This window comes from Astatotilapia calliptera, chromosome 13 (genome assembly GCF_964374335.1).
Source record: "Astatotilapia calliptera chromosome 13, fAstCal68.1, whole genome shotgun sequence".
Taxonomy (NCBI): domain Eukaryota; kingdom Metazoa; phylum Chordata; class Actinopteri; order Cichliformes; family Cichlidae; genus Astatotilapia; species Astatotilapia calliptera.
This window is the reverse complement of record NC_137434.1, coordinates 33920720-34064898: the sequence shown is the minus strand read 5'-3', so window position 1 is coordinate 34064898 and position 144179 is coordinate 33920720. Positions and strand designations below refer to the sequence as shown.

General features: G+C 41.6%; 3 protein-coding genes across 12 annotated transcripts; all 3 read right to left on the bottom strand.

Moving 5' to 3' along the window:
* Positions 1-8677: 8677 nt before the first annotated feature.
* On the bottom strand, positions 8678-15284 carry calhm3 (calcium homeostasis modulator 3). 2 transcript variants are annotated; one of them, XM_026190791.2, is made up of 4 exons: positions 14333-15284; positions 13846-13973; positions 13631-13758; positions 8678-10123 (listed from the first exon to the last, which is right to left on the bottom strand). In XM_026190791.2, the coding sequence occupies exons 1-4, from the start codon at positions 14617-14619 to the stop codon at positions 9680-9682; spliced, it is 987 nt and encodes a 328-aa protein (XP_026046576.1). In that variant the 5' UTR covers positions 14620-15284; the 3' UTR covers positions 8678-9679. The 2 variants fall into 2 exon arrangements, with proteins under 2 accessions (XP_026046576.1, XP_080144254.1); XM_080288128.1 differs by having other exon boundaries at positions 13631-13973.
* An 11409-nt stretch (positions 15285-26693) lies between these two features.
* On the bottom strand, positions 26694-96053 carry LOC113035317 (collagen, type XIII, alpha 1). 9 transcript variants are annotated; one of them, XM_080288121.1, is made up of 35 exons: positions 95967-96053; positions 93678-93713; positions 90153-90179; positions 82648-82698; positions 80846-80881; positions 80407-80433; positions 80216-80242; positions 78060-78086; positions 77925-77951; positions 77395-77421; positions 75996-76064; positions 73666-73755; positions 73378-73419; positions 73267-73284; positions 72942-72968; positions 72515-72550; positions 71615-71641; positions 66597-66683; positions 66311-66346; positions 66180-66233; positions 66065-66088; positions 65941-65994; positions 64333-64377; positions 64015-64149; positions 60358-60399; positions 60224-60265; positions 55622-55648; positions 55394-55480; positions 45877-45912; positions 42626-42679; positions 42484-42537; positions 41817-41852; positions 39406-39492; positions 32210-32248; positions 26694-26874 (listed from the first exon to the last, which is right to left on the bottom strand). In XM_080288121.1, exons 1-35 carry the CDS (start codon positions 96036-96038, stop codon positions 26842-26844), a joined length of 1638 nt encoding a protein of 545 aa, XP_080144247.1. In that variant the 5' UTR covers positions 96039-96053; the 3' UTR covers positions 26694-26841. The 9 variants fall into 9 exon arrangements, with proteins under 9 accessions (XP_080144247.1, XP_026046596.2, XP_026046597.2 ...); XM_026190811.2 differs by lacking the exon at positions 75996-76064 and adding an exon at positions 75059-75100 and having other exon boundaries at positions 73666-73758; XM_026190812.2 differs by lacking the exon at positions 75996-76064 and adding an exon at positions 75059-75100.
* Positions 96054-99801: 3748 nt separating this feature from the next.
* Positions 99802-143015, bottom strand: LOC145419740 (collagen alpha-1(XIII) chain-like). Its single transcript, XM_080288127.1, has 3 exons — positions 142390-143015; positions 132856-132925; positions 99802-99942 (listed from the first exon to the last, which is right to left on the bottom strand). The coding sequence occupies exons 1-3, from the start codon at positions 142672-142674 to the stop codon at positions 99911-99913; spliced, it is 387 nt and encodes a 128-aa protein (XP_080144253.1). The 5' UTR covers positions 142675-143015; the 3' UTR covers positions 99802-99910.
* Between the last annotated feature and the right edge of the window lie 1164 nt (positions 143016-144179).

The window sequence follows — 144179 nt, the reverse complement described above, 5'->3', positions numbered from 1 at the left end:
GGCAGATTTGGGGTAACCTAACGGTGCTAACAACCGGTCTGTTAACCTGTGCAAGGGGTAAGTATGCGGCCCTCCCAGGTCCGACTCTAGGACAGCACGTGGGATGTGGTGGTCCAGGGCGGCAGGACCTTAAACGTGGCCCAGTCTTCTATGGGGGTTAGCCTCACCACTGCAACAGACCATTTTGCACTACACACGTCGAATCCTTCTTTCCCCAAAAACTACAATTGGACTCCTTTACATTGCTACCCCTTCCAAATTTCATCCCCTAGCCCGGCTTAGGTGGCTAGGCCGTGGATGCACCGGGACCTAGGATCTTCTTTCCTTCTGATTTACCTCATCCCCTGACCCAACTTAGGTGGTCAGGCCGAGGATGCATCGGGACCTAGTTTTATACATCTCCCAATTCAGCTTAGGTGATTGGGCCGAAGATGTACCGGGACCTAGGACAGATTTCGATTTATTCTATAAGTCGGTTATTAATCCTGAACTTAACCTTACTGGAAAAGGATGATTCAAAACCTTTTTAAAATATAAAAGGAAGCCAAAAACGGACTCAATTAAAATGATGAACCTTTTTGGTAATTTGAAAACAAACGATAATATAAAACCTTTGGGAACTAGAATATTATCTTCTAAAAGATTGACCTTTGTTTTCAAATTCTTGATTTAATAGCAGGTCTAATTACAGAAATCTTTTTATAATAATAAAGAAAACATATGGAATACTAATAATAATAATAAAACCCCAGAAATGCATATAGATGCATTAATGTTACTTGATATAGATGGACACACCCCAAGGCTTGATCAACCTGGGCGGGGCCTTCCTTGGAAGAGGGTGTCTAGTGATAAATGGCCGAAACACCCAATGATTCCAAGGTCCACTACTGATGATGTGTCCTTAAATATTACCTTAAAAAATTAAAATACACAATAATGTCAAATTAAGGAGACAATAAAAAGATAATACAAAAAAAAAAAAAAAAAAAAAAAAAAAAAAAAAAACATAATAATAAATGATAAAGGATTGAAAAGAACATGGATTCTGACTAAGAAAAGTATTTAAACAATAGGTTAAGTGTGTAAATGAAGGGCACTATATAAATGGGGAGTGGCCAAAAGTGCTGTCTCAGGGTCTCCTGGGGGCGAGCTGGTCACTTCTCAAGGACAGAAGGAGGTGGACTGAGACGGGGAAGGGAAATGGGGACTGAGCATGACGTGCGGTGGCCCGTGCATTTCCAGTGGCCCTCCATCCAACCACCCAGTCGTCGGACGAAGTGGGGAGGGATCATTGCGTTTTCTCTCACAAACCCTAACCCTAACCCCTAACCCTAACCGAGGCCCAGACGGTTCTATATTCTGCCTAAAATCCACAAGGAACCTGAAAAGTGGACAGTTCCCCATGAAATCCCGCCAGGCAGACCCATTGTCTCCGACTGCGGTAGTGAGACCTACCAGACAGCTGAATTTATTGATTTTTATTTGAATCCGCTTTCTGTTAGGCATCCGTCCTATATTAAGGATAGTTATTATTTCATTGATTTGGTTAAATCCCTGACAATCCCAGCTGACTCTTTTCTTTTTAGTATTGATATTGATAGTCTATACACTAATATAGACATTGCAGCGGGGTTGCAGGCGGTAAGAGAGATCTTTCAGAAGTATCCTGATGCCAAGAGACCGGATAAAGAGATCTTAGAACTTTTGGAGATCAATCTTAGACGCAATGATTTTGAGTTTGATGGAGACTTTTATCTGCAGGTTAAAGGGACGGCAATGGGGAAGCGATTTGCGCCCGCTTATGCGAACATTTTTATGGCTAGGTGGGAGGCAGAGGCCTTGGAGAAGTGCCCAAGGAAGCCCCTCCATTATTTACGGTACCTCGACGACATATGGGGGGTGTGGACATATTCAAAACCTGATTTTGAGGAATTCATTAGGACTTTGAACGCACATGATTGGTCAATACAATGTAAATATGAATTGGATGATAAGAAAATTGATTTTTTGGACACTACGGTGTATAAAGGACGGAATTTCGAAGTGCATAATAAATTAGATATAAAAGTATTCTTTAAAAAGACTGATACACATGCATTGCTGTATAAATCTAGTTTCCACCCCCGTCATACGTATAGAGGTATTGTAAAAGCTCAACTCCTTCGATTTCATAGGATTTGCACGAGACAGGAAGACTTCCAGGAAGCAGTCAAGGAATTGTTTGTCGCTTTGAGAAAGAGAGGATACTCTCGTCAATTTTTAAGACAGTGCTTGAGATCCTTTTTGGACCGGAAAGAGGCACTGGAAGGGGATCGGATCCCACTTATAACCACATATTCGTTATTTAATGTTCAAATGCATAAAATGTTGAAGGAAAATTTTGATTCTCTAATGATAAACACAGGAGTTTTGCCAAATAGGACAGTAATTTCAGCGTACAGGAGGAATAAAAACTTAAAAGACTACTTGGTCAGAGCAAGGCTGACGAGTCAGCAATTTTTGAAGCCAACAGTGTTGTTCGGCACTTTCTGTTCCTTGACCTTTGTCAAAAACAGGGTCAAGAAGACAATTTTTCCTGTACGGCAGAGATTCACGCCACAATCCACAAATTGTGTATATTTGATCTTTTGTGTGAAATGTGGCATACAATATGTAGGAGAGACTAAGAATTCGATTTCGTTGAGGATGACACAACATCGTTATAATATTAAAAATCGTAGAGAAAGGCAAACTCCACTGGTGGAACACTTTATTGTTCATAGCTATAAGTCTCTGAGAGTTGCTGGTTTGGAAAGGAATGCCCTATGGACGGATTGGGAGAGAAAGAAGGTTGAAAGAAGATGGATTTATCGGTTGGATACTAAAGAACCAGATGGGTTAAACATTAGATTCCGGTAATTTGGATATTGGTAGGATAACGTTGATGGGGAGACGATGGTTAGTGGATTGGTATGACCGGGTTTGGTGTGATCGGGCGAGACTTTCTGTCTTACCGACCCCTGACCTGAACTCAGGCCCTAACCTTAACCATTCCACCTTGATTGGAACCCCTTCCCCAATCTGAGCCCTACCCATATCTTTCTATGACAGCCCAACCCTGACAACTGGCCCTAACCTTAACCCCACCCTTATATCTGGCCCTAACCCTAACCACACCCCCCACACCCAGCCCGAACCCTAACCATATCCCCCATACCCCATTTCACTCCCCGCCCCCCATACTAACCCTTATTGGGAAGATGGGAGGAGGACGGGGTTCAATGTTTACAATGGGTCATTGTAATCATACAAATTAATGGGGGAATTGCAACCCTTCATAATTTAATTTTGATAATTTGAATAATTTGGGGTATTATTGGATTTAAAATTTCATATTTGTAGTTCACGTGCAAGGGGCATGCAGAATTTGGGGGTCTAAAAATTTACAAGTAAAAAATTCATAGGTAATAACATTTGACATAAATTTTGGGATTAAAAATTATTATTAGACATTTCATGTTAAATTGGACTTTTAATATTGGGTTTAAAAATGATTTGGGCCTACATTAATTAAGTACATGCTGGGAATTATCATAATTCATGGAGTAAGCATTTTTAAAAACTAATGGGAAAGGGCTATTTAAATAAAACGGCAATTGGGATAAAAAAGACGAATGAAAAATCTAACTGGAGCAGAGGGTATAAAAGGAGCTGCTACACACAGAAAGGGCATTTCGCCTTGAGACACAGAAGGAGCAACATCACAGAGACTAGACAAACACACAGAAGTTTGTTTTGCTTGTTTTTTGTGCCATAGCCTGAAGAAGGCCCTTTTCAGGGCCGAAACGTCGCGGCGGCACATATTGCAATTTGCTTTTATTTAATTTAATTTGATTCACTTTATTTTTAATTCATAAATACAAAACTAATACGTAACAAAAGAACTAAAAAAAAATTTTATTTCATTTTATCTTATTTCCTTCATTACCATTCTTACTTTTTGATTACTTAGATACCAAAGGCGACATTATTACTATATAACAAAGGCGATACCACAATAATAAAAATCAACACATTTCATAAATTGCCAAAAACAACAAGACATTAAAAAGCCCATCGGGCTCGATGGCTTTTTTTGATGATGAGGATGGGTGGACGGTGGTCCGTCGCAGGAGGCGCCAGGGGCGTCCTGGGCGGTCCAACTTCCAGCAGCAACGGGTCACCTGGGGGATGGACCGTGCACGTCCTCCTGCCTTCGAAAGAGGGGGGAGGAGTCAGTCTTCATTCCCTAACCCTAAACAATTGGACACAACACATCCTGACCCTAACCACATACAATCTGAATACAAACAATTGGACATTATACAAAAATCAATAAAGACAAACACATAATTAGGACAAAACAATTAAAGGAGGAATTGGAGGACACAAACCAATTGGACATAATACAAAGGTCAATAAGACAAACACGTAATTAGGACAAAACAATAAAAGGAGGACGTGGAGGACACAAAACAAGTGGACAAAACACAAAAGTCAATAAAGACATACATATAATTAGGACAAGAAATTAAAAGGAGGATTTGGAGGATACAAAACAATTGGACATAACACTAAAAGCCAAAACGAGAAACACGTAATTGGGACAGAAAAATCAAAGGAGGATTTGGAGGACACAAAACAATTGGGTATCACACAAAAGGTCACAGAGGAGGACATAAAAAGGACAAAGGAAGGTGGGACAGGATGGTTACAAAGAAAGGAATAAAATCACAAAGTCACGTAAAAATCAAAGGAAAGGACGAATAAGAAGGGGGTGCCATAAATAACATAAGACAAATATTGGAAAGGAAATTTAAGAAGGGGGTGCCAATAAAACAATAAAAACAAAGAAAGCCAAAGAAAAGACAGGACAAAACAATAAGAATATTAAACAGAAAAATAATGAAACAGAAAACCCAAGAGTGGGAGGAGCCAGCACACTATAAAAGCCAAGAGAGGCACACAGACAACACACATAGACACACACGTTGGGCCAGCCTGAGGAAGGCCTAAACCGGCCGAAACGTCGCGACGGCCCAATGACACACAAGTACATGATTAAAACACAAAACACAAAATTATAATAATAACCTACCTACGGGTTGTTTTTGGAAACGGGACAAGGACATCATACCAGTCCGTTGGACGATCACAGCCTCTTGGGGCATGCTATGGGGGACCTTGACGCCCGGGATGGGAACAGGTATGGACAGTGCATTGGAGCCCGGCCCCCTTCGGGGACCGGACTCCCAACTTGATCTCCCCTAACGCTAACCCTAAAGTATAAAAGGCCCAGAGTGGCAAAACTAAACACAAGAGCGGGTGGGCCAGCCTGAAGAAGGCTAAGTTAAGCCGAAACGTCGCGATTGGCCCACCACAGTGCACTACACCCGCTTAGGGTAATTTTTTGAACAGGGGGCACCAACACCAGTCCCAGTGATGGCCCGTGCACTCAGGTTCCGGCATAGCCGGGCCTGCTCTTTCCCACACCCTAACCCTAATTCATGGAGTAAGCATTTTTAAAAACGAATGGGAAAGGGCTATTTAAATAGAAAGGCAATTTGGATAAAAAAGACGAATGAAAAATCTAACTGGAGCAGAGGGTATAAAAGGAGCTGACACACACAGAAAGGGCATTTCGCCTTGAGACACAGAAGGAGCAACATCACAGAGACTAGACAAACACACAGAAGTTTGTTTTGCTTGTTTTTTGTGCCATAGCCTGAAGAAGGCCCTTTTCAGGGCCGAAACGTCGCGGCGGCACATATTGAAATTTGATTTACTTTAATTTAATTTAATTCATTTTATTTTTTAATTCATAAATACAAAACTAATAAATAACAAAAGAACTAAAAAACTTTTATTTCATTTTATTTTATTTCCTTCATTACTACTCTTACTTTTTGATTACTTAGATACCAAAGGCGACATTATTACTATATAGCAAAGGCGATACCACAATAATAAAAATCAACACACAACAAAAACAAGACATTAAAAAGTCCATCGGCCTCGATGGCTTTTTTTGATGATGAGGATGGGTGGACGGTGGTCCGTCGCGGGAGGCGCCAGCGGCGTCCTGGGCGGTCCAACTTCCAGCAGCAACGGGTCACCTGGGGGATGGACCGTGCACATCCTCCTGCCTTCGAAAGAGGGGGGAGGAGTCAGTCTTCATTCCCTAACCCCTAACCCTGAGTTCAATCCTAAACCTAACCCCCTAACCCTATATTGGGATGACCCTCAACTCCAAACTCCACCCTCCCTCCCTCTCCCTCTCTCTCTCTCTCTCCCTCTCTCACTCTCTTACCCCTCGCTCTCCCTCGCTCTTTTCCCCCTCCCCCCCCTCCCCCATCTGGGGCTGATCACAGTGTAAGCCTCATGTCCAGGATGCTAACATAATCCCTTTTTCAGGGCACCAAGTTGGGGACATGGTTCCTTGAGCCGGGAGCAGGAATGGCCTGTGCATTGGTGCCCGATTGCCTTCGGCAATCGAGCCCCCATCTTACCTTCTCCTAACCAGGTGGGAACCAAATTCAACTTGAAAAAAACCTAAAAAAGGAAAAAGAAAATATACTTACCTGCAGAACTCAAATTAGAATCGCTTTGGGCCAGTCTGAAGAAGGCTTACTCCAGCCGAAACGTCGCGACGGCCCACAAACTTGCATTTCACCCTAGACAAAGGCAATTTTTTGAACACCGGGGCAGGGACTCCACCTCCCGGCAAGAACCCTCGGCCCCCATTGATGGACAGTGCCCGTCAGGCCTCCGATTGCTGTTGGCCTGTTTTCACCCAACCCCTAACCCTTTTATGAGCTCAACATTTATTAGTCTTGCAAATATAATTTTTGGGGGTTAAATAAATGGAAACTATATTTTTCTAATAATTCCTGGGCTCCTCCTGTTTTTCAACTCGGTCCATCACAGACCGGTAAATTAATAATAATAATAATAATAATGGATTGGATTTATATAGCGCTTTTCAAGGCACCCAAAGCGCTTTACAATACCACTATTCATTCACTCTCACATTCATACACTGGTGGAGGCAGGCTACAGTTGTAGCCACAGCTGCCCTGAGGCAGACTGACAGAAGCGAGGCTGCCATATCGCACCATCGGTCCCTCTGGCCAACACCAGTAGGCAAGTAGGGTAAAGTGTCTTGCCCAGGGACACAACGACCAGGACAGAGAGCCCAGGGATCGAACCGGCGACCTTCCGATTACAGATGCGATTCCCAACCCCCTGAGCCACGGTTGCCCCAAATTGAGAGCTTCAACCAGTAATGCCATTAATGGGAGCTTGTGCAACGTTAGTGGTAACTGCCTTTCATTTTGCAATACAAAACTCATATACATACCCATACACATTAACCCTTTAAAACCGGTCAGAGCGGGCACGCTCCGTTTTGCGCAACTACTTTTGAATCCCGGTAGCACTGCAACCACGTGAGCTAGTGCATACATTTTTTTTTGCAAATGAAACCAGAGGAGTTGTACTTACATCTTATGCCATCAGCCTGTCCTAGGTCCCGGTTTCCTTCCACGTATAGCTTTGCAAAAACTGCATAAAAAGCGCTTGCAGCAACAAAAACATAATATTCCAGAAACACGCTTTGCCGATCCGATCAGCTGTTCATAGCACTTCCTACATTGGAATAGACATCAGCGTGAACTATCACATGTCCGCCATGACCTGCCCGAAACCGGAAGTGATGTCATTTTCGCGGAAATGTTTTTTACCATCAGGGCCTCAAGGCCTATACTAGTCTTTTTAAAAGTTATGTTTGACTTCATGGCTTTCTGTGTCGTTTCTGGGATGCTTAGGACTCTTATTGCACTGCTGGAAATAGTTTATTTTGATGCATATGCTGCTTTTTTGCAAATTTGCAGTATAATATTTATTTAAATTTTTCCTACAGTGTATAAAAATTGGTGTATTTCAAAAATAAAACTATGAAGACACTTAAAATAAATTTCCTGTGGTGGGAAACTATTTTGTGCAACGTTTTTTGCATTTACAGTTCTGAGGGATAAGCCTCTTAAATTTCTCTAACTAGAAATATATGTTAAAAAAGCAAAAACGATTTTCAATTTTTTTGCAGTTTATTGCACTTTTTTGCAATTTATGTAATTACTATGCACTTAATGCATACATATTATTACAATTTAGGCTGTAATGGTTGTATTGATGTATAGCAACTTGAAATGCTCCCAAAAATGGCTCTACAACATGTAAAAATATAATATAAGCTCTGGCGGACTTGGTTCTATGGTAGGTCTTAAAGGGTTAAAAGAATGTATTAATGCAACTAGATGGGGAAACTTGAAAAAGAGGTCTTTTTTAGTGCTTGTTTGCTGCCAAGTGTCTATTTGCATCTTTTAATCAATCTGTGGGTGAGCTCCATGTTTCCTATGCAAAGCTTGTCAGCCAACACCCAACAAATTCAAATGACTCTTGCAACATGTTTCATATGAAGACAAACCATTTTATCACTCTTTACCAAATCAAAAACATCAAGTTATTATAACAGATTTGTCCATTTGATCCTGGACTTGACTTGGAAACAAACATTTTTGTGGTTTTGTTAGTTATTACTAACAAACACTAAATAGTCAGTGGTCAAAGGTAAAAATAATACACCACACCATAATTCTTCCACTTTGTTGACTCTTGAAAGAGACATATTTTAATTTAGCTGTTTTTAGCTTTAGTACTGAACTCCATTATAGTGGTGCATTCTTCATGTGTTCTTTCTCTTTTGCATACTGCCTGTTTTTAGTCTTCCTCTGAAACAACCATTTTATACAGGTTGGTGTGTAAATGAATCAGTTGTGGGGATTGAATGGAACTGAATGCTGCTTTGTTAGCCAACATGTTAGACGAATCTTACCAAATAGTCAGTAGACCAGATAATAACAGGAAAATTAGACCAAGAACCTTGGAAACAATGTCATTGCTTATAACAAAGCTGATGGGGAAACAAACTAATTTTTGAATGCTCCCTAGTATGAACAGAATTCATATTAGACAATTTCCAGCCCTAACTATAAACTTTGCCAATATAAGTCAAGTCCCTAACTGACTAACTGCTGCTAGACCATTTCCAATGCTCAGAGTGTCATTGGTAACCTGCCAGTGAAATGACCTTCATGCAGAAACAACTCAAGAGAGCATTTACAGCTGATATAATTTAACACTATCTGCTCTTTCAGGCCTTATCCAATTCCCTCACACATGTTTACACACTTCTTTGTCATTATTTGAAACGTTTAATATGAGCATCTGTTGAAAATTGTCAAGTGTCTGATTGCCAGAACTTTAGTTGATAAGTCTCCAGGTCCTGTCACAGCATCTAGGATTAAGGTCACTGAGCAGAAGTCAGTGGATGAAATGACAAAGACAGATTCTGAAAGAAGTGGCCATCTTTTAGCAGAAGTAGTCGGTAAATCTCTGCATATATATATATATATATATATATATATATATATATATATATATATATATATATATATACACACACACACACACACCCATCACTGACTGAAATGTCATGGTCCAGTCTTCCGGTTTTGAAACCTTTGTCAGAATCCTCTGCTGAATTGAAGATGGTGTTCGTGATGTTGCAGAAGGCTCTCAAATTAAGTGGACATGTGGACTACACATCAGAGTATAATGTCTTCCCTTCATGGTTCTCCCAGGTAACACATGGTCTGGGCCTGTATGCAATCCTAGACACATCCAGTTCAGGTTTACCGTAATACCACTTGTTTAGCAGCTGGTCCACTTGCTCCTGTTTTGTTATCCCATGAAGCTGTTCTTCTTCATCATCGCACTCCTCTCTGAATTTGCTGATGAAGACCGGGTGTGGAAGACGTAGAGAGTCCTCCCTGACGTCCTCAAAGAACTGCACCACACACTTTCGGGCGAAGTCTCGGGCATGTAGGACGCAGGTCTCGTCGAAGAGCTTCTGCTCCACGTCAAGATAGTTGCTCCAGTAGCGTGTCTGCAGGAAGGTGGCATGGTCGTCAAAACAGGGCTTGATGAGGCGTCCCAGTGCTCCCAGTACAATCAGGAACAAGAGGATGGACCAACCAATCGCCTAGACAGGATAAGAAAGCAAATCATGCAAAGCGAAGAAAACTGTCAGTAAGCAGAGCAGTGACTGTGACAAGGCCACAGAGAGCCAGTGCAGGTGCTTTAATGTTTAACCCTTTAGAGCCGGTCGGAGCGGGCACGCTCTGTTTTACGTAACTATTTTTAAATCCCGATAGCTCTGCAACCACGTAAGCTAGCGCAATAATTTTTTTTTGCATATGAAACCGGAGGAGTTGTACTTACATCTAATGCCACCAGCTTGTCCTAGGTCACAGTTTCCTTCCACGTATAGCTTTGAAAAAAACTGCATAAAAAGCACTTGCAGGAACAAAAACATAATATTCCAGAAACACGCTTTGCCGATCCGATCAGCTGTTCATAACACTTCCTACGTTGGAATAGACGTCAGCGCGAACTTTTGCATGTCCGCCATTACCTACCCGAAACTGGAAGTGACGTCATTTTCGCGGAAATGTAGTCTTTTTTACCATCAGGGCCTCAGGGCCTATACTGGTCTTTTTAAAAGTTATGTTTGACTTTATGATTTTCTGTGTCGTTTCTGGGATGCTTAGGACTCTTATTGCACTGCTGGAAATTGTTTATTTTGATGCATATGCTGCTTTTTTGCAAATTTGCAGTATAATATTTATTTAAATTTTTCCTACAGTGTATAAAAATTGGTGTATTTCAAAAATAAAACTATGAAGACACTCAAAATAAATTTCCTGTGGTAGGAAACTATTTTGTGCAACTTTTTTGTATTTACAGTTTTGAGGGATAAGCCTCTTAAATTTCTCTAACTAGAAATATATGTTAAAAAAGCAAAAACGATTTTCAATTTTTTTGTAGTTTATTGCACTTTTTTGCAATTTATGTAATTACTATGCACTTAATGAATACATATTATTAAAATCTGGGCTATAATTGTTGTATTGATGTATAGCAACTTGAAATGCTCCCAAAAATGGCACCACACCATGTAAAAATATCACTTGGTTCTATGGTAGGTCTTAAAGGGTTCATTTAGATCACATTAGATAAAACTTTATTAATCCCTCGGTTGGGTTCCCCTAATTTGTCGCTTATTGGTTGATGAGTCTTTGCTTTGAGCAAAAATGTTGTGAACGTGTTTTTTAGTATCAAAATTCAGAGGACAAAATGTGTCTTTTAAAGACTGTTACTAAGCTATGGTTGGTAAGTCAAAGAATAAGTTTCCTGAAAGGACTGTTATTTGTTTGCACAGAATAAGCTCTGCAGCTTTTCCAGCTCTCATTCTTAATGCTGCTGTTGAAAAAGTATTAAAAACAAAGTTCTATTGTTTTCATTAGAATTTTTGAATTTTTGTTTTTCATTAATTTAGCAGATTGTTTCGGGATTGCCGGTTATTGTAGCTTTAGTTTAGTCATTCATTTCATTATAAGTGTAAGTTTTTATTATCTGTTTTTGTTGTTAGATTTAAGTTCAGAGTACCGTAATTGTCGGGCTATAAGCCGCTACTTTTTGCACCAGCTTTGAACCCTGCGGCTTTTAGTCAGGTGCGGCTTTTCTATGGATTGTCCCTGATTTTTGTGATATCGTAAGACGATTTGTTTTGTTTGTTCCGCTGTTGTACGGCACTACGTTGCCTGGCGGAAGGGCATGTGATCAGACACACAAGGGGTTCAAGAGTGGTATGTTGGTCACGTGTCCATCTGCCAGGCAACATAGTGCTGTACAAGTAGCGCGAAAAACAAACTTCAAAGTAGCGCTACGCGTTCAGCGGGAGGCGTGGATGACGAGCGGCAATAAACTTGCGAAAAGCAAGTTATGCCCAACTCCACCGGTGGAATCTGACAGCGTGGAAAAGTGTGAAAACATCCACGATCACCAACGGATTTGAAGGGCTGGACTGCTGCATGATGGAGAGGAGGACACCGCCACGGCCCTTCTGAGGGTGTTCGACTCTGACAACGAGGATTTCTTTGGTTTTGAAAGTGACAACGAAGGAAAGAAGCGGAGAGTGGATGACGAAGCCACCCTGAGCCTGTTTGTATCCGACACTGGAGAAGAGGACTTTGGTTTTAGTGCGCAGGAAGAAGAAAAAGATGGTGGTGAATGACTGACTTTTCTTCTTGTTAAAGCCGTGTCACTGCACCTGAGCCTAAAAGGTAGTCCGAATCTATTTTTCTGGTGTGCTGTAGGTTATTGTTATGTACTACATTTGTTACTCGTTTATGAAGCACAGTACATGTTTCCTACTTGTAATTATCGCTACTTGTACATATACCTAAAAAGTTATGCAAATATGTACCCGTAACTTGTTTTCCAAAATATTAATAAAAGGGGTGTGTCTCCAAACAGCCATCTCTTTCCTGACAATTCCCTTTGTGCATATTCTCTTACATATGATAAGTCAAAATTGAAACACCTGCGGTTTTTGGTCAGGTGCGGCTAATGTATGCACAAAACAGGATTTTCCCCTGATTTTAGCTTGTGCGGCTAATATTCAGGTGCGCTTTGTAGTCCGGGAAATACGGTAGATATTACAAAACAAACATTAAAACTTTAGGTGCACATGGGATGTCTAAATAATGAGTTCATTGCATTCACTATGTTTTCACAAGCTTTTAACATTGTCTAAGCTATTTCCTGTCTCCCTTCTCTCACCCCAACCGGTCGCAGCAGATGGCCCTGCCCCTCCCTGAGCCTGGTTCTGCTGGAGGTCTCTTCCTGTTAAAAGGAAGTTTTTCCTTCCCACTGTCACCAAATATGACAAACTGCTCATAGGGGGTCATATGATTGTTGAGTTTTTCTCTGTATGTATTGTTGTAGGGTCTACCTTACAATATAAAGCACCTTGAGGCACCTGTAGTTGTGATTTGGCGCTGTATAAATAAATTGAATTGACAATTTCCTGTATACATTTTTGTTAACTGTTCCTGCACACCCTGACAGGTTACCGTTCCCTCACACAGCCAGCAGAATGAAATAAGCAGTCTTTCACACCTATGGCCAATTTAGAATTGCCAGTTAACTCAACAAACATGTCTTTGGTGACCCGGGAGGAACCCACACAGGTGCTCAACATAGAAGGGCTCTGGCTGAGTTATTCAGGTTCATATCTAAGCCCTTCTTGCTGTTGGGTAACACTTCACTGCTGACAGGGCTCGTGTCAGAGCTAATGTGATGTGAGTGTTGCAGATGTCTGTTATTTGTTACAGATCTAATATTCTTGCCATTGATCCAATAAATCAAGCTTTTACAGTATTTTATTGTTAAAGGCCTCCTTTTTCAGCGATAATAGACACCCTGGGTTTGTAATTTTTTGAAGTAAATAATACATTTCCTATGTAAAAAGTCGAGATTCTAATTGCTTTATTGGTTGACACTCGGTCAGATCAATCCATCTTTCTGTAAAATCCTTCACAGACTAATAGGAGGTCGGTTTTAAATAATAGCAAATGTTCATTGAAAAATAATAATTCCCGTGTGCCCCAGGGAGAAGGGACTGTTTATGTGGCTGAGAACTTACCTGTGAATGGCAGCGAACATAACGAGAAACCGCTTTACGGAAAGAACTATTCCTGAAGATAACGTCCTCCTTACAGGGTACTTTGGCCATGATCTTCAGAACATCCAGACCTGTGTTATTAGGCATACCTGTCAAAAAAAACTTTATATCATCCAAAACTGTTGTGAGACTAAAAAGATGGTATTTAACAGAAGGATAGTTTAGCATGTGTTTACCTGAGAAGAGTGCAGGGTCTACACTCACACTGAAAGCACAGATAAAGATCTTTCCATCTAGCAAAGTGACCAGGATCCACACCATTGGTGCCAGCAGGGCCCTCTGGATCATGGCTGAGAACAAGTACCTGCAAAACAAAATAGGAAAAGATGTGAACAGTGTCCATTTCTTTGGTGTGTAATACAAAAGGATCTGGATTTGGGACTTGCATCTACAAGGTCACATTAATGCTGAAATAAATAAATAATAAATTATGGAACTATGGAATAAATCCCATAGTAAAAAAAAAAAAGTCTAGTTGATAAACTGCTCTGCCTGCACTCTAGACCTATCAAAAGAAGAGGTGATGCAGCACACTACAGATTTCACTGAGCTTAATTAGTACTAATCAGTACTTTCATTTCATTTCATTTACTGTGCAGTTACATATAATAGCAACAGCAGCCTGTCTGTGTGCTTCTGTTAGATAGCAAATTCTTGACTTACTTGACAACAGCAGGATTTTTGGATCTGTTCCCAATGGGTCTCATCCACTCGTCCATCATGACACCTGTATGCCGGTTGACAAGGATTCCCAGGAAGAACAGTATAATAGGCGGGACTATCATCACTCCCAGAGAGTAAAGTTTGTTGTACTGAGGGAGGCACGGGCAGTTAAAGTCAAAGCTGGTGTAAAGCTTGACACTAACCAGGGCGAGGATGATACAAATTCCATTGGAGATGGACTCGGAGTTGGACTGGAAGTACTGCAAGACTAACTTCAGGCGCTCCATAACTTAAATAAATTGTAGGTTTGTTCAAGGTTGATGTAAAAACAGCAATATCAGCCAACTGCTGCTTTTTTAAAAGGCTACAGGCAGGAATAGAAATTGAACACCTCAGGCAGGAATGAACTAAACCGTGCTTAGTCTGCCAGGAAACAAGAAGAAATTTCCAGTGATAATTTAAAGCCCTACAAAATATTTTATATTCTGTAAAAAACAAAACACTTAGCAGTTCACTTACCTCACAATATGTCAGTGCTTTTAAAGAAAAGGCATAAATCTATAGTTTGAGCAGTCTGAGTATTAACCACTCAAGCTTTAGTGAAGCTGTAGTGAAAGGGAGCCTGGCAGTGAACCAGGGAGAGGCTGAGACCACGTGATACTGGGTTGCCTGAGCGGGTAACAAAGCTGTGTGGACACACCCTGCTATACTCTTAAAGCAGCACTCACAATTGTCAACGGTGAACAGAGAAATAAAAGAAGCCACAGCTTCTTTTATTCCAGGTCTAAAACTGGATTTCAAAGCATGGCAGTGCACATTACATGATCCATAATATTGTGGTCTAATGTACACTGTAAAAACAGTCTGTCATTCTACAGAATTTTCCTGTTACTTTTGTAAATAGATGAAATATCGTTACAATTACAAAAGAGGCTGTAAAATTAACATGTCTAATGGAAAATAACTGTACCTGTGAATATACATGACTTTTGACCTTTTTCGGCCGTCAGCAGTTTAAATTAACAGTTGGATGTATATGTTAATAAGTATAAGAGACATGGTCCTAAATAGAACTTAAGGAATTAAAAAAAGGTGATACCTGTCCTACAGCAGTAGCTAGAATGTGGATTTGATTCCAAATGTGCTTTTATATGTTGTAATATACAAGTCAAGAAGGAGGCAAATTGTGGCTAGTTTTTTTGTTTGTTTGTTTGTATGTTTGTTTGTTTATTTATTTTTTGATTTTTCAGTATTCAAGCAGGCAGCTTGAATTGTACTTGGTGGAGGAGAGGCTAAATCTGAATTAGTCAGTATAAAGCACCTTGAGGCAACTGTTGTGAATGTTGGTGCTATATAAATAAAACAGAATTGAGTTAAATCGGAAAGTTCAGAATAGCCCAAGGATGAGACAAATGTCTAAGTGGTCAGACAGACTGTAAATAGTGTTGGTGACACTGATAAATGCAGCCAGAAACTGAATTATTTTGCCTGTCAGTCTGAGGGTTGTGGAAGAATATATAGATAGCTGAAATTTCCTCCAGCTTAAATAGTCAACTGGTAAGTCTGAGGATGACCAACATGTGAGTTCATCAGAATGTCTGGTTGAGAGAGAGAGAGAGAGAGAGAGAGAGAGAGAGAGAGGGAGATAGATAGATAGATAGATAGATAGATAGATAGATAGATAGATAGATAGATAGATAGATAGATAGATAGATAGATAGATAGATAGATAGATAGGGTGAATCAACACAGAGTGCCAGTGGTGGACCTGTCAATTCTGGTACTCTATGGCAAAGACCTGTTGGTCTCCATAGTGGTGGGCAGTGAGAATAGGGCCTACTGAAGGATGTTAGACCATTAGACCCCCTCCTTTAAGTCTGTTTCTGATTCTTTGGTCATTGTTTGGATACCAGGTTTTGTCCTTTATTGCTCCTTTTAAGACATTTGAACTCGCAAATAGGCCTAATTCCTCAAGGTGTCCCTTCACTTCTCAAGTGCTCTCACTAGCATCATCTACAGTGGGGCAAAAAAGTATTTAGTCAGCCACTGATTGTGCAAGTTCCCCCACCTAAAATGATGACAGAGGTCAGTAATTTGCACCAGAGGTACACTTCAACTGTGAGAGACAGAATGTGAAAAAAAAATCCATGAATCCACATGGTAGGATTTGTAAAGAATTTATTCGTAAATCAGGGTGGAAAATAAGTATTTGGTCAATAACAAAAATATAACTCAATACTTTGTAACATAACCTTTGTTGGCAATAACAGAGGTCAAACGTTTACTATAGGTCTTTACCAGGTTTGCACACACAGTAGCTGGTATTTTGGCCCATTCCTCCATGCAGATCTTCTCGAGAGCAGTGATGTTTTGGGGCTGTCGTCGAGCAACACGGACTTTCAACTCCCGCCACAGATTTTCTATGGGGTTGAGGTCTGGAGACTGGCTAGGCCACTCCAGGACTTTCAAATGCTTCTTACGGAGCCACTCCTTTGTTGCCCGGGCGGTGTGTTTTGGATCATTGTCATGTTGGAAGACCCAGCCTCGTTTCATCTTCAAAGTTCTCACTGATGGAAGGAGGTTTTGGCTCAAAATCTCACGATACATGGCCCCATTCATTCTGTCCTTAACACGGATCAGTCGTCCTGTCCCCTTGGCAGAAAAACAGCCCCATAGCATGATGTTTCCACCCCCATGCTTCACAGTAGGTATGGTGTTCTTGGGATGCAACTCAGTATTCTTCTTCCTCCAAACACGACGAGTTGAGTTTATACCAAAAAGTTCTACTTTGGTTTCATCTGACCACATGACATTCTCCCAATCCTCTGCTGTATCATCCATGTGCTCTCTGGCAAACTTCAGACGGGCCTGGACATGCACTGGCTTCAGCAGCGGAACACGTCTGGCACTGCGGGATTTGATTCCCTGCCGTTGTAGTGTGTTACTGATGGTGACCTTTGTTACTTTGGTCCCAGCTCTCTGCAGGTCATTCACCAGGTCCCCCCGTGTGGTTCTGGGATCTTTGCTCACCGTTCTCATGATCAGTTTGACCCCACGGGATGAGATCTTGCGTGGAGCCCCAGATCGAGGGAGATTATCAGTGGTCTTGTATGTCTTCCATTTTCTGATGATTGCTCCCACAGTTGATTTTTTCACACCAAGCTGCTTGCCTATTGTAGATTCACTCTTCCCAGTCTGGTGCAGGTCTACAATACTTTTCCTGGTGTCCTTCGAAAGCTCTTTGGTCTTGGCCATGGCGGAGTTTGGAGTCTGACTGTTTGAGGCTGTGGACAGGTGTCTTTTATACAGATGATGAGTTCAAACAGGTGCCATTCATACAGGTAACGAGTGGGGGACAGAAAAGCTTCTTACAGAAGACGTTACAGGTCTGTGAGAGCCAGAGATTTTCCTTGTTTGAGGTGACCAAATACTTATTTTCCACCCTGATTTACCAATAAATTCTTTACAAATCCTACCATGTGAATTCATGGATTTTTTTTTCACATTCTGTCTCTCACAGTTGAAGTGTACCTCTGGTGCAAATTACTGACCTCTGTCATCATTTTAAGTGGGGGAACTTGCACAATCGGTGGCTGACTAAATACTTTTTTGCCCCACTGTAAATGCAGTTATTCGAGACAGCAATCCAAGCAGACTTGTGGTTCTGACAGCATCCAACATAGCATTATCATCTTCTTCGATGTTCGGTGGAATTCTGCTTGCCTCTCTGCCGGTTTTGGGGGTTATTTTTATGGCAAGCAGTTGTCTTCTAATCAGTATTTCAGTTCTGCTTACTGTCACCGCTGTACATTTCAGAAACTGGCACAGTAGTTATCGCTACCTTACCCAAAGTAAATTAACCAGCCAGGCATTCCCTCTCCATCCTCTACTCCAAGACAAGCTCATATAAGCTTTTACGAGTCGTCAAGCCATCACCACAAGTCTTAAAATCCATGCATGTGTCACTGTCAGAGCTTCAGTTCAGAGTCGAGCCAACCGGTCAATGGGTTCAACTCATTCATCTAAAAAGGTCTTTCATTGTCAGAAATTTCCTTTGATCTCTTCTCCCACCATCCCTTCCACTCTATGGATTCCTAGACCACGTTATTATGTTTGCTAGCCTGCCTATCAGTTATATTCCTTTCCTTTGGGTGGCACTGTCACTTGACATTCGCTCTCTCTGCACAAGTCTTCTATTCAATTCAATTCAATTCAATTTTATTTATATAGCGCCAAATCACAACAAAAGTCGCCTCAAGGCGCTTCATAGATACAGAGAAAAACCCAACAATCATATGACCCCCTATGAGCAAGCACTTTGGCGACAGTGGGAAGGAAAAACTCCCTTTTAACAGGAAGAAACCTCCGGCAGAACCAGGCTCAGGGAGGGGCGGCCATCTGCTGCGACCGGTTGGGGTGAGAGAAGGAAGACAGGATAAAGACATGCTGTGGAAGAGAGACAGAGGTTAATAACAGATATGATTCAATGCAGAGAGGTCTATTAATACATAGTGAGTGAGAAAGGTGACTGGAAAGGAAAAACTCAATGCATCATGGGAATCCCCCGGCAGCCTACATCTATTGCAGCATAACAAAGGGAGGATTCAGGGTCACCTGGTCCAGCCCTAACTATATGCTTTAGAAAAAAGGAAAGTTTTAAGCCTAATCTTAAAAGTAGAGATAGTGTCTGTCTCCCGAATCCAAACTGGAAGCTGGTTCCACAGAAGAGGGGCCTGAAAACTGAAGGCTCTCCCTCCCATTCTACTTTTAAATACTCTAGGAACAACAAGTAGGCCTGCAGAGCGAGAGCGGAGCGCTCTAATAGGGTGATATGGTACTACAAGGTCATTAAGATAAGATGGGGCCTGATTATTTAAGACCTTGTATGTGAGGAGCAGGATTTTGAATTCAATTCTGGATTTAACAGGAAGCCAATGAAGGGAAGCCAAAACAGGAGAAATATGCTCTCTCTTTCTAGTCCCTGTCAGGACTCTTGCTGCAGCATTTTGGATTAGCTGAAGGCTTTTCAGTGAGTTTTTTGGACATCCTGATAATAATGAATTACAGTAGTCCAGCCTGGAAGTAATAAATGCATGAACTAGTTTTTCAGCGTCACTCTGAGACAGGATATTTCTAATTTTAGAGATGTTGCGCAAATGGAAGAAAGCAGTCTTACATATTTGTTTAATATGTGCGTTGAAGGACATGTCCTGGTCAAAAATGACACCAAGGTTCCTCACCGCGTTACTGGAGGCCAAGGTAATGCCATCCAGAGTAAGAATCTGATTAGATACCATATTTCTAAGATTTTCAGGGCCGAGTACAATAACCTCAGTTTTATCTGAATTAAGAAGCAGAAAGTTAGCGGCCATCCAGGTCTTTATGTCTTTAAGACATTCCTGCAGTTTAACTAATTGGTGTGTGTTATCTGGCTTCATGGACAGATAGAGCTGGGTGTCATCTGCATAGCAGTGAAAATGTATGCTATGTCTTCTAATGATACTGCCTAAGGGAAGCATGTATAATGTAAACAGAATTGGTCCTAGCACTGAACCCTGTGGAACTCCATAATTAACCTCAGTGTGTGAAGAGGACTCTCCATTTACATGCACGAATTGGAGTCTATTAGATAGATATGATACAAACCACTGCAGCGCAGTACTTGTAATACCTACAGCATGTTCTAATCGCTCTAATAGGATATTATGATCAACAGTATCGAACGCTGCACTGAGGTCTAGCAGGACAAGCACAGAGATGAGTCCACTGTCAGAGGCCATAAGAAGATCATTTGTAACCTTCACTAAAGCTGTTTCTGTGCTGTGCTGAGCTCTGAAACCTGACTGAAACTCTTCAAATAAACCATTCCTCTGCAGATGATCTGTTAGCTGTTTGACAACTACTCTTTCAAGGATTTTTGATATGAAAGGAAGGTTGGAGATTGGCCTATAATTAGCTAAGACTGCTGGGTCTAGAGATGGCTTTTTGAGTAAAGGTTTAACTACAGCCAGCTTGAAGGCCTGTGGTACATAGCCGATTATTAGAGATAGGTTGATCATATTTAAGATCGAAGAATTAATTAATGGCAGGACTTCTTTGAGCAGTTTTGTAGGAATGGGGTCTAAAAGACACGTTGATGGTTTGGAGGAAGTAATTATTGAAGTTAACTCAGAAAGATCAATTGGAGAAAAAGAGTCTAACTTAATATCAATGGTACTAAGAGTAGCTGTAGATAATATTACATCTGTGGGATGATTATTGGTAATTTTTTCTCTAATGATAAAAATTTTATTTGTGAAGAAGTTCATGAAGTCATTACTAGTTAACGTTAAAGGGATGGTTGGCTGTAAGCCAGTAATGATCCTTCCGCAGGTTCACCTACGGAAACCTTGTTACGACTTTTACTTCCTCTAGATAGTCAAGTTTGATCGTCTTCTCGTCTTCTATCCTGTCTTCTTTCTCTCCCCAACCGGTTGCAGCAGATGGCCCCGCCCCTCCCTGAGCCTGGTTCTGCCGGAGGTTTCTTCCTGTTAAAAGGGAGTTTTTCCTTCCCACTGTCACCAAAGTGTTGCTCATAGGGGGTCATATGATTGTTGAGTTTTCCTCTGTATGTATTATTGTAGGGTCTACCTTACAATATAAAGCACCTTGAGGCGACTGTTTGGCGCTGTCTAAATAAATTGAATTGAAAATTGAATTATTACTGCAGAGAAGTTGACTCCATACATAGACACACATAATTCTATTTAAAGTAAAATTCTTTATTCTGAGTCAGTGACAAATTGCTTCGACGCTGAATTGAACAGTGAATCTGTGTCAATCAGTGACAACAGCTGCCATTTTTAGGATTATAAAAATGAAAAACATTCCTCTGGAAAACAAAAGCAAAATCAACATTCTCTTCTGACTCCACCCTAAATTAACAAATTGCTGTGTGTCACGGAAATTTCTACCATGACACAATTCAGGTTAGTGTCATGGTAGCACAGACACATATCTTTTAACTTTGCTGGGGAAAAATATTAAATGGACAGTACATCTAATGATCTATTACCAAAATAAGAAAAAAATAAACAGGCTAAACAGTAGCATGCAAATTCTACATTTAATGCCCACCTCCTCTCTGTCTCAAACTTTCAAATCAAAGAAATTATATATCAAGAATTATACTTTGAAGTAAAGTAAATTAACTGTTTATGCACCAATTCATTTAAAATAGCTATTAATATATATTAATTTAAATAGACAGCAAGAAAAAACCCACCGCAGAATGTGTGAGGGCTTGATGTAAAGAGCTCTGTGGGGAATTGTCATTATCAAAGAACTTTAAACTTTTAGTATGAATACCTCTACCTCAATGTCTTGGATCACCTTTGTGAAATACTTGGATTATGTGAATTTCTCTAAGCTTCCTGGAGTTCTTGTAATGGCTTTTATATCGACTCCAGCAACCACATACAGTGGGGCAAAAAAGTATTTAGTCAGCCACCGATTGTGCAAGTTCCCCCACTTAAAATGATGACAGAGGTCAGTAATTTGCACCAGAAGTACACTTCAACTGTGAGAGACAGAATGTGAAAAAAAAATCCATGAATTCACATGGTAGGATTTGTAAAGAATTTATTGGTAAATCAGGGTGGAAAATAAGTATTTGGTCACCTCAAACAAGGAAAATCTCTGGCTCTCACAGACCTGTAACGTCTTCTGTAAGAAGCTTTTCTGTCCCCCACTCGTTACCTGTATGAATGGCACCTATTTGAACTCATCATCTGTATAAAAGACACCTGTCCACAGCCTCAAACAGTCAGACTCCAAACTCCACCATGGCCAAGACCAAAGAGCTGTGGAAGGACACCAGGAAAAGTATTGTAGACCTGCACCAGACTGGGAAGAGTGAATCTACAATAGGCAAGCAGCTTGGTGTGAAAAAATCAACTGTGGGAGCAATCATCAGAAAATGGAAGACATACAAGACCACTGATAATCTCCCTCGATCTGGGGCTCCACGCAAGATCTGTCATGGTCCCTGTGCCCTGCTGGTCAATCCTCTATTGGGCAATATGTTTGTGGTTTGTTTGCTCTCTCGCCCTCTCTCTCTCACTCTCTCTCTCTCTCTCTCGCCACGGCGATGCTCACTGCGGGCTCCCGCTGCTGGCCCACACACCTGCTCATCACCACACCGGCCGCTGATCCCAGCTGATTACTGCACTACTTAGATGGCGAGTCTGCACTAGTCTTCGCTGGATCGTTGAACTATCAGCGTCAGTCAAACTTGTGTATCTGCCAACCTATATCTTGAAAGCCCTTTGTTATTATCCCGCTAACCCGACCTTTTGTGTTTAGATCGTTTTTGGAACCGGATTCTGAGAGGAGTGACTGAGGAGGAGTTTTTGTACAGAAAGTGTGGAGCACCTTTTCCCCTAACCCTGTTTCCCACGGACCCTGGCGACCCGGACCCGTTTCCCCTGCACGTTGTACATAGCCACTTGGTGATTGTGTTCACTGTGAATAAACGCACTGTTCTTCGCTTAAAGGGAAACCCTGGCCTGCGCCTGAGTCTCTTTCGGAACCCTTAACAAGATCTCATCCCGTGGGGTCAAAATGATCATGAGAACGGTGAGCAAAGATCCCAGAACCACACGGGGGGACCTGGTGAATGACCTGCAGAGAGCTGGGACCAAAGTAACAAAGGTCACCATCAGTAACACACTACAACGGCAGGGAATCAAATCCCGCAGTGCCAGACGTGTTCCGCTGCTGAAGCCAGTGCATGTCCAGGCCCGTCTGAAGTTTGCCAGAGAGCACATGGATGATACAGCAGAGGATTGGGAGAATGTCATGTGGTCAGATGAAACCAAAGTAGAACTTTTTGGTATAAACTCAACTCGTCGTGTTTGGAGGAAGAAGAATACTGAGTTGCATCCCAAGAACACCATACCTACTGTGAAGCATGGGGGTGGAAACATCATGCTATGGGGCTGTTTTTCTGCCAAGGGGACAGGACGACTGATCCGTGTTAAGGACAGAATGAATGGGGCCATGTATCGTGAGATTTTGAGCCAAAACCTCCTTCCATCAGTGAGAACTTTGAAGATGAAACGAGGCTGGGTCTTCCAACATGACAATGATCCAAAACACACCGCCCGGGCAACAAAGGAGTGGCTCCGTAAGAAGCATTTGAAAGTCCTGGAGTGGCCTAGCCAGTCTCCAGACCTCAACCCCATAGAAAATCTGTGGCGGGAGTTGAAAGTCCGTGTTGCTCGCCGACAGCCCCAAAACATCACTGCTCTCGAGAAGATCTGCATGAAGGAATGGGCCAAAATACCAGCTACTGTGTGTGCAAACCTGGTAAAGACCTATAGTAAACGTTTGACCTCTGTTATTGCCAACAGAGGTTATGTTACAAAGTATTGAGTTGTATTTTTGTTATTGACCAAATACTTATTTTCCACCCTGATTTACGAATAAATTCTTTACAAATCCTACCATGTGGATTCATGGATTTTTTTTTCACATTCTGTCTCTCACAGTTGAAGTGTACCTCTGGTGCAAATTACTGACCTCTGTCATCATTTTAAGTGGGGGAACTTGCACAATCGGTGGCTGACTAAATACTTTTTTGCCCCACTGTAGATGTTACATACACATGTTGCTGGGTTAGAGCTTTGCCAACAATTGCATTGTGCACTTATCATGTAAAGTACTACTTTTCAGCTTTTCTAGAAGAACTTACAGATGGTTAATCAAAACCTGTATTGTATATGTTCACATTGTTCTTATGTTGCATAAAACAAATTCCTGCAACAAGATTAGTCATTAGCCTTTTGTTGCAACAACGTATCAGTAATAAATTGGTACTTTGAATAAACCATGCAAACAAAAAATCAGATAAAGTCAAAAAACAGAAATGTAGAGGCTTAAAACAGAAAGCGCTAAATATTTTTTAGATACAAAATCTGTTACAGCACAAAAAAGGGGAAACATATTGAATGCAAGTTGAAAGAAAACATAGCTGAAAACTGTAACATAAATTAGAACAAGTACTTTTAAACAAATCATCAAACAATTATATCTTCTGCCTTATGGCTGAGAACTCAGGACACTGCAGCTTAAGTGATCAGGTTATTGAAGTGTATCATCTTAAGTAATGCACATATTGCCAAAGAGTTCCTGCTGGATACTGGATTTGATAAAGTCACAAATTACCAGAGGAAAATGTTTGTTTCCTGACTGGTTGGCAGTGGTTTCTGAAAACTGTTGTCTTACTGGGTGGAGGTACAACTTTCCTGTTTGTGTTGCCCTCTTCATAGTTTCACTACAGCTAGGAAAGTAGCTAACCAGAGCTTGTAGATAAGTCCACTGGTTTTGCAAACTAGTTGGGCATTACACATTTTCCCTAGCAACAGGTGGTTGTCGGGGGGTCAGTGACTGGTACAAAGGCCTGTATAACTGGGGCATCATGTGGATGGGGGCTGCATGTCTACAAAACCTTAATAAGTACAGCTAAGGGACAAATGTAATTAGATTTATAAGCAGATAAACCAATGATGCAACTAAACATATAAAACTGATTATATAATACACAATATACATTGCACAACCAGAAGGTTATTTGGAGATTGCAAAAATGGACTTGGTGGAGGATGCAGTTTTAGACAAAAGATCCAGATCTAATAGACAAACAGTTAAATAAATAAAACACCAATTCAAAAAAAAAAAATCAAATAAACAAAACAGCATATGATTAGCTAATAAACAACATTATTTGACAACCAAAGAAAACAAACACAATATTTAACCCATTTAAATGAAACAACAACATTATTTCATAGACAGCACTGTCAGAAAAGAAATAAATGTGATAGAAGTCTTTTCTTTACTAGTATTGTTTTTTTTTTGAAGCTGCATTACATAGAAGCATAGAGCTGCCAGCCAGGCAAAAGAAAAATAGAGCCATATCACATTATAACGTGAAAAGTTTATTGTTCTAACAATATACTTTTCACATTTGAACAACATATTATCACATTATTACAATATAAAATTTATATAGTTATCATTTTTGTTATAACGTGATAATTATGTATGTTTTAATATGTGATATTATGTTGTTCAAATATGAGTATATACAATAAAGTTTTCATGTTATAATGTCATATAGCTCGAATTTTCTTTTGCCTGGATGGCAGCTCTACGCTTCCGTAGTGTTGACACTTATGATTTATGTTTAAAATAATATTGATTGAAGCTACGTGATTCATAATTTCGTTTTAAATTTTAATAAATATAACTATAATTTTCCAGGTGCACTTGTACCCAATGAAAAAAATCAAACATCATTCTTTTACTAATGAACTCCAAAACTGAAAAATCCCCATAAAATAAAATACGACTTTGACCCGAGTCTGTTTACATGGCAGCTGTCAGGATGACATGGAATGCTTCTGTACATCTGAACTACAATAACAGGAAGGTGAAATGCTGACAAGTCATTTTATGCTATCTCAATGTACAGTAACAAATGAGCAAAAAGATTTAAGCTGTGTTGTTTTTAGATGGAAAAAGAGTAATTACATTTCAATATAATGGGTAACAAATGTGATTTTTCTGAGCCAGAATAAGTGACGGGGCTGGACATATGGAAGATGCAAATGTTAAAATTATGTAATTTCTGGTAAACAATAGGTCAAAGTATTTTACAAATTATACATTTCTCAAGAAATCATTAGTCAAGATATGAATACCACCCTTTCAGAACTGTGATGCGTATTCACTACTTAAAAGATGTTTAATTCATGCACTCCATTTACACGCTACGTACATTTATACATTAAATTCTCATCTTGTACAATACATACATATACAGCAGTGAACATGGCGTTCATACAAAAAAGTAAAAAATATCATATATGAGAACAAACATGATGTGCGATGCTGGTATCACACATCATACATACAGCACAATCATTCAAAAATGGTCATAGCTGCAGTTAAAGGGATTTTCTTTTTAAAAAGGCAGTGTGTCAACTAGTATCAGTAAGGAATCATCAAGTGGGTCTCCCTTTGCATTTTGGTTTTTCATGGAAACACATGGCATATATCTGCTCTGTGAGCTGCTCTGAATTCTTTATCACAGTTACGGTAATGATTTCAAATCAAACACAACACATTGCAAGTGACCATGCTTTTTTTAGGTGATAAATAGATGAGTCAGTGGAACAGATCAGCAGGTAAAGTCTCGACCTCTAGCTCTCTGTGGTTGTGATAGTCGCATTGCTGTTCTGTCCAGAAACACTTCAATGACCAACTACACCATGGAGCAAATGTTCTACTATCCAGTCTTTTTGAGGTTACTGTGTTCAGCAGAGCATAGCCACCAGAGTCTCTGACACTACTAGCCCTGTGCCCAGCCTGCAGGAAAAAGTTGAAAAGCCAACTGGGTAAAAACTGCAAACACTATATCCAAAGTTTTCCTTTTGGTGGCTTGTGGGAGATCATCTGCAGTAGTGCTACTTCTTTGCCAGTTGGAAAGGATGTTGACCCTTTAAACATGAGCACAGTTTTAATAAAAATAACAGAGCAGCAGAAATATTAACATTTCGACTGAACTTATGTACTGGACATCTCTTCCCTACTTCCTGCTGCCTAAGTTCTGATTTACTCCAGCCATAAAAGTGGCTAAATAGTCAATATATGCATATATACATTTCTCCTATAGTTTTAGTACTTACAGTATAATTTTTGTCTCATTTCCTGTAAAATATCTCAAAATTAAGCTAGATTTAGCTGCTAGATTATATTTATTTCATACTTAAGTAATTTTAAGTACTGCACAATTTCCTAAGCACTTTTCCTAAGCACTTTAATTATTTGTTTCCCATAAAAGCCTGACTTGCTCCCTACTTATTGTAGAGGTCTAACTCTATGTGTATATAAATATAATTACATTGTAATTTCAAATAAAATACACGGAAATTCCTTTTAATTACAGAGGAATCATGCTGTTAGTCGCCGGGCGTATTACAGTGTTACCTAGTGTCCTGAACTTGTTTGCAAGACACTGTTGAAAACAAACATAGATTGTATTTCCTTTCTTTGTAGTTGGAACTGAAAACAGGGTTGGATCTTTGGTTTCATTCTATAATACTGGACTTACTTCTCTACAAAGGTTTGAACTTTGAGAGTGTTTAAAGAAGAGTGAAAGCGTGAAAATGTTCATTCCTGTCTGAGAAAAGTGTATAAAGTGTGTAGTGAGGGGTTTTACAGCCTTAAAACATCTATAATAATTGTAAAAAATTAAAGTTGGCTACTTCGCGGATTTCACCTATGGCGGGTTATTTTAAGAATGTAACTCCCGCGATAAACAAGGAACCACTGTATACCAAAAGATTCTGGACAATTTAATTCTCCTAACTTTGTGGGAATTGTTGGGAGATGGCTCCTTCTTGTTTCAACATGACTGCACACCAGTTTACAACGTAAGTCCTGACCTCAAGCCAATGGAACAACACTGGGATGAATTACAGCAGAGACAGTGAACTCAAATGCAAGACTGCAATGTCAGTGTCTGATCTCACACATGCACTTCTGTGTAGAATGATCACAAACTCATATAAACACACATCTTATCCTTGTGGAAAGCCTTCCCAGAAGAGTTGAAGCTGTTTAGCTGCAGAAGCTAGCAAGCATCATATTAAACCCTATGGATTAAAAATGTTGTGGCATGGGAACAACGAACTCGACCACATCTTAACACTTTTCACACACTCTTTTATTCTGGTTGCTTGTTCTCTGTACACTCGGCTGCAATTTTGCAGCTGCACGACAACAACGTCAGGACCCAGTTCTTTTGTCTTTTATGCAGAGGAGGCATGATGACCTGATTGAGCTCGAGTGTATCAGTCTCCCCCGCAGCCACACCACAAATCCCACCCGCCACAAACGGGATGTCAATCAAGGTCATATATATGTGTGTGTAGGCAGTGGAGCAAATACTTTTGGCAATTTAGTGTATATCTGCACTGAGCCCAACGTGCATTAAATATGACTCATGTCAATGCAAACACTTGATGACATAAACATTTGTAGTTCTATACAAAATATACCTTGATGCAAATACTTGTTCACAGTACTGTGTATGTAAGAGTGTAGAAAAGCTAATTTTTTGGATTGAATAATTGAATACTTTTAGAGTATACCGTTTGTTTTTTTGCTCACGCAGTTTTCCCTATTTTACTGGCAAAGGGCTACCTTTAACCTCTGTCAAACATTACAGGAAAAACAAGTGCAGCGGCTGGTTCTTTACCGTCTGTGATGATAACTATACTAATCTACATTTATAATATGTAGGACAGCATAGAATTTGAGTAAAAAATGCCACGTATTTTATTAACATACAGTTTTAAACCTCTTCAAACCTGGATTGCACTGAAGTTAATGACATAACAACAACCTCACAACATAAAACAATGCAATCCTCTAGAGCGCAGATTAAACAGGGTCTACCATTTGGATTGTGATACTCTGTAACTAATGGGTACACTTAAATTATTTTTAGTCCAAATCATTATAAATGTAAACTTAATTATGACTGTCACTGAACAAAATAAATATTTTAAATATCTGAGCACAAGTATGCATGATAAATATCAGAGCAAAAACAAGGCTAACTGGTGACTAAGTTAATTTAGGTGCAGCAAAATGACACAATGAATATTTGCTGGGAAGGATCCAACAATAATCTCTAATGGCAACCTCAAATCCAGGCAGAGCACATCACACACAAAGCTTTGTCAAAGAGCAGCATATAATGGATTCATTTCATCCGCTCACTGTTGTTAATGAGGTTAATGAGAACAGCTGTTACAAAAAGTGTTTGTGGATAATAAAAAAAAAGGATGTACATTGTCCAATAAGGTTACAGCTTTCTTCATAACAGGATGAGACTATGAGGAGATTGCAGCAGCAGCAGCCTTAAATGAGAGTGGCAATGTTTGGGGTGAATACTAGAAAAAAAACGGCACTAGGATACCGAACCCAAGGGTCATAAAACAGGAGAATTTGACAAAACTATTTAGAATGAACTAAACGTAGAGGAATAACACAAAGCAGCAACACAGAGCTGTTACTTTCCTGTTGTGCAATTGGACATTTAGTTTACAGGATCAATCTTCTTGGAATTAAAATTGTTACAAAATCTTGGTTGATGCCCTCTTTCTTGACATAAGTGTTAAAAGCACTTTGCAATACTGGATAACTTAAAAACAGTTTAACAGCACTCTACGTTTAGATCTCCTAACTGATGAACTCATCACTTTGCAAAGTTTGGTCTGGATATAATGCAATGGGCGACCTCTTCAGCTGAATAGGAACGGCAACACAGACCGGCCAAAAAACTGTGACTTAAAGGTTTATCATTCCCCACAAAACGACTGTTAAAATGACCAATTTTACAGCTTAGAGCCAGCCAGTTACAAAAACTTCAATTTACATAAATAAGGCTTATCCAAATGGTTGTTGCTGCTTTGATTTGTGTGCTGATACAGACAACTGTGGCTGATCACGTCTACAGACAAATATGAAAATAAATACATAAATAAATATCACAAAGAGGTCAAATACTTTTTCATACTGTAGCAGTATGTATGCAAGAGACAGAACAGCTATTTTCTCGATTTAATAACATAATACTTTTAGAGTACACCCTTTTTTAAACTTCTAAAAATGTTAAACTTCTGATAACATGAGTCAACTTCTGCAGGTTAATTGTCCCATACACAGCTTCTCTCTCATTTAGCTCACTTCTAAACTATATGAAACTACATGTATAATATGCAGGACAGCAGAGAATTTGATTTGAAACATACAGTTAATAAAATATATGGCAGCTGCATTGCATTCTTGCTAATGGTACTAAGATCCTACACAGCAAAAAACAAGTGAAGCAGCTTGTTCTAACAAACAGTATGGCTTGTTACATATTACAAGAGTTGTTGTTTCTGTTTTGGTGAGTGAAATTCTATTTTATTGATGTTCTTTACTTAGCACTAAAAGCCAGCACACTGCTGACACGAAATGCAGCTTCCCACCAAAACTTGCTAGGATTAGCTGATAATTTTACACTCCAAATACAGTATCCCCAGAGTCAAACCTCACGGGCTGACATCATGGTAGTTACACTCTCCTTTGTGTTTACTACATAATATGGAATTATATAGTAAACAAAATAGTATTAAATAAAACTTTTTTTATATTGTAGATTCTTCCTAATAGCCACGCTTTGCTTTGACTACTGCTTTGCTCACTCTTGGCGTTCTCTCCATGAGCTTCATGAGGTCGTCACCTGAAATGGTTTCCCAACAGTCTTGAAGGAGTTCCCAGAGATGCTGAGCACTAGTTGGTCCTTTTGCCTTCACTCTGCGCTCCATCTCATTCCAAACCATCTCCACTGGGTTTAGGTCAGGTGACTGTGGAGGCCAGGCCATCTGGTGCAGCACTCCATCACTCTCCTTATTGGTCAAATAGCTCTGACACAGCCTAGAGGTGTGTTTGGGGTCATTGTCCCTGTTAGAGAATACATGATGGGATGGCATGTCACTGCAGGATGCTGTGGTAGCCATGCGGGTTCATTGTGCCTGAATTTGGACTCATCAGACAAAAGCACAGATTTCCACTGGTCTAATGTCCATTCCTTGTGTTTCTTTCCCGAGCAGTAGAGGGGACTCTTGGTCTGCCTTTCCTGGGGCGGTCCTCATGTGAGCCAGTTTCGTCATAGTACTTGATGGTTTTTGTGACTGCAGAGTCTTAGCAATGTTCCGGACTGACTGACCTTCAGTTCTTAAAGTAATGATGGACTGTTGTTTCTCTTTACTTAACTGATTGGTTCTGTCAAATAGAGCTGTCAGCCATGCACCAACCTGACTTCTGCACAACACAACCGATGGTCCCAACCTCATAAGGAAGGCAAGAAATTCCACAAATGAACCCTGACAAGGCACACCTGTGAAGTGAAACCATTTTGGGTGACTACATCATGAAGTTCATTGAGCCAAGGGCCAAGGGTATGCAGGGCTTTCAGCGAGGCAAGGGGTGGGATCTAAAATATAAAACATATTTAGAGTTATTTATCATTTTTTCAGCTTGTATCTACTCACACTGTATCCCCTACAGTGTGAGTTGTGGTGGTCAGCATGCCTAGGAAAGCTGGAAGTGAATATGTGACACTGCAGTATAGTAGTTACTGGACAAACATGAGATTGATCTCTTATGTCTTCATGTTCTTCGGTTTAATATGAGCACAACAGTCTAAAATTCAAAGTGCACATTTAAAATAGCTTCCTGTCCCTGTGTGAACATATAGTAAAATTTAAACTAGTCTATATGCAGCGCTTGCTCTCATTATTATAGTTTTCAACACTTTGTCAGAGGAGAGTTCAACCAAGACTTTCCAAGGCTAAATTAGAAATGTTGCCAGCCCCACATCCCAGTGCAGCATGGTCTATCACAATAGAGCAAAACATAATGCAATAAGTTAAAGAGCATTATTCTCTTCACAAAATGCAAATTCAGTCACATTATCATTTTTCTTAGCCAATCATATAAAACAATGCATAGATATATAAAAAACATTACATACACACCGTCATATTTATTAAAATAAACAATATGTACAAAATTGCCATATATATTTATTTTTTCCATGTATAATAGAATAGTAATAGTAAAAAAAATAAATATCCTATGTACATCACACAAGCCATTCCAAAGTTATCGTCACTGCAAGGAAAAACAAAAGGCAAAATGTTAGTTGTTAGGTCACACAATGTTCCCCATGAAGTTAGCATGTCAGGCAAAAACACAATGCTGTGACAAACGTACTTTATTCCAACATCCAGGTACAGGTAAACCATCATCTCCCTGGAACATGTAGAGTAAAAAAGAGACAATATTAGAAGCAACAATGGACAGTATATTGAATCATTTTACAATTATATGAAAATAAAAACACATTTTGACCACCCAGCATTCTACAAGTGCAACTCATGCAGATTTTGTAGATTCCTTCAGGCCTGAAAACGACTCTATAATTACATCTAAATAGTTTAAACCTGAACAATAGCTATTCTGTGAAGAATTATAAATGTCAGCACTGAGTTTGTATCAATGCTAATGAAACAAATACAGCTGGAAGAGCGGAAGCAACCTGAGATATGTTGACATGGTACAAACAGTATTTATTTCTGCAGTTTTCATTGATGAAATTACATTTGTGTGTCCTTTCAGGATGAAATCTGGGACTACAGCTGTTGCAAGTTGTACAGAAAAACACTATCACCATAGCAACAACCATGCATATTATGGCATTTACAGACTTTTGCTACAATAAGCAGGTAAAGTCAACAGCTATTTCCCAATTCATAGGCCGCATCCTTCAGAGGACCTGGCCTTTGCGGTCTTCATGGGCCGAATTTGGACAGCTCTTGTCGTGTCGCTGTGACGTAATAGGCCTACAAATGCGGCCTCAGAAGGATGCGGCCTATGAATTGGGACATACCTAATATTTCACCGATTCCCAATTTTTTTTCCAAAAGTATGTGACAGATAAAACTTTGATGTCTCCTTCACAAAAAGGAAAACCAAGAATTTTAGGTGCCTCTATACTTAGAGATATATTTGCTTTAACACACGGGCTGCTGTGATTCAGACTGAGCCTTTTCAGTTGTCAGACTGTGAAAGGAATAATACAGGGTGGGCCATTTATATGGATACACCGTAATAACATGGGAATGGTTGGTGATATTAAAGTCCTGTTTGTGGCACATTAGTATATGTGAGGGGGCAAACTCCTCAAGATGGGTGGTGACCATGGTGGCCATTTAGAAGTCGGCCATCTTGGATACAACTTTTGTTTTTCCAATAGGAAGAGGGTCATGTGACACATCAAACTTATTGGTAATGTCACAATAAAAACAGTGGTGTGCTTGGTTTCAACGTAACTTTATTCTTTCATGAGTTATTTACAAGTTTCTCTTTGTTCACAGCCATTGACATGTCGAAGAGGTTAACACGTGAGGAGCGGATCGAAATTGTGTTGATATCTGGTGAACGCAGTAACGAGGTCATTGCAGCAGATTTCAATACAAGACACCCTACGGGACCACCCATCTCCCATGCTACAGCTAGCAAACTGCTTGCTAAGTTTCGTGAAACTGGTTCAGTGTTGTCAAAGGAGCTTGCAAAGAAAAGCGTCTGGACTTCTTTAAGTTGCTTGAAGACGTTTCACCTCTCATCCGAGAAGCTTCTTCAGTTCTAAGGTCAAATGGTGGAGAGTCCCAGATATAAACCTAGTGGGAGTGACCCCCCACAGAGGGACAAAAGGACCCCCTGATGATCCTCTAATCGCCTGAGCCAAGGTGTGAAATTGGGTGTGGGACCCAATCAGCCAGAGTTTCGGGTGTGTTCATTGTGAAACCTGGCCCCACCTTATCATGCGAATTCCTGAGGTCAGATGGCCCAGGATGTGAGTGGGCGTTAAGGCGTCTGGGAAGGGATCTCAAAACTGGATTATAGATGGCAGAGGATCCAGATGAAACCATGGTGTCCTTTGATGTAGTCTCTCTCTTCACTTGCATACCCACCACGGAGGCCGTGGAGACTGTCAGAAAACGACTACAAGAAGACAGCTCCTTGGAGGACAGGACCAACTTCACACCCGATCAAATCTGCACACTGTTAGACCTCTGCCTCACCACTACATATTTCAAGTACAACGAAGGCTTTTACAGACAAAAACATGGCTGTGCCATGGGCTCCCCCGTGTCACCTATTGTAGCCAACCTTTACATGGAGGAAGTGGAAAGGAAGGCTCTTGGCTCTTTCAAAGGAAGAGTACCCAGCCACTGGTACAGATATGTGGACGACACCTGGGTCAAAATCAAGACACAAGAAGTGGAATCCTTCACTGCGCACATTAACGCTGTGGATAAAAATATCAAGTTCACCAGGGAAGACACAAAGGACAACTGTTTGCCTTTCCTGGACTGCGCTGTGCACATTGAAGAGAACGGCAAACTCAACATCGAAGTTTACCGGAAGCCCACACACATGGACCAGTACCTCCTTTTTGAATCCCATCACCCTCTGGAACACAAACTTGGAGTAATCAGGACCCTACACCACCGGGCAGAACATGTTCCCTCTAAGCCTGAAGGAAAAAAGAAGGAACACACACATGTAAAGGAAGCACTCAAAACGTGCGGCTATCCTAAATGGGCGTTCTCAAAGTCAGCAAAGAGGCACAGAAAAGAAGACCAGACACCAGCGAGGGAGGAAAAGAAGGACAGACGCAACAACATTGTCATCCCCTATGTAGCCGGTGTATCAGAGAAACTCAGGAGAGTTTTCTCCAAGCATGACATCCCGGTGCATTTCAGACCCAGCAACACGCTCAGACACAAACTGGTTCACCCGAAAGACAAAACGCCAAAACACAGACTTAACAATGTGGTGTATGCTGTACAGTGCAGCGAGGAATGCTCAGACCTCTACATTAGATAGACCAAACAGCCACTTCACAAGCGCATGGCACAACACAGAAGAGCCACCTCCACAGGACAAGACTCAGCAGTCCATCTGCATCTTAAGGATAAAGGACACTCTTTCGAGGATGCCAATGTTCACATTTTGGACAGAGAGGACAGATGGTTTGAAAGAGGAGTGAAAGAAGCCATCTATGTCCACTGTGAGCGACCATCTTTGAACAGAGGCGGGGGTTTACGACACCAACTCTCTGCCATCTATAATCCAGTTTTGAGATCCCTTCCCTGATGCCTTAACGCCCACTCACATCCTGGGCCATCTGACCTCAGGAATTCGCATGATAAGGTGGGGCCAGGTTTCACAATGAACACACCCGAAACTCTGGCTGATTGGGTCCCACACCCAATTTCACACCTTGGCTCAGGCGATTAGAGGATCATCAGGGGGTCCTTTTGTCCCTCTGTGGGGGGTCACTCCCACTAGGTTTATATCTGGGACTCTCCACCATTTGACCTTAGAACTGAAGAAGCTTCTCGGATGAGAGGTGAAACGTCTTCAAGCAACTTAAAGAAGTCCAGACGCTTTTCTTTGCAAGCTACTTTGACTACGATGACCTGGATGACTGAGAACCTTCACAGACATATGGTTCAGTGTTGGATTTGCCAAAATGTGGATGCAAGAAAACTAATGAAGAAACATCAGTGGCTGTCCTAGCTTCATTCAGCAAGAGCCCACAGCGCAGCACTCTCCGCATGTCACGGGAGAGTGGCATTAGGCGAACGTCCCTTCGGCAGATATTAGCTACTCACAAATGGCACCCTTACAAACTCCAGCTGCTGCAGCATCTCAACGAGGATGACCCAGATCGGCGCACAGAATTTGCAGAATGGGCAAAACAAAAACTGGAACAGGACCCTCAGTTCACGCAGAAGATTTTGTTCAGTGATGAGGCAAACTTTTATGTGAATGGTGAAGTTAACAAACAAAACCACCACTATTGGTCTGACACTAACCCACATTGGATGGATCCCTCCAAGACTGTTGGACCAACAAAAGTGATGGTTTGGTGTGGTATATGGGGCACAACGATAGTGGGTCCATTCTTCATCAATGGAAGCCTCAAGGCCACTGGATATTTGAAATTGCTACATGATGATGTGTTTCCCTCTTTATGCACTGAAGCTGGCACGTTCCCTGAGTTTTTCCAGCAACATGGTGCACCACCACATTATGGGTGCCAGGTCCGAGCATTCCTAGATGAACAGTTTCCTGGAAAGTGGATTGGTGATTGTGGGCCAGTTAAATGGCCCCCAAGGACTCCCGATCTGACCCCCTTAGACTTTTATCTTTGGGGTCATCTGAAGGCAATTGTCTATGGTGTGAAGATACGAGATGTGCAGCACCTGAAACTACGGATACTGGATGCCTGTGCTGGCATTTCTCCTGCGGTGTTGCTATCAGTGTGTGAAGAGTGGGAGAAGAGGGTTGCATTGACAATCCAACACAATGGGCAGCACATTGAACACATTTTATAAGTGGTCAGAAACTTATAAATAACTCATGAAAGAATAAAGTTACGTTGAAACCAAGCACACCATTGTTTTTCTTGTGACATTACCAATAAGTTTGATGTGTCACATGGCCCTCTTCCTATTGAAAAAACAAAAGTTGTATTCAAGATGGCCGACTTCTAAATGGCCACCATGGTCACCACCCATCTTGAGGAGTTTGCCCCCTCACATATACTAATGTGCCACAAACAGGACTTTAACTCATTCACTGCCAGCCATTGGCAGTGAATGAGTTAAACCCATTGACTCATTCACTGCAATTGACGGCTATAGACGTCAATGGCAGTGAATGAGTTAATATCACCAACCATTCCCATGTTATTACGGTGTATCCATATAACTGGCTCACCCTGTAGATTTTATAATAAAGTCTAAGCCTTACCTGTGGAAAGGCAATCAAGAAGACCTAATCAGTTTGCTTTACAGATTAACAGATTCATGACTACATTAAATAAACAGATTAGCAAATCTCTTTTCTTTACTCTTTTTCACCCGTCTCCCCTCATTCACATACATGGACTTCAACTTAGTACTAGAGAATTCATGTATTTTCCCTCCAGTGAATAAATCCTTCCTCTCACTGTAGATCATGTCTACAATCATCACAGTCAGAGACAGACTCCTGCCTGCTCACCTGTCAACCTTTCCATCACCACTGCAAATAACAAGCGGCTCAGAGCCCATCACTGCTGATCTCACCCCTACCTTGAACCTATCCCTTGAATACTATCCTGTATTTAATTCAATTCAGTTCTGAACCTCATCACCAGCAGTCACCCCAAGGGACTTAGGGTTGTAAGATAGAGACCCTACAATAATAGAAAACCCCAAATATCAAACAACCCCCTTTTAGAAAGAACTTGATGACAGTGGGAAGGAAAAACTCCCTTTTAACAGGAAGAAACCTTCAGTAGAACCAGGCTCAGAGAGGGGCGGCCATCTGCCGGGATCAGTTGGGGGTGACAGGAAAGAAATAAGACACGATGGGAAAGACAGCCAGAGATTAATAAGAACTAATAATTAGATGGAGAGCGGTGTGTGAGCACATAGAGAGTGAAAAAGGTGAGATAACAAGAAACACTGAAACACTCCATGCATCATGGGAAGTAGCCTAGACCCATTGCAGTGTAAGAAAGCCCTTACTATATCCTCTGTCTCCCGAATCCAATCTGGGAGCTGGTTCCACAGAAGAGGGGTCTGAAATTTGAAGGCTTTGCCTCCCATTCTACTTTTAAATATTTTAGAAAATGAAAATTAAGCCAGGATTATATTCCATCAACAAGTCTCCTGTGTAGAGGACACACTAAATCCACATGTTTGTGGATCATAAAGAATGGATGCCTTTCTGATGCAACCCTGCCCATGTATCCGGGCTTGGAAATAGCACATGGTGGCTACTGGCCCCTGTGGCTGGTTTTCACTCCCTGTGGTAGTCTATTGCCTTGTAGATAGGGAAGAATAGTGCCCCATGCAAGAAACAGTGTAAGAAACCATGACTAAAGGCATTACTATATTTGAAAATAACACTGTGAAGGTTTTAAATCCGAGGTTGGTGTATTAGTCACAATTGTACGTGATGTTATGTTTCAAAGGTTTTTAGTCGTTATAATCACTCTTGATTATGTTATGTTGTCTCACCATATTGTAGAGGAAGCAGTGAGTTGATTACAATAAATTTAAACTATCATGCAAAAGTGCATATTGTTGTTTACAGCGATGCACTGTAGGATCCATAAAGAGGAGTGTGGTTGAGGGTAGCTAAAGGCATGCTAGTAAAGGGAAAGAAAGAGCACCATACCACAGGGCAAGGGGCATCCAGCCCGTCCAGGCCTGGCAAGCCCGGTTCACCTTTTTCCCCTTTAATGCCTCGGAAACCCTGTTTGTGAAATCAGCCATTTAAAAAAAGAGTTTTGCAGCTCGTGCAGCAGAAGAGTGTTTTCCCTCCACTGCTTAATGGCAGGAAGATCTCGATGTTTCTCCACGATGTCACTGACTTCAGTTTCCTAAACATGCAGGAAACCTGAGACTGACAGAAACCGGGCTCACTGATATGGACTTGCAAGGAAATGGTTTCTCTGATTCTAATGCAGAGGTTAATGTTCTCTAACATTTCACTAAGAGTATCTGACTGGTACAAGTAGAGCAGACCATCAGCATCTTCCCCAGTCTTTGATTGCTTTGCTTGTTCAAAACAACCAGTGCACCATGGCTGGAAGAACAGAGCCAACAGTGCTGATGGACATAATGGATAAAATAACACCAGAGAGAAATCTGACAGTAGGTATGCTATTGATTTTGATTTAGTATTAGAAGCTCTTGCCTATAGCTAGTCTATGCTGAACTGTCTAACTTTCTTTACTACAAAGCTGCAGAGGTGAAGGTGCAGGAAGAAAGTTCAGCGTGGAGTGGGAATACTTTGGTGTCTCTGTGGCTGCCTGTTTCCTGTCTGTCTGGGACCTGGAAGAAAAGTTCCTCAATCATAGCTGTGATCCAGTCTCAAGCATCTTTGCTCTCATGAATGTCTTTCTTTTTCAGTAGTATTTTATAATAATGTCACACTATTAAGCATTACTAAGGTATTAGTAATGCCTAATTTATCATTTATGTAGTATTACTGCTCCTTAGTATGCCACTTGAAAGATACAGATATATTATTATGACTATGATTATGAAAATGATTATTACCAGCAGTGATAGTTGCGCATGGTGTGATAGTGTGATATTATTATAATGTCCTACACTTCCTCCTTTGGTTTTTTGAATGGATGAGGGATTTGAGGATGTATATTGATTCTAGTCGTGTTGTCAAAATAACCTACAGCTGGACCACTGGACCAAAACCACTCTGAGGTTGATTAGAAACATTAAATGAGGCAAAAGGAAGCTGTCCAACTGAAATGTCCTGAGAGTAACTTGCTGCTTCTTCCCTTTGCCTCATGGCTAAACACAGAACTACTGACATACCAATGGACAGGGGGCATCTAATCCAGGTGCTCCTTGGTCTCCCTTATCCCCTTTGGCCCCCCTGTTGCCTTTCTTGCCCCTCTCTCCCTGCAAACAGTGTATTAAAAAGAACAAATTTAATCCTCCTTACTACACCACAGTAGAAGCAAATGCTTTTGTTTGTAAGATTTCAATAGCTGTTTTTTGACATATGCAACAGATGATATGAGAAATTTTAGCGTCATTTTGATTCACTAGTTTTCTTTGTATGATTTAGCGATCTAAATTCACTAGAGAGTGGGAGGGAGTAGAAGGAAACAGGAAAAAGTAAGCCATTGCAGTTGGTGAGCAGGTTTCCTACCAGGGCCAACATGCACACTACGAAACAGTGCACGTACAGCTTACACAGCTTGGCTCATTCACACAAGCACTTTTTTCTACTGAAGTGCTTTCTAGCTAACATTCACACACATTCTTACCCTCAAGGATGCATTAGAGAGCTTGGCGTTAGTGTCTTGCCCAGATGTAGATGTAGTAGATGATCTGCTCTAACTCCTGAACTACAGCCTACAGTGACATTTAAACTTGTCACAGTAACATGAAACTGTTGGATTTTGATGCATAGTTTATTTTCTTGCATCGTGGACAATTCCTGATAAATAATTTTGTCTTTTACGGGAAAAATCGACTAAATTTACAAACTGAAGTCTACATTTAGGTGTTAAAAAGCAATCTAACACCAGGAGGGGGAAAAGTATTTGGTTAAACTTAAAACCTGCACCATTTTTAACAAACAAACCTATCACCCTGTTAGACCAAGAATAACAGATTGATGCTTTCTCAATATTAACATATATATCAAAATAAAGAACATCAATCCATTGTCTTCATTATTTAATTGCATTATATGTGCTACTTTGGCATGCAGCTATTTCAAAATGATTACGTGACTTCATCAAGTGGATTCAGTTCAGGTCAATTCAGTTTTATGTAGCTCCAATTTAAATCAAGCTGCTTCAAGGCATTTAAGGCCTTAAAAGTCTTTACTTTGATTCTAAGGTAAAGAAGGACCTTCAGGTCAATGTTTGTGTCACCTGTGTCTGCTCCTACAGGCAGGGATTAAGAGATAAGAGTTTCATGCTGTAACTTTAAGCAGAAAATGACTTTTGCTGCGGTCTTTTTTGTTTCTGTCGTCTCATCTGGATACCATTAAACCCAGTGCTTGGGCTTTTAGCAGTTTATTTCAGATGTAGTATTTTTTTAGCACCTGCAGTAAAGACACTGGTAATATTTGGTGTAAGGTTTAGACTGATCACAGTTAGATTTGTACAAGCTGTTTAAAAAACAAAGATGAACCCAGAAATGCGAAAATCTTGTTGTGCTAGCATCTAATGAGTAGACACATTTTACAGTGATGAGAGAACACTGACGAGTTACAGGTTAAAGGTTCAGGGGCTGGAGGGACTTAAAGGATGCTTGCAAGGAAGAGCAACTGTTAAGTAGGACTAGTTAAGAGGTAAGTGTAAGAGAAGGAACCCAAGACTACATTAGGATGCAGGAGGAGGAGGAACAGAAGGCCAAAATTTGTGAGAGGGAGAGAGGGCAATCCCAGCAATAAAAAGAGCTGCAGGCCACAGAGCAAGGTGAAGGGAAGGAAAAGGGGATAGGAAGACCTGCGGAAACAAAGGAAGATAGGAAAAAGTAAAAACAGCAACACAATCTCACAGCTTCAACACTTTCAACTGGATATTCACATTTAGGTGGATTGTTTGGGTTTCTGTATGTGTACACTGGAAGTGTGGCCAGTTGAACGTGCTGAAAGAGCCCACAAAGATAAAACAAAATGGAAGTGGAAATATTAATTGTCACAGGTTAATGGGAAGGAAACAGGCATTCTCTGAGGGGTGGGTATGTGACCAGCACACAATGATGTTTTAATTCATAAAACAGTTTTTTCTCTTTAGTTCCACTAAAAACAAAGGTGCTTTAGAGGATGTCACTGAGGATATTGTTAGAATAGTTTAACATTAGCACTGGAACTAAAATTGATTATGACTGTTTTAACAGTAAGCCTGACATCGAGATGCCTCCAAGTGACCATTGGGTTCAAAACAAATCCCCTGCAAACCAAACATTTTGCCTAAACTATGACTCACTGATCTTTACTTTTATGCATAATATCAAAGAGAACATTTATTTATTGAAATTCAGATATTATCTGTATATATTAGAAAGAACATTGTCAGAGTTTCTCAGAAAGAAATTTCAACAACAATTTTGTGGATGTAAATGCCAACTGTGGTAATAATATTTACCAACATAAACTACTTAATAAATGAAATTACACATGTGTGTGTGCACAGATGATCAGCCACAATCACGTTAGTTACTTTATTTTTATAATAGGCCAAACACTGCAGACAGTATGTTACCTGATTTCCCTTGAGTCCCTGTGGTCCTACTAATCCCTGTAAAAAGAAATCAGATGTCACATTGGGGACTGTGCCATATGACTGCATTTGGGGAATAAGGACACATGTTTTTATCACTGTTGTTATTTTGCCAAATACAGTACTCTCCATAAAAAAGTGATGCCACTGTGTTAATATGGAATAAACTCATTCCATACGCTTTTAATACACACAAACATTTTTCCATATCTTTACTAAACAGCTTTGAAACAGCTTTACATTTAACCAAACAGTGAGTGAAAATGAAACTGAAGCATCGTCCCACACAAAACTGAAATCCCAGTAGATGTGTTTGTGACAGCAGTGTGTAGCTGCCGCATGAGTTTGAAGCGTAACAAATGCAAACATTGGCATGAATTGTTTCTTGAACTCTTGCAGTGTCATTGATAGCAGGAACAAATGGCCTTCTGTAGGATTGTACTGTATGGATAGTACTTGATCTTATCTTTCACCAGCACAGTTCGCCTCCCTACCCTTTGATGTGTAAATCATATTGCTGTGAAGGATGCAAATGCAAATTAAAATGTTACCAGTGTTAACCCCCCCCCCCCCGAACACACACTCTCACACACACACACACACACACACACACACACACACACACACACACACACACACACAGACTTACGGGGATGCCTTGCGGCCCTGTTGGTCCTGGAATTCCAGGATCACCCTTTTCACCCTGTAGTTGTGACAGAAACCATCACCTGTACATGCCGCCTGATCTTAAACTCGATGCATCTTTTAGAATAAAAAAAAAAGTTACTCACTGTCTCTCCCTTTGGTCCTGCTGGCCCTGGCACACCTGCAGGTCCTACTAGACCCTTTAAAACATGTTAAGGAAAGTAAATAGTAGGATCTACAAACAGAATAGTCAGGATCATCAAATGCCTCAAATCAGTAAATCAACAAGCTTTCTGGTACAATGTATCTTGGAGCATTTAAACCAGTTCTTCACAAATCTGAGATAACAGAACATTTCTACAAGGTAATTTTCTGCTGGTACTTGTAGCATATACCAAGCTTGTTGAACTACTGTCCAAACTGTATTAAACGAGGGAAAATGAATAAAATGTCAAGGTTGCAGCCTTCTGTCTAAGTATGAATCAAGATTGGAGAGGAAGATCTTGCATCTTAGGCATATCCAGCATGTGCACCCCTGTCTGTAATGCAGCTGTCCACGTGTACTACATGATATTTAAACATGCAGCACAGGTATCTCTGCATGCTTATTTGCATACTTTCCAGCAATGGCAGCTTTGCAGCCTGACGTTGGTACTAGGAGGGCCAGGAAGCAGGAAACTGTTAAGGTATGATCAGAGTTGGAGTACTGACACTATAATGGCATTCTATACGAGCTGGCAAGTTGTTTTGTTGGCAATCGCTTACAAGACACTGAATAGTTTGGAATAGTTAAGACGATCTGGAAAACAACTTGCCATAACACATAAACAGCTTCAAATTCCAAGATCTCTCAGGTGCTTGTGGTGGCTGGGCCTGTATGAGATGTGGTTATATCTCATAACCGTATGGATTTATGGTTTAAATTTTCAGGTTACTGATACTTAGAAAAGTAGTTGAGGGAGTTTAATTAAAATAGGGAAAAAATAATTGAAATTTCTTCATACCTAATCAGCTTAGCAGGAGTCATTGATGAGTTTCCCTTTTTACAAGAAACAAACTGAATAACAAGTTTTTATTTCTTTTTATAATGGTAATACAGTTAAAGAGCTTACCTCCTATAGATAATTTACTTTGAAAGCAATTTGAACATCTATTGCCTAAATTAGTTTCATTTGTATGTCCATCTTTATGCACAGGCTAATTTCTTTTGTCAACTCTGGAAACTTACACAACTGCCTGTAGACAAGCCATTATTCAAATCTTTTTTTGAATAAAAAAAACCAGAGTGAAAACAGAGGTTATGAGATTTGATGGACAGTACTTGATAAGGAAATATACATATTTCATGTCTCTAGGAAAGCAGGCAGACATGTTGAACATAAAAACTTGCAAACTAAAAGGAAGGAAACCAGGAAACTGTAATTAGCCTGTTTTGAATTGGGTGAAGTTGGCTTAAAATTTTAAGGGTTTATTGCTGATTGTGTAAAGAATTAAAACGCAAACGAACACAAAGAATATTGATATGTTTTTGGAAAATTGTGATGAACATACTAAGATGGTGAGTCATTGTAACCAAACAGTTCTAGGTAATTTGTGTTGGTAATACTCAAAACAGATGGATGATTGTCAATGATCAGTTTTGTCATTGACAAGTAATAATCAGGTAGCAGACTTTCACCCGGGGTACCAGAAGCTCAACAGCAGACTAAGTTGTTTGGCAGAGAAGATTTGCAAGTTTTCATGGTCACAATGCACACACTCAATTCTGCTGCTGTACATGTACACCACCATTTAAGGGGAAATTTACTATCAACACAAAGTACGAAGAAAACTTTTTAGTTATAGTAACTCGCTATCTATGTTGGTGGAAATAAATAATTGATCCCCTACTTTGTACATTTGTAACTTACATAGAAATGGACAGTCTCTAATTATGATGGTAGTTTCATTTTAATGGAGAGAGACCGAATATTAACCAAAAATGCAGAAGAAAACACATTACATCAAAATTATAAAATGATTTGATTTGAATTCTGACTCCAATAAATCATTCATTCTCTTTTGATCTTAACTCTTTATGTGTAGAAACCACACCTGTCCACAGAATCAACCTCTCCACCATGATGGGCAAAACCAAAGCTCTCAAAGGACGTCAGGGAAAAGACAAAAGCTGGAATTAGCTACAGTGCTAACCACCGTGCCACCGTGCTGCCCTTGGTTTGGTGCTATTTATATAGCACCAAATCACAACAACACTCGACTCAGCATGCTTAATAATGCAAGACCCTACACAGAGTCACCCCAACCATCAGATGACACCCTGTGAACAAGCATTTTGGCAACAGTGGGAAGGAAAAACTCCCTTTCAAGAGGAAGAAACCAACAACCGACTTGCTCACCTGGAAAGGGCTGGGAAACCTGTGAGAATCATGTTCTTTGATTTCTCCAGTGCTTTGAACACCACTCCTGCCCTGACCACACTCGCAGAGACAAGCTGGAGTATACAGGTGTGGACCATCATCTCACTACATGGATCCTGAACTATCTCACCAGCGTCCATCAGTACGTAGGATTTCAGACATGTGTGTCTGTACAGGCACCCCACACACCCAATACAGCACAGATGTCTCTTAAAACTCGGTCAATTACTTCCAGCAAGAATTCTCTGATGACTGAGAGTAAAGAGAACTGATGGGGACTGTTTTGGCTGATGCAGCAAAACTGTCTATTCAACACTGGGAAAACCACCTCCAGTTTGTGCTGGAGATGGGCCTTCGCAGGCAGAAACATCTTACACCTATAGCAATGAACATCCAGGGAATTAAGATTGAGACAGTGGACTCTTATGAGTACTTGGGTGTTGACCTGACCAATAAACTGACAAAGTAGACTGTATCTGAAGACTCCAGTCTTTTGGATCGCAAGGGAACTCCCGAAGACCTTCTGTAACTCTGTGGTGGCATCTGCCATATTTTATGGTCATGTGGTCTGCAGGGAGATTAACATCCAATCACAGCACTATCTATCATTAGTCATATATATCTAGCTACATATATAGGTTTATTGTTTATTGTCTTAATAAAAGAGACTGTTCATTTATTTGTGTGAGCAAAATTAGAAATTCAGCAGGGGATCAAATAATTACTTCCCATATATCACCATATAGATAATACGTTCTCAGTGCCACTGTATCCTCCAAACCCAACTCTGTGCACTCCTGTCCTCACAGAGTTTCTTTAGAATGAAAAATATTAAGACAAGCATGGGTAGCAACAAAGCAAGCATACAGTATACAACAAGCAGGCATTAAGGACATCAAGCAGGCAATAGTTGGGAGTAGAAGGGAGGAAGAAGAGGAGAAAGAGAAAGGGATTGGAATGTGACTTGCACCACTCACCACTGCACCTGGTCTGCCGTCTAACCCATGAGCCCCCTGTATAGTGTTGTACACAGTTAGAGAGCAGAGATGATGAGGGGACGAGGTGGTAGGTAGATGGGGAGGGTAGTCAGAGTTGGATGGGGAGATGGGGGAAGGAGGCGTGAGTGAAGCAGCGACTCAAGTGACTTCAAAAACATATTCAGATGATCACAACAGATGAGCGATGAAAGTGATGAAGCGGAAGAGTGAGTGATTTGGTCATAGTGGGTGATGGCATCATGTTTTTCTTCGCAGTGATGGCTGTTCTAAATTTCACTGTGATTATATCAAAGGCATATTTTACCATTTTAAAAATAAAATTTACTTCTATACTGACATGAGCACTGGCTATAAATGAAACTTATTGAGTGTGACATAAACCATAAATTCTTTGTAAAGCCAAAGATTTACAGCAACATGGTCCATTTTAGAAAGATTATAATAAAAAATTAAATTTAATTCAATTATATTATATTCATTAAAGCTGTGATGCCACTTGGCTCAAGGCATTTACACTGCAACATAAAGACACTGCAAAGTTAGAAAGGAGAACACTCAGCCAGTGTTGAAGCAGAGCTTTACACACAGTCATAAATTGTTGTTAGATTCACACATCTCTTCTGCTTATCTGTGTGTGTGTGTGTGTGTGTGTGTGTGTGTGTGTGTGTGTGTGTGTGTGTGTGTCTCCTAATATAGAACAATTTCAACCAAAAATGTACAATCTGGATTCATCAGTCCATGAAACCTTTTACTATTGATACACACAGACTCCAGCTATTTCCTCCTGTTTAAGGATGGTTTCTTGTCAACCACCTTTCCACCAAGAACATTTTTGATGACACAATAGTAAAAAGTGGGTCAGCTGAAGGGCCTCATATATTTTTCAGGTCCTGTTTGTGAATTTTCTCCTATTTAACTCTTGGAAATCTTGGAGTCGATGTTAATCAGGATATGTCCTCACCACACTTTAAACAAAAAGTGGAATAAAACATCTAGAATTATATATAGGAAAGCATATAGAGGCTACAATGAAGCATGTAAATGAATCCATAGAAATGTAGAATGAAGTACAGTATGTGGATGAGTAAATCATAGTAATGAATGATTCAACCTTTGCCCTAGTTTATCTGTGTTAAAGGTCACAGAGAAAGAGAACGCATGATGGGATTCATGTAAGAGGTAAGAGGAGAAGGAGAGAAAAAAGATTGTAACTGTCAAACACGGAACCATCATTTATAAGTGGTTTTACTGATTGTTAATTAGTTGTAAATATGTTTAAGTTAACCAGTATAATGAATCAGAAAATAGAATAACAATGATTCAGGCCTCACTGAGATGATGTTACAATGAATGTTCATGTGAAAATGTGCTAAACACAAATCTAACTGAAGTAGAAATACATAAGCTAAATGAAACAAAGTGAATTGTATTGATATGTGACTGAGTGTGTAAATGCATTTTCTATGTTAAGAATGACAGGTGAAAGATGAAAATGTAATGAAGTGGTTTGAAGTAGGTGATTCAAGATGGCGCCGAGTATGGCAGCCTTGTCACGAGCTCCCCCAAGCAACAGCTTTTTTCTGTGTTTAATTTTACTTTTCCTTCATTTTTTCGCGAGTAGCACTTGTCTCCTTGTGTACGACCGACAAACCTTACTGGACATAAAAGACTGTCTTTCTTATAACTTTCCGGAGTTCAAGTTTTGCAACACGGACGCTCCGTTTGCAGACCCCCCATCCATCTCACCTGAGACGCCTTTGTTTTCTGGCCCTGGAGGCCGCAAACGCCGACGCAGAGGGAGAAGATCTGGCGTTCTGGTTCGACTGAGACGGCGCACTAACAGACCACCGTTACCCAGTTTATTACTGGCTAATGTGCAGTCTCTGGAGAACAAGCTGTGCGAGCTTCGGGCACGGATCTCATTCCAGCGAGAGATGCGGGACTGCTGCGTGATCTGCCTCACAGAAAACTGGGTATCGGACAAGGTACCGGACTCCGCAATACAACTACCGGGGTTCTCCGTGCATCGCGCGGACAGGTCACAGGATCTTACTGGGGAAAGCAGAGGTGGTGGTGTGTGTTTCATGATCAACAACAGCTGGTGTGATTATGCGAACGTGCACCCGGTCAAATCCTTCTGCTCACCGGACCTGGAGTACCTGATGATTAAGTGCCGGCCATTCTGGCTACCGAGGGAATTTACAGCAGTGATTATTACGGCTGTTTACATTCCCCCACAAGCCGACACTGACCGAGCACTCAGGGAACTGTACAGCGCGATAAGCAGCGAGGAAACCGCACACCCAGAGGCGGCGTTTATCACAGCCGGGGACTTTAATAAGGGAAACCTGAAGAAAGTCTCACCCAAACTCCACCAACACATCCACTTTAACACTCGTGGAGATCGGCTACTCGACCACTGCTACACCTCTTTCCGGGATGCGTACAAAGCCCTCCCCCGCGCCCCATTCGGCCAATCAGATCACCGCTCCATCCTGCTCCTGCCCGCCTACAGGCAGAAGCTGAAACAGGAAGCTCCAACCCGGAGGGCGGTGCACTGTTGGACAGACCAATCGGAGTCTGTGCTGCGGGACTGTTTTGATCACGCGGACTGGGAAATGTTTCACGTGGCTGCTAGGGACATTGATGAATACACAGACTCAGTCTGCGGATTTATCAGGAAATGCGTGGAAGATGTCGTCCCATCCAGAACAGTTAAATCCTTCCCAAATCAAAAACCCTGGATTAACGGAGATGTTCGCGTGGCACAGAGCACCGCCTTTGCCTCCGCGAACACATCGGACTACAAACACGCACATTACCAACTCCGGAAGACGATCAAAGCAGCCAAACGTGAGTACAGGGACAGGGTGGAGCAACAGTTTGACAACCCTCGGAGTATGTGGCAGGGACTAAACACGATCACAGACTTTAGAGGGAAAACCAGCACACCGCAGACCACGGCCTCTCTGTGTGAGGATCTAAACGTATTCTACGCTAGATTCGACACAGCGAACACCATGAGACCGGACAGTGTGCGCACCGCGGATGACGTCAGTGCGCACACTGTGTCTGAGGAGGATGTGCGGAGGTGCTTCAGGAAGGTGAACGCACGCAAAGCTACTGGTCCGGGCGGGATTCCCGGCCGCGTCCTCAAGTCATGCGCGGCTCAGCTGGCTGGAGTGTTCACGCACATCTTCAACCTTTCCCTCTCTCTGTCTGTAGTCCCAGCCTGCTTCAAAATGGCCACCATCGTCCCTGTACCCAAATCCTCCACCATCTCCTCATTGAACGACTGGCGACCTGTAGCCCTGACCCCCATCGTAAGCAAATGCTTCGAGAAGCTGGTCAGGGACTTCATCTGCTCTGCACTACCCGACTCACTGGACCCTCTACAGTTCGCATACCGCCACAACAGGTCCACTGATGATGCCATAGCCCTGACACTACACACTGCCCTGTCACACCTGGAGAAGAGAGACACGTATGTGAGAATGCTGTTTGTAGATTACAGCTCAGCATTCAATACCATCGTTCCCTCGAAGCTGGACAGGAAACTGCAGGATCTAGGACTGAGCAGCTCCCTCTGCAGCTGGATCCTTAGCTTCCTGTCTGACAGACGCCAAGTGGTCAGACTGGGCAGCATCACCTCATCCCCCATCACACTGAACACTGGTGCTCCACAGGGGTGTGTACTGAGCCCTCTCCTGTACTCACTCTACACCTACGACTGCACAGCCACTAACAGCTCCAACATCATTGTGAAGTTTGTGGACGACACTACAGTGGTGGGTCTTATCACCAACGGTGATGAGACAGCTTACAGGGAGGAGGTCAGCACCCTGACCCACTGGTGTCAAGACAACCATCTCACCCTCAACGTCGCAAAGACAAAGGAGTTGATAGTGGACTTCCGGAGGTGCAGAGAAGTACACACCCCCATCACCATCAACGGCGCTGCTGTGGAGAGAGTGAGCAGCTTCCGGTTCCTTGGTGTACATCTGGCTGAGGATCTTACGTGGTCAGTACACACAAACAAAACAGTGAAGAAGGCGCAGCAGCGCCTCTTCTTTCTTAGGAGACTGAAAAGATTCGGCATGAGCCCCCGCATCCTCAGGACCTTCTATCACTGTGCCATTGAGAGCATCCTCACTGGATGCATCACCACCTGGTATGGCAACAGCACCGCCTACAACTGCAAAGCTCTCCAGAGAGTAGTGCGGTGCTCTGAACGGATAATTGGAGGTGAGCTTCCCTCCCTCCAAGACATCTACAGGAAGCGCTGCCTGAGGAAAGCGGGGAGGATCATCAAGGACTCCAGTCACCCCAGCCATAAACTGTTCAGACTACTTCCATCAGGAAGGAGGTTCTGCAGCATCCGGTCCCGTACCAGCAGACTGAGAGACAGCTTCTTCCACCAGGCCATCAGACTGTTGAACACTTCATAGACACCTCAGCTTCACTACTGGAACTTTAACATTATGCACTCCATACTGTACAGTAATGCCACTGTTTTGCACATGTCTCACTCTGTATATTTTATTTTATTTATTTTATATATTTTATTTATTGTTTACTCTATTTAATTTGTAAAATATGTGTACACACACACACACACACACACACACACACACACACACACACACACACACACACACGTAGAAAATATTTAGTATACACATCCAGAAATGCATACACTATTATATATTGTACATATATTTATTAGTTTCAGATGTAGCCATTCTTGTATTTTGCTTGTTTACATTATTGTATTTTGCACAACTCTGTTGCTTGTGAAGCTCGCACACAAGAATTTCACTCACATGTGCTGTACCAATGTACCTGCACATGTGATGTGACAATAAAAGTGATTTGATTTGATTTGATTTAAAGTTGAAAGTTTAAATGTTGTAAGTCCGATAGAGAGAGCATGATAACGTGTGGGTGGACATTGGGCGATTAGACGTTAATAATGTCATTGGATGTCCCCGGGGGTGAGGTTAGATGTCACTTCAGATGTGATGTCCAGTGGGTGAATGGGGAGAAAGGGTGAGCAGTTTAAAAGTGAGGGGCGATTTGGGGTTCTTCCCTTTTGTCTTCTATGAGATGAGAAGTTCACACAGTGGAAAGCCACAGCCTGAACTGTGAACATGCAAACTGGTTTTGTACTTTTTGGCTTTTCATCTGCTCAATTTTGCTGTGATGGTTCATTCAGAAGGAGTTTGGTTCATCTTACTCCCCCTGAATCCCCAGCTGCTTTCCTGTAGGGTGATTACCATCAACTCAGAACATGGGGATAAGTGGATCTTTAGGTTGTGCTCATCCTTTCTCCAAGCTCTCCCCACCAAAGATAAGAACAAAATCAGCATTAGCTCAGACCAGGTTAATTAGATACGTATAGTTTACATATAGTTCAAGTGTTTTATGATTATTACTATTTGCCTTTGCTTTTGCTTTCTGGCAATTAAAGTCTAAATTGTGGACCTTCACTTTTTAACTCTTTGTTAGACAGTAAAGGTAAAAGTCTGAGTACTGATTTTGATCAGTGCAAATAGCTTTTACAGTTTACCCTAGCCTGTTAAAATAATCTTCCCTTGGGCCCTTTCCTCAGAAATTACAAGTGCCATGATCAATAGGGGAGCTACCGTAAACCAATGGGACTGACAGTATTTGATCTGCAAGGCTACTCAGTTTTCTTCTTATCTGGGTTAGCAGTTGACCTCTGCATACCTATTGGGTAAGACTCATAGGACCAAGAGCTGAAACAGACTTCCTGTATAGGGGTTGGGGGCCCATGCAGATCAAGAGTATAACAGAGAGCTATCAGGAAAAAAGGTTTTTCCTCTAGTTTGCGTCACCACGTAGTGACGCAGCTATCACTTTGTATTTAGTCAGGTGGATTATGTAACGCAATACCCAGAAGCAGTGCCGCTGCGCAGGCGCTGTTGCAGATCATCTCCCATGTTGGCATCCCGAAAGAGATATTGACTGACCAGGGCTCATCGTTCATGTCTCGCACCCTGAATGTCTACCACCCTCAGACTGAAGGAGTGGTGGAGCGGCTGAATAAGACTTTAAAGTCCGTGACTCGGAAGCTCATTCACGAGGATGAACATAATTGAGATCGCTGGTTAGACCCTCTGTTGTTTGCAGTGTGGGAGGTGCCCCAGGCTTCCACCAAGGGATTTTCAGGAAGCTGCAAGGGGTGCTCAACCTTATTAGAGAAAACTGGAGGAAGGTCTGAGTCCAATGAAAAATGAGATTCAGTACGTTCTGGATTTGTGAGCAAAACACACTTTTGGGAGGTTGTCATGGGAGAATTTGCGTGATGTTAACATCTGTACAACAGAGGGGCTAGAATCAGGCAATTTTAACAGGGAGATAAAGTGCTTGTATTGCTTCCCTTCTCCAGCTCAAAATTACTTGCCAAGTAGCAAGGGCCCTTGGTGGTCCCACGGCGAGTGGGGGATGTCGACTATGAAGTGATATGGTCGGACAATGGAGGGTCCATGCATATCACCTCAACCTCTTCAAAGCATGGAGAGAGACTGCAGCCGCTTCTCTGGTGAGCCTGGTGACAGAGACGAGCTGGGGCCAGAGGTACCAAATGCCACCATTCCTGCCTCCCTCCATTGTGATAACCATGTCGCACAGACCTAGAGAGCGGATGTTGGCGGATTGTTGCAGATGTGTTCTCCCCCCCACTCGGCCATATGAGTCTCATCGAGCACCATTTTCATACACAACCTGGCATGATGGCACGTTCACTGCCATACAGGCTACCTGAACATAAAAGTCAAATTGTTCAGAGGTATTTGGCTGAGATGCTGTGGATGGGAGTAATAGAAGAGTCAAACAGCGTGGTGTAGCCTACTTGGATGATGTTATCATCCATAGTGACACCTAGTCGGAGCATGTGCAGCGGGTGACTGCAGTCCTGGAGTCCCTGAGGCAGGTGGGGCTCATGGCCAACCCAAAGAAGTGTGCAGTTGGACGGAGGGAGGTACAGTATCTAGGGTAGCACTTGGGGGAAGGAAGGTGTGTCCACAGATGGAAAAAAACAGCAGCAATTGCCAAGATCAAAAAGGAAGTGAGACAGTTCTTGGGGCTGACAGGGTACTACCACTGGTTCGTGCCTGGGTTTGCAGACCTGACCTTCCCCTTAATTGAGCTCACCCGAATGGGTGCTTCAGACCTGGTCCAGTGGACGGAGTCGTGGCAGGTGGAGTTTGTGCAGGTAAAAATGGCTATGTGGGGAGCAGCTGCTCACAGTCCTGACTCCCCCCCCCCCCTTTATCCTCCAGACTGACGCCTCGATGGTCAACTCTCTTTGTTATTACCTGCTGGGGCGCTCATACACCCTCTGCTCAGACCACGCCCTGCTGCAATGGCTTCACCGCATGAAAGATGCCAACGCCCGGATCACCTGGTGGTATCTGGTTTTACAGCCCTTTCAACTTCAACTTGTCCTACTTCCTGTCTCTGGACAAGAAATTTAGCTGGTTTAATTTATCTGTTTCATATATGCTGTTGAACTGTAGGTGACCTGTGTAAAGTGACGTGTTTCTGCCTTACAGAAGAGTAGTAGTAAAAATGGGGGAGGACCCCTTATATGGAGGGTCAGTTTGTATCCTCACTACAACCCCACAATTGCCTCGTGCTGGCTGAATTCCTTCTTGCAAGAATAAAGCGCTCAAATGGAAACTGAGCAGTGTCACCTCTTTTATTTAATGCACTAAACTTCCATAACACTCCTTTTTGATTAGTACACAGAATTTATGAACATTTATGGTTTGAGTTGTTTTGGATGTGTCAATTGAATGGGTTGCTACTAAATCTGGTGGGAATTTCATGTCAATAGCACCTTTATATTCAATGCTTATTTCACGCGCTGTATTATAATGTCTCAGTTAAAGCCAAGGACCTCAGCAGGCTCCACTGAACTTCACTTAAACCAGTGTTGGTTGGTCTGACTAATACGCAGGTACATGTTTGATCCATATTTTTATCTTCTGTTTTTATTAACTGCATTTTGTCCTTGTTAAGTTAAAGCTGAAATAAAAATGTTCAGCTCTATCTGTTAAAATTCAAGCTTTAAGTAATACGCTTTTGTCTTCTACTGTTTTGTTAATATGGAAGTGCTGGACCGGGCCACACTGACTCAGTCCAGCCTCAGTTACTACACGATACTACGGAGACTCCTGGTACTGGTGCTCCTCTGAAAATGGCTTTTTCTTGTACTCACACACATATTCAAGGTGAACATACTCACAGTTGATTTAAGTAAGTATGATTAACCTATTTTAGAACTGAAAAGTCAGTTGTTAGACTCTGTTTGCTGAACCTGCTTTCTAGAATCAGACTCAAACACAGGCAACAACAACAAAAACTAACAGATCACTAACAGGAAGAGGAAAAAAGGACGATAAAGAGAAGAGAAATCTAAAATGAGACAACAGAAAACTAGCCTTAAAAATAAAACAAGAAGTAAACAGAAGATAATTAGCATCAAGACAAAAAGAGACAAGGAAAAACTAAATTAAGGCATTAAGGCAAAGACAGCAAAAATATTTAAATATAAGAAAAAACTGGTTCTAAAAATATAAAAAGTATTAAAATCATACCAGGACTTAAAGTTCAGCATTATCTCACTGTCTAAAAATAATCACTAGGATAAAAAAAGAAATAAGAGCTACAGCTTATTATTATCAGAGAAATAAAAGCAGGAATCCCAAATTCAACTTACAAAGCAAATCCTTGGGACCTTGATAGAGCCAATAATTTCACGATTAATGATAATGCAACAACATCTTGCTATCATGTGAAAAACTCAATTCCTCAATCTATAAGTGACTGAGAGCAACTGAAATGGTGTCGTCAGCCCTCTGAAGCCTTTGAACCTTTCTCTGGTGTTTTGCAACATTTTTTTAACATCTGTATTTTCTGTAACTCCTGAACCAGCAGGTAAATTGTAAGAATTTCAATGGTTCCTGAACGCAGTGACTCATTTCAGTGATATTAGGATGATTACAGTAATTCAAGGCATAGGGTCACAGCAGCCAAAAGTTGGTTGAGAGAAGAGAAAGTGAGTGTGACGACGTTTTTTTATCTAACAGTTTGAGGGTTTTCTTTTAACTGTTTTTTGTTGTTTTCTGTGTTTCTTGCAGAGATTGTCGTGGCCAACCTGGCATTACTGTAATGACTGTAATGATATCACTGAAAAAGCACAGAGTTGAAGAAACCATTGAATTTTTTTTGATTATGCCAGTGGTTCAAGAGTTTTGGTAGTTTGATGTAAAAGTTTGACCTAAAACTGATGATTATTTTAATGTGAGTGCAAACCAGTGTGAAAGAATAACAACCCAAAAATTCATTTTCAGATTATCCCATTACAAATCAACTCAAACATCATTTGCATCAATTTTCAATATGAGACAGCTAAGATGTATTTTGAATGTTGGTTATTATGAACAGACAGAATGTCCAGTGAACTTACAGGAAGTCCAAGATGGCCTCTGTCTCCCTTGTCGCCTTTCTGACCCGTCGCTCCCTTTTCTCCTCGGATTCCAATTCCTGGCTCTCCCTGAGTTAAAAGGTAAGAGATACAATACAATCCTTACACTTTCCTACATAAAATCAATGATATGATATGATATTGACAACATATAACTAGAGGCAAATTTAATAACCGTAGAAAGTGGGTAATATCATAGTTTGTTCTCACCTTAGGCCCCGATGGTCCTTGTGGTCCCTAGAGGAACAAAACAGTGAAATTTATTTCAATTCACTTTTATTTATATACTGCCACTCACAACAACAGTCATACTAAAGTGCTTCATATTGAAAGGTAATGACCCTCCAATAAAACAGAGAGAACAATCAAACGACCCCAATGGCGACAGTAGGAAGGAAAAGCTCCCTTTAAACAGGAAGAAACCTCTGGCAGAACCAGGCTCAGGGAGGAGCGGCCATCTTCTGCAATCGGTTAGGGAGTGAGTGGAGGACGGCAGGATAAAAGGACGAGATAAAAGTACATGGAGGACAAGAGTCAAAGCTTTAAAATAAGTAACGATTAAATTCAGAGTTATGTATAAAGACATGGTGAGTGAAATAAAGGTGAGTGAAGAAGAAACACCAAGTGCATCATGGGAAGTCCCCAGCAGCATAGACCTATCCAGAGTTTTCAGTCACATGACTGACTCACTACCCTGGCATGCAAAATATGGTCAGAAGTGGACAGTAGGTGGTGCTGTAGGAAAAGTATTTTTCTCGCCTATATCAAGCAACTACTCGAAAAACAAACATATGAAGAGAAACAATGAATTTTAGGGACTTGTGATCCATATTTTGCTCTGGCAGCTTTATGTAAATACCTAAAATACCTAAAAGTGCCAATGTCTCTCCCAGAGCTCCAGTTCAGTGACATCTATGTGCATCTTGTAGAACAGGGGTCGGCAACCTTTCTGATGATGAGTGCCTCTAAAATTCCCTCAGAGGTCATTGTGCCATATGACTGCATTAGCAATGAATTTAATAACGCTCTATATGAACAGTTACTCACTATATAGATCAACTTTACAGAATTATATTTGTTCGCAGATGTTGGCAGCTATTAGCGAATAGTTATCAGCTATTTAGAAACAAAAAAAGACTTTTTATCCATAACAGCAAATCAGAATCAGAATCAGAATACTTGAACTAAATAAATGAACTGTACAACAGAAAATACAAATGCTATTTATGGTCTCCTCCCAACAATGATAAGAAAAATAAACTAAGCCAATATGGCATGTTTGTTAATACAGAGACACACATGTTAATGTGATCTCTGGTCTCCCACTCAGAGACACAGGTCTCCGAGTGTCCAGCATTCAGAGGCTACCTGAGGACTCATGTGAGAGAAAATCTGCTCACACAGACATGTAGAGCCAAATACTGTCAATAAGGCCTCTGCAATGTTCTGAAGACAGTTAAACGTGTCAGGTAGTGACGTCCAGCAGGTGAACATGCAGCTCCATGAACACGCACAGCTGTGGATTCCAGCTGCGTTCATAGTTCTGCAAACTTCTGCAAACTGACCCCACAGTGTCGAGCTTTTCAGTTCAATCAGCTGCATTTCGATGTCGCATTAACTGGCATTAAACCAGCCAGTTAATGCAAGATAAACCCAGCTGCTCTTTAAAGCTTTCTGGTTTGATCAGTATTGAGTCTTCGGATGTATCCGTGTATTTCCGTGGTGCTGATGCTGCGCTGAGCGGACAGCTGCTGAAGCATTTGAAGTGTCAGAATGTGGAAATTTAAACATCGCTTGAAAAAACTGCCAGCTAACAACGTCCCTCTCACCGGTAGTTACTTTTAGCCAGTTACAAGTTGATCTGGTAGTTGGGGTTGTTAGCTAAGATACCGACATTAAGAAGCGGCACAACTAATGTGTGTATGCGAGCTAATTTGCGATGTGCACCGCTGGCCCGGCCATTTATTTTTTAATGCACCTGCTCAGATTAGTTCACTGCGTGTCGTGCCCAAGGCTGGACTGGGACAAAAAATCTTCATTTTGACTGGAGACCGGCCCCCCAGGTCTTAAAGCCATAAAGCCTTTGAATGAAAACAGACGCTGTTGTGACAGTGATGTACAGTCTTGTTGGTATATGTATGATTTCTGTACATTTTACGTCAGATAAAAACTTTGGTTGTAAGATTCAGATAATTATTTATTAAAAGTGAGATATTTTAAATGAGAATAAGAAAGAAAAGTATTTCTTTGTGCCCCCTCTCCCTGTTAATGCCCTACCTGCCCCCCTGGCAAAACTTTGCTAGACCCGCCCCTGCACAGTTACCAGCTGTCAGCTACTTAGAAAAGGATCCTGGTGTTATTTGTCTCTCAGAAACAGTTCATAACTTCAACTCATCCATGTCACCTAAAAGGTAAACCTGTTTCTCCATCACTGTTCAGCTCTGATGATTCAGTAAGGACATCTCCTGGTTTCATCTTCATGTTTCCCTCTCACCACATATCCAAACCGACATCATGACCAGCAGCTTTACAGCTGTGGCTCCAGCAAACATCAGCTGACACTAGAAATGAATATTAAATCAATTCTAACAACAGCTGATCAAGCTTAAACGTGCTGCTGTTGTTTAGCGCGACATCTGCTGGTTTCCTGTTTCTGGCGCAAAGTGGGAGATAAACAAACAAGAGAGAAAAGCCGATCAGCTGATCATTGATCAGTTTCATGATTGAAGTAGCAACAGGAGAGGGAGGGGGAGAGAATGAGAGGAGAAGAGGCAGCTGCAGTGTAAAGATGCAGAATAACTCCAGCGTTGTGTCTTTTTCCATTCTAGCTGAAGTACAAACTGTGTTCCTTTTCAGCTCAATACGAAACGCGTAATATTTTCTCTGAATGCGGGACGATTCCGTTTTTTACAGGTCAGTTGGAAACTCTACTAACTAACCTTACAAATAAGTTCACTCTCACTAACATCATAGCACCCATCCAGCTGTATAGAAACTCCGTCATGCTAGCTAGTACGCAGTACGAGTTATTGTAACTGACGGTAAAAAGTCAGCATAACGAAAATAAACTCCACCCAAACTTGGTTTATATCTGACCCAGATAGACTGCAGGTCATAACTTCTTACCTGAAGTTCAGTTCACCTGACACTCGGACCGGCGGCCACTTCCGGTCTCTCCTCCTCCTGCCTCCCCTTTCCCTCATCCACCTGCTGGCCTCTGTGGGAGCTCCGCCATAGCCACAACCAAACAACTGAGTTATTTTTACACATCAACCAGCATCTGGCCAATCCACCACCTTTCATTGTTTATGCCGTTACAAAAAAAGAGAAAAAGACATCGGCCCATAAAAACGAAAAATCACCATCGACCCACCAGGCAAATGTCTGGTATGCCCGATGGCCAGTCCAGCTATGGTCGTGCCATCAGTTAACCCTTCGCATGCCAGATGTGGCACGCGTGCCCAGGGTTGCCGACCCTGTTGTAGAAAATCACTGACCTTACGCTGATGCCAGGATGCAACCTTTCAAACTATGGACTTCTACGTCTATTTTCAATTTGGATGGGTAAATAATATTGCTATGTGGAAGCCAGAGATGGGCAGTGTTACTGCCATGTTAAGGGATTACTTTTTTTGGAGAAGTAATCAGTAATTAGTAACTAATTACTTTTTTCAAGTAACTTGACCAACACTGGTGGAAGCTGAAGAACAAGAAAGTGTTCATCATTAAAGCAAAGGTAAGTGTCGCATAGCTATCTTAAATAAACTACCACACCTAAATCTTATGCTTGGTTGACTTGGGCTTTCACTGTGTATGACTAGAAAGGTTCCAGTAGTACTAATTTGTCACATTAACGTCATGTCAAAACAGTAAAGTTGAAAGAGTGTTTTTCCAGCGTCAGGTTAACCATTCCTGGAGTTTAAATTAGCCACCTCTGAGAGCCTGGATTGTTGTGGAGATTAGTGCGATTTGGCCTGTAAGGCAGGTAAAGAGATGTGTCCTCACATGTTTGTGCTATACTCAACGCCCTTCTGGCAGCTGTAAATAAATGCTGATTAGTGCATCCCATAGCACAGGAACTATCTGCCGTTTTGGCCTTCAAGCCACACGTTGAACTTGATGTTTAAAGGGAGTCATGCTAATTTCACATGTAGCATCCACGTACAGCTTGTTACAAGCAGGTGTGGGGCCTGACTGACCACAGGGCAACATAAACGTAAGACCATGTACAGGGGCCCAGCTTCCTGTCCCCCCTGGTAGGACACTTAACATGTTGGTGGAATTTGGGGAGTTTAGATTTCAAACCACAGGGCACTGTTTGAGGCCCTGCAGTAATGCTCCAGTCTGTGGCTCCAACTTCGTCCCAAACTTTACACCAATCATCAATATTTAGCAGGTGGTTTTGATGGTATTGCTTGTTTATGTATTTGACCGTATTAGAAGGCTCATTAGATCATACTGAGGTTGTAGAGGAAGTTTGCTACTCAATCCCCGGCTCTTTGAGTTATCTTTCACAGTATTCTTGGGTAAAATACTGAACCCCAATTTGTCCACAGTGTATCCATGTGAATGTGCATGTAAATGCTAAATAAATGGCTTAGACATAGATAAGCACTGTGTGAATGTGTGTGTGATTGGGTGAACGAAAAACATGCTTTTAGTGCTCAAACTGGGTATAAAGACAATAAGGACAGGAGGTAAGCATCCTATTTATCATTTAAAAACATGGTTAGTGTGTCACATGAAACACCTTTACAGTTATGCATTACTTTTGTTTTTAAAGATAAGAGTTACGCGGCATATCTGACTTACTGCTGGGCCAGCTGGTCCTGGGGGTCCTGGAGGACCATAGATCTAAAGGCAGGGTATACACAGTTTTAAAAGTAGTGCTTATAAGGCACTGACAAGCAGAAAATTATAAAACTCAGTTTATAAATAATCCTTACCGATTCTAACCTTCCTCCATCTCCAGGTTCACCTTTTGGACCCTGTAACAATATGTGGGAAAGACACAGGGACAAAGGGTTCGTGATATATTTCCATATTTTACAAAACTATTACAGGACATCTGTGATTTCATACTACACTTGTGCGATTTGATACAGCACTTGGAGCACAGCATTTCACTACCTCACAGCCATCTAACCAGCCATCTCTTGCAGCTTGAGAGGCAACACTGCATAGCATCGTACACAGGAACCATTTGTTAGGGGAACATTTCAGTGTACTATAAGGTCACATAGTTATCAAATCAAATCAAATCACTTTTATTGTCACATCACATGTGCAGGCACACTGGCACAGCACATGCGAGTGAAATTCTTGTGTGCGAGCCCCACAAGCAACAGAGATGTGCAAACACAACAACACAAACGAGCAAAATACAAGAATGGCCAACCTGAAACTAATAAATATATGTACAATATATAATAGTGTATGCATTTCTGGATGTGCATACTAAATATTTTCCTACATGTGTGTGTGTGTGTGTGTGTGTGTGTGTGTGTGTGTGTGTGTGTGTGTGTGTGTGTGTGTGTGTATACATATTTTTACAAATTAAATAGTAAAAAAAAAAAAAAAAAAAAAAAAAAAAAAAAAAATAATAATAATAATAAAATATATAAAATATACAGAGTTGAATATGTGCAAAACAAGTGGCATTTATATACAGTGTGGAGTGCATAATGTTAAAGTTCCAGTAGTGAAGCTGAGGTGTCTATGACGTGTTCAGCAGTCTGATGGCCTGATGGAAGAAGCTGTCTCTCAGTCTGCTGGTACGGGACCGGATGCTGCAGAACCTCCTTCCTGATGGAAGCAGTCTGAACAGTTTATGGCTGGGGTGACTGGAGTCCTTGATGATCCTCCCCGCTTTCCTCAGGCAGCGCTTCCTGTAGATGTCTTGGAGGGAGGGAAGCTCACCTCCAATTATCCGTTCAGAGCACCGCACTACTCTCTGGAGAGCTTTGCAGTTGTAGGCGGTGCTGTTGCCATACCAGGTGGTGATGCATCCAGTGAGGATGCTCTCAATGGCACAGTGATAGAAGGTCCTGAGGATGCGGGGGCTCATGCCGAATCTTTTCAGTCTCCTAAGAAAGAAGAGGCGCTGCTGCGCCTTCTTCACTGTTTTGTTTGTGTATACTGACCACGTAAGATCCTCAGCCAGATGTACTCCAAGGAACCGGAAGCTGCTCACTCTCTCCACAGCAGCGCCGTTGATGGTGATGGGGGTGTGTACTTCTCTGCACCTCCGGAAGTCCACTATCAACTCCTTTGTCTTTGCGACGTTGAGGGTGAGATGGTTGTCTTGACACCAGTGGGTCAGGGCGCTGACCTCCTCCCTGTAAGCCGTCTCATCACCGTTGGTGATAAGACCCACCACTGTAGTGTCGTCCACAAACTTCACAATGATGTTGGAGCTGTTAGTGGCTGTGCAGTCGTAGGTGTAGAGTGAGTACAGGAGAGGGCTCAGTACACACCCCTGTGGAGCACCAGTGTTCAGTGTGATGGGGGATGAGGTGATGCTGCCCAGTCTGACCACTTGGCGTCTGTCAGACAGGAAGCTAAGGATCCAGCTGCAGAGGGAGCTGCTCAGTCCTAGATCCTGCAGTTTCCTGTCCAGCTTCGAGGGAACGATGGTATTGAATGCTGAGCTGTAATCTACAAACAGCATTCTCACATACGTGTCTCTCTTCTCCAGGTGTGACAGGGCAGAATCAGAATCAGAATCAGAATACTTTATTGATCCCTGGGGGAAATTATTTAGTGTGTAGTGTCAGGGCTATGGCATCATCAGTGGACCTGTTGTGGCGGTATGCAAACTGTAGAGGGTCCAGTGAGTCGGGTAGTGCAGAGCAGATGAAGTCCCTGACCAGCTTCTCGAAGCATTTGCTTACGATGGGGGTCAGGGCTACAGGTCGCCAGTCGTTTAATGAGGAGATGGTGGAGGATTTGGGTACAGGGACGATGGTGGCCATTTTGAAGCAGGCTGGGACTACAGACAGAGAGAGGGAAAGGTTGAAGATGTGCGTGAACACTCCAGCCAGCTGAGCCGCGCATGACTTGAGGACGCGGCCGGGAATCCCGTCCGGACCAGTAGCTTTGCGTGCGTTCACCTTCCTGAAGCACTTCCGCACATCCTCCTCAGACACAGTGTGCGCACTGACGTCATCCGCGGTGCGCACACTGTCCGGTCTCATGGTGTTCGCTGTGTCGAATCTAGCGTAGAATACGTTTAGATCCTCACACAGAGAGGCCGTGGTCTGCGGTGTGCTGGTTTTCCCTCTAAAGTCTGTGATCGTGTTTAGTCCCTGCCACATACTCCGAGGGTTGTCAAACTGTTGCTCCACCCTGTCCCTGTACTCACGTTTGGCTGCTTTGATCGTCTTCCGGAGTTGGTAATGTGCGTGTTTGTAGTCCGATGTGTTCGCGGAGGCAAAGGCGGTGTTCCGTGCCGCCAGTGCCACGCGAACATCTCCGTTAATCCAGGGTTTTTGATTTGGGAAGGATTTAACTGTTCTGGATGGGACGACATCTTCCACGCATTTCCTGATAAATCCACAGACTGAGTCTGTGTACTCATCAATGTCTCTGGCGGCCACGTGAAACATTTCCCAGTCCGCGTGATCAAAACAGTCCCGCAGCGCAGACTCCGATTGGTCCGTCCAACAGTGCATGGGGCCTGGTGCCTACTTTGTTTTACATTTTGTATGTCTTACTGTCAGACATCTGTTGCATAACCCGAGTCTTATACAGCAAATCTCACCCAAGTAGTGAAGATCTACAAGGTTTCTAAGCATATTAAATTCATAAATATATAATGCACCTAATTACTGCTGCAACAATTCATCGGCATAATCATAATGTCATTGACTATAAAAATTTGTTGATGCACAATTTTATCATTGACAGGTCATATACTAACATCACGTAAATGTGTTTTTGTAACTGCAATAAGCTTCAGGAAGCGATGGGGGCAGTATCGCCTCTATCGTCTGCCAAGACTTCACTAAATACTAACAAAGAAGAACATGTTGTGAATGCAAACATGAGGATGGAAGAAAAGGGAAACTGAGATTTTAAAATACGCAACAGCATTTCACAGAAAACTGCACAGAAGTGCATTCGGGGTGGGCGAGGTTGAGATGGTTTGCTAAAGGTGGGCTGATCAATCCAAATATTTGTTCTGATATCAGATTGATTCTAACACTATAGGATAGAGACATTATTTCTATCCTCCAAGTTCAGTAAATAGTTTTTAACAAATAAATATTTTTTGAAAGATCTACTTCAAACATGCACAAATATTAAAAATATGTCCCAGCATTGACAGATTCCAAACAATCTGTATTTTTCCCCCAATAAATTTGTTAGAAGAAATTTTAAAATAAGATGTCCTGATCCACCAAATATAGCAAATGCATCAGTTAATTTCTTGCACAGAACTCCAACTTACAGTCTTTGACACTCTCGGGGTCTCTTCCAAGTCTTTAATTAGATAAGAGTGTAGCGAGAAAGACCAAGATGTACCCTCTGGATGACAACGATGTGGAACAGTGATAATGTGGAACTTCAAAGACAGTTGTGTGGTTAACGTAGTCACTTACAGGTGATCCAGATGGACCCATGTCACCCTTGGTGCCTTTGGGTCCTGGAAAGCCCATGACACCTCCCTCTCCTCTGGGACCTTCAGGACCTGCCGGGCCCAGGAGACCAGGTTCTCCAGGCTTCCCTCGAGGTCCCTGAAAATAGAGGATCATAAGTTGCTCCACTTTATTAAATGTAAACAACAGAAATCTGCATGAATTAAATGTGTGTTATATCAAATCAGTGATGGTTAAGTGTAATTATCACCCACACTCTTGGATTTTAGGAACCTCATAAAATCAGACCTGAGTAATAACATGGAGACAACATAATATTACCTTCTCTCCATCCAGTCCTGGTGGACCTGGTAGACCAACTTCACCCTAAGGACAAACCAAGGTCGCATTACCAACTAGGCAAACCAGACAATTGTCTTCGTTTACAATAACTGCACATCCACACCAATGTCATTATGACTGAAAGAGAAACCTCTTTTAACACAGCCTGTTTGTTTGTTTTAATGCAGACTCTTGCAGCTCTATCTGCAAATCAACATTTTTAAGCAATACCAGACTAGACATTCATGCTATTATGTAAAATGTCGCATTGGGTTGGCTGCAGGTAGAGCAGGTCATCTGCTGATTGGAAGTTTGGTGGTTCATTTCCAGTCTGCATGTCAAATATCCTTGGGCAGGATACTAACCTCAACTGGAGTATGAATGTGTGCGAATGTTAGCAGTTATGTAGAAACAGAATAGGAAAAAACTGCTTGTATGAGTGGGTGAATGAGGCATTGTCAGTGCTCAGGTAGAATAGGGAAGGGCTATATAAGAAGGAGTCCATTTACATGTCACATGTCCTAATAACAATAGTCTAATCTGGAGGAGATGAAGGCATGAACAAACATCTCCAATTCACCTCTAGAGACAAAAGTCCTGAGTTTAGTGATATTTCTTATGTGAAGAAAGAAACAACGGCTTGCAGACTTGATTTTGGCATCAAAAGTCAAAGATGAACCCAAGTGTCCGAGCAGCAGCTTTTACAGTGGATGAGAAAGACACCAAACGTTGTCTGATTTGGGCCTTAATGCTCTGTTGTCTGTATTAAGCTGCAGAAAATTGTTTGCCATCCAGCCATTAATTGTGTTAAGATGGTCCAATTTATCCAATTCTTGGAAAAATGTTAAAAAGTTGTTACAATCCTTATCTGAAAAGACTGGAGACAAACAATGCTATTCTGTGTATCAAAGAAAACCTTAGGATCTCTTTTTCCTACTCTCACATTTTTTATCATTTTATTTTTTATTAAAAGGAATTTTTTCCTTTTAATAACCCTTATGTGCCTCAAGTTTTCTGGCTTTCCACAGCTGCTCAGCTCTACAGCAACGTTACCTAAAACTGCGGATAGATTCAGTGATCCGAGGAGGAGATTTGAGAGATGCCACTTTGGCCGGTACAATCTGAAATGAAGGAAGCTGCACCCAGTTTTATACCATCAGTCTCAGCCAGATTATTAGCAAACAATTCTACAGATTCTTCCACCACAGAGTCAGTAATAAGTTGTGAGTGCTATGCATGAACAGAGGGCAGAGTGTCAAGGCTAGAAGATAGATCAAATAAAAGACATTTATGGTCACTAATAAAAATGTCTTGCAACATTCTCACACAGTAACACAATAATGTAGCACATTAATAAATTGTCATTGCCAATGTCAAATTTACTACACAGGATTTTTAGTTATCCACCTGATGGACAAGCAGAGAAAAATAATTTATCACCAAACCCCAGCCTGTGTAGACCACAGAACAAAAAACTGAAACCATAGGGGAGTGTAAAATATGCACATTACCATATATTCATTGTGAATGATGACAAAAGTATGCATGTTTAGTTATACTGCGTGCAAGCATCATCTGGCATTGTGTTATTCTAAAATACTCTCCTACCTTGGCTCCAGGGATTCCAGGTGTCCCTGGAGGTCCAGGTAATCCAGGAGGGCCCTATAAGGATGAGAGATTCAGTCATGAGATATGTTTGCATTTTGTGCAATACAATCTAGAAAATACTCACCATCAGGGGGATGTTGCGGATATCCTGTGAAGAAATATTAAATGTTACTAATGCTTTATTTAATGTGTTACTTTCTTTGTAGATGAGAAAGTGAAACTCATATGAAGCGACATACATTTTCATACTGGATTTCAGCCCTTCCTGGCTCCCCAGTCGGGCCTGGCAGACCCTAGAAGGTGCAGATGTGCCATTTGTCAACTCAGTGGACACATGTTAATAAAAACTTTTATTTCATCCAGAACTTACCCTTGGGCCAGCTGGGCCTTGAATACCTGCTTCCCCCTATTAGTTGATGTAAGACAAAAGACTTTGGTTAGGCATAAATATGCTATAGGATTCATATTTTTCTGAATAAAGGCCCTTTCAAAATTTATTTCTAGTGCTCTTATCCTCCTTTTTCTCCCTGGGATCCTTTGTCACCCTATAATAAAAATATTCTAATATTATGCAGTAACTTCACAGAGTTAGAGTTACTTAAGCATTTTTTAAGTAATAATTGCATTGCTGTTTCATGGCATTGTATTTCACTCACTCTGGGTCCTCTTAGTCCCGGCAGTCCTGGTGAACCAGGCTCTCCTTTAATTCCCGGGGCTCCAGTGTTCAGCTCTCCTTTCTCTCCCTGTCATACATATAGAAAAGGTCTTAACCAATGGCATACACTGTTATCTCCAATTTTATCTCCATGAAAATCAAGAATAATCAGTCCTCTGAAGAATACTGTCAGCAGTTCCAGAGCAAATAAATACATAGTAAGCTGGTAAGTGGCCCTGGGGGACATTGTTGTCTAACCGTTCTGTCCGTGGCTTCTAACAGTTAAACATTTACTGTTTCATGAATTGAACAAATAGTGGCAATATGAAGGTTGATAGAAATGATTGGTAGAATTAGCCAGTTTCATGAAAACAATCATTAAGACTACACATTCTGTCAAAGAGGGAGCAAAATCCAGCAGCACGGAAAGACAGCCATCTTGGAACGGATATATTCACTGACACACTGAAATGGGTGAGTTACTAACAAGCTATGATGACAGAAAGATGACAAAACCACCATAAATAAACAAAACCACTATGAACCACAAAGAGTGAAAAAAACAATAGTGGCCGCCTCGTGGTAGATTCTAGGTGATGTTCAGAAAAGGTGTCACAGGGATTCAAACTCATCTGAGAGTTTTAGTGGATGCACCTACAGTTTGAATGTAAAAATCCTACGCTGCCTAGTTCTCGAGTTATCATGTTAACAAAACTTTCAGAAAGTGTCTGTGAGTGTTCATCACGACATATCCTTGGTAATGAGGATGAGACATGACAAGGGCGCACCCCAGGGGCCAGAAGGAGGTAGAGAAAGACGTAGGAGACCTGGGCCATCTACAGCTCCCCAAAGTACTCAAGACCCAAGGCCACATATCTATAAGAACTGTTTGCACCCCAGAAGAAGAATGAAGGCCCCCAACTGAGCCCTCACAGCCAAAAGACACGAGCCCCAGAGAATCAGAGGCAAGGGGCAGCCCAACATGCCGGAGGCTGACCATGTCAGCGTGACCCGAGATTGGCCAAAGTGCCCAAGAACCCCCTCCCCTCCCCATGACAAAGGCCCAAGTCACCTTGGACCACAACCCCCAAGGAAGCAGGCTGATAACCACGGTCAGCTTTTTAACCAGCAGGGTCGGCCTGATGAAAATTGATGAAAATGTAAAAAAAACATGAAAATGTAGATAAGGTTGATCAGCTCCACAACTCTGAGTGGGGCTGGTAAGTGAAGTGAAGGGGGTTCAGATGTGGTCTGACCAGAGGATGGAACTGATCGAGGTTGTCTTCCAAGGTCTTAGTTAGGTGCAAAGAAGCATCGTTTTCCAGCCACAATCACATATCACCCAGTTGAATCAGCCTTTACATTATAAACCGTAAATTGTTTACTGTTGCTAATCATGATCGCTGCCCCTCTTGATCTTGAGTCAAAGTTGGACTGAAACACTTCAGCTGTGCAGATATGAGTCTTCTGCAGAAAATGCAATGCCTGTGTTTAGCTGTTTTAAAGATCTAATAACTTTTTAAAATTTCATTGACTAATTGCTGCTGTAATGGAGGTTGTGCTCTCCGAGTGCTTCTTGTTCTTACAGTGATATGACATGGACCTTCAGCACCTCCAGACTGGTCAAAAAAGCCCAGCAAAGATCGCTCTGCCTGAGAAGGTACAATGAGCAGAGTTCCTCTAGAAATGGCTGCTGGACTTTTACAGGACAACCTGGGATGTGGTGGTTCAAAACACAAGAGTTCACTTGAGATGATCCCAAAGTGTCCCATTAGTAAACTCAAAGGTTTGTCCAATGTTCACAAAGTTTGCATTTTAACACTTCTTTTTACTGTGACCTACAGTGTGTGTAGATATATGTGCACTGACAAAGTTTCCATTACAAAAACAAATTACACATACGGATACCTTTAAGACCTATCGGCAACTCTTACACTGAAGAGACCGTAATCAGCCAGTGATGACACTGCAGTATTGCTTTCATTGTGTTTGTGTTGCAGCCCAGTGTCCTGACAGTCAAGAAGCACAAGGAGATACACCTACTGCTAGAGTTTCCATAACCGCTTACAAATTCCATGTGTGCACCAACGAGTGACAGTATCTGCTTCAACACCTATTCAATGTGTCACAGAGACACAGAAACAAGAAAAACGCCACTGAAAAGTTTCATCTGAAAGATATTCTAACAGCATATGTGCATCTCCAAAAGTTGATTCTGTTCATCTGGACGTAGCGTTTTGTGGGAGAAACGTTTTGTCATCATCCAGGTGACTTCTTCAGTCTCAGCTGACTGCAGGTTTCCCCCAATCTTATAAACAGGACATGAAAGTATATGTGCAGTCACCATGTCACACTGAATACCTCGTATTCTAGCAACTTTTAAATGTCTTTTCAATTAGATTTGCACAGTTTACTTTACTATTGTTCTAGCCACCTCTAGTCCGTTTCTATCCTTTGCAAGTCCTTCCTGCTGCGAATCATGAGCAGATGAACCGTCAACAATGTGTAAAGTTCAACTAAGCAACTAAAATGTCTTCATAAAGTCAGACATTGGATTGGATAACAGAATGACTTGTGTGAAATAATGTCTATCTCCCTCCTGCTTATTCTTATCTTATTCTTCATCATTTCCTCCGGCTATTTAATTGTTCCTCCTCATTTGCAGTGAAGGAAATGTGGGCACACACTTCTCCTGGTCATGAAATCCAGTATCTTACTGCTATTGTATTTAAAATATGGGAGCAGAACAGACAATTTTAATAAGAGCTGCTTTCAGAAACACCACCTATGTTAGTATTTTGCAACAATGACTGATGGAGGTGTTGGATGTGTCTGTTCCCTGTGTGTCATTAGACCTGAGCTTCCTGCTGGGAGTTTCAGGAGTTTTCTCTGAGATTATAGGACCAATTTCCCCTAAGTTCATAGATTATTCTTCCTTGTGCAACTATTTCTGGGCACTGAAGGTTCAGCCTGTGAAATCACTTTCTCTTTATTAAAGAGTAAAAGCCTTCACAGATTGCTGCTCCCTGTGGATACAAAATGCTATACAAGTTTAACCTTCCTCCTGCCACCATCTGTCTGAGGCCCCTAATGGAGAAAACATACCCTGCCATCCTAATGTGGCCAGTACAGAGATGTACTGTGAGCCCAGGTCTGCTGGGACTGCTGCAGTGCTGACAGAGGAAGCAGAGTCCACCATGTAGAAAAACAAGACAATAAATGTCTTCATCCATCCATCCATCTTCATCCGCTTATCCGAGGTCGGGTCGCGGGGGTAGCAGCCTAAGCAAAGAGGTCCAGACCTCCCTCTCCCCAGCCACCTCCTCCAGCTTGTCCGGGGGAATACCAAGGCGTTCCCAGGCCAGCCGAGAGATATAATCTCTCCAGCGTGTCCTGGGTCTGCCCCGGGGCCTCCTCCCGGTGGGACATGCCTGGAACACCTCGCCCAGGAGGCGCCCAGGGGGCATCCTTGCCAGATGCCCGAACCACCTCAGCTGGCTCCTTTCGATGTGGAGCAGCAGCTGCTCTACTCTAAGCCCCTCCCGGATGGCCGAACCTCTCACCCTATCTCTAAGGGAGAGGCCAGCCACCCTTCGGAGGAAGCTCATTTCCGCCGCTTGTATCCGCGATCTCGTTCTTTCGGTCACTACCCACAGCTCGTGGCCATAGGTGAGGGTAGGGACGTAGATCGACCGGTAAATTGAGAGCTTCGCTTTTACACTCAGCTCCCTCTTCACCACGACTGACCGGTGCAGCGTCCGCATTACTGCAGCCGCAGCCCCAATCCGTCTGTCGATCTCCAGCTCCCTTCTCCCATCACTCGCGAACAAGACCCCGAGATACTTGAACTCCTCCACTTGGGGCAGGAACTCATCCCCGACCCGGAGTGGGCACTCCACCCTTTTCCGGCTGAGAACCATGGCCTCAGATTTGGAGGTGCTGATCCTCATTCCCGCTGCGTTACACTCGGCTGCGAACCGCTCCAGTGCGAGCTGGAGGCCCTCACCCGATGAAGCCAACAGAACCACATCATCCGCAAAAATCAGAGATGAGATTCTGAGGCCACCAAAGCGAAAGCCCTCCGCCACTTGGCTGCGCCTAGAAATCCTGTCCATAAAAATTATGAACAGAACCGGAGACAAAGGGCAGCCTTGGCGGAGCCCATCACCCACCGGGAACGAGTCCGACTTATTGCCGGCAATGCGAACCAAGCTCTTGCAACGGTTGTATAGGGATTGAATGGCCCGTAGCAATGGGCCAGACACCCCATACTCGCGCAACACCTCCCACAGGACGCCCCGAGGGACACGGTCGAATGCCTTCTCCAGGTCCACAAAACACATGTAGACTGGTTGGGCAAACTCCCATGCACCCTCAAGTATCCTCGAGAGGACAAAGAGCTGGTCCAGTGTTCCGCGACCAGGACGAAAACCGCATGTCTTCATATTTAATTATTCTGTGGTAAAGCCTCTAAGACATGACAAGCATCTAAGACATAAGTGCATCCAGGTAAGTTCCAGTTTCCTGTGTTCAGAGACAGACAGCAGAAGGATTTGAAGCCTGTTTCTACTGATTCATACATTTAAAGCATGTTCCTATCACCCAGACTCCAGCAGTGACATCTGCCATCTTGGCATGAATAAATAATCCTTAAAATGCCACACACACAAGCTCCCTGCTTGGCTTTTATTTTTCATTCTCTCGCCTCTCTCTGGGAACGCCCTCACTCTTTCACCTCCCCACACAGTGCATGGAAACATTAGCTCAAGCAAGCAGACAGTCCACTTCATCCAAGGGGAAACAGACCACAGGGAGACGGGGAGCTGACAGAAGTAGAGCTACAGCCTCCTCTTGTTAGCTGCTTAAACTATGGAACTGAATTAAATCCTCTCGTGGAATTAAGGCCAGAAACTATGAAGAGAAGTCTGTGTCGGGCTCTTCAGCTTTGAACTCAGCTTTACTTTACTAAAGTGAGTAGTTCAGAAAAAACAAAAGGTGCCTTATTTTACTTCCTCTTACCTTATTTCCTTGGTCTCCCCCAACTCCCTGTGAAGCAGATAACAATGCTGTAAATTTAACAATAATTATACTCTCCACTAGATGGCGCACACGATATTTTGTAGTCCTTTCAGTGAGTAATGTTTCATGTCAGTGAGCTGATGGGCTCATGGCAGAAAACAGATAAGATGGAACATTTACAATAATCTGCACAGAAGGAGAGCAGCAGCTTATTTTCACAAGTGCCAACATTTGAGCTCTTGGGCAAAATCACATCTTATAGATTTATACTGTGAATTCGTTGCTATAACTGTTCATATCCAGATGGCAGAGACATTAAAATCTACAACTGTTTATTCGATTATACAGTTTGGACAAAGACACAAACTAATAATAATATTGTTTTTGTTGTTTTTTGTATGCCCTGTCCACATTAGAGCAATCAGAATCATTGTGTGAAGGACAAGGACAGTCTGAAGGATTTATTTTCCCATGTAAACCAGTACAGCTTTACTGGTCCACTTGATTGACATATTTTATTGGACCTTTATTATTATTATTATTTATTTTTTTCATTTTGAGTTATTACACTGAGAACGGACAGGACCGGAGGACAGGAAAGAGAAAGAAAGAGAAAATGGGAAGAGAGTTAACAGAAGGAAAGAGAGAGAGAAAAGACTAGCAAGGAAAAACACAGCATCCGCAACCGTAAATAATAAACAGTATAAATAAATAAATAGTAATATTGTCACCAGTGATAGGGTTTAAAGGCACTTGTCATCAGGAGATTAGATCTCTTGGAGCAAGCTACTGTATCCTGCAAACTGTCCTCAAACCTTAGAGGATGATCTTAAAAGCTTAGAGTGTGTTGGAGAGTTTCTCCTGATGCTTTGGGTCAAACATAAAGCAGAAGGTAAATACCTTTGGGCCTGCTGGGCCAACATCACCTCGATCCCCCTGTGGAGACAAACAGACACACATACAAACACCAAAATAATAACACTAATAAACACTGAAAGCACAGTAACAGCCAACAGATGATCAAAGTGGTGTCTCGAAACCTATTAAAACTGAGCCCTATTTCTTTATTTCCCTTTTAAAGTAAAAATATAAGAGTTCATTATGAACATAAAAATAAATAAAATACTAAAATAAAAATAAATAAAATACTACTTCCTTAATCTTTCTGCTTTGATCGTACGCAGGTATTCAAAGCTACATGATATATACGTCCATCATTAGTAAATAAGTGGTCATTTCTTTCCGTTCATAAGGAAAAATGTGTCTACTGGAATATAGCATAGTTGAAATAATACTTTTTAAATGTAAAACACAGAAGGGAGCTCACCTTTTGTCCTGGCACACCTGGCTCACCCTGAAGACATAAAACAATAAGTGTATATGTATAAAGCATCTATACATTCAGCTTTGATTTACCGCAGTAAGCATTTCACATCTCTGCGTCACATCTGAGCTCACAGTTCACATTCCTGCTTTCAAACAATCCATAACAATTAATGCATCACGTGGAGCGTTTGCATCAGGCACACTGAAAACTTTCTGACTTGGTGTCATGTGGCCTGTTTGACTCCTACAACTCTAAATTCATCACGGCGGGCTACAGTGATGCTGTTTTTATTTTGCACTTTGTATTAGAAAGAATGTTTTTTCACCTTTAGTCCAGGCAAGAGCTGCATAAAGAAGGAAGAAGAACGTTAATGTTGCATGAATTAATAATGTGAAGGCTCTAGAAAAACATGACGAGTCACAACACTAATGCTTACCCTTGGGTCTTTTCCAGGTTTGCCTGGCTCTCCAGGTTTACCCTGTGTGACATAAAACTTTGTTTTACAAAGACTATACGAGCCATGTCATAATCTTGTGAACAATGACATTATGCCCCTCCCTCTAGTGAGAGCATAACAGTAAATACATTCATATAAAGTGAACCTTTATACTAGTGAGTCTCTTAAATCTTGTCTGAGATGGAAAAGTCTGTTAAATTTAAATTTGACACCATGGTGCGTGACACCAGAGGATATATAAAGAGGTAAACTCAGATTAAGACTCACCGGTGGGCCATTGGCCCCATCCGATCCCGGTGTTCCCGGTGGACCGGGTGGCCCCGGAGGTCCCGCAGGCCCCTGTATTCCAGGCTCGCCCTGCTAAGAGAGTTTGAGTTAAAACCTGTCATTCTACAGTGAGCCACACCAGCCATGTCCAAACAACCTCACACTACACTGCAATCAATTCAATAAAGGGTGGGGAGCAAGTGCTGTGGTGTTGGAGAGAGCAAGGTAAGCTAAGGAACAGGGCGAGCAGTTATTATGCTGGAGAACAATGACTTTTTTCAATTAATACCCAGTTTCTACATGCTTGACCTGTGACCCTCAGCTGACAGGATATGCAAGCATATGGTCAATAGATGCTCCAAAAGTGACCAAAGAGTCATTTAGCAATAACACAATCACAGAGGTTTCATTTTCTGGACTGCTGTCCACAGTTACCAGTGTGGATCAAGAAGACAGTGAATAGAAAGAGTGCCTTTCTTATTCAATGATGTGAATGCCCTCCCTGTCAATGAGGTCAAAAAACCCCAAGTATCCAAAAGCTCTGAAAACCAATCACATGATTGAGGCTGGTGTAAAATATGAAAACCTTCAAGAACACCATTTTACTTGTGACTCTAGAGACCATCATACAGAGACATTTAATTAACCATCATCTTATCTTAATTCAATGCTACACAAGCTATACAACACAATTTTTGTACCATTGTTGTCCAGCTTTATGCACACCTTCATATATATACATATATATACACATATACATATATACACACACACACACACATGGCAGCAGAGAGAAGCTGTGGGAAGGAAGAGAAGTTGGATGGCAAGCAGGGGACATACACAATTGTACCTTGAGGCGTTTTAATATTAGAGGGCTTATTGAGGGCATGTTGCGCACGGTGATGGGCAACATCTGCTGGGGGGGAAGTCACAAAGCACAGGTGGCCAGCGATGCAAAAAGGTCACAGGGCAAAGGTCACCAGGAGGCCAAAGAAAGGAAACAGGGTAGAAGAGGAGAAAGACGGATAGAGGGGGAGGGATGTAGAGGGAAAAAGAAATGAGGGTGAAAGGAAATGGGAAGTCAAATTAGAAAAAAGGAAATAAGGCTGAAGAAAGGAAATCTAAAAAAGAGGCCCCAGTAAAGCAAACTATAGGCCTGAAGCTGCAAAGGGGATGGTCCATGCACTGATATGCTCTAAATTATATGCTGAATTTTGTTTTGCTTCTTAGATGCCAGCAGAGAGCCTTTCTGTTTGCTGTGCAGGATTTGTTGTGGATCAGCATCCCCATTAACTGTTACTCAGGCCCGTAGATTGCAGTGGAGCAGAGGAAGGAGCCTGTCTTGCCACAAAGAGAGTACAGCAGTAGAGTTACAGTACATATTCAGACTTACTGTGGCCAACTGTCCAACACAGGGCTGTACAATACGTCGCTTCTGTTGAGATGACCAGTGCGATCAGATAAAAGGTCAGTACAAGTAAACCTGTGATGAGAGCTTTGTTTTCCCAAGTGCATGAAACGTGCCTACTTTTTACAAAGCGTACATATTTCCACAAACTTTATGATGCCACTAAAACGAAAGCACCTTTATCAATAAAGTAAACCCAAAATAATTCCTGGCCAGTCTTCTCTGTCTTAACACGTATCCAATGTTACATTTGATTGACTTCAGTTAGACGATGCCTGTTTTGCTATGTAACCAATCACGCTCTTTATTCAGAAGATCACTTAGAAGTTCTATGGAAATACATACAGCAGATTATAAGCAAAGGTGAGGGAAGAGTAAAAGTAGGCAAGTCTGCTGCTTTGTCTCCAACCATTACAGTGATCCACCACAACTGAGAACAGCTTTAGATGGATATAAGTCACCTGCTGCTAATATTAAGAATGAATCAGATAAAAATGGTCTTTCCTGTGGGGAATATTTGTCTTTATGTTGAGATGCATAAAAATGAAAAAGTATCAGAAATGCAAAACTAAAGGACAAACAATGAACATGCTGACAAGTGGAAATTTAAGGCTCCTTAAAGGATTTTTGATATCTTACGTTGACAAAATAAAACTTGACTGAATGTGTGACTGTGGCTTGTAGCAAAGAGTACTTGGAGTTTTTAAAAAAAGCATCAAGTAAATACTCAGTAAAGGTTTTGTGTCACCAAAAAGGAAATGCATTAAGCTGATCCTGATTAATGAATCTTTATTCTTTTCTCTGGGTGGAAAGCAGAAGGTTGACGAGTGCCTTTGTTCGTGGGCACTGGCTCTCTTTGTGGCATGACCTCGCAGCACCCAGTGAGGGTTATCAAACAGGGTGTTCAGAGACACCCACAAACCTTCAACAGAGTATGACTTGATCGTAATGCAGCCAGGGTTTTCAGAGGAAGATCCTGCACAAAGAGGCCCTACACACCATGGAAATTGTCATTTTAGGCAACAAACCATTTCATTATCAAATCAAACAGAAAGTTACATACAGAACTGAGGTCAACATTCGCCCAGCTTACATAATCGAATCTTTAGTATCAGAAGAGCTGAGATGCATTTTCTCTAAACACCGGGTCTCTGTGGCTTTTAAACACCAAAACACGCTGCACCAAAAACTGGTCCACCCCAAGGATCGGGTCCCCCGACACAAACAGAGTAACATAGTGTACGCTGTTAAGTGCAGGAGGATTGCCAGGATTTATACATCGGAGAAACCAAACAACCTCTGGCTACAACACAGCAGAGCCACCTCGTCAGGCCAGGACTCTGCAGTCTATTCACACCTACAGGCCAGTGGACACTCTTTCAATGATGAGCATGTTCACATCCTGGACAGGGAGGAACGCTGGTTTGAGGGCAGAGTCAAGGAGGCCATTTACGTGAAAAGGGAAAGACCATCTCTGAGGTTACATCTGTCATCATCTTACAAAGCTGTGATTGCAGCCATTTCCAAACTCTGAATGGTAGTTGTTTAATAAACAACTAGAACCAGATAATTATCAGAGAAAATCCACTTGCATCAGTCCCTTCATCCAACTTCAAATTACTCAAATGCCCAAGGCCCTTTGAGGTGATGGTAGTGGTGGATGTTGATTATGAGGTTGTGCAAATTGACAAAGGCAGAGCAATGCAGATTTACCACCTCAACCTGACCCTCCTAAAAGCATAGAGGTAGGCGGAGCTTGACTCTCTGCTGAGCTAGGTGAATAACTGAAAAGGCAGTGGCGTATTAGAGCCATCTTCACCTGTAAATATTGGAAACGAAGTATTTGACAAGACATTGTTGCCTGTCTATTATTACTAAGACTAAATTAACATCTGAACTCCACAAACAGCAATTCCCTAAGACTGCGGCCTGGACTGTGTTTATACCATAGGAATGCCCCTCCAGACTGCTGCAGGGGTTTCTTAAAAACTTAAAGACTAGCTAAAAATAGGCTAATTTATCAGACAAATCTCCATTACATAGCAGACTCTTTTTCCTGGCAATCATACACATCTGTCTGTATAGCATGCTGCTGGTAGGGACCCTGTTTTCCCTCAGCTACCTGAACTGCAGAGACAGAGGGCCAAAGAACTGCAGTTCCACATGTGCTACCTATCATTCATCTATTTTTGTCATCGTTAACGACTCTATTAGTTAATCTTAAAAAAAGAACATAATAATAACACACTCAATATGTTAAACTTTGACTTCTTCTGAAAGAGAACCAGCAAAGAATTAGTTTAGTAGTAATGTTTCCTTACCCGATGTGTGTAATCGCCACAGATACCCTTGAATAAACGAAAAAAGTTGAATTAGAAAGAGATCGTTAGAGTATCAGAAAACTGATCTGAATGGCATAAAGAGCCATAACCCTAACCCTAGCCCTTTCACACGGTGAGTGTAGTTTAGTCTATGGAAACTGTGTTGAGTTCTGTAGCTCAAGAAGAGTTTTCCCAAATGTGATAGCATACACCTTGATGGTGTCATAATGTTGCCCTCTGAGGCTGACACACTGCTTACATTACTGCTACCACACACTGTAGAGATATGCTAGTTAAAGCTGATAAGCTCTGTGCTATCTTGCCCTGATTCTAAAAAACAACATGATGGAAGCCATAAGCAGACATTTACTCTTTCAAATGTGGACTCCAGAAATCAGTGGCCCGTCTTTTATATACAATCTATGCTTCTGATGCTTTAATTAAATGGTGTGAGTACTTCTTTCATCAAATAAAGGGTAGTACACTCACCAGCCATAATAAAAGAAAAACATGAAAAATAAAAATCTCACCTTCTCCCCTTTAGGTCCAGGTTCCCCCTGGACAGCAAAAGAACACAAGTAAAGAAAAGAGGAGTTGGTTACAAAGGTAGCAAAGAGCTGAGCAGTGCGTAATCAGAGGACTGACATCAGGTCTCAGATACTTACTGGGTGTCCTTTAGGACCACGCTGTCCCTGAAAGACACCAGGAAAACACTTTGTCTTAAATATGACCTAGGCATTGATTAGCTGCTGCAAGGTGTGAAAGACTTAACATGAGTGAAAATCATTTTCTCAGAATAATCAATCAAACTGAAAAATGGACTGTTCTAACTTCTTGTTAGGAACGAACCCACTCAGGTTAACTTCCCACTAAGGCCTGGATGTGACCTGCACAAGTAGCTGTCAGATCTCAGCAACTGGTTTATTAAAGAACTCAGGAAGAGGGGCACAAATCCATCCATCCAGTCTATCCCAACTTTATATTCACTGTGTTTTTAATTTGTTAAAGAACGACTTTGTTGCACAGGGCTGCTCCACTTGCCCTGTGGGGGGTCTCTGTCTTTTAAACTTGGGTTCTCTACCAGAGACTTAGGATCTTGAGGGTCCTGGGCAGTATCTTTGGTGTTCCTAGGACTAGGTTCCTGCGACTGCCATTCCTGGGATCTGCTTTAGCCACTCTTCTATTTTTGCCATCACTGCCCTGAGTGCTCTGATTACCACAGGGACCACTCCACATCTTTTCTCTCAGCTCTTGGTATTTTTTAATCTTCACATCTTCCTTCTTCCCGATGTCGCTATCACTTGGTATAGCTACATCTAACGCTACAGCTGTCTTCCTCTGCTTGAACTTGGCCTGTCTGTATCTGAAAGTCCCACTGGATCTTAGCTGGGTCATTTTCAACCATCCTAAAGGCCATATCCCACTGGATAATTGGATACGACCTTGGGACTTCCAGGCCATAATCATCACAGATCTCCCTGTGTACTACGACAGCCACTTGCTCATGGCACGTATAACCTGCCAGCTAGCATCTTGCACTATTCTGCTGTGTGCTGGAATATCTCAGGGAACAGTCTGTGCAGCCTGAACCTGGTAGACCCCAGCCTCTATCAATCTTGTGCTTAAAGCTTGTTCCTGTGCTGCCATGATTAGTGTTTCTGTGCTGTTTTTCAGTCCAACTTTGTCCAGCCATACAAAGTGGGAAGAATGTTGTTTCCCCTAACATTCCCAGATAGTTTCACAATTGTCTATGAAACCTACATTGTTTTTAAGGAGAAAACTGGCTGCTCCTGTCTGCATGCCAAATATCCTCGGCCAAGACACTAACCCCAATTTGCTCTCTGATGTTGTTTATCTTATCTATTTTAATTCTGTTTTATTTGATTATATTATCCCTCTGTTCAGCACTTTGGCCCACACTTGATGTCTTTTAAATGTGCTATCTAAATAAAGCTCACTTGACTTGATGCAACAATCAGAGAGTGTGTGAATGACAGATTGAAAACACTTACATTTAAAAATTATAGAAAAACGTGCTTGTGTAAATGGGTGAATGAGGCAGGTTGTGTAAAGAACTTCAAGTGCTCAGATATAGTAGAAAAGCGTCATACAAAAATCAGGCCATTTGCATTACACCCCCCCCCCCCCTGTCCAATTGGGGGAGGGAAACAAAGAAAACTACAGAGTTTGACATTTTTTGCAAAGTTACACACCAGTTCATTATTAACCTTAAAACCTTTGACTGACATAACCCTGTGTCATATTTCTAAAAACAGAATTGCTAGTAGCCAGAGTTTTCCCTTGGCAGGTTGGTGATGGACTTTTGTTCCGGATACGGTTCCTGTTCCTACCCAACTGCTCGGGACGATCGGCTGGGAGAGAGCTAACGATGGCTAAAGGACAGCACAGAGGACGACAGCACAAGAACAGATCCTAAACACCAGATCCGTAGAGGCAAGAGTCTACTACAGCTGACAGGCCCAGGGTTGCAGACCTTGTTGCAGGATAGTTGTAGGATGGGACTGCATATGGACTTCCAGTCCCTAAGCCCCAGTGGGAGACACCACCAAAGGTGGTTAAGAACAACAGGGCGTCGAGTTCCACACAGTCAAGCCAACATATAGTGGAGGTTGACAAGGAGCAGAAGAATGCTGGGACAGATGTGTCTGTCCCAGCAGACAGCAACAAGCAATAAGAAGCACGGGAAATAGAGAAGTACCAGGTAGTTACGGGACAAGATTTTGTTTTTGTTCTGTTTGTGTACTTTTCATGTTATATTATAACGAGTGCTTGATTGGCACTATTTATGTTTATGACTTACCATGTCTCCCTTTGGTCCACTCTGTCCCTTTGTGGAGGCAAAACAATTAAATCAATCCAAACATATAACATCACTAAACTAAAAAATAATAATAAAGATGATGATGGCTGGTAGAATTTTTATTAATGACCAGTGAAGGAACTAAATTATTCAGTTCTTCCAGTTTGCAAAAGGAACTTAATGGTACTCACAGGCTTGCCATCTAACCCAATTGGACCCTGGGAGAGGAGAGGAGAAGACAGTACAACATTTAGATTGTGTTATAGTCCCTGACTCACAAAGATGCAATTTCTAACTTTTAGGAAATACACTGGCAATTAAATAAAGACTGTGTATCTTGCTCAGACATACAGATGGCAGTGCTGGTGGTAGTAGAAGGAAGGTGCTGTTACCAGTATGCTACTAGTTAAAACAGTTATTGGTCTGTGTTTACTGTGCTGAGCAGCACTCACAAAGTGGCAATCTAATCATGAGAAGATGGTAATATTTTGGTTTGATGTTCCATTTTATCTAAAGGAGTGCAGAAAATGTTTTTACATATTTTATATGAGTAAAATCGTCAATCACCAGCTAATTCATGAAGTATTATAGCCTAAAAACAACCCTGGCAAACAGGTGGTTATAGCTTACTGGAAATCCTGGAAATCCTCTTGTACCAGGTTGTCCCTAAAGAGATGAAAAAAAGAGAAAACCATGAGTGTTTAACATGCATCCGACAGTCTGACATAAAGCCTGGAAAAGTGTAGTTGAGAGTAGAACGGTTCCGCTATTTTTACGTATTTTGTAAATGGTGAATACACTGTGTGCGATTTCCTTCTGTGTACACGAGGAAATCAGATACTGAAAAATGTTCTGTCTCGCCTCAGGCCAGCAATGACTGTGAAGCTTCAAAATGTACCACATATTCATCCAACCCAGTGACATGACAAAATGACAGGACAGACGAGCTCTACAGAGGGTTGTGCGGTCAGCTGAGCGCACCATCCGCTCCGAGCTCCCTGACCTGCACTCAATCTACAGCAGGCGGTGCTGGACCAAGGCCAGGAAGATCGTGAAGGACCTCAGCCATCCCAACAACAGACTGTTCTCTCTGTTGAGGTCAGGAAAGCGATTCCGCTCCCTGAAGACCAACACAGAGAGACTGAGGAGGAGCTTCTTCCCGCAGGCGATACGGTCTCTCAATCACACCACCACACAGTACTGACCCACACATATGGTTCTTACACACACACTGGACTTTCTGGACTTTGGTTTTGCACAACACTGGTCACTATATTCTTCATTTCCGGTTAATACTTGTACAGCTGCTGTTATTGTGTATATATTTATTTATATTTAGATTTCTTCATACATTCTTATATAGTTCTATATTGTGTATTTTGTTGTACAGTTATTTTATTTTCAACTTTAATTTATATATTTATCTTTATCTTATTCTTTCCCAGTTAAATTTACCCTTCATTCTAATTTGTGTTGTACAGTTATTTCATTTTTAACCTTAATTTATATTTTATTCCTTCCTAGTTAAATTTACCCTTTTTAATTTTTCATATTTATTTCCTTTCTTATTCATAGCCTTTTCCTTTTTTGTTTTCTTTAGGTCACGAGCAGTTGTCCAAGCATTTCACTACATATCGTACTGTGTATGACTGTGTACGTGACAAATAAAAATTTGAATTTGATTTGAATTTGAAAATGCTAAAGATGCTGAAGCATTTGTTTTGCCTCGGGTTGCATAACCTCCTGTTTTCCTCAGCGCTCTGTTTTTTGTTCACAACTGTAATGTGTTTGCGACTGACTCTTCTTGGATTCTCCTGTGCAGAGTCTCTTCTGCAGCCTGTTATTTATTAGAAATGCCTATTACAATACAGGAAAAGTGGGCATACAAAAGGATAGACTATAATAATGAACACTAAGAAAAACAGATGCTTAGGCTGGCTAGTTGCCCTCCTGTAAACTATAAACGGGGAGAAACATTCAACTCGTGCTGTCACCTGAGAATTTTGGTCAAAACAAGAGAAACCAGTATGACTGGATAACTAGCCGTGAGCCCAGCTGGACAAGGATGGAGCGTCCAGCTTTGTTCCCTGATAAAATAACGATGACTAGTGATCCAGTCTAACTTAACTTCCAATGCAATCGTTTACACATGCACTCTGCAATTATATAACAATATTCTGTCATGGAGCAGTGACTCAGTCTTGAATAAAGACAATTTGGCCGAGCCAACATAAATCCGTGCTCAGTACTCCACAAACCTGAAAAGTAAGGAGTTGTCTAATTTAATTAATAGAGCTGAAAAGTCTGTTGGTGTCCACAAAACTGATGTGATGAGTTCTACAACAGTGGTAGCTAATAAAGACATTTGCTGCATAGACAAGCAGACGTGATTAAAGGTAAAAGGGTTCGTAGTTCTAGGGAGAGACACTTACAGGAGGTCCTCTTGGTCCAATGATAGACAGGCCAGGCTCACCTGGTGCTCCCTATGAACAGACAGAAAGACAGGAAAAGGGATTCCTTCCTCTAGCACTCACATCTATAAATATTATCAGAGGGATTCAACAAAAAGGTAAATGGCTACAGCAATTCATCACATACAATGTTTAAATGTTTAAAGAAATGTAAAGCTGATGTGACACCAATGTCTGGTTACTTGGGGTTTAAATTCTAAGCTGGTTTAAATTTGGTGATAGTGGGTAAACACCAGTGGCTACTGAACTAACTCCTGATCCTTGTTTAACCTCCTAAGACCCGAACTCTTCCACGGCATGCATTTTTAATTTCTCTTTGATATTTGGGCTGATTGGGACCTGATGAATGTAAAAACAAAGAATTAGCAGATTTATTTTTTTTTACCTAATTTTTGTTTCTAACAAAAATGAGAGCCACTTAAATTTCGATAGAACAGTAGCAGTATAATGTCCTTGTAAGTGGATATCAGGCCCTTGCAGAGCAAAATTGAGTATTTTGGTCTAAATAACCCAAAATGTGATGTCCACATATGTGGACGCCAGGTCCTAGGAGGTTAAGGGTTCTATAAATGATTAGACTTAATGGAAGAATGTTATTAAAATGTGCAGTAATGCATGAAGCGCAACCTCTTGTTTCTTCATATTTTGCTAGGAAAATGGAAGATACTTGCAATTACGTATTGAACTACTGTCTCTTGGACAACCTTCTTCCTTCTAATTTCTTTGAATAGCATTCAGGAATAGTTCTCCACACATTGCTTAACTCTGGTTCTGGTTCATTTGCTGCTTTTTGTTCTGTTCTCTGTCACTCTGCCACTGATCATGTTCCATTGTGTTTTTTTCTATTTAGAAAAGCATTTGCAGTGTGGGATTACTGTCACTGTCATGGTCCTGGGTCTTTGATCCAGTGTTTTTATTCTGCACTCTTTATTTGCTCCTTTGGTTTTAAGAAATGTTTACATTCATGTGTGAGTGAAGCGCTGCTGAGGATCTCCTTAATCCCACTAGCCCGTCTTCCATGGAGGACGGAGAGTCTGGGGACGACAGGGACAACTCGTCTATCTCCGAGGGTTAGGTCACTGCGGTAAACAAAGAACGAGACTGCAGACACAAGCGGTGGAAATGCGCTTCCTACGAAGGGTGGCTGGCCTCTCCCTTAGAGATGGGGCAAGGAGATTGGCCATCTAGGAGGGGTTCTGAGTAGTTGGAAGCTAAACACAGAGCACCTGTATAAAAAAGCCCAAAGCCGACTGTACTTCCTCAGGAGGCTGAGGTCTTTTAACATCTGCAGGAAGCTCCTGAGGATGTTTTACCAGTCAGTGGTTGCTGGAGTACTTTTCTATGCTGTGGTGTGCTGGGGGAGCAGCACAGCAAAGAGGGACTCATCCAGGCTGGAGAAACTGATCAGGAAGGCTAGCTCTGTGGTCGGCATGAAGCTGGACACTCTGGTGACAGTGGCAGAGAAAAGGACATTAAAGAAACTGCTGGACATTATGAACAATGCTGGGCATCCTCTGCACACGGCCATAAACAATCAGAAGAGTCTGTTCAGTGACAGGTTGCTTCTCCCCAAGACAAGAACTAACAGACTTAAAAACTCCTTTGTCCCACACGCCATCAGACTGTTTAACTCCTCTCTGGAGGGGAGAGGGAGGGGAAACAGGAGGACAAAGGAGGGGGGAACAACTAAGCTGTAGTGCCTCTTCACCTCACTGTGCAATACCTTGTGCAATACTTTTTGTAAATAGTCAACAGTGCAATAGACTCAATACTTGAAATGTGCAATTCACTTGTATTTTTATTTTTTATTCCTATTTATTCTATTTATCCCCTTTGTATATTTTATTTATATTTGTCTCTGTATTTATATGTGTGTGTGTGTGTGTGTGTGTGTGTGTGTGTGTGTGTGTGTATATATATAACAATTCTGTAACTGTAACTTCGGTCGTTGCTGTGCTTTTTTGGAAGTCGAATTTCCCAGAGGAACCCACCCGAGGGATTAATAAAGTTCTATCCTATCCTATCCTAAAGCTGTGATTTTGAGATTAATTCTGTCTGCTGAGTCCTGCATCTGGGTTCACTCTCTATTTGCCACAAAACTGTTCAATGACATGGGACATATAAATATAAAATGGTTGCCAATCGTACGCATTCCCGATGGTTAAATCAAAAACTGATTGAACTTTTTTGTGTTGAATAATTATATCAATATAATGCCCACTGATATCAGTTATATCAATGGACAGCACGATGGCACGGTGGGAAGCACTGTTGCCTCACAGCAAGAAGGTCCTGAGTTCAATTCCACCATCAGGCCGGGGTCTTTCTGTGTGGAGTTTGCATGTTCTCCCCGTGTTTGCATGGGTTCTCCCCGGGTACTCCGGCTTCCCCCCATAGTGCAGAGACATGCATGTGTTTTACAGATAGCTCTAGATAATTACTGTTGTAGCTCAACTTTTTAACATATTAGAAAACACTTTACATCCTGCGGCGGTCTATCCTTCAAGCGTAGTGTCTTGGCTGTTCCTAGGAGTGCGCTCTTCTAGACAGAGAACTTGGATGTTGCTCCTGGGATCTGCTGGAGCCACTCGCCTACCTTGGGATTCACTGCGCCAAGCGCTGCGATTACCACTTGGACCACCGTTACCTTCACCCTCCACACCTTCTCCAGCTCTTCTCTGAGCCCTTGGTATTTCTCCAGCTTCTCGTGTTCATTCTTCTTGATTTTGCTGTCACTCGGAACTGCTACATTGATCACTATCACATACGTCTTCCTCCGTCTACCACCACTTTGTCCAGTTGGTTAGCCATCACCATTTTGTCCGTCTGTATCTGGAAGTCCCACAGAATCTTAACTCAGTTGTTCGCCACCTTCCTTGGGGGCGTCTCCCATTTTGACCTCAGGACTTCCAGGCCACACTCGGCACAGATGTTCCTGTACACTATGCCGGCCACTTGGTTATGGCGTTCCATGTATGCCCTGCCTGCTAGCATCTTACACCCTGCTGTTATGTGCTGGATTGTCTCAGGAGCATCTTTACACAGCCTGCACCTGGGGTCCTGCCTGGTGTGATAGACCCCAGCCTCTATGGATCTTGTGCTCAGAGCTTGTTCCTGTGCTGCCATGATTAGTGCTTCCGTGCTGTCTTTCAATCCAGCCACTGGTAGGATTTCTGGATGTCAGCCACCTCCTCTATCTGCCGGTGGTACATACCATGCAGGGGCCTGTCCTTCCATGGCAGAGAGGCGCCTCCTCTTCCTCGGGTTTGTGCTGCCTGAGGTATTCACTGAGCACGCAGTTAGCCGGGGCAGTCTTCCTGATATACTCATGGATGTTTGTTGTCTCATCCTGGACAGTGGCTCTGACGCTCACTAGGCCCCGGCCTCCTTCCTTTCACTTAGCGTACAGCCTCAGGGTGCTGGATTTTGGGTGAAACTCTCTACGTATGGTCAGGAGGAGATAGAAGAATCAAGACGAGGGTCTTGATGTCAGTGGCTTCTATCTCCTCCTTTAGCCAGCTTATTGTCCCAGCAGGGTACCTGATCACGGGCAGGGCGTAGGTGTTGATAGCCCGGATCTTGTTCTTACCGTTCAGCTGACTCCTCAGGACTTGCCTCTGCAGGTACTTGGTGGTTACAGCTTTTCTAGTGACCTCTTCATGGTTGCCATTTGCCTGTGTCATTCCCAGGTAGTTGTAGCTGTCCTCTATGTCTGCAGTATTGCCTTCTGGTAGTGCAATCCCCTTCCCTCTTTTCGTTACCATCTGTCTACACTTCTCCAGTCCGAACGACATTCCGATGTCGCTGCTGTACATCCTGGTGGTGTGGATCAGTGAATCGATGTCTTGTTCACTCTTGGCAAACAGCTTAATGTATGACAACTGCTCCATTCCATAGTTGGTATCCGTAGCCAGTCTTATCAATGATCTCACCAAAGGGGTCCATGTCTATGCAGAACAGCAGTGGAGACAGAGCATCTCCTTGGTAGATCCCTCAATTGATGTTTACTTGTGGTGTTGGCCTCTAGTTAGGACTGGGCAACATATTGAGTTTTTAAATACATCGATATATTTTTATACGAGATATGAGATGTGACAATATCGTTTATATCGATATAGTCTATGTTACGTTATAATGCCTCTCTTTCGTCCACTTTTGTCTCTACGCAACGTTACTCTGCCTCGCCTCTCTCCTTCACTGAACACAACTTCCCCTCGCCCATCGCTTCACCTGCAGGCAACGACAAGATGGACACGCCAACTATCAAAGAGGAGCTGGTCGGTAAAAACTAAACATTTGGACATTGCTATTTTAGTGCTGGTAGCAGTGATCTCGTTAAAATGATGTTAACGCCATAACTGCATTAACACGGCAAATCTCCGTTGACGAGTTACCGCGGATCACCCCGTGCGTGGGGCTGGACGGCGTCAACGGGTTAACGAGCTAACTGGGCTAACATGTTGACGCCATCTAAAATCCTTTCATTGTCTCAAAACTCGACGGTGCACCTTATGTATGAATTCTGGTTGTGCTTACTGACCGCGAACCGATTTTCTGTGGTACACGGCGCTCAGCAATCTGTCAAAAAATGTTTTTGGACGACTTTGCTAAGCTACAAAGCCGCACCGCTTGATGGATTGTTGGAGCATTACGGCTACCGTAGTCAGGAGCCTCGCGGAGTGATACGCATGGGCTTCAATGTAATATTACCGTATTGTGTGCGTAAGGACCACATATGGCACTTATTAAGAGACATGGTTACAAAGAGGATTTCAAACTCAGTCACACAGTAGAACTTGGGAACAGAGCAGCTGCAAATCTGTCTTTGTTATTATGCTCAGTGTCTTTTTAGTTTACATCTTGACTGCACAATTGTGAGCAGTTTGTTATGCACAAAAACAACATTGTTTTATTTTATTTATGGAGCATTATTATTTAATAAAAAATGATAATTTATTTCCGAGTAATTCTTTTTATTTACATCTACGCTGTACGTTAATAAAAGTGCCTGTGTGAGATCTGGGACACAGCTTTGACTAAAAACGCTCTTTTTGTTCTTACTTTATGGTTTTAAAAAATATTGAGATATATATCGTATATCACCATCCAGCTAAGGAATATCGAGATATGAATTTTGGGCCAGCCCTACCTCTAGTGTTGTTCACCGAATCCCCATTGCATTACTGATGAAGGCTCTTATTGTCCTGTGGATCTTGTGCAGTTCATAGGCAGGTTATTGGTCGGGAGTTGGATGGAACTGGTCCCTTCTGCGTGTCTCTCATAAACTAGCAGCTGGTTCATTTGTGCTCCCAGTGGCTCATGGAGTACCGTCAGCTTCTTCAGCCAGTAGTCATGAATCATGTCAGGGTCTAATGCTGTCCAACTTTTCATACCCTTTCTTGGATGTCTGCCACTGTGGTCCCTACTGGACTATTCAGGGAGTTTACTGTGGTCTCTTAGATTCACTAGCCACTGTGGATTGTCGTTATAGATTGGGTCCTTCTCCCATATGCTCTTCCAGTATTGCTCCGTCTCCAGCCTTGGTGGTGCTGTTCTCATATTGTTCCCTGCCACTGAGAGTACACCTTAGATTGTTCTGTGGAGTCGACCTGGTTTCTCCCCCTGCCTTCTAGCTCTCTAGTGTACCTCTTCAAGTGGCTGGACAAGGCTGTGAGTCTTTCCTTGGCAGTTTCCAAGGACTCTGTACTTCTTAGGTACCTTTTCTTTATTACACCTTTCTGTAGCTTCAAAAGTTTGCTAACTTCTCTCCATGCTACCTTGATCTTGGCCTCTAGTCTCCTTCTCCATGGAGGAAACAGCTCCATGTGGCTTTTCATCTTGTAACCAAGCATCTTACAGACCACTGCTACCGTGGTGTTGATTAGCTGATTGGATGGTCGCAGTTGGTATCGTCCTTAGTGCTGTGTTTACATCTTCTAGTAAATCTTCAGAGGGTACTTCACGTTTTACCAGAAGGTAAAAGTAATGATTGAAAAAGAGGGTTCGTTTAATTTGAGGTTGTTGTCTGTTGCTTCCTTGGTGTGCTCCCGCTTTGGTAAGTCAGAGAATTTCATTTGTACAGATGAGAAGTCACAGGTTAGGGTTTGAATTTCAACCAAAACCAGGACCCACTTGGAGAAAACAAAACCAATTGTTGTTCACAAGCAGACACATAGAATATGGATCTTATTTCATCCTAAATAAACTTTTTTTTAATCCCACAAAGATCACTTTCCATCAGCTGTGGCTTTAAGAGATTACATGCAGTAATGTCTGCATGTATAATTTTGGTATTCCTTCATTCTGTTTGTCCTGACAGCTACGGGAAGAGACGAAACACAGATCATTACCTACTGAAGCGTATTCTCAGCCTACAAAGATAAATATTTTGCACTGTGATCCATAAAGTAGCCACATTGTCTGCTCCTCCGCACTTTATGGATCCTGATGATCAGGTTACAATTTTTGTAAGGCAATCCAAGGCTAAAATTATATTTTAATGACTGACTATTTAAAAAATGTATTGGCTAACAACCACATTTGACTCTCTGGTATGTGTTGTTGCTTTTCCCCTTTGTTACACATTTCAGCCAAGAATTCAGAGTGATGAGAACAAATCTGTATTTGTATATGCATCTGACAGATTGGAAGATTTTGCTTGTTGACACTCTCCCTCTTTAGAGACTGTGTGTTTAATGTGTGTTTAACCCTACAGACTTATAGCAGTTGGAATAATGGTCACCAGTCTGGCATTTGTTCTTCTCTTCTCCAATATAATATAAATAACATAATAATAGAAATATTTTGGGTAATAACTATTAAATCTTCTACTTCTGCTGAGTGAACAGCATTTTAAATAAATTGTGTAGTGTCCATCATAGTACAGAATACAACATTCAGGAGCAGAGAACAAACTCAGACTGCTGCATTGACCCTCGTGGACACGGATCACCTGTTCTACCAAGTGAGCTAATTTAGCACCCTAGAATTTTGTCATGTACTCTGCCGTTGCCTGTGTAAAGGTCTCCCCAGTTGGGGGACAGACTTAGGAGTCTTAAATTAGACTTTTCAGATGCCTGCGTAACAAATTGTTACTTTGGTGTTTCAGAGTGTAAAGACTTCAGGTGACCTAACTGGGGTGGGAAACCATTTACAGACCCACATGCTGTTGAAAAATAGAGATCCAAATCCCATCCCTGTTCATACAATGAAGTGCACAGTTATGCACCTCTAACCACTACTTCCACCACCCATTGAGTCACACCTTAGCCAAGTCTATTTATATTTCACTGCAATCGGGCCGTGTTAATCACAGATGAGCAAAGTCAAAGAAGTCAAAAGTAAAAATAGAATTTCAGGATTAAGCTCCAACATTTAGTTAAAGTTTAATCAAGTTATTTTTTTAACTGTGCTAAATAACTACATTTGTATATGGACCATCTAATGGCATGTGTTCCTAAACTTACCTTCTCCCCTGCGTGTCCTTTTAAGCCCTGGGATCAGACACAGCAGACACAGTCACATGCAAGTAGGTGTGTAGAGGGGGGAGAGACACAAGAAGGGAGAGAGAGAGCGAGAGAGAGAGGGAGAGAGGGAGAGGAACCAGTGTTAGATACATGGAGAGGGCTCGGGACATGCAGCATCTTTAGGACTAGTGACGGAGGTGGTGATGGTGAAAGAGCTAAAGGGAACTACTGTATATGTAAATCAAATGGAGGAAGGTGATATATATGGCTTTCCTGAGAACAGGAAGGGTAATTAACACTGCCCCAAAATCACTGTCTGCCCTCTTCCACCCCTGGAAGCCATCGCCAGCTCCTCTCTCAGGAAAACAGGAGCATCATAGGTGAGCACTACACCGCGCCCACCACCTGTTTGACCCGCTGCCCTCGGGTTTGTGAGTTTGGAGGTCCCACACCTCCAAACTCACAAACAGCCTCTTGACAGGCCTTTCTCTTATTTCTGCATGAATTTGTCTTGTTTTGCATTTATCCCCATTGACTGTATATATTACTCCTGTTTGCTAATTATTCCAACTGTTTATATCAACTATTTATATCTTATTCTGGCACAGTTGGTATGAAGCACCCACAATAATTTCATTGTTCATGTACTACGACAATAACGGGCTGTTGTATTTTGTGTGTGTGTGTGTGTGTGTGTGTGTGTGTGTGTGTGTGTGTGTGTGTATACACTTAGTTTTTTCCATTTTGTATTATTTTCCAGGGTGAAGTGATTGCACAGCTTGCATTCAAAGTAATGTAATACATTCCATCACTGTCTGCTTTCCCTGTCAAATCTACAAATAAACAATCTCAGACAGTGCTGTCATAAAACTCCTGTCAATTAATATGTGCATCCATCCTTTACATTACTGCCTTGAGGCTGCTGTTGGCTACTATCATGTAGTATTTCTGCTAAATCATATCATTTCTGCTACATTATAGTATTGCTGCTACTATGCTACTTTTCTACTAAGTTATACTATTATATTATTGTGTATTAAGTTATAATTTGCACTGAAAGCTTATTTCATCTCATAGCAAAGTGTAGTTGTCTCTGTCGCTGATGGTTTGTCCATCTCCCGTTAACAGCGACTGGAGCTGGGCAAGCTGAGAGACCAGCAGTTGGTTTCTGGTGGTTTGCAAATGTGGATAAACCTCTGGCCTTTAATGGTGACATGAGGGGAGAACACAGTGGTCTGCTTTCACTGTTCTGACATCAGTTAGTAGCCAGGAGTCGTATGGAAACACAGCTAGCATTAGGAAGCAAACCAGCTTCAGTGATTTAGCTTTGTAACCGATGAGTGTCCTCTTGTTAATTACCTTGGCCAACATGTGTGATAAAGAGAGGATGGAGCGTGAAAAAGTTATTTAACTCCTTTATTATATAAGCAAGTAAACTTTTGACCATGATGGAGAGGGGACAGCAACTCTGACCATTCTAATAAAAGTCTAATAACTTATGCAAGTTGAGCAGGTGCAGGGTCAGATTAGCATCTATGAGAATGAATGAATGTGATGGGCTTAACCAGCTGTTTGCCAACACGCCACTTTCACTTTTTTACTCATATTTTAATCCCCCTGTTAACTCTGTCACACACTATTCAACCATTTTAATTCAGCTGATTGATTTATCTTACTTTTAATTGACTTTTTGAAAAATCAGGATGCAGACCTGTGTTTCTGATCTTACGAACAACTTTTCATAGATATGTGGTCGTCACAGAACACCCACCACACCATTTATAGAATATGATGGTGACCATTAAACAGAATGAGTTCAACCTTAAATATATGCTGTAAAGTGAATCCAGCTAACAATGATGGGAAACAGTTTTCTGCATAATAATTATTTTTACTTTTGATATTTTCTGCACAGTTTTCCAATAATGCGGTGCAAGAACACAGGGCTGTTGGAAAGCTATCACGCAAGCAATCTAAGCAGAAGGGGTTACATGCAGAGGATATGGGACCTATGTACCTAGTGTTATGGAAAACTTGGGTCCACTTGCTACGTTTGCAAAACCGTCTATCAGGAGCCTTGGTGTTAGTATTGACTCAGCTTTGACTTTGGATGCCCATGTAAAATCTCTGGTTCGCTCCTGTTTTTCTCACTTGAGAAACATTGCTAAGCTGAGTCCCATTGTATCGCGCTCCGAATTAGAAATTGTCATTCATGCATTTGTTTCATCTCGTCTGGACTATTGTAATTCTTTGTTTACTTGTTTATGTAAAGCCTCTTTGGAGCGTCTGCAAGTTGTTCAGAACGCTGCTGCAAAGCTTCTGACCAAGTCCTCCAAGTTTTCCCATGTCACACCCCTGCTGATTCAGCTGCACTGGCTCCCAGTTAAATTCAGAATCCAGTTTAAGGTTTTGACCTTGACTTTCAGGGCTCTGCATGGACAAGCACCAACATATATAAGTGAACTTTTACATCCATACATTCCCAGCAGGTCCCTGAGGTCATGTGACCAGGGCTTGCTTGCTGTCCAGCACACGTGGCTGAAAACAAAAGGCGACAAAGCTTTTGTAACTGTGGCCCCCAGACTGTGGAACTCTCTCCCTTTGAGCCTGAGATGTGTGGACTCAGTGATCGCTTTTAAAAAACAGCTAAAAACTCATCTTTTTAAACTTGCTTTTGGTTGATTTTTATTTTTAGGTTTTAGCTTCTGTGAAGCACTTTGTGATTTTTATCTTGAAAGGTGCTATATAAATAAAGTTTTACTTTACTATGGAATTCTCCACACCCAACGTCTCGACTAATGGCAAAACTAGTTTCTCAGTGTTCCAACATCTGGAAGAAACAACTGCTATCACAACTTGAAATTGATGAGGTAAAACAGCAACAGGGAGGCAGAACCTGAGGTCAGGGGGAGATATCATCATCCCCACACTCTAAGATTGGGTACCAAACTCAGTGCGAATGCATGAGCAGCTAATCTGAGAGATGGGATCATGGCTGAGCTTGAAACCTGGACCTTCCATGGTTGATTACCAAGACTACATGAAGTCCCCTCTGAACGTTTCCTCAAAGATGTGAATGCAGCATTACGGAAAATCCCTCCTTCGACTATTATGGTAACCAAACAGCTAATCAACACCACGACAGCAGTGATGACTGAGATGCTTAGCTATAAGACAAACAGCCGCAAGGAGCCGTACCCTCCATGGAGAAGGAGACTAGAGGCCAAGCTCAAGGCAGCACGGAGTTAAGTTAGTGTGTTTTCATTACGCTATCAGTACTCCTATTTAGACAAAGGATTTTAATGTTTCTTCCACCCTGGGTGGCTTGTAATTCAAAATGCTAGCAAAGGAACTTCAAGAAAACTTTGTTATCACAGTACTGATCATTTACTTCTGTATTAATGCATACTGTTCAAAATAACTGTAATCTAATCCTGTAACATTAATCCTTTTGCATTTGTGTTGTAAGAGCTTTTGAATGTAACTATCACTAGTGCTGGTGATGCATGAACCCAATTCACTCACCATTCTCCCAGGAATTCCCATACTTCCTTTGCCACCCTAATGTCCAATGCAAATTAAGAAGGAACAGGAGTCAATCAGATGTTCTATAGGGATACCATGGCATTCAGACTTATCGTCTCTGCAACTCTCTCATTTGCAAGGAACTATGCTAATCTCATTTTTTCACTGATGCGTTATAGAAACAACGGTTGGTTCATGTTAGTGAGACGAATGTTAGCACATTTATATCCTAATGGAAGCCAAAACTAGAAAAGAGAATAACAAATTTAAAAGAGCTTAAATGCTTTGTTCTGACATCAGTTAGTAGCCAGGAGTCGTATGGAAACACAGCTAGCATTACTGCTACAAAAGCTTTTAAAGTTTTTAATGTCATGGTATTCCTTTAAGGAAGATGATCATTTTTGTTATTCAGAATAACCAATTCAACATGCCATGCCCAAATTATGGGAGCAGAAAGAAGATCACTGTGAAAAACAATCACATAATTATCAAATAATCATGCCTCATTCAACACTGCAAAGTTCAAGATGAAAGACGATGGAAGAAAGTTGCAGTAATTTCTTATGTCATTAGAAGAAAGTTATTAGTAGCCCTGTTACTTTGTTACACTTTTCCATCTTATATCTCCAGACAGTGTTACGGTAAGGGCAGCGGGTTGAAAACCACCTGAGATAGGAAGTCATGATTGGGTGATTAGCCAGGTTTTAGCTTCAGATCAGGGCTTTGATTCCTAAATCTATTTTTACATGTGTATAGTATAAAGTCTGATTGTTCCAAGATGATAGTGTAGTTTATATTTACTAAATGTTCATCCAATGACATAAAGACACACTGTTGCCTTTTGCAGTCTAACCTAGGTGTTTGGGGTTTTTTTAATTTACCAAACTTTAACAAAAAAAAAAAAAATGTTTCTCTGACTTAGTTGTGAGCTGACAGCATGATTCTGCAACTATTCAATGCAATAATGCTTGTTAATAATTCCTGTTCAAGGTCCCGATTTAAATCAGGGCTTTGGGGAGAATCTGGCACCGCCAAAACTGCATTTAGTTTAATCTGGACCTGGAGTCTTTAAAGTGCCCAACATGATTATTTGCTGGAACCACAGAGTACAACATTCATTATAGTAAAGTGAGGTGAATTGGGTGTTTGGTAAAATCTCATCCAATTCTTATTCTTAATTTTTATTCTTATCTTATTCTTATTTTTATTTTCATGTCTATTTAAGTGTAATTTATGACAGTATGTTTGCACTGAAGCACCGCAGCACTTTCCTAATGTTGTAAACCTGCTCAACATTTGGCAATAAAACCCTTTCGCCGATCGTGGCTCAAGAGTTGGGAGTTCGCCTTGTAATCGGAAGGTTGCCGGTTCGAGCCCCGGCTCGGACAGTCTCAGTCGTTGTGTCCTTGGGCAAGACACTTCACCCGTTGCCTACTGGTGGTGGTCAGAGGGCGCCAGTGTCCGGCAGCCTCGCCTCTGTCAGTGCGCCCCAGGGTGGCTGTGGCTACAATGTAGCTTGCCATCAGCAGTGTGTGAATGGGTGGATGACTGGATATGTAAAGCACTTTGGGGTCCTTAGGGACTAGTAAAGCGCTATATAAATACAGGCCATTTACCATTTCTGATTCTGAATTCATTTTTTGCAAAGAGGGAAATGTGATTGCTGCAACGGTCATGTACACCCTGTTTCTGCCTTTCCTAGTCAGCTACATACACACTCACACTTGCATATATACTAACAGAAAACACATGCTTGCATGTACATACTTCCATATGTGTATGACACATTAAAAGTAAGCTTTGCGCTGGAGAATGGACGTTTTAATCAAAAAGACCAAGAGCTGGACAGGTGCGCAATCACAGCACACAGTGTTACAAATGGATACTGTTAGGGTGTGTGTGCTATTCAACTGCTGTACTGACATCTCTGAAACTTTTCATCATATAAGTGATAAAAACTGCAAAGTTCACTGCAATAGTACATCTATACTGGTGTATTTGTATTCCAGGTTCTGTAAGGATGTGCACAAGTTGGTAGTCTAACCTTTTCAAATCCTGATTTCTGGGAAACAGTCCTTTAAAGACTATTTAAAGACTATTAAGATAACGGTGTGTTATTATCTTGATTTTCATTAAAGTTTCATTAAACTGTGACAAAATCAACAAGCAACAACAAGTAGTAATTTGCACATTTCATTCTGAACTAGCAGCTGAGATGTTAATACTCCACCACTCGCACATCAATACTATGCATGAGGACACACAAAGAGACAGGTTAAAACAAGTTACCGGAAAGCCTGCTCGTCCAGGAGGACCCTGAAAAAAGCACGAGACAAAATTAGTATGACAAGAAGAGTACATTTTACAGACAAAATTAACATAATGAAAGACACCTGCACTTAATCAGGCCAGAATAAAATCAGTAGTAATGACTGGAGGGGCTGTTTACTACCTTACGGCAAGGGAATCGTTTATTTTGGCCTGTTCACTGACAGCACAAAGTATCCTGCTGATGCACTAACATCACAACATTCAATGAATTAAAAAAAAAAGTTTAACTGTTTGAACATAAGTTTTAATGTAAAACAACAGTTTTCACCACATAGCCTCATGCAAGGGTTGTTTTTGGAAGAACTTGTAGTTTCCATGCTTCTGCAAAACAAAGCCCTCTGAGATCTCCTTAACTGCCCTTGCTCATCTTGTTATTCAGCTAATCCAAGCTACAATGGAGGTTTCCAGCATAGTGACTTCCATTATAAACAAATCACAAGGAACTAGAATACAATGGCTTTTATTTATGGGCTGGGACTAAGAACAAGAGGGAGCAAATTTTAAAAAAGTCAAGTGTGTTTTGCTTTCACAAAGGGAACGGAACTCAAATCAAGGCTTTTGAACTCCAATAAAGAAAGAATACAAAACAAATTAGCTGGAAGTCAAAAGTGGAACATATATTGGGGCATGAAACATGCTTTTTCTTAAAAAGCCATTAGTTCCATTAGGGCCTTCAGAGTATTATTATCCAACCACTGTGAGTTTAGAGAGTGTAATTAAAAGTGCTATAAAACACAATTAATGTGGAAAAACACCATTAAAGAGTCAGAACCAAAACAATCTGTAGCTAGTCCAAAATCAACAGGGTTGAACAGAACAATACTAATCATGAAATGACCAAACTGAAATGATACAATACTAAAGTCCTTTCATTTTTCTTATGAGGAAGCTGATACAGATATTGTCGAGAGTGTATGAGGATTGGTTGGTTAAGGATGTCTGTGAAGGTTCTCAGTCATCCAGGTCATAGTGATCTAAGAAACTTGGAAAGAAAGCAACTGGACTTCTTTAAGTTTCTTGAAGACATTTCAACTCTTATCCGAGAAGCTTCTTCAGTTCTAAAACCAAATGATGGTCAGCCCCAGATTAGTAGCCTTAGTGGGAGTTGGTCCTAATCAGGGTTGTTGACCCACTATTGATCATGTGCTTTATCACATGAGCCAAGATGTGAAAAGGGTGTGGAGTATTATTAGCAGAGGTTTCAGGTGAAACCATTGTGAGACCTTGCCTCACCCTATCATTTGAATTTTTGAGATCAGCAGACACAAGATCTGAGTGGACGCTAAGGCATCTGCGAAAGGATCTAAAAATTAGATTATAGATGGCAGGCGGCTGGTGTCGTAAGCCCCGCCCTCTGTTCAAAGATGATCGTTCACAGTGGACATAGATGACTTCTTTCACTCCTCTTTCAAACCATCTGTCTTCTCTGTCCAAATTGTGAACACTGGCATTTTCAAAGAGTGACCTTTGTCCTTTAGATGCAGATGGACTGCTGAGTCTTGTGACTGTGTGGTTTTTCAAATGTAGAGGTCTGAGCCCTCGTCGCTGCATTGCATGCTGTAGCGTTGTCATGTTGATAAAACCAGTCGTTACCACACAGATGAGGGCCCTCAGTTTTGAGTGATGCTCTTTGCAACATCTGGACATAGCCAGCAGCTACTTGATGCCCCTGCACCTCCTGAAGCTCTATTGCTCAACTGAAGGAAATTATGGCATCCCCTCCACTGTGGAGCATAGAGAACATCTCAGATGGGATCTGCTTGTCATGCCAGTAACGTTGGAAGCCATCAGAACCATCAAGGTTACATTTGTTCTCATTAGACAATAAAACCTTCTCCTTTCAATGTCCCATGTTTGGTGCTCTCTTACAAAGTCCAAATGGTGAGTTCTGCAGCGTTCAAGGAGACGAGGCCTTTGAAGACGTTTTTTGTTTTTGAGGCCCTTCAAGTCTCAGATGCCATCTGATAGTTATGGGCCGCAGTTGGCACCAGAAACGCCCTTAATTTGGGTTGAGGATTGTCCAGTGTCTTGACGGAGAGCCAGTTGGATCCTCAGCTCTGTGCTGGTGAGATTTTTTTGGGTCTTCCTCTTGACTTTTTTGTTCCATAACCCTCAGGATCATTTAAGAAATTCCAAATGACTGTCTTACTTCCCATCTCAGCAGCGATGGTGCGCTGAGAGAGACCCTGCTTTTGCAGTTCAACAACCCGACATTCAAAAAGGGAACATTTGTTTGCCATCAGAACGTCATGATAGTGTGACTACCTGACAGAAAATGACAACAAATCCACATTCTTGCACAGATTTGGCCTTTTAAAGCATGTGGTCCTAAACTTTTGATCTGCTGTAAAACAGCCTGTTTCACTCCCATTTCTTCTTGTTGCATGTTGAAGTTCTACTTGGAACCTTGTTAAGATCCAAACATTAAAAATATGAATCATTTTTCAACTGATCTTGAACTTTTGACCAGGACTGTATTAACAATTGAATCCATTGGCAACAACTCAAGGTTCAGTATCTTGCACATGAATGCTTGCAGACGGGAGCAGCCAACCTTCCTATTAGTATGTTTTGATGCATGCTCAATCATCCAGGTAAGGAAATCCCAATAACAGTGATTCTGTTCATCTGGACGTAGCATTTTGTCACCCATCTAAGTGACTTCTGCAGGTTGCCAACCTTATAAACAGGACATTTGCATAAGGACTGAAACCAGCCCACTAATTGAACAATGGGCTGTGAGGTCAGTTCCTTGATCATTAATATTCAAATTGCCATGACCACTGATCAATGGTCATGAGTACCATTGACAGAGAGTTGGGCAATGGCTGCAATCACAGCATTGTAAGATGGTGACAGATGGACCCTTAGGCCCCTCCTCCATTCAGAGATTGTCTTTCCCTTTTCACGTAAACGGCCTCCTTGACTCCAAACCAGCGTTCCTCCCTGTCCAGGATGTTACATCCTCATCATTGAAAGAGTGTCCACTGGCCTGTAGGTGTAAATAGACTGCAGAGTCCTGACGAGGTAGCTCTTCTGTGTTCACCGATCAATAATCAGCGGTGTTAATGCCTTACAATTAAGCCATTAACTCCAATATTCCTCTGGTTCTCACTCTTCATCCCAAAATCTAACTACTCTCTGTTGAAGTGTCTAAAGTCAGTGATCCTGCACATCATGCCCACGTCCCAGTCTACACACACCCCCACCTTTTCATTGTTACTCTTGTGTTTACAATAAAACTCATGAAATCGATTACTGTCTTCTGTTTGGTGTCTCACCGTTTGACACTAAACTAACCTCATGTGCAGTTTATGCTTCAGTTCTCTGCAGTGAAAGCTACTGAATGTATGAACAGTGGGGAAAGTAACATCAACAGAAGTAGCTGAAGATGTTGCTAAAGCTGGAAGCAGTAATTATTACATCCATCCATCTTCATCTGCTTATCCGGTTCAAAGTCATGTTGGTACTGGAACCTATGCCGGTGGCTAATTGTGTTATACATTTCCTTTGTTGTGGTTTTGCAATATTTCAGTCTTCTTTCCTTGTTTGGAGTCATGTTTTTCATTACTTTGTAAAGCTCTAATTTCTCTGTGGGTGCTAAAATACTTCTTTATCTAAAACATACGAGTTTTCCTTTTAATCAAAGTTTCAGTTTCAACTATTTGCCTGCATTCAGCTTTTCCTGCACAGACCTGCCAAGGGCCACAGGTCTAAGCTCCTTTATCATCAGTACTGTTAAAGTATGTGGACAGGCAGAAGTTACACAATGAAACTACAGATTACCACCGTATCCAGTCAAGCTTTACTGTCAGCAGATGTGTTCCAGGGGATTGTCCGTTTCATCTACTTGTCACCAAAATGTAAAAATAATCACTTTGAGTCACTTCATCATGTGGAGGTCACACAGCATCTGGTGTACTTACTGGAGGTCCTGCAAGACAGAGGGAGAAAGAGAGAGTGCTAAGTTTTTATGCAACCATGACAAAGATTCCAGTTAACCCAACAATGGTGTGCAACCAAAATACGTTTCTTAGAGTTGAGTATGAGCAGTGGAGCAACAATGCACTTTTCATGGAAGACTCAAGGTAACTCGAGTAAAAATATCTTTCTGCAGTGGATTCACACTTCAGTGTTAAATCTGTGCCATAATCCTCAGCATGCATACAAGATGTGACTAAATGTCACTGTTCACACGCTAAGGTATACATGGTGACAATGGCATTAGCTCCTTGTGTAGGCTACATCACAGGCTCTACGTAGTTCACTACAACAGTAGGAACCAGGCTTTTAGTTACACTTTTTATTGTCTGGCATGTTTCTGACATAAAATGAAACAAATGCTTGTTAAAAACTCCAAAATAATGTAACTGATTTTTCTATGAGTTAATCAAACATAACTTCTTGTCACTTTTCAACACCACAAGACGCCAATTATTGAGTTGTTTTCTGTCTAGTTACAGCAGTGGCACATGAACACTTTAATCTGTACACAAGTAACCAGATTAACAAGAAATCAAATGCTTCATGTAAACATTCAGAAGATTTTGGTCCGATCACACGTCACCGTTTTCTTCTAAACAAAGCGGATGAGTTATACCAATCGGTAATCAATAGATAAATAAAAAAATCTTTTGGCAATGCAAATAAGATTGATTGGTCAAAAATAGCATTTCTTTAGGGTCTCTAACCCTGTTTACGGAAACCTAGTGCATGTAATATAAAATACTCAAACATCAAGTGAATTTCTCATTGTCCACACATGGTAAAATTATTACGAAAATTCAACCCTTTCAGATTGTGCCAAGTTAATAAACTCGCATCACAGCCTGTCAGCTTTCAAACAGCCATAAAACAGGCCTTTCACAAAAACCGAATTATGTAGAAAGAGCCTGGGATCATTCAACAGAAAGTTACGACCAAAACCAGACACGGGTCACTGAAGATGTCGTCATGAGAGCCACAGCAAGATGAGGAAAACTCTCTGTGAAATGCAAATCCTCACTATTATTCAATCGATGTGCTCCTCAGACTACTCCATCCATACTTGGGTGCCTGCTGTCAGTGAAATTCAAATCCATACGAATTAAATACAATGGAAACAGACAGTTTAGGGTCTAAAATATACTGTTTATGTTGAGGAAATGATGACATTAAGTCACACCAGTTTACAGTTTGAAGCTCGCATAAGAAGATGTTGTTTAAAAGGTTCCCCACTATTTTCTGTTACCATTGTGTCAACACAGCATGCAGACTGGTAGCCACCCCAAAGCTAAGGCGTTACAGCAATTTAAAAAGTCTTACTCTACCCTTCGCATGGCATCACAGTACACCACTCTCATTTTACACTGAATGTTTGGTCCACACAGGCAGCTTTATATTCTCACAGCTTTCACAAAGTCCTGTGTGTGTGTCTTCATCTAATTACAGGGACTACGTCAGAAAAATAATTGCATCTTTTCAGGGATGCAGAACAGACAGTGACAGCTCACTAAAATCACAGCAAACACCGTCAGCAGGTCTACATTTAAAACTAAACATTGTACTAAATAGTGAATAACGTAAATGCTTTATGACTTTCTCCTATTACAGGGGTCTGACAGAATAAATGTTGCTAATTTGTTATTTGCTAAGTGAATAACGTATTTTAAGAGACATAATTTTACATTTTTTTAAAAATTAGAGATATTTCATAAATCAACATCACATCATGTAATGTTGATTTATGAAATTTCATAACTTGAATTTGATAAGATGATATTTGATTAATATTTTCTTTAGTTTTAAGTTAACTTCAGTTAAAACTGCATCATTTAGGGCCACAAAGAGCCAACTGTTGCATACTGTAAACACCCAGACCCTTTAAATTTAGAGGATTTTCTATTATGATATGAGATCTGGGTAATAAAGTCAAATTACGGCTGCTCCAGTCATTCCTACGATTGTGTTCCACATTTTTAAGGTTACCCTTTACCTCCCTCTCTCTATTTAAGGGTGTGGAAAGCAAACACGAAGGCAAGATTCTTGTTGCATTCTGGCCTGCCATCACATCCTGTTGGCTGGACCCACTCACCCAGGGGACATAGTGTAGAGCACCTTGATCCAAAGGCACTTTGAAAGGCCTGGGGAAGTGGGCTCAAATATAGCACATGAAGTGGCGCCCGTCAAACGAGCTCTGGGCACAACATGAAACAAAGTTTACAGTCATAAACAAACACACACACACACAAAAAGTGGAATTTATTTGACTGCATTGATATCATATTCCAAGCCTTGTCCTCTGCTGGGTTTAATCCCAACTATTGCTAACACCTGTTGTTTATGCTTATGTAAAAGCAGTGGCGGTTAGCTATGGTCAGAAATAACGATCTAATATTGCCCACCAGCGTTCAGATTCACAGGTGTTTCCCTTTCCCTTGTCTTATTAGACTCAGTCATTTACTGAAAAGGAAGTCTTTCAAGTTCTTAAAGTAACTACGCAAAAATACTGAGACTTGCTGCTATAATAAGATTTAAAACCATTACAAATATTGCCCCGTGCGCCCTGGTGTTTAGTTTGAGAAAATGTGCATAATTCAACACTTTACCTTAATAAAATCCCTTTATTCTCAGTTTATTGTTGTTTGATAACAAGTAATATGATGACTCTCTGTCCCAGAATATTGACCCAAGAATAGCCTGTGCAGTTTCAGTTGTCTAAATATCCAGATCCAAAAACCCACTTCCACTCCTGATATACCCTGTAGATCCACTGTTTCTCCCGTCAAACCACACAGTAGCAGCCATTTTTTGTTGGGCACTTCCTTTGCTCTTTCCCACCATCTGGTTGCCTTTATTTTCACCAGCTTCACTGGTCGGTAACCTGGTGTGTCATGCACTCGTTGCTATAACAAGATTTAAAACCATTACAAACTGGGGTCCTAATGAACTGTACTGTTGGAGATGTTGGTCTATGTTACTAAATCCCACTGACATCAAAGGTGAAACAAAGTGAAAAGCCTGTTTGTGTAATCACCCTCACAGCCAACCAATGATCACTCAACTACACATTTACAGATCTTTACATTTCTGCTTTGTTAATTCACTTTCATGCTTAAAGGATTTTCTGCAGCAGTTGTCTAAACAGTGAACGTCTGTCAGCCTAACTCAGTAAAACGACTCCATTTCTTTTGCACCTTTTTCTGAAATCCCTACAGCCCATACACCCCTGAACATTTGAATCAAATCACAGCTACACTTCCCTCAAAGTGTTTATTATGTGAGGGATATGTCCTACAATAATACATAGAAATCAACAAACCTATGACCTGCTTTGGTGAAAATGACAAGAAAAAAAATCTAGAAAATATGATAAAGACGCAGAGCAAATGTTACTGTGTAACTAGTCTGTAAGGAAAACATTAAAACAGAAGTAACCATCAGATTGTATTATGTGAAGCAAATGACACCCTCGCTTTTAACAGGACGAGACTCAACCTGGTATTTAATCCAGGAATTTACAGGCTCAGTGCAGCAGTGAGTCAAAGCAACAGACACTCTACAGACATTATTAAACAACAGTGTTTACGTCACCCCACTCTCAGGGATTACACCTTCTTTCACCAGCACACCACTCACATTCTCGCTTGGACTAAACTTGTAGTTAGTTCAGCCATCGTGCACCAGTGTCTATCTCTGTGAGTCCCATCAGAGATTTAATACCTCTTTACTTAAAATCAAGAACTCTGTTAACTGGGGATTGTATTTAGAAAACAATGACCTGCCAGTAATATCTCCAAGTGTTCTTTGGGAAGGTGGAAAGGTAGTGTCGTGGGACAAAACAATATCTCACTGTTCTCATAAGAAAAATGAAGCAAAAATTAGAATTAGAAAAAAAAAATTGAATCTGCCTGGCCTTCCTCACCACACAAACATATAATTAGCATCCCGAGAAACTAAAACTAGAGTTAAGTCGCAGATGCCAACAGACTTAATAAACTAATCCGTAAGGCCAGCAATGTTGTGGGGATGGAGCTGGACTCCCTCAAGGTGGTGTCGGAGAGGCGGATGCTGTCCAAGATAAAGACAATGTTGGATAACACCTCCCACCCACTCCATGACATGTTGGTCAGTCACAGGAGCTCGTTCAGTGAGAGACTGAGATTACCGAAAAGCACCACTGAACGACACAGGAAATCATTCCTGCCTGTGGCCATCTCCCTGTACAACGCATCCACTTAACACACTGTTTGCTGCTACAACTACACATGTTTCTTTTCCAAATATTTATTTATAAGTGACTTATGTATGTATGTATGTATATATATGTATATATTGTACTATTCTTAGTTAGCGTATTGTCTGTCTTGTCTTAATGTTGGTTTAAAATGGAGCACTGTAACAAAAAATAATTTCCCCCAGGGATCAATAAAGTATTCTGATTCTGATTCTGATTCTGAAATGACATAATTCAGGAGAAAAAACACTTTCTAGTTCAAAAGACTCAAACGTCTCTAAATTATCATGGAAAAATAAACCATCACCATTAGGTGTAAAAACTCCACGAAAGTCAAAACACGGAGGTCTAGAACATTTTTACTACTATTTCTCTTCTTATAGATGTTTCAGATTGGATCTAATCAAGTTTGCTCGACAGCCCATGGCCGGACCTAGAATAAGCTTTCTGTGATAAAGTAAAAATCTCTAATCTGCCTGTCATAATCCCAAGTATTAATGATCATAACTGCTTTAAAGCCTTAATATAAACACCTCTCTGACAGGCTGGTGGGAATTTCTTCCACCAGAAAATCTTCCCTGATTCACTGTAAACTTAGAGCCATTTGGACAATCCAGATATGTGCCAGAGAAAGAAAAAGCAAAAATGGTACGAAAAAAGAATAAAAATGTTATTCAAAACACAAACAAATGAAATACATAATTCAGGAGAGATTTAATCTCAGCCAACTTTTTAAAATGTCAGTGCCCCCAACTCATCATTCAATCTCCCTCCCAACCACAGAGTGGGAGCAAGATCTTTTCATCGATCCAGATTTAAACTTCTGGACACAAATAAGTTTTTGTGTAGACAGGTTTGACACAATACTCTGACCATTATTCTGCTGCTACATCTGCTGGACACGAGAAGTTTAAAAAGACAAAACCAAACTGACAAGGCTCACAATGAACTGTTATTGACTCGTTTATGTGAACAAATATGTACAAAAGAACTTCCACACACAGTGAAAGACAGAAAGATGTAAGAGATTTTACCCAAAACGTCCAAGGAAAATGGATTTTTCTCAGCACCTTTGGCCAGGAAGCACCCAACTCCCACAGTGTAACCCAAGAGGGCCTCATTTGCTATAAAATAACCTTCAGGAGTCCACAGCCCTGCGTCATGAAAACCAATGTGTTATACAGCTTGCACTTCCTTTGTACAATGTTACCAACCAAAGGATGTGGTACAGAGGAAAATGGAAAGTCAAGCAAAGACAGATGTTTGGATACAGAGAAATAGGGACGTAATTCTTCCACTTTCATGTTTTCGTATCATTAAGGTGGATTCAAATCTATCCTGTGTGGATTGGAGCCGTTCCCCAAAGCGATGGGGTGAAGAGGCATGGAGTCACTGCAAAGTAAAGCAGAAATATGTAAACAGACTTAGTTAACAAGTGTCTTTCTTAATGCTTGAATACACTCTGTAATAACAGGATGAGCACATGGCAGGTGTTATATAAGCAGACACCAGAGGATCGGGATTAGTCGTCTCTAATGCGCTGAAGACATTCTGGAATTTCCTGAGTTGTGCCGTGGTGTTAACTCGCAGGTGAACGTAAACAGTGGCCAAAAACACGGCAAACTCTCTCCACAGATAATAGGGATGGACGTTAATCAGTTTAAACTGGCAATGCTCAGAAACAGTCTGTTTATTTAGTGATAGCAATGACGATGAAAGCGACATCCTCAAAACTGGAGCAGTGGACTACGTAAAAAGGGCAGGGGTGTGTGTTCGTGGTCACGCCCAGCAGGTGTGCGGGCGCCAGTATAACGCAGCTCCCTCAAGCAGGAACTTTGGTTTCATTTAAATTTTCAACGGGAGGAAGTGCAGCCAGGTCGGCCATCATTTCTACAGTCATTGGTTTCACCACAGTTTGGTCATGTGACCGACTCTCTAGCCTGGCGGGCAAAACATTACTCCATCGTGACGACCAATAGCAGACAGATCAAAAGTTTTTTTTTCTCACCTGTCTCAGTCCAAGACTACTGTGTCATCTATGATGAGAGCATATCCAAAGATATGAACTTACACATTTGGGGGTCTTGTGATCCACATCTGACCTGTAAGGCAGGGTTAGGAGGTGTGTTCACACGTTGGTGACATAATCTACGCCATTCTAGCATCTCTGATAGCACAGCAACCATATGTCGATTCGGCTACGTTAAACTGTAAGACGCTCAAAGGATGGCTGGAGGGCAAAGGAACAAAGGACTGGTGGGCGTGTCCCAGTAGCTCTGATGTCACAGCTGCATGTTGTGTGAAAGCCAGGTTACCATGAAAATTAGAGCACAGCACTCTCTTATTTCCCGCTGGGCTGTAATCCTGGCTCTTAGTTCATCCTGAGACTGTACCAGCAAGAGGCTGGATGGCAGTGGTCGGCTAGCATGAGACAGCCCTCTCTTACCTCCCGGTGCTCACTCCTATATATTTTTAATAGTTTCAGTAATTAGTAATTATCGTCCCAAGTAACTGAATTGGTGAATATGTTATAAACAACTCGACATCACCACACTGTTTGCTTGATGCTGTTTGTTTGGTGCCTACTGGCTTTGCTTTTGTTTTGACAACATTTGATATCCTTTTTGGGGTCTTCTGCTGCTGGAATCGACCTTTGACTGCTAGTGGCCAGTAAACACAGACCAGAAAATAGCCCAGGTCACATTTCTACCAGATCCAAGAGAATTAACTTCTGCTAGACTCCCTGGCTGCCGAGGCCTTGTGCAATCTGGACAAAACCATTCTTTCCTGGCTTGGACTCTTAAGCAACACTCATCCAGAACCAGCTATGGTCACCTCTATCCATGATAAGGACCCTGTGCAGGAGCCAGTTCTAAAGTTGGTCCACTCTAGAGCCAGCCATGGTTGGGGGATGATGCCATATTCAGCAGAGATGGGTCCCAATGAAAGTCCCTGCTACTGCACCTCAAAGTCAACCAGCTCAGTGCCCGGGTGTGCAAGAGAGCCGGCGCCAGCAGCGGGAGCCACAGCAGCTGAGATTTTTGTGTTTGGCATTTTGTTTTGAGTGGTTAGGGGATAGGCAGCATTCAGCTACTGAGACATGCTCCCACAGGCAAACACAACTGCCACACACACCCTCACACAGTACCACACATAGGTACACGCGCATACACTAGTGGAGATCAAACGATCACCTTTTTCACATCGGCGCAGCTGTTTTATACGCAAGCTGTGGGCGTCGCCGTGCTAGCCAGAGTGTCTTAGAGAAGTATCCACACGCCACAACCAAGGGGGGGGGGGGGGGGGGGGGTGTCGTACCCCGTCAATATGGAGTAACGGAGTCTCAATATGATAGAGAACTCTCAATTGTGTTCCCAGAATGCTGAGGGTGCCGTCACTTACTGTTGTCCTGTTGTTCTGAACATTGGATATCAAAGATAAAAATACAGACTCACAACCTGTTAAAGTATGCCTGTTAGATGACAGCACTGTTAAAACCCTTATATTTAAAATTATATTGGTTTGTAACGAATTAAACCTGTTGTTAGATTTAAATGACTCCATGGAGAAGAGACTAGAGATGGCACGATACCACTTTTTTATGTCCGATACCGATATCATAAATTTGGATATCTGCCGATACCGATATGAATCCGATATAGTGTTTTTTAATCAACAAAACTGTTTTTTAAATATCTTGCTGCATTTTGCAAGTCTGCAAGTTCATACTCAAGTTTAAAACAACAACTACACTAAAGCTATTCTGTTATACCTGTATACAAAAAAAATATTTCATAGTTCAGCAATACTGATCAATCTAATAAACTTAGACCTACACCATCCTCCCTATTCTGGTATTTTAAAGAGTACTTAGCGTAAATATTAAGCAACCTAACTAATAGGGTTCCAACTCCCAGCAACAACAAAAATAAATAAATAAAAAATAGGGAACCACCCCTCACGCGCCACCTCATGATGCTTAATCGACGTAATCAACCTTAATTTGATGCAGTGTGAAAAAAAATGCACAGAAATCAATTATTTTTCAAGAAATATTAAATAGATTCAACATCTTTCTTCAACAAAATTGCAGACTGTACAGATGGTACCTTCCCAAAGGAAAAAGTACTATAGCTTACTAGGGTATATATATTAGACTTAATAGTTACTATATACAGTAATTGACTTCTATTCATTTTACATCAAATTAAAACTTTGTGTGTCAGATAATTATTTATTAAAAGCTCGACATTTTAAATGAGAATAAGAAAGAAAAGTATGTCTTTGTGCCCCCTTTTCCCTGTTCATGCCCTATCGGCCCCCCTGGCTAAACTTTGCTAGATCCGCCCCTGCACAGTTACCAGCCGTCAGCTACAAAGAAAAAGATCCTGGTGTAGAAAGTAATATTAAATAAATTCTAACAACAGCTGATCAAGCTTAAACGTGCTGCTGTTGTTCAGCCGCTGGTTTCCTCTTTCTGGTGCAAAGTGGGCCAAAAACAAAGATGGACTCACGACAGAAAAGCTGATCAGCTGATCATTTAAGCAGTTTCACGATTGAAGTAGCAGCCGGAGAGCGAGAGGCAGTCGCTCGTTAAGCTTAACGTGGGAATGCTTTACAAACATTCAGAGATGGACTTACACACTTGCTTTACTTCTCTCGGGGATAACTTTGTCGGAGATGAAATGCCGGGTTGCTAGCGAAGCTCCACATGCTATCCAGACCACCGACAGGTCCCGCTGTGGCATACAGCCGCTCTATCACGTGATGCATACTGCTCCGACGTGCTAACGTTCTGAGGTGAGTTACGGCGTGTTGCAAGTTTTGTGAGGTGCTTTCGTGATATTTAATGGATCGATTACATTTTTTATTTTTCTCCGATATCCGATCCAGTCATTTAGGTCAGTATCGGACCGATACCGATACGTAATATCGGATCGGTCCATCTCTAGAAGAGACACAGAGGCTACGTTCACACTGCAGGTCTTAATGCTCAATTCCGATTTTTTGATCAAATCCGATTTTTTTGTCTGCTCGTTCACACTACAAATAAAATGCGACAGCAAACGCGCTCTAGTGTGAATGCTCAAAGCGGCCCGCATGCGCAAAAGAAGCTGTCACACACAACGAGCTCTGTTTAGACCCACAGCAACAGTATTGTTTGACTGATGGCCCTTAATATGCAGACTTCGGACTTCGTTTCCCAATTTTTGCTTTAAGTTATTTTGTTATTTACATAATAATGTAAATAACCTAATAATGATCCTTATTGCTGTTTAAGAGAGGAGCGGTGCTTCAAATGATAGCTGCAGATTTCTGTCAGAATCTGCAGATTATACAGTACAAATAAAATGTTCACATTGTCTTCCCAACAGTTTCACTAACATCTACACTGGATGGCCAGGAAGCGTTCGCGATGTCTTCTCGGGCGCTTCTCTGGCGCTGATAATTGGCTTCAGTCTTGTGTCGGTGACGTAAAAGGCGGATTTAATGCGACTTGACCGTTCAAACAGCAGTCGCTTTCTAAAACATCGGATATGTATCGGATTCAGTACCACATACGAAAGTGACCCAGATCGGATTTGAAAATATCGGATTTGCGACGTTCACACTGTCATAGCATGATCGGATATGGGTCGCATAGGGTCAAAAAAATCAGATTTGATGCGCTTTCGCCTGCAGTGTGAACGTAGCCAGAGTAAATTTGACAGATTTGCAGCTTCCTGTTAAACTCATACCAGCACTTCAACAGCAGCAATATGAATCCTTTGAGGCCATGACCATCACAGCTTTACTTGTCATTGATCAGCTTGGAATTAAAGTTATTTAATTCAGACAGAGAAACCTGTAAGAAGCATTTTAAACATAATGAAATAGACTAACTGTCCATGTCCCCTGTTATATTGGTAAATCTTGTTTCAGCATTTGAAATACCCTTCTTGCAGCTCATATTCTGCCAGTTTGTGATACCTGTCAAAACAGAGGGTAGTGTGCTATAAAGCTAACTTCTGTTTCTTAATGAACTGTAAAACAGATTTTATCCAGTCTATAAAAACAAACTCGTTTTCTTCCTTGAAAGGAATCTTTGTTATTTGAACATGAACATGGATCCAGACTGCCTAAGATTTCTCTCAGTATTGCAAAAATGTGGCGCATTCCCACATATAAGCTACTTCTTTGCTTCTTGTTGTCTTGTAAAGATGTTAGCATGTCAGGTCTCTGCTGTGAGTTGAAGAATGTGGCAGGATTTCTATGGCTTTTCCAGAGACTCAGCCCTGAAGCTGACTACTGCAGGTCGGAGCGCTGGAATGAGGGGAGACTGAAGCGTTTTTTGTGAACTGAATGAGGCTCTATTGACGTGCTCATGTTGCATTGTTGTGTAACACTGTGGTACTGGCACAGATTTAACATGTTCAAAATATGACTGGAAACAAAGTTCAGCCAAGTCTTTACAAAGCAAATATTCATGTCAATCTATCTTTCAAGACTTCAGAAAAGCCACCTCTGGTGTGGTCCTCCATGCACCAGTTCATCCATCGAGCTTCCTGTTTTTCTGATCACTAAGTACTAAAGCAAGCTCTAGGAAAAGCTGCAAAAGTTGATTATTCTACCAGAAAAGCCTTGGAACGCATTTCATAGGAGGCAACAGGGAAACATGAACTCTTGCAGAGTTCAGCACACACTCGGCATCTACTGCAGTTACCATAAAAGAATAATTTTGTGTTCCTCTGTCATTGCTGAACTGATATGACAGTGAATGCTTTGTATTACATCTATTTTTGTCTAATTTTATTGTTATTGTTATGAGCATCTCTCCCTCTTTTGGGAGGGTTTTGTATTTGTTCATTTGAATGACATTGAATGATGAGAGGTTTTTATATGGGAGCTAAATCATCTGGGTCAGCTTCCTCCTATAAGACTTTATTGAAGTGGCTAATAAAGGAATAAAATCAGACTTCATGCCATGGTGAGCTGTGTAGCAGGCAGGGCTTAGACCCAAACACAGGACTCAAAGTCACAAACTTAAAGCTGCCCCTGCCTGAGCGAAGATTTCTGCCTACTGTAACTTTCCTTTACCGCTGTTGCAAAGTGCTCGGCCATAGTGGGTCGTTTGATTGTTGAGGTTTTTCTCTGTTGTAGGGTCTTTACAATATAAAGTTCCTTTGGGAGGACTGTTGTTCTTAGTTGGCGCTACATGAAGAATATTGAACTGTTACCTCCTGGTATTTTTCCATAGTTCTAAGATGTACATGTTTTATTGTACCGAGTAGGGCGATCGTGGCTCAAGAGTTGGCAGTTCGTCTTGTAATTGGAAGGTTGCCGGTTCGAGCCCCAGCTCGGACAGTCTCGGTCATTGTGTCCTTGGGCAAGACACTTCACCTACCGCCTACTGGTGATGGCCAGAGGGGCCGATGGTGCGATATGGCAGCCTCGCCTCTGTCAGTCTGCCCCAGGGCAGCTGTGGCTACACCTGTAGCTGCCTCCACCAGTGTGTGAATGTGAGAGTGAATGAATAGTGGAATTGTAAAGCGCTTTGAGGGTCTCGAAAAGTGCTTTATATATGCAATCCATTATTATTATTATTATTATTAGTGTAATATTATTATTTGGCCTTTTTCAACCCTAAAATTAGTCATATCCATCAGCAGCTGGCTCCGCCAGGTAATTCCACACATAATTACACAGTATGATCCCCTCTTCCTTCCTTTCTAATCTCATATGTCTGACGGTTGAGGAAATATTTGGGTTTATTAAGAAATATAAGCCATCTACGTGCCACCTTGACCCATTTCCCACTAGGTTGGCTAAATCCTATTTATCCTCGCTCTCTTGATAACTGACATTATTCACTCTTCCCTAATCTCCGGCTTTTTTCCTCTACCTCTTAAAACAGCTGTGATAATTCCACCTCTTAACAAACTTGACGGAAACCCTTTCAGTCTAAATAATTATAGTCCAAATGCTAATTTACCATCCCAGTCTAGAAAAGCTGCTGCTGTGCAGCTCTATTCTCACCTTACTTCGAGTCATCTATTTGAACACTTGGCAGGAGTGAGACAGCTCTAGTCAACATCACACTGTGGGCTGTTAACCATAGCTGTGCTACACCTCTGACAGTCTCTCACCGTATCATTGGTATCATTGGTATCATTGGCACGTCACATTATTTAATTCAGTTAATTTCACTTAAGTGTTATTTTTGTACCACTGAAACCCAACACCAGTCACCTCAAGTCGCTGAATACTGGTATAGGTCACGACCCCACAATAATAGAGACCAAGAATCAGACGACCTCCTATCAGCAAGTACTTTGGAGACAGTGGGAAGAAAAAACGTCATTTTAACAGGAAGAAAACTAAAACCAGGCTCAGTGAGGGGAGGGAGACGAAACAGAAGACATGGTGTGGAAGAGAGCCAGACATTAATCAAACACAATGTGACTGAAAGGGGCTAACAGAAGAAGAAACAGTCAGCCAGCAGAGTCCCCCAGCAGCCTACACCTACTGCAGCAGACCTGAGGCAGGATTCAGGGTCACCTGATCCAGCCCTAACTATATGCTTTATTAAAAAGGAAAGCTTGAATCCTAATAGATAGTTTCTGCCTCCTGAATCCAAGCTGGGAGCTGGTCCCACAGAAGAGGGGCCTGAAAACTCAAAGTAAGCCAGCATTCTGAGCGTGCTCTGTTGGAGTCGGGCTATCTGGTCTGTAAGATAAGATGAAGCCTGATAATACAAAGGAGGAAGGATTTTGCTTCTGGATTCAACAGGAAGCCAACATATGATCTCAGATCGTAATCAGTCAGTAAAGTTAAATAACTTCAGATCACAGTTGGTCCAGTTCTCAGTGGTGTTCCTGACGGCTCCCTTGGATTTATTTATCTTTCACCTTTCGGTCACATTTTGGGAACTCTGGCATTCATTTTCATTCTCATGCCACTCTGCCTAACCTGACCTTTCCACCTTCTTTTGTCTCCGACTGCTTACGTGAGACTAAATTGTGGTTGTCTGCTAATTTTCTCAAGTTAAACAGAGGTTCTTCTGATAGGAACCCAAACTGTTCTGGATAAATGGGATCAATTCTCACTCTGCATTCCCAGTTCTCAAATCTGTCCTTCCACCCAGCTAAGAGATGATGTATCAATAATATGACTCAGTCTGCACATTTCCATCTACGTGATATTAGTCGGCTGCACCCTTCACAGCTTACAGTGTTCTTGAACATGCTCTGGTTACATCTCGCATTGATTATTGTAATTCTATCCCCTCTGTCCTACCACATGAATGTCTCCAAAGACTGGTCCAAAATGCAGCCCCTCATGTGATTACCAGAACCTTTCCACAGAACGTATTATTCCTGTCCTCTAACAGCTTTGCTTATTCAGCCTCTTACTTTCACATCTGTCTATAATCTCACACCTCCAAATCACTGATCTTCTCACATACACCTCTCCTTCCTGTACTCCGAGACCCTCCTCCTCTGTTACCTTTATTATACTATGTGAACTTTAGCAAGTTCAGCCGAGTGGCCCCTCGTCGTTGGATCTCTCAGCATTGATCCCTGTCTTTAACATACATCTTTTTAAGCTTGCCTATTCTTTTGATTTTAAATTTATGATGTATTGTCTTTTAATTCTGTGATGGGTTCAACTGGTATTTCATCCATACTGTGCTTTTGTTATTGTAAAGTGTTCTTGAGTGTTTTTCTAGTTAAAATTAGGAAATGGGCAGATTCTAAGCCTTTCAATAAGAGCCTGATTTTTTTTTTATTATTATCATTCCAGACTTGCAGACAAGCTTTGGGTAACAAGATGGTGATGAAATATCTCCATCATGTTTGATATGTTAGCTGTTCCTGCTGTGGAAAACTGCACAAAGTAATACATAGATATTTATTGAATGTTGAATTAGTTCTTAAGCCACATTAGATACAGTAGTTAGGTGGAAGATTGGAAACAGATTGCTGTATTTATAGTTTTTACATAATAAATTCGGGGTTTTCTCTGTTACAGGGTCTCCACCTTACAGTGTGCACGGCCCTGAGATGGCCATTGTTGTGATTTGGCACTATATAAACAGAATTCAACTGAATTTTCAGGCGAACATCAGTTTAACTGTTTGTGCCCGGTATTTTACATGTGCATGTGAGTTCAGAGGATGTAACATCATCATTATTATTCAGTATTTATGCCATCGTTTCAGGCAGCACAGTGGTTAGCACTCACAGCATGAAGGTGCTCGACTCCACCATCTTTTTGGGGCCTCCCTGTGTGGAGTTTGCATGTTCGTCCATGTTTGGGTGGGTTCTTTCTGGGGACTCTGGCTTAATTGATGGATATGAAATAATTCAAATAACAAAAAAAGCTAACTGACGAATCAGAACACGTTTTCCTGCTGTTAGGGTTTGATTACAGCAAACACAGAAATGCTAAATTGCACTGTTACACTGGACTGTGTGACTAAAGGACCCGACGTGTACACAATGTTGCAGCGTTGGTGCCGTTTTATTTATAGTGCTCACTTGATCAGTCTACTGGTGCAGTTTTCAGCTGTCTTGCTCCCAGCACAACTCTCTCCTCCAGTACCAGTGAACTCCCAAAATATAGGAAGAGCTCGATTAGCCAATCAGCCCCAGCTGTCCTGGCAGCCTCCCTGGCACTGCCCTCTGAACTCACTGCACCAACCTCCTCTGCAGTGGAGCCACAGACCGGCTCTCAGCTACTCTTTCTACAGTTTAATAAAGTTTCTGTTTACTGTCAAAGCCACCGTTGTTGTAGGTCAGACATGTTGTTGTGGGCAGCTGGGCACCACTGTAACACCTATCAGTTACCACCACACGCACAACAGCACACACACAGTTGTGAATTCTTTTTATTTACAGTGCTCGTTACTCTGCACACTGCCACTCTGCACATCCTTTGTCCTCTCGAGGTCCCAGCGTGCTACTAAATCAGGAAGGCAAGATTAAACAATTATTACCAGCTGTGCCGGCTTGCCTCCCCGAGCGCTGCCCCTGAAGCCAGACACCACCTCCCCCATGCCGCGGAGCCACAAACCACACCCGCTACAGTTATCTAATAAAATAAGCCCAATAACCAGGCTCTTGTTTTTCTTGTAGCATTAGTGTTATATCATTTTGATTTCCAAGCCCTACGCAAGATTGCAACCCTTCTGAAACCTGACAGGAGTCCAGGTTTACAGTGGCCCCCACTTTGTTTTTCTTTTCTTTTTTTAAGAAGTTTGATGTTTTAAGAAAAGGTTTTCTTGTGTATCTACAGAAGATGAAATGCAACCTTTGCTTTGATCTCACTGAAACACGACGACGTGGGAGGGCAGAGGTAGCCAAACTACACTGAACAAAAATATACATGCAACACTTTTGTTTTTGCTCCCATTTTCCATGAGCTGAACTTAAAGATCTGAAACATTTTCTACAAACACAAAGAAGCCATGACTGTCAAATATTGTTCACAAATCTGTCTAAATCTGTGTTAGTGAGAGCTTCTCGTTCGCCGAGATCATCCATCCCACCTCACAGGTGTGCTGATTGGACAGCATGAATATCGCACAGGTGTGCCTGAGACTGCCCACAATAAAAGCCCACTCTGAAATATGCAGTTTGATCAAACAGCACAATGCTACAGATGTCGCAGCTTTTGAGGGAGCGTGCCATTGGCATGCTGACTGCACGAATGTCAACCAGAACTGTTGCCTGTGAAATGAACGTTCATTTCTCTGCCATAAGCCATCTTCAAAGGTGTTTCAGAGAATTTGGCAGTACATCAATCGGACTCACAATCGCAGACCACATGTAACCACACCAGTTCAGGACCTCCACATCCAGCATGTTCACCTCCAGGATGGTCGACCAGGTGGAGACCAGCCACCCAGACAGCTGCAGCAACAATCGGTTTGCATAACCAAAGAATTTCTGCAAAAACTGTCAGAAACCGTCTCAGGGAAGCTCATCTGCATGCTCGTGGTCCTCATCGGGGTCTGGACCTGACTGCAGTTTGTCACTTTAACCACGTTGAGTGAGCGAATGCTCTCATTTGATGGCGTCTGCCACGTTGGAGAGGTGTTCTGTTGACAGATGTTTTTACTGTGCAGGGCAGATGGCAGACAGCTTGTGGCGTTGTGTGGATGAGCAGTTTGCTGATGTCAGCATTGTGGATTGAGTGGCCCATGGTGGCGGTGGGGTTATCATTTATCCATGACCATAAGCTCATGTTATAGCATGATAATGCACGACCCCATATTGCAAGGATCTATACACAATTCCTTGGAAGTTGAAAACATCCCAGTTCTTGCATGGCCAGCGTACTCACCAGACATGTTTGGGACGCTCGGCTCGGCGTATACGACAGTGTGTTCCAGTTCCTGCCAATATTCAGCAACTTTGCACAAGTATTGAAGAGGAGTGGACCCACAATCAACAACCTGATCAACTCTATGCCCAATGCACACCATTTGCCTCACACAGGCAACACATCTTCATTGGATGTGTTGCACTGTGTGAGCCAAATGGTGGCCACACCAGATACTGACTGGTTTTGCGACATCTGTAGCATTGTGCTGTGTGATCATACTGCATATTTCAGAGTGGGCTTTTATTGTGGGCAGTTTCAGGCACACCTGTGCAATATTCATGCTGTCCAATCAGCACCTTGACATGCCACACCTGTGAGGTGGGATGGATGATCTCGGCGAACGACAGATAACACAGATTTAGACAGATTTTTGAACTATATTTGACAGTCATGGCTCCTTTGTGTTTGTAGAAAATGTTTCAGATCTTTAAGTTCAGCTCATGGAAAATGGGAGCAAAAACCAAAGTGTTGCATTTATATTTTTGTTCAGTGTATTTATAAAGTGCACAGAGTTGTGCCAGGGGGGCGTTTTCTCCTCATCGTATGGACTCCAGTTTAATTATTATCCATTCCCTTTTCATGACACCATGTAGAATGATCTGTTCCAGTATGTGGAGTTTGCAGTGAAACTCTCTTATATGTTCTTTCTGTTGCACAGTTTGGTTTAGTTTGAATCTGACTGACTGGAGGCAGAATCTCACAGGCAAAGATTGTTTTTCAGTTTTCACGTTCAGAGCAGTGCAGAGTGTCAGGCTGGAGAAAAACCAACATCCCACATATGGTAAAACCGTTGTTAGGGTTTTTCTGCACTCTCTCCCTCCCTGTCTCTGTCTCTATCTTTCTGCCTAAGCTTCTGTTTTAATAGCTTGAATAGTGCAGTCTGTCAGCTACCATTTTTCCTGCCTGGTAACTCAATTTAAAAATGAATTGCTCCTTTAAATCCTCACACCACATCATTGTTAAACTTGGCACAACAATGTCTTATATTGCATGGGAGACTGAGGTTCCAGACACGTTGGTCCTCAGGCTGTGATATGTGCCACAGCACTGAAAGATATAAAGACAGATATGAGCAGATGGAGCCAGCGTTTTTGGTTGTTCTGTGTTAGCAGAGTTTTCCAGTCAGACTCTTCGGTGTTTTGATCTTGTTGTCCATCCCCAAAGCTACACTAAAAACTAAAGGAGGCTGAGCCTTTATTTTGGCGTCCCCGCTGTTTGGACATCTCTGCTTTCCAGTCTTCAGTCTGTGAGCTTAGTGGACTGTTTCAAAGAGCAGCTGAAGACACTTTTTAAACTGGCATTTGAGTAGCATTAGCTTGTATTGTATTGCTTATTTACTTTTCATTGTTTTCATATGATGTGGAGCACTTTGTGATCTGTAGCTTTAAAGGTGCAATAAAAATGAATTTTCTTACTTCTGAACCTTACTGTAATGTTAATGTTAGCTAATGATTCTCACTGAGTCACTCATTGTTAGTCTAAATATGTGTCCATTATACATTATACCTGCTCGCTTTTCCTGTTAGTGTTACGTGACTCCAACATTATTGACTGATGATAAGTGACTTACGTAAAATTCCAATTTATTATCTCTTATCTCTTATTCAGAACATTTCACAGCTACAGTAAGACTTTTTTGAGGTTATTGAGTTAAAAAATGTTGTTTAATGTGTAATTTTGATTTCTATCAAGATGACCTATAGAAATACATGTTTGTCTCATTATTAATATCATTTCACATTATTTCTAGTAAAATAATACAGCACTTAATATAAATGCATCATTTATGTGATTTTCTATCTGAACAAACAGTTTGTAGTAAACTTTGCTCGGTTGAGATCTACAAGTTGCGTGTGTGTAATAAACTGCGTAACAGATTATTGTAATTATTAAACCCAATTACCAGTTACTAGTATAAGATGTTTCACATAATGTTACATATAAACAATTAATAACAGTACTGAATATTTGTATTAGAACAGGGTTTGACTGTATTATTAGGTATTGAAACAGTTTTTACATCTGCAAATATAAATGAAATCTCATCTAAAAGCTTCAAAACTGCATCATAAAAGGGGAAAATGTCTCTATTTTTATGAGCTGTTGGAATTCTGTTATTTCTTTTTACTTTTCGGTACCCTGCACGCTTATTGTTTTAACTGATTTTTAAACAATGCTGTCAGTCACATGTGGCTTGATGCAACAGCCTGCATGCACATAATTACACCTGTAGGCTGCTGGACGTGCATGGACAATTATTCTGTTATCAGACTGACAAATACAACTGTTCCTCTAATTGTGTCTTAAACCTTCCTCCAACATCCCCAAAGACTCTCAGAGGATTATAGTCATGGCCTGGCACAAAAAGAAAAGGTTTGATCTCATATCTAATTTTCCTTTTCATCCACTTGTGTAATGCTGGGCATACACTGTGCGATTTTTGTCCCATTTTGAGCCTATTTTTCAGTCATGCAACCGTTTTGGGGATCGGCCTAAGTTTCGCCTTAAACGTGTGTCGTGCATCGTGTAGTACACGTGGTGTAACGAGAAGCGATTAACACCTCACGACCAGCTCCAGATCAACAATCATTTGGTCGCAAGAAAATCAAACCTGTTTCAAATCCTGTTGCCCCTCGTGAGGGCGTCACCTCAGCCTCCCACACTGCACACGCGCAAACACAGAAATGGAAGTGAAAAGACGGAGCAGCACGGCAGCAGCGTGTGACACAAGCAATGGAGGCACAGCTTGTAGAACTTTGGCAAGCTCCTCTGAGCCTTTTCGATGTGGCCTCACCAAATTATCACGACCACAACAACCATGAAAATAATTGGATGGACATTGCTGCTCAATTGCAGCTGCCTGGCCAATGTTTTTAATTAGCAATTTAGCAAAGTTGATGGAGGTGGTGTGCCTGTCTGTGTGAGTGAAAGACAGAGAGAGGGACAGATTTTGTGTTATAAGCGTCATGTTATGGACGCACAGTGTGACCACTCAGGTCGCATCCGAGCATCGGGCCGTCTAATGTGAGACCCTGCATCGTGACCTACGACCTTCTAACCCCTGCGAGTCAATCGTGCAGTTTGAGCAGGAGCTGAATAACGCGACTGAAGTGTATGCCCAGCTTAAGATCTTTAGCATCTTCGGCAAATGTATCCATTTGCTTTGAGGCAAATCACTACAGTATGGACCACTCTCCATTAGCACACAGTTTATGGCCAATCCATATAGACATCCACATTAAAATACCTAAGTATTAAATACCTAAAGCCATGAAATAACAGCTTGGTCAATAAATAAATATTTATAATTGTTTACATTTGAAATAAAAAAAAAATAATGTCACATATTCCTGTTGCTTGCTTTATCCAAACCAAAGAAAAACATCCAATTAAAAAAGGAAAATACTGATGTAGTGATGTGATCAGCTGTCTACTCATTCCTGCTTCTTTTAGTACTCTGTAACTTTAAATGTCACGTGGGGTTATGTACTTAATATATCAAAATTTCACTTACTTCAGCTTAGTTTATTATATTGTTGCCATAACAAAGTCCAATAACGAGAAAGACCTCCCCCACTCTAACCTTAGAATAGTCAGATCTAATCAACATATTTTCTCAGTGACATATATTGCCACTTTGCCTCATACATTAAGTACACTGACATCACAGTTAACAGCTGCCATGGTTTCATCAAAGCACTGTCCCAGTAACAATATATACAGTGTGGAAGTTACATGCCACCTATTATTCTCTGTAACTGCAACACATGTTTATGAATCTGTGGCAGGTGTGGTTAGTGGCTCAGCTGCAGGGAAGGGGTAAAGCAGTCGGTTCAGGGGACAGTGCCAGAGAAGGCTGGCAGATACAGCCAATATCCATCACTCTGACCACATCTTCACCCTTTCAGCAGCCTGGGGAGAGGGGGGGGGCAGTGCAGAGCCCACTGGGAGAACCACAGCTGAAAAACTGCAGAATCACACTGGAAAGTGAACACGTTAAAACACAAGATGTCGATACAACCCCTGGAGCTGTCGGGTCCTTTGCTACAGTATGCTTGGCTGCAGTTTGTTCCATATGAAGTTTGTTATCTGGCTTCAAGGTAAGAAAGATTTTGTGAAACAATGGCGAGACTTGATGAGAAATGTCAATCAGTGGCCTTTTTTCCAACTGGAGCAACTGTGAGATAGCTGGAGGCAGGTTTCTTGGGTACTCAAAGGTTCCTTAAGTTGCACCTCCTCATTAGCCCCTCCATGTTTTCATCTTTCGTCTGATGACTCTCTGGGCGACTGCTTATTATTTCGGTTTTTTATCACTGTAGTTCACTTTTGACTTCTGCAAGAGCATTTCTCAATTCTGCTTTTGCCACAGATGAAATGTCTGCTTTCAAAAAAGGAGATTCTCAGATGGGAAATTATTCGTATCCATTTCATTTTATCGGAGAACGTGGAGACGGTCCCACCCAGGTTTTTACAGGAACTCTGGGATGAGGAGGCCTTAGGCCGAGCACACTAGGTACTTATATTGATGCAGATTTGTTGACATTTGTGCTCTTTACCAAGTTGACTTCTGGTTCAGTCGTTATGCTGAACCAGAAGTCAACTTGGCTCACACACACACACACACACACACACACACACACACACACACACACACACACACACACACACACACACAGCTCATGCTTTCAAGCTAAATCCTGACATTGCCATGACTCTTAGCAATAAGCTATTGCAGTTTTAGCTTCTCTTTGTCCTCCTGCAGCCAGTTAAAAGGGGAAAAACGCTAATTCTCAACTCCATCCCTAAAAGTGCTTTGGAAATGTGATGGCAGAAAGCCTGCATCTGTTATTATAAGAGCATACTCCCTGTGGGTTTGCTGAATCACTCTGATACCCACAGGATGTCTGGACTAAAGCTACAGGGGCCTCACAGCCTGTATTACACCAAATGGGAGCATGTGTGTTTGTGTCATAGCTTACTGTCTTGATAACTTACAGTATGTAAATGCTGGCTTTGTGTTTCCTGTAAATAGCCACTAAACAAACATATCTTGATCACTAGCATGATTTTGCAGAGCTGATGGGGCGGTTTGATGATAAAGAAGTCTGTGTTGGTCACTGCACAGTCTGAGGTTTCATCTGTTTTTACCAAGGAAACAGCCCTCGACCCCTCAGCGTCTCACCACAAACATCTGGAAAAATGCTTATTTAATTAGTAATAATGATCATTTAATGTTTATTGACTGGGCTTACTAAAAAAAATGGAATACATGTTATTTTATATTATGATATGAAACAGCTGATTAGGCCTTATGTTGTGATAATGAGTATCTGCTTAAAAATATCCATTAGCTTTGAGACAATCAGGTGTCTTTAGCAGCTGTGAACATCAGTGTAGAATCACAAACCTATGACAAATATATGTATAGAACTATTACATTTAACTAAAATAAGTACAATTATATATTTGCTTATTTAAACAGTATGCATTTTTTAATTTTAAGACAAACTATGAAAAATCAATTGGAGCCTTCAAGTCCTGGGGTGTTTTCACATCTGCTGTATTTAGTCCATTTATACTGAACCCTGCTTTGTTTTCCCATTTGGTGCAGTTTGTTTGTGCAGGTGTGAACACAGTAATCACAATCAGACCGTTTGGAGGAGGTGGTTCCAAAACTTCATTTATGGTGTACGTTACAAACGTCCCACAGCTATGTATGCTTTGTATTCTCAATGCGGGAAGGCATTATAGAGGTCTGCACAGGATAGCAAGTAGCTGTGAAATGAATCATCTGTGTTATCCAGTAGTCCAAAACCCATCGCCTTCATCCTGAGTTTAGACACAACTGAACCCACTGAACATTCTCAAGTGTTTTATATGATGCATTTGGTTCACTTGGATTTTTCTCTGTGTGAAAATGAACCAAATCGTGGGAAAAGCTACAAGTTTACTCATCAACCAGACTAAACAAAGTATAGGTGTGAAAACACCGTGGGCTACTGAAACATGTAGAAATAAGTCAAAATATGTCAAAACTGAAGCTTGAACATTCTGGGTGGAAAATGAGTATAACAAGATTTAGAGGCTTATATATCTTGGTCCCAGATACCGAGTGTATATTCACAGGTGCTTTAGGGTCCATGCCTCGGCCAATGATGGCATGGTAACGTTGTAGCATAAATGGCATTTTCGGAAATGTTTTCCAAAAGATTTCCTCAACAATTCAAATGAAACAGATCACAATGCAGAGAGTTTCTCAGACTGGATGTGAAAGTCCTGCTCACCAAGTACAGGATGACGTAAAACATTAATGATCTACTGTTAATACTTAATATTTACTGCTGCAAAAGAGCTTGTCATATTCACACAGGGAATATTTAACACTATCAAAAACCTAAAATGTGTGAACATGAATTAACTGTAAAGCTGTGAATTTCTAAGGTTGCAAACAGCCAGCAGAAACAGATCTAATGGGATAATGTGAATGAGCATGCTGGCTAAACACCAGATCAACCTACAATAACGTTAGTACTCAAATCTGTGGCCGGCAAGCTGGTTTGATTTTAGAACCATCTGGAAAACACCTTTGCAGTCCATGGGAATAACATGTGACTCTGAAAATTAGGCGGAACTGCTTGTGTATTTGGCGGTCTTTATTCAGCACAAACATACTTCAGTGTTCTGGACTGAAGTACTTGAAACATTGTCTGGACCAAGTTGGCAGCCTGGTAGTCAGGTTATAAACAAATCTCCAAGTTAGTAAAACTGATTGTCCAAAGTGTTGGTGGAAAATATCCATCACGGTTTTCAGGTGCACTTCCTGTTTCATATCTTTTCTGCTGTGGACAGATTTTAGGTGCCATCCCAGCGGCTTTAATTTCTTTCTCTGAAACCAGCTGAGAGTTTCCTTGGCTGTGTTTGGCATCATTGTCTTGGTGAAACTTCGTTTCATCTTTATCATCCTGGTAGATGGCAGCAGATCTGTCCTTTTTAAATTCACCCTTCCTTTAAATATTTAATTCATTTCAGTTTTGGTGATACAGCGCCAAATCACAACAAGAGTGACCTCAAGGCAATATATGAAGCGTCCCAGTGCTGTACGCTAAAACCAGACTCACACCATTATGTTCCCAACGCCTGCCTGAGGCAACTGAAAACAGCATGTGATGAGGAATAGAAAACGTAATAATCACGGATACCGCTGACAGACAGAGGAAGTAGCTGACATCAAGAAATCCTACAGATACAAAAACAAAACTAAAACTGAACATGAAATAAGAAAACCTTAAACTTAAATTTACATTGTAGTCTATAAGCCAATTTATTGTTAGTCTTCAAATGTTCCATTTTCTGGAAGGCACCATGAAGAAAACATATAAAAAAAACAACTACATTGAATTGAACTGGATCCAGTAACCATGACAATGGCAGACAAAGGATCGGACAGCACCAGTAATTCACAGCTACTGGCTAAAGAAGCTAACTGCACTCCATGAGCAAGTGGCAGCACAAACCAGCTGCTAATGGACAAGATGCACCGGGAAATGCCAACTGAAGGCCAGACTGTCCTGGTCCCAGCATAAGGGCCGGTCCGATCCAACTACCGGCTAATAGCCAACGTAGAAGCTCCAATCAGGCATCTAATGTGAACAGGCACATGATTCAATACATGAGCACAAGTTACCTCCAAGTGCGGGATTTACCAAGGAGATGCTCTGTCCCCACTGCTGTTCTGCACATGCCAGAGAAGCCTGAGCCAGACCGACAATGGTTACCAACTACAGAATGGCACAATAGTTAACCACCTCCCTAAATGCATTACATCAAGCAGTATGTCAGGAGTGAATGAGACATCGACTCACTGGTCCATACCACCAGGATCTACAGCAATGACAGAATGTCACTTGTAGTCAACACCTACGACCTTCTGGCCATCAGATCCAGTGCTGAGATAATAAGATGGCGAAAGGAGAAGATAAAAGCCACTGACATCAAGAAAAGGAAGGTCCTTACCACGTATGGAGAGTTTCACCCCAAATCCAGCACCCTGAGACTGCACGCTAAGTGAAAGATCCATGAGTACGTTAGGAAGTACTGATCATGTGACAGTAACATCAGGAAGAAGCATGAGAAATACCAAGTGCTGAGAGCTGGAGAACACACAGTGGGCATGTGCAAAGCAAGGGTCTAGCTGTTATTGACAGTTGTCTCCAAAACTGTAACATGAATCAGGTGATCAGCCGTGGACATTAACTGTTTATATGGCAAAAACTTCTTTTTTATCAAACATTATTGCGAATAACAGCCATAATCCTCGAGTCCTGTTTAAAATCTTTAATTCAGTGGCTATTCCCTGTTCGGATGTTTCAATGGGTGCCTCCCCGGCCCTCTGCGAAAAATTTCTAAATTATTTTATAGATAAAATCTCATTGTTAAGGGCCACACATTCTTTGGTAGTAAATCAAGCCCCAGCTTCTGAATGTTCAACGGTTTTCCAACAGTTCGAACCTGTGTCATTTTTGACTTTAAAGGAAATAATTAATAATCTGAGAAGCTCAAATTCTTTGCACGACATTATTCCCTCTCGTATCATTAAGGATGCATTGAATACAATCGGGTCTTGTATTTTATTTCTAATGAACTTCTCACTGTCATCTGGCTATGTTCCGACTGTCTTTAAACATGCAGTCGTGCAACCTGTTATCAAGAAAAGTACCCTTGATCGTAACATTCTAGCTAGTTACAGGCCGATTTCTAAACTTCCTTTTATGTCAAAACTCTTAGAGAAAATAGTGCTTTGGCAACTACAGACCTATTTAGAGAGAAACGGTATAAGTGATAAATTTCAGTCTGGATTTAGACCGCGTCACAGCACCGAAACTGCCCTACTAAGAGTCTTTAATGACCTTCTCTTAATTGCTGACTCTGGGCGCTCTGCGGTCTTAGTACTATTGGATTTGACCTCAGCCTTTGATACGGTTGATCATGATATCCTTTTGGCAAGATTGGAACATGTAGTAGGCCTCAAAGGAAAGGTTTTATCTTGGTTTAAATCATATTTTTCTGAGAGGTCGTTCTCCGTCACGATGGGAAAATATTCCTCTTCTTCTGCCCGTTTCCGCTGTGGTGTGCCCCAGGGCTCGGTACTGGGTCCTGTGTTGTTTTCTCTCTATATGTTGCCCTTGAGCTCCATTTTTGAAAAACACAATGTCTCTTTTCACTGTTACGCTGATGATATTCAAATCTACCTTCACCTGACTGGGGATGCTTTATCCTCACCACATCCTCTGTTTGACTGTCTGAGTGATGTCAAGGACTGGTTATCACGTAACTTTCTTACTTTAAATGGAAAGAAGACAGAAATTATTGTTTTTGACCGAAATATGCCTCTGGGACAATTGACTGACACATTTGGGCCTGTTGCTAACTACCTTACTGATACTGCCAGGAATCTTGGAGTTTTCATGGATAGTTCCTTCAAACTTGACAAACAGGTCTCTACTGTGGTAAAAACTAGCTTTCATCAACTACGCCTAATCTCTAAGGCTAAACCCTACATACCACACAAAGATATGGAGAAACTCATTCATGCTTTCATTACGTCAAGACTGGACTATTGTAACTTACTCTACTTGGGTCTACAATCTTCTCTTCTGCAGAGTCTGCAGCTGGTCCAGAATGCTGCAGCACGTCTCTTGACCGGCACTAGAAAGTTTGACTCTATCACCCCTGTTCTGAAAAATTTACACTGGCTTCCTATCAAATATCGAATTGATTTTAATATTCTATTGTTTACTTATAAAATTTTAAACAATATGGCACCTGACTACTTAGCTGATCTCCTCTGTCTGTACAGCCCTCAGAGAGCACTAAGATCATTGGGCCAACTGCTCTTGGTGCAACCTAGGTCTCGGCTGAAGACCAGAGGAGACCGTGCCTTTGCCGTTGCTGCACCCAGGCTATGGAATACTCTCCCTCTTCATATTCGCGCGTCAGATTCCATTCAGTCTTTTAAATCATGTTTAAAAACGTATTTGTTTGATCTGGCATTTAAGGCGAATTAGGGTAATTTACATCTGGCTCTGTATTTAGATTATGTAATTATCTTATATTTTATATATTTGTAATTTATATTTTATTGTGATTTTATTTGTACTGCGATTTTACTGGAAAGCACTTTCGTGTACTTCGGTCTTAAAAATGTGCTATATAAATAAATTTTGATTGATTGATTGATTGATTGATTGATTGATTGATATATAACCAGGAAGGGAAACAATTAAGGTGTCCATCGTAGGCAGACCTTCATTCAGAAGACGAGAGTTTACAGTTTTTGACACGCCAAATATTCCAAAGCCTTGTGTTATAGTTTCCGTGTAATAAATATACATTTTAGTATCCCTTCATGGTTTTTCTTACTTTGCCGTCATGTGTAAGGGGTGCTTGTTTTTTTAATGTAGTCATCTGTTGATTTTTGTTTTTTGTCTCTCTTGAAAACGAGATTTTCATCTCCACGAGCTTGTTTAAATAAAGGAGTTAATGATAATAATAATAATAATAATAATAATAATAATAATAATAATAATAGTGATCGTCTTTGGGGTACACTGCTATCGTCACTTTTGTGTCAGCTTGTCTAACTGATGCCAAAGTTCATTCAGTTCTAACTTTTTACCCAATTGGCTGTTCTTGCTGAAAACCTTGTGTAACATATACAAAGTGTATTATTTGTCCTGAAACATAACAATGACTTGATTTCATTCACAAATATAGAAACACAAGCAGTCATCAAGTTGTGTTTATGTGATAATGATGTAAACTTCCTCTGATCGTTGCTAAACAGACCTTTACAAGCTTATTTCAAGCGGCACAATGTATATTTACTTTGCCTGTAGCTCAATATCATTACATAACAATGTAGCATATTTTCCTGAAAGAACAACAAATAAAAGAAGCAAGGTGTAATGACTCGGTGGTCCCTGCTTTTTGGACTTTTGAACTCTATTCAGTTTGTTCAGTTGAACGACTGTTGAATTTGAATTACTTTGTCAGGCATAACATTATGACCACCTACTACCAGAACAGCTGTACAGTCCTGTAAGGTGCAAAGTGGGGCCTCAGTGGATCAGGCTTGTGTCTCACACATCCTACTGATGCTCAATGTGATCGAGATCTGGAAAGTTTCAAGGGCAACACCTCAAACTCATCGCTGTGCTTGTCGAAACAATCCTTGGCCAGTTTTGCTTTGTGGTGGAGCACATTATCAACGGCCATCAGGTAAAACCATTGTTATTCAAGGGTGTACATGGTCTGCAACAAATATCAGGTAGATGATACGTATCAAACTAACATCAATAGTAATGGCAGGACCCAAGGGTTCCCAGCAGAACGTAGCCCAAAACATCACATTGCCTCGGTCCCACTGTGCATCCTTTTGCACTTTTGACTCAAAGCACTTTCCTCATTCACCCATTCATCACAATCTGGCCTTTCAAACTCACTCAGATCCTTAGGCCTGCCCATTTCTCTGCTTCTCTATTATATTACCTTCAACAGGTGCCACAATGAAGAGTTAATGAGTGTTATTATTTCACCTGTAAGTGATCACAATGTTCCCAAAAGTCAGGAGAAAGCTTTATGTTCAGAATAAAAGCCTTTTATTAATAATTAAAAGTTGCCAATACTACTAATAAGGACAACAAAAATCCCCAATCAACTTTTACATAAATAAATGATAATATAATATACACTTGAGGAAAAACACTAATGGATAAATAATAAGTTCCTAATCCCACAGATGAACTCCAACTAAACTGTTCTGGACTGCAGCAAGCCACAGCACTGGGACACCAGCTCTGGACCAGCTTTAGTTTCTGGTTGGTGCTCTGACTGTCTCACAGTTTCAAAATAAGAAAGAAGGGACTGTTCTACGACTGTTCTAACAGCTCTCAATCACACAGACATCCATACAGCTATTACATGTATGTATGCCTAAAGGTTTTCTAAGTCCCACAACCTCACACGCCGATGGAACACTGGGGGTAACTTAGGTTTCACCATCTCGCCCAACGATACTCTGGTATCTGGACAGGAGACTAAGGAATCAACCTTCCGCTTAGTAGACAACCCGCTCTACCACCTGAGCCACAGCTCTCCCAGGTATGATCTATGTATAGGAAACACTAAATTTACTGCAAAACTAATTACAGAGTACAACAAAAAAGACAGAATCCAACACTTGTGACATGCCAATGCTTTATCATTATCGCGTTGGATTCTGTAACTTCTACTCTTCATTGTCTAAAAGGAGCCTCTCAAGGAGGCGGTACGTATCGTATATAGTTTTATTTATCAAGCAACTCAGACTGCCGATCACACTAATGATGCAGAAGTCTCAAAAACGGACAAAAGCGCAGGTATCAAATATGACACATTAGGTGTTAAAGACAGAAAAATGAACCTGAAATAGAAAGATAAGTGAGGATAGTCTGTTTGTGGGCTTGTCATTATCTAAACTGTGCTCTGACACGCTGATGAGGTCATTATTTGTCTCAGCTGTAAACAGTACGGTAAACAGAATTCCTTCTCCGTTTTGTTGTTTTTATCCTTGATCGTTATTAATAGACACTCTGATGTTCAAATATGCACATTTTCCTTGATCATTTTCCCCTGGAGAGTAAACCAGACTCTCACTGAACATTCAGACTCTGGATAAAAGGCTTATTTAGCCATTAGCAATGTGTCTGACGATATCTGCTGGCCTTCATTGGCTCCTTGTGAAATGCAGAATCTAATTTTAAGTCCTTCTTTTCACATATGAGGTCTTGAATAATCATGCCTAGCTATCCTAAACACCTTTATAGTGCACCCCAATGAAGCACTTTGCTCTCAGTCTGCTGGCTTACTTCTGACCCACCCTTGGTTATGTTAAAATCAGCTTGTTTTGCTGAGGCCTTCCCATGATGGAGTAATTCTCCTCTCACCGCTCTTCACTCACCATGTGTTTGGTTTCTGTAGGTATTACATACATTTCAGTAACTGTGTTTAATACTTCTCCTGTGCGTCATATTTCATTATTACACATCACCTAATTTATGGACATCTATGGTTTAATGTTTTGCATGTGTGGACTGGATGGGTTGTTACCAACACCTGATGAGAACTTCAGGTTAACTTTAGAAATATATTTACGTGTGCAATACTAATTTTAAACACTGTACTCGGATTATCATTATCATCATATTTATTTATAAGGCACTTATACATAAGTTAACTTATACATAAGATATAAATAAAAGCCAAATTAAAGAAAAAAGTAAAATAATTAATTAGTTCTTTTTCTTGTAATTAAATTACTTATTAACTAAGTCTCACTGAGGCCAAAAGCCAAAGAATAAAAATGTGCTTCAAGACATGTTTTAAAAGTGGACAGTGAAGGGGCCTCTCTAACATGCAAGGGCGAGTTATTCCATTATTTAGGAGCCACGATAGAAAAGGCCCGCCCCCTCTGAACTTCCTCCTGGATCTTCGTACTTCCAGGAGCATGACGAAGAGATGTAGGGATGAGGAAGCTCAGATAGGTACGGTGGGGCAAGATTGTGAAAGTATTTAAGAACAATCATAAGATTTTTAAAATGAACTCTAAAAGACACAGGCAGCCAGTGAGGCCAGCACAGGTTGTATGCTCTCTTTTACAGGTTCCTGTTTGCAGTCGTGCAGCTGCAGACGTGAGAGCAACTGACTGAGCCCCACATAAAGTGAGTTACAGTCGTCCAGACAAGAAGAAATAAAAGCATGGATCACTGTTTCAAAGTGCTGCCTCAAAAGAAAAGATTTCACTGCTGACAGTCAGCTTAAATGATAAAAACTGGACTTCACTGCTGCTCTAATTTGGCTGTCCAATTTAAAATCACCGTTTAAAATAAACTTCCAGGAGTCCCAAGGTTCTGCAGAGGAGGACTCAGAGGGACCACTGGGTCCAAACACCAGCACCTCTGTTGGCTTTGAGCTTTTTAAATGTTAATGAAAATAAAACCAAGCTTTAATGTCATCTAGACATGTCAAGAGAGGTTTTATGGAGATCCATCCTAAATACATTTGGCAGCCATCAGTGTAACAATGAAAAGAGATCTGATGCCATCTAAGGATGGAACCCAGAGGCAATACATGCAGTAAAAAGAGCAGTGGGCCTAAAATTGAGCCCTTTGGGATTAAAGAATATGTTTTTGTTTGTTTTCATCTAGGTCTCCGAGTTCTGCCTCTCAGTTGGCCCTGAAAATAATCAAATCATGGCATCCATTTGGATGTAGTGGATATGTGGTTGGTGCTGAGTGGCAGGCACCGGGTGGACACTGGGGGGGGGCTTTGTAGAGCAAGGCAATTCAGCACAAGGCAATTCAGCACAAGGCAATTCAGCACAAGGCAATTCAAGGTGCTTTACATGATTAAAATAAAACACATAAAATGGACATAAATCACTTTAAAAGGTAAAAATACAAGAAAAACATTTAGAAGAAAGCATTTACGATAAAACAATAATCAAGACAATAACTTATATGAAAAATCAAAAACAAACAGGTAGAGAGCCATAATAGGATCAGTTACTCATAAGCAAGTCTAAATAAGTAGGTTTTAATTTTAGACTTAAAAGAGTTCAGTGTCTCTGCAGCTTTGCATTCTCCTGATAGTGCGTTCCAGATGTGAGGAGCATAGAAACTAAAAGCTGCTTCTCCATGTTTAGTTCTGGTTCTGGGGACGGTCAGTAAACGAGAGCTGGAGGGGCTAACTGATCTGGATGGTTTGTACCATGACAGCAGATCTCTAATGTACTCTGGTGCTAACCCATTCAAGGATTTATACACCAATAAAAGCACTTTAAAGTCTATTCTCTGAGCTACAGGGAGCCAGTGTAATGACTTTAGAACTGGAGTTATGTGCTCTATTTTCTTGGTTCTAGTGAGAACACGAGCACCAGCGTGCTGGATCAGCTGATATATTCACATATATATGTGAATATATCACAAAATCCATGCAGCAAAATAGACAGGGTGACTTCCAGCGAGCTGGTGGCAGCTATACATGGATTCAAAGCTCACTAACTATAGTTTAGTCCATATGTTTTTGTAGTGATGCTTCTCCAGACCACCACACTGGACTTTAAGTCAAACAATCAAGATGTGTTTAGCTTTCCTTCAAGGGATTGAACAATACTAATGCAAGAACTGTAAGGAAAGTGCAGCCATTTTTACAGATAATCGTGCTAAAAACCCACATGATTAAACAAAGATGCTGGAATAAATGCATAAATGGGGCAATTTCAGAATAACCTGAACCTGAAGGTGCTTTTTTTCTAAACACTTTTCTGCCACAGTTGTGGCTGAATTAGTCGGTTTTCCTGATAAACAGTCACAGCAGCTGGTGTGTCTGCTCTGACTAACAAATAAACTGACAACATGAAGGCTCTCAGAACCAGAATGACACCCTGTCCAACTTATAACTAGACTGTTTCAGGTATGGGATTTTTACCACAACCATTTCCATGTGAAAGTGCTTCAATGATGCCACATAGGTTTGCATGATGTAACATAGAAAGTTCCTGGCTGCCCGCTGAGCTCCAAATACACTTCACCGTTCACCTTCAACCCTGTTTTTAGATGCTTTAGGCTGAAGAACACAAGACCAAAGTTCCAGATGGACAACAAGTTGTACCACAGTAAAACACACCAGACCTTACTGTTTACTCAAAACAAGGCAATAGTTCAGATCCACACTCTCAGGAAATAAAGTAGCTAATGTACTTTCAGGCAAGATAATCACTCTCTAAAGTACTACCCTTGTACCCTCGACAGTGGGCAGTTATTTAAGCCTTTGTACAAATAACTGTCTCCTCTTATAGAGCTATACTAGTAATTTAAGGTGATGCTTGCAGGTGCCCTTCGATACACTGGTGACCTGTCCAGGTTGTATCCCAGCTGGGAAACTCTGCAGCTCCTCGTTTTACTTACAGCTAGTTATCAGCATTACGTCCATGAAGCTGAATAACAAAAGCTTCTCTTAATAACTAATGAAAGCACATGTTATAGCGTCATATTCTGGATGTCCACTGTCAACGCAGAATAAAAGTATCAATAACAGCAATATCAAAACAACAACTATGAAGCTACAGTAAGCTGCAGTTTCTTATGTTGAATAACGGTGACAAATGAAATCAAGTCCATCAGAAAGTAAGCAACCGGTGGATAAGTGAATAACTGAGGAACGTACCTGGGGGACACAGGCAGCTGTGGGAAACTTCTCTCACATCCCGCGTCTTTGGTAGTCGCGCTGCAAGCTTCTGTGTGAGACAAAGAACAGAGGAATGTTAAACTGAAGGTTACTGTTGTTCACTCAACTGAACATCTCACTGAAACTACTGCAGTTCTCAGTGACAGCCATTCTTATGAAGTCTGAAGATGAGATAAAAAAAGCCTCTACAAAAACAAAAGTCATCAGCTGTCTACAACAACTTGAGGGTGGGGGAGCTATTGACTGCCCCACAGACCACCACCTTATGCTATAGCGAAGATCTAAACATAAGTCGACCTATTGTTAGCAGGATTAACTCAGCCACCTGCAACATTTCCAAGCACATCACCAACATCCTAAATCCCCTCATGGAGAGCACACCCCATCACATCAAACACTCGACTGACGCTCTGCAAACTTGAGCTGAATCCAGATGGTGTCCTTCCATAGTGATGTGGTCTCATCACTTATATACCTGAAGCAGTGGAGACCATCAGATAACTGACAGTTCCCTAGAAAACAGACCCAGCTGTACCCCCAGTCAGATTTGTTACAGCACTGCCTCACCACCACACTTTTGTAACCCATTGTAGCCAACTTTTACATGGAGGAAGTGGAAAGTGACACCCTTGGCTCCTTCAAGCGGACAGCACCTAACCACTGGGAAAGATGTTCTGTTTTCAAAAATAAAAACCCAATAAGTAAAATCCTTCACTGCTCCCATCAACTCTTGACATATAAAGTTCACCAGGGAAGACACAAAGATGTACAGTTTGTGTGCACTGAGGACGACTGAAGTTTACCAGAAGCCCACACACACAGAACACTACCTAATATTTGAGTCCCCCCACCCTGTGGAACACAAACTTGGGGTAATCAGGACCCTGCAACGTCAGGCAGAAAACATTTCTGCTAAACCATACGGAAAAGAAAAGACAAACATGTAAAGACAACTCGTAAAACTCACAACTTCAACAAATCAGCAAAGATGCACAGGGAAGAAAGTCAGACAACATGTTCCTTATGTAGCAGGTTTATCAGGAGACATCCCAGTGCACCCAGCTACACCCTCAGACAAAATCCCACACACAATCTGAAGCACCCTGCAAGTGTACCTAAGAAAGTGGCGCAGTGTGCTTTTACATTACTGTGGTGTCATTCCACAGAGCATACAGTTCTACCATGCTTGATCCTTAAAAGCATCCATGCTCTACTTGAATTCACAACCTTACCTGGAATATTTTAGGAACTGTCCAAAATTTTTTAAATCTGAATAGAAGCATTCATCGCACAAAAGAGCCGCTCGAACAGCATCTCTACGACAAACGGTGTGAGACTAGTTAGTAAGTTAAAATTAAAAATCGTACAGGAAATAGTTTAGCAGTATATTTTCCAAGCTCCTTAGCAGTGACAACCGACAAGTTGTGTGGCATTTCCCCGTCACTCTACAACAGACATAACGAAGGTTAACCAGCTGGTTAGCTGCACAGAGATAACCCCAAGTCATTAAAATTTAGCAACCAAGCAAACAGCTCCAAGAACGTCTGTCAAAACTGACTCAAGCCAGATTCAGCTGAGCTACGAGAACATGGAGTAGCTGCAGCAGTCGCAAAGCAGGCGCTGGTGTGCGCGATGGCTTCTTTGTGCATGCGTGTGCTGAGCTTGACTTCATGCCATAGACTGTCCTTACGAGGGAAGAATTATAAGAAACTTTGATCAGAGGCTTGATCACTTGATTATGACGACATGATGCATAAAAGAGAAATGTCATTATTCCCCCGTATTTCAAGGTCACTGTACCAGCTAACAGAAGGCGAGAGGCACCCTGGAAGGTGGCCAGTCTCACACTGACAGACAGACACTGGCACATTCATACCTACGGACAATTTAGAGTCACCAGCTAACCTAACCCTGGTAACTACATGACCGGCTAGCAACAGTGCCAATCACCACACCCACATTAAATCCAATTAAACCTAAATGGTTTATGAAAAGATGACAGAGGGGGAAACATCATATTTACAGCTCGATATTCACAGAACAGAGATGAAGCGCATTTATAGAACAGGTACGTTGTGGTCACAGTATTTCAGCATCTAGCTAACACTATAGGAACGAGTGAGGATAAAGAGCTTAATGCTTTTAAAGTGGCAAGTTTCTAACAACTTAACAAACATTGTGCAGTTTGTCACACAATATGCGCACCAATTTAAAGACAGCAGTTGTGTTTCCCAGGAAGTCAAAAGACTTTGACATAACGTCGCTTCAGAGATGAAGCAAAATGTAAGAAAGACAGGACCAGAAAGAAGAAGGTAGGAGTGGTAATGTCCTTATTTAGTTTTTTAAACAGACACAGTGTACATTATATACAATTTTGGGGTTATTGTTGTGAAACATCTTGCAAGCTGAGATATACTAACTTCATCTTATTGAAAGGTTGCATGAAAATACCAGGTGCACAGTTAATAGTGGTCCTTTGAGTTTACATGAATGCATTATGCTGAACTGTTGCAGAACAGCTGTGGTGTTCTTATCAAGTGCACCAGACGTTCATCTGAATTTAAGCTAATCGTGCTGAGTGGATTCACCCACTCGGTTTGGAAATTCACCACAATAGCTCCCGATAGCTCAGCTCAGTTCAACATCTGCTCACAAGAGACTTTGTGTGAGTTATTTCAAAGAATCTGTAGGGTCATTCATCTCAAATCATCAAATTTCAGAACATTTTTCTGATCAACTACCTCTGATTTCTCTGAAAAATGTAACAATGCAGCATTTTCATACATAAGAGACTTTATTTGAAGCATTTCTTCCACTGGTCATCACCAAACCTCACCAAAGTCAGCTGTGGCAACTCCAGCTTTAGGGTTGGGATGAGTTAAGGATAGGGGGTTGGCTCTGACTATCAATCACGCCGTGTGGACACAGCAACCGGCTTTGCATGAATACTGACGTGACATGAGCTACTGGTCCCTTTTTCATGTCATGTCTTGCTCGTTTTGCTATCGTGTGTACAAAAAGAATTCACATCAATAGGTAGGTAGGTAGCATCACAAAACCTTTATCATAAAAATGAAAGTTTTGTGACTGTTGTGAAAATCAGACTTTATTGAATAGCTTTGATTTTTTTAAATGCTTATATCATTTGACACTGAACAAAATACACAACCATCCGAGTACATTCTCGACATCACAGCTTTGGGTCTCGCTGGTGTTGGTTACTGGCAGACGAATGCCAGGAAGGCATTTAGATGCCTGCAACAGGTGTTGAAGGGGATGTTATGAAGATACTGTGATTCTGACCACTGCTTCAGTAGTGCCTGTTAGTTTGGTGTCCACTTTAGTTATCGTGTAAACGGGCAAATGTGTCACATGAGCATAACTAAGGTTGTTATATAAGGGTGAAAACTTTCAGCGTGCTGAAGTTCAAAACTGCTTATAACGACTCCTCATTGTTAGACGGAGCCTGAGTCCAATTTACGGCAGTTTCACTGTTCAATGATCTAATAAGTGCTTTGTTTCAAACTTTAAGAAGCATAATGGCTGGAGAGCAGCCCAATGTCAGTAAACTGCGTCCTGCAGGCATTCTGTGAGTGCTTTATTCCTTAAGTAGAGGGTTACATGTGAAACTGAGAGATCACACTGCCATGAAATAACCAAACTTTAGCGCTCATGTCCTTCAAAACTATCATGTGGAAGCAATTGTAGGACTGCACTCAAAATTCTCTTAGCCCACTTCATATTATTCATGAATCCTTTCAGGAATTTATTCGGTTGATATTGGCAGACCCCACTCACAACTGGAGAAATCTTTAGCGGCTTTAAGGGAGCCAGGCAGCCTGCAACAATACTTAAAGACACAGCTTCTAGGCTACATAATGGGAATAATAGAGAGTGAAGAATCAGTTCGTCTGCAGCAATCAGCTCTGCCCATGTCAAAGGTCACAGAAACAGCAGTCTGTCAGACGCACTGCCTTTAAAATTCCTGACATTAATATTCTCCTACACTCGAATGCATCTCCATTCATCCTAACACGTATCTGCACAGTCTGCTTTTGTAGTCTTGCCTCTGCACACTACCAACAATCGCAGTGAGAGTGAAGTGCACGCTCTCAACTTTAATTCAACTAGTTTAACAAAACTGTTGCATTTAGAGTTTAGTAATTACAGCCAGAGTGTTCTCATTTCCTTTGCAGGCTTTTAACCCCTGCAGGACTTAACACGAAGCTTATTTTGACTCTGCCAGGGTATCTTTGGATCGGCCTTTCACTCCAACAACAGGAGGTGGTGCTGCTCTACTCACTGCCACAGCTGTGTTTCTGACATCGTCTATAGTTTTAGGATTACTCATTATTATTATTATTATTATTATTATTAATAATAATAATGATGTATACTTTATTGATCCCCGTGGGGAAATTCCTCTCACTCAGTGAAGCAGTGGGCAGCCATTGGGCGCCCGGGGAGCGGTGTGTAGGGACGGTACCTTGCTCAGGGGTACCTCAGGGTAGCTATTCAGGGAAATCGAACCCCCGACCTTCCGATCATGGGGCCACCACTCATTATAGCATTATTGCTACTGCTTAATAATAATACTGCGTATTATATCACTTTTGTGATTCATTTTAATACTCTGGTTCAAAGGTTTTGTGCTGTGAAAGCGACAGTCTAACAGATATATGTTGCTCAAATATGTGTCCAACCCTGATTTTAACACATGTACAGGACTCATTGACGGACTGTTATGAAAACAATCATTTTCTTTGTCATAAACTAAACTTTATGACAAAGTTCAAATGAGGGATTTTTGCTTGTCTCGTTTCAAAGCTTGTTGCTCAGCTGCAGCGTTTCATTTTCACTGAAACTGTCAGCCAACGGTGTTTACATGGGCACATAAACATATTAATAGCGACGGTTGTCAAAAATAATGATTAGTACTAAAAAATATTAATACATTTTGTATGAATGATTTTGTATGAATATTGTGCTGAATGATGGAGTATAAGATAGACTTGAGATAGACTGGCCGACCTACACATTAACCCCACAGCGGTCGTTTGGCCGTGGACATCCATCACAGATGCATTTATGAAAGTCTGCATCTACTGAGTCAGCAGAGGGTAGGCAGAATTTATGTACACTCAACAAAAATATAAACGCAACACCTTTGTTACTGCTCCCATTCCCCATGGGATGGACGTAGAGACCTAAAATTCATTCCAGATACACAATAAAACCATCCCTCCCAAACAGTGGTCACAAATCAGTCCAAATGTGTGGTAGTGGGCACATCTGCTATATTGAGATAATCCATCCCACCTCACAGGTGTGCCACATCAGGATGCTGATCTGACATCATGAGTAGTGCACAGGTGTACCTCAGACTGCCCACAACAAAAGGCCACCCTGGAATGTGCAGTTTTGTCTCACAGCAAAATGCCACAGATGCCACAAGCAATGAGGGAGCGTGCAATTGGCATGCTGACAGCAGGAATGTCAACCAGATCTGTCGCCCGTGCATTGAATGTTCATTTCTCAACCATAAGCCGTCTCCACAGGCGTTTCAGAGAATATGGCAGCACATCCAACCGGCCTCACAACCGCAGACCTCGTGTAACCACACCAGCCCAGGACCTCCACATCCAGCAGGTTCACCTCCAAGATCGTCTGAGACCAGCCACCCAGACAGCTGCTGGAACAATTGGTTTGCACAACCAAACAATTTATGCACAAACTGTCAGAAACCGTCTCAGGGACGCTCAACTGCATGTCCGTCGTCCTCATCGGGGTCTTGACCTGACTCCAGCTTGTCGCCGTAACAGACTTGTGTGGGCAAATGCTCACATTCGATGGCGTCTGGCACGTTGGAGAGGTGTGCTCTTCACGGATGAATCATGGTTCACATTGTTCAGGCCAGATGGCAGCTGAGAATGTCCCAGTTCTTGCATGGCCAGCATACTCACCGGACATGTCACCCATTGAGCATGTTCGGGATGTGCTTGACCGGCGTATACGACAGCGTGTACCAGTTCCCACGAATACCCAACAACCTCGCACAGCCATTGAAGTGGAGTGGACCAACGTTCCACAGGCCACAATTGACAGACTCCATGCGACGATGTGTTGCACTGCATGAGGCAAATGGTGGTCACACCAGATACTGACCGGTTCTGGGTCCCCAGACCCCCAATAGCGCAAAAAACTGCACATTCCAGGGTGGCCTTTTGTTGTGGGCAGTCTGAGGTACACCTGTGCACTACTCATGATGTCAGATCAGCATCCTGATGTGGCACACCTGTGAGGTGGGATGGATTATCTCAATATAGCAGATGTGCCCACTACCACACATTTGGACTGATTTGTGACCACTGTTTGGGAGGGATGGTTATATTGTGTATCTGGAATGAATTTTAGGTCTCTACGTCCATCCCATGGGGAATGGGAGCAGTAACAAAGGTGTTGCGTTTATATTTTTGTTGAGTGTATTAGGCACCTCATTACTCTGCAACTCTCTGAGGTGTGCCACTCTGTGATTCCTAAACGCTTCCATTTTGTGATGATACCTCTTATCTTTGTTTGTGGGAGAGCAGACTGATTTACGGCATCATATTACAGGACTGACCCATTCTTCCAGATGTTTGTAAAGGTACACTGGATGGCTGGGGGCTTCGTTTTATGCACTTCTGACAAAGGAAGTAAAAACACCTGATTTCAAAGATCAATAGGTGCGGTGCAAACTTCTGTCATCTTGACTGGTAGATTATATAAACTGTAGGAGCTCTGCAGTTTTAAAACTAAAAGGTGGAGAGTAGCAGGCATAGTGTTTGGGAGCAACAACATAGTGCATCCTGTACAGTGCAGCTGGGAGTGCTCGCACCAAACAGCCACTCTATAAATGCATGGCACAACACACAAGAGTATATTTGCACCTAAAGGTTAAAGGTTACTCTTTGGAAGATGCCACATTTTTTGTTGCTTCTCCCCAAGACAAGAACTAACAGACTTAAAAACTCCTTTGTCCCACACGCCATCAAACTGTTTAACTCCTCTCTGGAGGGGAGAGGGAGGGGAAACAGGAGGACAAAGGAGGGGGAACAACTAAGCTGTAGTGCCTCTTCACCTCACTGTGCAATACCTTTTGTGCAATACTTTTGTAAATAGTCAACAGTGCAATAGACCTCAATACTCGAAATGTGCAATTCATTCACTTGTATTTTTATTTTTTATTCCTATTTATTCTATTTATCCCCTTCGTATATTTTATTTATATTGTCTCTGTATTTATATGTGTGTGTGTGTGTGTGTGTATATATATATATATATATAATATTCTGTAACTCTGTAACTTCTGTCGGTGCTGTGCTTTTTGGAAATCGAATTTCCCAGAGGAACCCACCCGAGGGATTAATAAAGTTCTATCTAATCTAATCTAATCTAATTTTGGTTTGGAAGAGGAGTAAAAGAGGCCGTCTCTGTAAACAGGCCGGTTCGGGTTTTACACTCAAAGAGCTTTTTACAATTCCTACAAGCACTTCTGTCTACATCAGTCCTCTCTGTCTGACATTCACACATTCATACTCTTATGGATGCATCTCATGAGCAACATGGGCTTCGCGTCTTGCCCAAGGATACATGGCGGCTGGAGCAGCCAAACCACGAACCTTCTGATTAGTACTTGACCTGTTCTGCCTCCTGAGCTCGACGTATTCAGTAGCGAGGACATTTTATGACTGGACCTGTTGCAAGGTAACATCCAATCACAGTAGCACGCTGGGATTCTTCGAGTCTGTACGCTGACAAGCCTGGTTTTACACATCTGTGGCCAGGAGACTGATCGGAACACCTGAATTCAATTATTTAGATGGGCGAGTAAATAATTATGGCAATATAGAGTATTGCAATAGTATATGTAGTGTTAACGTCAAGGTAAAAAGATGCAACTTCCTCCCCAGGACTGCAAACAAACTATACCTGGAACATTATGCAGTAAACTAGTTGATTGTGCTGCACTCCAGATTTTACTGGAATAACAATAAGGACTCCTGGCCATATTTTCCACGACAGAGGAAATCGGTCATCACTGAAGGAAACAGGGTGGCTGATTCTGGACAGCGCTGGGAGAAAATCCCACAGATTTCTCTGCCATCCTCTTTCTGTATAGAAAGGCACATCTGTGCTCATGTCCCATTAATAATGACAGTTTATACTCACAGTGCTAAACAAAGAGACAAGCTACATCACCCTGGGCCTGTCTGGAAACAGATCCTCCCCACTGGGCCCCCCTGGAGGCACAGGCACTGAAACTGGACCTTTGAATGGCCCCAACTGGCCGTAAAACTTCACTTTGTCTTTTTATTATTGTTTGTTTTGTTTTCACTCATATGTTAGTAGGCCCTACACCTCAAACTGTCACTGCAAAGAAATAAACTACTTTTAGATTTATACCATTTAATAACGTTATCATTTGCTCAGAGGAAATAAACGTTTGCATTTATACAAAGTTTCTATCAAAGTAGCCATAAACCCAAGTAAAATCACTGGCTTTCTATGTCATTTTGTAATCCCAAGATTTCTTTTCAAAAGTACCGTGGCTCCAGAATTTGACACCCTCCCTGGGCTATATTTGGACTAAGACTGACATCCATCTTTAGCAAGAAAAGCACACAGCCTAAATTCCAGCTATTGTTGTGCTAACTGATGACCATCACTGACAGACATGATTAATATAAAATACTGTCTGAGTAGCTGGTGGTCTACGGGACACTTGTACATGTAGTCTGCCTCCTTTGACTGAGGTATAAGGGTTTAGGTGAATGACTGACTTCAGGTTTGAGACTGCAAGCAAGCTCTGCACTAACCACCACGTGCTCATTTTTCCTCCTGTTAAATGCATTATGCTGGCCCTAGTGAAAGGGGTCGAGGAGTGAGTGTGTGTATGTGTGTGTGTGTGTGTGTGTGGGGGGGGGGGGGGGGGGGTGTTAAAAGCCGGGCTACAGCAAACAGAGGAAGGGAAAGTCGGCTCCCTGTGGATCTTTAAACACCGTGCAGGCTGTTAGGTGCTTGTTGGTGTAGCTGTGATCAATTGGAGGGCAGCGCTGAGGGCAACTTTAGAAGCAACAGATGTGAACAGCCACCGAGAGCCCTTCACACTGTTATCTCAGAGAAGATAAACGCATGTAACACCTGTGCAACTTCTTAATGTTGTACTTTGGAGATGCCACAGTGCTTTGTTTAAGAGCAATGGAGCATCTCTTTGAATAAGAGCGCTGGAAATACATATATCTATACTTAAATGAGAGATTCACTGATGCTTTATCATGACAGTCTCTACTATTACCTCTGTGATCTCTGCATCCAGAAAACACCAATACACTTATATCACCAGCTGTAGAGAGAATCGTCTAAAATTATTTTCCAAAAGAAATTAATTGTGTGTGGTGGGGGGCAGCGCAAAAACATTTCTGTTTATCATTAAAAAAAAAAAATCTTTTCATCATTTTAAGCGACTCTTACTTCTTCCAGGATCTGGTCGAGACGACCCAGGATGACGGGCTCCACCTGTTCCACGGACAGCATCCACGCAGAAAGCCGCTGCTGTTCCAGACTTACTATCCTGGACTGCAGCTCCGACGTCCGCACAAACACTACGATCCAAACTCCAACAGACAGCACGGACACCGCGATGCAAAACGTCACGCAAGACAAATCTCTCCACAGCGGCTGCTTCAAGCCAACGCGCCTCTTTTCACCTGGTTTACCAGCGACTCCCCACTTCTTTTCCTGTTCCATTTCAGACATGTGAGTGTGGCTCTATGCACCCAACAATCCCCAAGCTCATCAGGTGTACAGTTGCGCAGAAAGAATCCTGGCGATCTGTAACTTTGCAGGAGGCTGTTTATACTGAGTAAACTCTGCCGTTCTTTACCAATCTGGCTGCACTCATATGAGTAATTACATAAACCTTCAAAACCGAAACATTCCGTGTCCGAGTCTTCCGCTGTCTTACTCCTTTGTGTTCGGCTCCGTTTGTCCCATTCGCTACTTCAGAGCGATCCCACTATGTGCTACAGGACAGTCCCTGTAACCCGAACCAGTCTCCCGCTCCTCTGTACAACTCTGGAAGTCGCCGGCTCTTTGCTCACACTGCATGCTCCTCCTCTGAGAGGTTTTAGGTTAAATGGCGGGGCGGGATTCGCCAGTGTTGCTACCCCCTTTGATCCGTGTACTTGGACAGGGGTATTTTTAGGTGCGCAAAGCCAGGACGCAAAGTCACACAGCGGGTATACTGAGTGCCCGCTGACTGCTGCTCAAAACAACGCACCACAATGATCTCGTTTAGAGGATCTGCTAGCTTCTGTGAACTTGTTCTGTGCAGATTCAAGTTCGCCACGCCAGGATAGATTATATAGCAACACGCTAGAGTAGTTTGGAGTGATTTACAGTTCACAATAAGCTCCATGGTGCCCGCTCAGTCGCCTGTGAACTATGAGAAAAACAGAAACTCTGTTTTAAACCTGTGGTTCTCAAACTGTTTTCTGACACAGTCCACATAAGAGTAGTTCAAGCTGCACAACCCACAACTTTAAATAACAACAGAATCCAAGTTTACACCAAACATGAGCCAGGACAATATCATCTATGAACTTTTATTTCTTTCTTTTCCCTCAAAGAGCAACATCATTTCTGTTTGGGGTTTTTTAAGTGGAGAGTTTCTGCTTTAATTCAAGAGGTTAAACAAACCATTAAGCCTTTAGGAGTAACCACCATTTTTATAGAAAGTCCACAATTTTCAGAGGCTCAACAGTAATTGGACAATTGACTGACAAGCAGTGCCATGTGGGAACTCTCCCCTCAGTGTTTCGTGATAAATGACACAGACTTGGGGAGAAAAAGGTGTTTGTGCTAGAATAATAAAAGGTCCAAAGAGTAAAGGAGGCCATCATTAGGTTATACTGTTTCTCTTTATATCCATATTCAAAGGCTTTGTCTGTTCCAGTATCTGTGTTTTGTCTTGTTTCACTTTATGTTGAGTTATGTGAATTTCTCAGTGTTAAGCAATTATTCTAGATAGTGATGATTTGTTGGTTTTCACATGTGTTTAGTGTTTGGGCCTTCTTGGTTTTACTTATTGTGGTTCTGCTTTTTGGGCGGACCAAAATGCAGAGATGGAACATGAACTCAAACAGCTTTATTGCTGAAAGCTACAAACTGAAAGTACTGGCCAATAAACCCCTGGTGTGGAAACTAAGCCACAGAACATGAAGCACACAGCACAGGGGGAAACATGGCAGGAAGACTGATGA

Bases quoted from the DNA above. Each gene is read 5' to 3' on its own strand.
- calhm3 (XM_080288128.1), bottom strand. From the start codon at position 14,619: ATGGAGCGCCTGAAGTTAGTCTTGCAGTACTTCCAGTCCAACTCCGAG. The intron at 13,974-14,332 runs GTAAGTCAAGAA...TTTGTTTTGCAG, and splicing joins AAAAATCCTGCTGTTGTCAA to GTACTTGTTCTCAGCCATGA. The intron at 10,124-13,630 runs GTAAGTTCTCAG...TATCCTGTCTAG, and splicing joins ATGTTCGCTGCCATTCACAG to GCGATTGGTTGGTCCATCCT.
- LOC113035317 (XM_080288121.1), bottom strand. From the start codon at position 96,038: ATGTACTCTTCTTGTCATACTAATTTTGTCTCGTGCTTTTTTCAGGGT. The intron at 73,420-73,665 runs GTGAGTCTTAAT...TATGTCACACAG, and splicing joins ATGGGGCCAATGGCCCACCG to GGTAAACCTGGAGAGCCAGG. The intron at 42,538-42,625 runs GTGAGTAACTTT...TCACAACTACAG, and splicing joins CAGGACCAAAGGGAGAGACA to GGTGAAAAGGGTGATCCTGG.
- LOC145419740 (XM_080288127.1), bottom strand. From the start codon at position 142,674: ATGTCTGAAATGGAACAGGAAAAGAAGTGGGGAGTCGCTGGTAAACCA. The intron at 132,926-142,389 runs GTAAGAGTCGCT...TGTCTCACACAG, and splicing joins TCGACCAGATCCTGGAAGAA to AAGCTTGCAGCGCGACTACC. The intron at 99,943-132,855 runs GTACGTTCCTCA...TCTGTCTTGCAG, and splicing joins CAGCTGCCTGTGTCCCCCAG to GACCTCCAGTAAGTACACCA.